At 40.3% G+C, this 101,156-nt stretch overlaps 1 protein-coding gene across 2 annotated transcripts; it reads left to right on the top strand.

Moving 5' to 3' along the window:
* The first annotated feature begins 1,335 nt into the window (after window positions 1–1,335).
* On the top strand, window positions 1,336–60,017 carry CNKSR3 (CNKSR family member 3). 2 transcript variants are annotated; one of them, XM_061471548.1, is made up of 13 exons: window positions 1,336–1,411; window positions 31,477–31,640; window positions 39,111–39,313; window positions 40,973–41,060; window positions 43,230–43,271; window positions 45,173–45,292; window positions 47,045–47,104; window positions 49,758–49,826; window positions 50,539–50,685; window positions 52,461–52,594; window positions 55,017–55,225; window positions 55,723–55,824; window positions 57,202–60,017. In XM_061471548.1, exons 1-13 carry the CDS (start codon window positions 1,360–1,362, stop codon window positions 57,498–57,500), a joined length of 1,689 nt encoding a protein of 562 aa, XP_061327532.1. In that variant the 5' UTR covers window positions 1,336–1,359; the 3' UTR covers window positions 57,501–60,017. The 2 variants fall into 2 exon arrangements, with proteins under 2 accessions (XP_061327532.1, XP_061327531.1); XM_061471547.1 differs by lacking the exon at window positions 57,202–60,017 and adding an exon at window positions 2,221–2,355 and having other exon boundaries at window positions 1,342–1,411; window positions 55,723–56,040.
* The last annotated feature ends 41,139 nt before the right edge of the window (window positions 60,018–101,156 follow it).

The raw sequence follows: 101,156 nt of genomic DNA, 5'->3' as shown, positions 1-101,156 counted from the left end.
AATTGTCATGAGGTCATGACTCACCCAGGGCCGCCACTGAAACAGGGTGAAGAACCCGGCTGCTGCTCCACCCCTTGGGCAGGTCCCCACTCCTGGGGCATGGTGCTATGTGGCTCCCAAATTGCCAGCATTTGGGAGCTGCCTCTCTGCCTGCCAGGTCACCCCCATGCAAACGACAGCAAGGGGAAACCTCTCTATGTCCACTGCTCCGCCCCTTGCCTCACGGTGGCATCACTGCATGTGACCAATGACACCAAGCTATGTGGTGTAGCTGACATGCTGGAGGGAGGGGATGCCATCCAGAGGGGCCTTGAGAGGCTTGAGAGGTGAGCGAATGCCAACCTCATGAAGTTCAACAAGGCCAAGCTGGGGCACTCCCAAGCACAAATATAGGCTGACCTAGTGGAAAGTGTCCTTGCCAACGGCAGGGGCAATGGAAACAGATGATATTTAAGGTTCCTTCCAACCCAAACCATTCTGTGAATCGCAGAGTACAAATTAAGCAACGCTAATATGATGGTAGGGGTAATACGACCAGTAGCAATTCCTGTTTCTGGTAATAATTACTGTTTATCCTTGTTTGCTCTCTGCCTGGGTTCTCTATATTTCCCAGTCTGGTCTTGACACCTAGGAAAGCTAAAATTGCACCTTGATTTAAAGAAAAGGGAGATTTGTGTCACTACATCATAGAATCATAGAATGGTTAGTGTTGAAAGATGAGATCATCTAGTTCCAACCCCCCTGTCACAGGCAGGGACACCTAACTCTAGACCGTGTTGCTCAAGGCCCTGTCCAGTCTCGCCGTGAACACTGCCAGGGATGGAGCATTCACAACATCCTTGGGCAACCTCTTACAGTGCCTCACCCTCCTCACAGTAAAGAACTTCTTCCTTATATCTAGCCCAAACTTCGCCTGTTCAAGTTTAAACCCATTCAACCTTGTCCTATCCCTACAGTCTCTGATGAAAAGTCCCTCACGGGTATCCCAAGACATCATCCCAAGAGCAGTGGCTTTCAGACATGACACGTGTAAGGGGTCTCGTAGCGTGACCTCAGCTATGGCGCTGATACCAAGCACAGGGCCGGGCCCGACCCGGCGCAGCCCTTACGGACGGCTCAGCCGCCACCGTCCGTCAGGTCTACGCCGGGCCCGGGCCGGGCCAGCACCTGGAGGCGGGGCAGCACCGGGGCGGGTCTGGCCGCTGCCGGCGGGAGGAGCCAGGCCGGGGAAGGGGCGGCCCGGAGCGGCGCTGCCGGGACAGCAGCGCGAGAGGGGACTAGTCCGCGTCCGGGGAGCGCGGCTGCGTTCTGCTGGGGGGCTGGTGCCCTGGTGCCGGCGCCGGCGGGGTTGAGCTCACCATGGAGCCGGTGACCCGGTGGAGCCCGAAGCAAGTGGTGGACTGGACTAAGGGTAAGAGAGGCCGGGTGGGCGCCGCGGGAACTTTCCGGTGTCTTGCTGCGGGGTGACCCGCTGTCGGGCGGGGTAGCGCCGGCCGCCGCCGCTCCTCTCCCCGGAGCCGGGCTCCTCGGCGGGGCGACCGCGTGGCCGGCGGGGCCTTTGCCAGTGCCGCGGCGGTGCCGGCCCCAGTCCCGGCTCCGTGGGACACTTTCGGCGTGGTGTATGGGAGGAGGTGGCGGTTTACCGCGCCCTCCTGACTTGTCTGCTTACCTGCTAGTGCACTTGTGCGTGTTTCGGTCTTGTTTGGTTTGGTTTGGTTTTGGGACAAGGGGAAAGGGGAAGGTGAGTTTTCCGCCGGGCTGTGTGAGGGTGGGGAACATATATGTGTGTGTATATATATATATATATATATATATATATATATATATATATATATAGACATACATACAGTGGGGTCCCCTCAGGGCTCGATCCTCTTCCACTGTTGTGCTTGCATATCTATATAGCATCTATATGCTTGCACAGAGATAATAACTGTTCTCCTTAAGGTGGTTGATCCATGTGAGTTTACTTACAGCTTTTCAAACAAAACCTACTCACTGGTCGAAGAAACTTTCTATGTTGTAAGTTAAGCAAAAGCTGTATGAACTAGCTCAAGTAAGCAAGGACTTGATCCTGTTTAACGGTGATGGGATTAAAAAGCTGGGCTCCCGGTCGGAGAGCTGAGTAGTGTCTCCTTCATCCGTCTGTTTGTCCATGCATCCCTCCCACCCCTCATCTCTCGTGTCTGCGCTTGTTTCTCTCCCTCTCCCGCCTATCAGAACTTCCTATTCTGCTTCGAGGTTTGTTCACGATATTGACGGAGGTGTGGAAAGCTTCAGCTGGACTGATGTGCCAAGAAGGCACTTGGGAAGCTTGCACCCAGCTCCGGGAAGCTCTTTGGTGGGAGAGAGGAGGTGGGGACAAAGCAGGCACTGGGTCACGGCCTGCACCCGTGAGGTGCCCCGTTCCTGCTGTGGGGGACCTCTGCAGTGTTGGGTATCGTCGGGGTTTTTTTTTGTGAAGGCAGATTAAACCTCAGGTTTGTCAACTCCAGTTGGACCCTGTGAGTGTTTTCTGAGTGCCCACTGGGATATTGCTCTTGCAGTTCCCTCTCTACCTGGAATAAATTGAAAGGGAAATCACTATGAATTAGGTGAGGGATTTATGACTTTGGAAGGAGTGCTTCTGTTTTTTCGTAGGACTATGTTTTAGTGTGATTGCCTTTTGTTACATAAAGTATTTTCACAGGCTTTGCTGGAGTTGAAGTCTGTGTGAAGTTAGGAATGTTTTCAGAGGTGAAAGTTTCCCTGGATTAGAAGCGGCACTTACTTATAGCAGCCATTACTCCTCTGTCTCAGGACCATAATGCTGATTAGACTGCGTGCCTGTGGTCAGCACTTGGCAGTAGTTCGGCTCAAGACCGAGGCAAATTTGGAAAGCAGGCTCATGTTTTCACATAGAGTGAGATGGATACTCCCAGCCCTCCTGAGCTTGAACATGTACGTGAAGGGGCTGTGCCAGTGAGGGACCATCCAAGCAGCCTTTGTGAGAAGAGGATTCCATACAAACGTGCTGTGAAGTTATGCGTTAACATATAAATAACTTCCCCAGAAAGATCTCTTTTCCCTGATTGGTGTTGGTTTAAACAGGAGTGCATTGTTCCAATGAAATAAGCTTTTTGCTGTGGCATGTGGAATATTTATATAATGCTTTTCCCTCATTGTGTTTTTTCTCTTGGGCGCTGAAAGTTTGTTACCTTGCCAGATTAAAGATTAAACCTGCTAATCATTTTAAAAAGCTTTCTTATACTTCAGCATGCGTGGCTTGCTCTCTTGCATAATTTATTTTACTTGCAGGTTCCTTGAACAGGTAACTCTTTAGCTGGACCCTCAATTAGTGTTATGCAGAATAATTTGAGGGCTGGCTGTAGTTGGGAGGTGGATCTTCTGACTAATGCAAACACGTGTTCTTTGAAATGCAAAGGAATAAATTAAAGGCTGCTGATGACTTTTGTTTCTGCTGCTGTTTTTCAGTTTCTAGGTAAGCTTTTGACCTCTGGTACACAGTGTCATTTTATGTCACTCCCTGCATGACAAGACTGTAATAAAGAAATGACATGTGGAAACTTTTTCTTTATGGTTATGCTTTCATCGTCTGCACGTTAAAATTGACACTTTAATAGCTAGCTAACAGCTTTGTTAGCACAATGTTTCATAGTTTATTTTTAATCTGAAATGGTTATTTACTGTGTAGTTCACAGTCACTGGATTTTATGTTTGACCAAAACCTAACATTCTGTATTTTATCTTATGAATATTATATTTAATTCTCGAGGTTAATTTTGTAAAACAAGTTTTTAGAGGAGAGTTTATGCCATTTGTTTTCTTACACGTGCCATTTAGGAAGGAGGTGATACCATGATCTTCACTGAACCGGCCAAGCTCTGGGACAAAGTATTTGGCTAGTGGTATTTGCTGCCTGTAGTTAGTGCTGTGGTGCCATGGAGATGTATTCTAGAAGAATGACATAAATAACTGGTGGGAGATGCCAGTTCTCAGTGGGGAGATTGGTTTTGCAGATAATGATTCATGCTTATCGTACAACAATAACAACATCTTGGAAAATGTAGAGTGGCAGAAATAAGCGGTCTGACTTAATTCATTTTAATGTTCAATGTAAAGCTGAGAATATTTCTCCAGGGTTTTTCTTTTCCCTTACAAATCTTTGTACAATCAAGCAGCTGTAAAATAATTTATATATATATATGTATATAGATATAAATATAGCTTTTCCTAACCACAAGAAACATGAAACCTCCCCCCTATTCCATGAAACAAGCCCCCAAAAGCAAAGTCCAAAAGTAAGCTGCTAATTGCTGGAGAGTTGGCGTATTTGCTCTTGGTGGATTTGTTTTTTTTTTTTTTTTTTTAAAGTAGCTTTTGAACTAAGTTTTTTTTTACAAGGTAACTCTTATCCCAAAGAGTATTGTTCTGTGATTTTTGAGTTGTTCACTTCTAGGTAAATACTATAAATACCATTTATCTATAATTTAAAACAGAACCTATTAAGGAGTTGTAAGTTGAATGTGAATATGTTTAGATTTTTATAGTCAGGTTTTAAATAAAAAGTGCTCTGTTTGTTGCTACCATCAACAGCTGGTACAAAATGCAGTTGCTTGTCCTCTCGTGCTAATTCAGACTAGAATGCTGCTATTTTTTTGTGAGCAAGGGTGTTTTTTCTGTGTACCAACAGTAGCAGTCTATGTAGCTAGTAAGAGTTGGTCTAGCTAAACCAAAGCTACTGAGGAAGAGTTGTGCTTTTACTTGCTACCAGTTTTCTGTATAGCTTTGACCAAGGATGTAATAACTCTTTAGCTATAGCATCAGGTTTTGAAAACCATATCTTACATTTTTATAAGTACCTCCTTGATTTCTGTCTGGAAGAAGTGATGGTGGAGTTATAGGTTTCTCTTACAGCATGGCACAAATTGAATTGGTGTTTCGGAGCCATATTCGGCCATGAAAGGTGGTACTTTGGCTAGGATGCTATGTTGATTTGACTTGTGGTTCTGCTGGCATGGAGTTTATGTTCTTTGAATGATATAGCCTGCACTGTTTTCCTGACTACACTGGCAAGATTTTTTTGGGGTCATTCTGTGTTTAACCTGTGGTCTTGCTCTGATGCAGGCTAAGATCCTTACAGGCTCAAAATCCTCACCTGCATCTCACAGCACTCCCTTGTGAGCCCATGAAACTGAATTCACCCAGAGGCCCTTGAGGAATTCCTGGGGTTATCCAGGTTACTGTGGAACAGATGTATGCCTATGGAAGTTGTAGCATATCTGCTACTGCTGGTATATGTTTGTGGGCTTGCAGTTTTTTTGGCTGTCCTGAATGCAGAAGTGAGCAAGAACCCGTGTACTTCCATAGGGCTGTGTAAATGGAGATACATCTAGCACAAAAGTGATTTACTGGCATAGCAACAGTTTGAAGGGAACAGTGTTATGATGTGGAGGAGCCTTCTCTGGTCTCAGAAAACCCTGGCTACTGAAAACCCTGCAGCTAAGGTCATTCCTCAAAAGATGTGTGGGGGGGAGGAAAGCTGTGTATGGGATAGTCTCCTGTGTGAGGAATGTCACTGTCTTATTGGAGAACATTGATGTGCTTTGTTTGCTGTAGCCTGATCTGTCTCTTCCCCCTGCCCCCAGGCCTCACATACTTATGTGAGTTGTGTCTTCAAGCCAAATTTTACACGGTAAAGACAGTTGGATGCACTTGTGGTTAGAAGCGTCTGTTGTTGTGAGGCTCTGTTACAATTTGGCCTTTGTAGCTGTAGGCTCAGCTAGCTAGGGATCATGCGTCTGCTTTGGCCTCTTTACTGCACTCCAGGTACAGTTATTCCCTTCCTCTGTAGTTCATGGATATCACTTACTCCTGTGCCTATTATATCATGAAATACTCAGATTTCTATTCCTGGTAAAGCTTTCAGGCAACTGTATTTATTTATAGGGATGCTTGGGAGAAGATGGGGATATATGCTAATTTATAAATAGTTAGCAATTAATTGTGAGAGCCTGGTCTTCCTTTTTTTTTAGAGCTATCTTGCTTACCCAGGGAGATTTCAACAAGGTCACTCATGTTAACTGTGTGTGCTGGGAGTGCAAACTAGCTGGAATTTAGGAACAGTGATGAGTAATGCATAGCACCAGAGTTGTTATTTAGCCTTTTCTTTTTAGGTATCCTCAAATTAATGTTTTGTTCAAATTTTTTTTTTTTTTGAAAATAACAGTAAGAACCCCCTGATTATTTCTTCAGGCAGAATACTTTGATTTCAGTAAGAAGTGTAGAAGGCTGCCTATAACTGGGGCTGCAGAAGAATCTCTTTCCTCTATTTACTTGGATGCCTAAAAATACTTGTATAGAGTATTTGTTAAATAGATCAGAAAGTGACACTGAATAATCAGTCTTTGTAGATCTCGGCTGAAATTCTCCGTATAGCTGTCCCGTAATGATTTACTAGTGAAACCTGTATATACTAAATAGACCTATATATCTGTGGGCTGAAACAAAGTAAAAAGTTGCACAACGAGTTTGTGTTACTGCAGTCTTAAAATTATTCATTCATTGTTGCTGAGATCAGTGAAGGTGTATTGAAAAATATAAACCAAAGTTTGCCTCCGTGTTCATGTTTAGATCATGTTCTTGTGGTTTTTGCTGCATTGCACTTGAGCTGCTTGTGGGTTCTGTGAATTTTTTTCTTCTCCCTGATCTTTTCGTGTTCAAAGTCAGCTCTATTTATTTGCCATTAAATTTCTGTTCAAACTATTTTAACCAAACATCAGAAAGTCTAGAAATTGAAAGCTGTCAGCATAGTATCTGGAAAAGCAACATTTTAAATGCTAAAATCACAATGGGTGTTGGTGGAAAGTTGATTGTAGCCTTTGTAGAGGAATGCAGTGAAACTCTGATAACGCATTTTAGGTATATGATGTATATTTAGGTAGTACCTGTACCTAGGCTGTAGTGTTAAAAGCGGGTATGCTTGCTTGGTATTACCCAACTAGACACGTAAAGTGGTATACTTCTTAAGAGAAATTTCTTCTAATTGCTCAGTAGAAGGTACAGAGGTTGGCCAGTGGGCTGGTTGCTTTTTTCCTTCTGTCTTATAAAGAGTTTCCTTCCTTCAATGACAGGAAGTCACTGGTATCTGATATTGGAGACCTCTGTAGGAAAAAACTCACTTTAGATGAAAAGTATGTGTGTGTCAGATTCTCGTAGCTCTTGTTATAGATTCATTCTCTTCCTTGCACTTCTGCCTGGGAGCCCATATTTTCAGCATGTATATCCTCTTTGAAGATCATGCCTCTCTCTAGCTCACTATAAGAGCTAAGGGAAGACACAGTATAGGGCACTAGATAAAATGCATGTTAAAATTTGTCATGATGTGGGTTTTTTTTTTTTTCTTAAGTAAAAGGCCCTGACAAAAGGCTGTTATCCAACACAGGCCACTAGATGAGTTGCAGTTGTGAGGGGTGCGTGCATACAGCCTGTTAGCAAGTATTCAAAAGTATGGGGGGAGTGTGGGGTGTGTGTGTGTGTGGTGTTTGTTCTTTCCTTTTGATTTTTTTTGAATCTAAACCTTGGGATTCCCTGGTGTCAATTATAGTCTAACAGATGAGCTCCTTCCAGGCATGTCAGACAGAGGACAACTAGTGACAGTTATGGTTTGCAGGAGAGGTAGCGAGACTACTCAGTTTTTTGTTTTGCTGTATCATTTTAGGACAAGATTTTCACTTAGAGGCAAGCATCACACAGAAGGTATGTTAGTAAGTCTAAACAATGCCTCTGTGAATTTAGTGGAAAAAGCTTTTTACTGTTGCATTTTTTCCATGAAAGTAATGATATTGGACTTAATTTTTATCCTAGAGTTTTCTGATAACACCAGTTAGGTCTTGTCTCTCCCTAGAGGGATGGTGTTTCCATAGTGTCTCCTCGTTCTGCCCTGCACATACCCCAGATATGTAAGCCCTGTCAAAAGGAGGAGGTAGTGAGGTACTCACATTTTCAAGGCTATCCTGGAGATAGGAAAGGAAGGGGGAACAGGAGTTAGTGGAGCTGAGGCATCTGTAGCAGCCTCTCATGTTTGCGGTAGTTCTTCAGGACTCTGCTAATTGTGATTGCAGGATTGCTCATAGATTTTAGTGTTTGTCCACAGGGCTGCAGTAAGAGATAAGAAATTCAAATAAAAATGCTGCTTGACTGTGGTTTGCTGTCTGATGTTAGCAGAGGAGGCAGTCCTTTTGTCATTTGGGCTCTCCTTACCAGTGTGAGATGACTTTGTAGTCTGAGGATATTATTCAGATCCCTGGGCCAAGCTTCTTTTGCACAAGGAAATTTTCTGTGGGTTTCCACATGCCTGTCCCCATTTTTTCAGGGTACAAGCAATAATGTTTCACAGCTTGGGGGATATGTGGGAGGTCTGGTGAATCAGACTGATCTGTTTCACTGGATTTAAACATGAATTACCTGTTAGAATAGATATTTATGATATTATGAAATGCAGGTAATTTTTATCAAACGTCGCACATGCTGGGCAAACCCAAGCATCTGTGTGTTTGATTTGGTGAGGTCAGATCACTGACCTCTGTAGCTTTGGTCTACAGAGATGCATTCAGTATCTGGCAAAATTATAATATTGCATCAGTGCCAAGTTAATATAATTTCTTGTACATGCTTCTTTGATACCCTTTAACATAAAGATTGTTTTTTTGCTACTGTAATGACAAAATCTCTCTAGGTTTTTTTGACTGCTTCTTATACTGGTAGTTAAGCGTAGGTAAGCAAAGCATCTGGTGTGCTGTTGCAATCAAAGCTTTGTGGTATAAATATGATCTTATCTTGCTCTTTGATCAAAGGAAAGAACTCCATTTAAAACTTAATTGCTGCTTATCCAGGGCTAAGGCTTCTGCTAAAGCAAGTGTTGGTACACGCTTCTAGGCTAATGATCCTGATGTCTCTGTCTTGTGTTTGCAAAATTAATGTTGCTTAAGTTGCCATCCTTTTATCATTAATACCTTATCTCACAGTCTTGTGTTACTGGAATGAAGCTTGCTGGGTGAATGCTTTATGAAAAGCTGTGCAATATACCCATTTTGTCATTAAATGAAAGATATCTATCTGGTAGAGATGCTTTCCTAGCCAGAAGAGAAGGGAAGGGCTCAAAGTGTTACCTCCTATGGATATATTAGTGAGTCTAGTGGGCCAGTGGGGCAGACTGGTTAAGGGTTTCTGTTGGGTTTTGTAGCTTATAAAACAGCCTTATCTAATAAGAGAGAGGATTTCTGCCTTCAGTTGTGATACTACTGCTGTTGCTTGTTCTGAAGATGCTTTATTCTGAGCTACAGGTCCTTGCAGTACTTGTTTTCCTTCTCCTGACCTAGCATTGTGAAAGAGCTGTGTCCTTGCTGTGGAGGCCAAAAGACAAGCCTTTGGTGACAGGTGGACGTGTAAATAGAAGAATGAAAATCTACCAGTCTGTTTCATTGGGACAGCAATATCCTAACTCCAGTGCCTTGAGAATTTAGTTTTGAGTTGGCTGCTATCCCACTGCTGCAGGAGGCAGAGACTTACCTGAGCAGGTACTGGCACTGCACTGCTGAGGAGATTTGTGGTTGGTGATGAGGGCAGGGAAGGAGAAGGGAACAATAAGGGATGAAGGATTTTACTTTTTCTTTTCCCCTCCCTCCTATGTAGGCCTTTCCCTGAGCAAGGAGGGCTATAAGAACAAGTTCAGACATGCCTGAAGAATGTGGACTGAAAAACATGTGCAGGGACCAGGGAACAGAGCCATGCCTGGAGAGTGTTGTAGAGGAGAAGTGGGAACCCAGTGAAATACAAATGCCTACCCTGACAGGAGTGGTTTTGGTGTGTGGTGTTTTTTCTTTTTGGGTGTATGTGTGTGTTTTCTTTTTAATTTCTTTTCTCCCCTGAACAATTCTAGTGCTGATGTGTATTCACTACTTCACTCGCCTATCCTTCGCAAGGTGCAGAAGTCTTGCTGTTAGTTTCATCAAACAGAATTTTAAAAGGATTATGGCAAAACATGAAACTCAGTAATTGTTGGCATTCCTAGTGCAAGCTAGGAAGAAAGAGGAGATAAAAGATAAATATGCTGTAAGTTCTGTATGCTTGTATTGGTTTTTTTCTTTAAAATTTATAGCATTCCATGTAGTGTTTGGATGTAGGCAGTACTCACCAGAAGATGTAATATTATATGTTGTGTGAAATATAATCCTTTTGTAAACATAAAAGCATCATATTTTCTTGTATTTAAAAACAATACTTCATCTTTTCTCTAACTGTACATAGTTCAGACTATTTCAGACAATAACACTGGGTAGATAAATCTGTATGTGATCAAAACAAGAATTTGGAAATCAAACTCCCCATAACGTTTTTCTTTCTTGCTGTTTTTTGGTTGTGTGTTAGAACAACATGTGTTAGACATCACTGCATTCATAAAAAAAAAAATTAAGAACATGGTTTGCCCTCAGTTATGATTAGGATTTAACAATAATGTTGGAGAAACATCTAATGTTGACATCTGACTGAGGAAGAGATTCACTGCTTATTTGGGAGAGTGAGTGTGGGTTTGATGCAGCAGTGCAAAGCTGGAGCATTAAAATGGACTGAGGTGGATGCTGTGCTTCCATAGCAGGTACTCGCTGGCAGTGGAGGATCTGGTTTTTATGGTTGCTCTTAGGATAGTCATCAGAGCTTCTTAAACCTTTTGCTGCTTACTTCATTAGGGTATGGGTACCAGGCTGATGCTGGCCAGTAGGATTCTGTCGAGTTGTGGACCTTTTGATTCAGACTTTAAAAGTGTCAAGAGAAGATTATTGGAGTACAGCCTTGAAAAACTAAGTCTATGGAGGCTATTGAAATGTTCTTTTGGTGCAGTTCTTGCCTTGATTTAACCTTAATGCATCATTATTACAGTGTCCCTGGTGCTTTGCAGTCTTGATTCTTTTAGCACCCTTCTCAATAGGAATTTGCTGTTGTTTTCATTTTAAAGATAGGGAGTTAACACTGAAGAATTTGGGGTGTGCCTACCTTACACAGTGCAGGTCCAGCTAACCTCTGAAGTAGGTTATTTACGTAGTAGAAACAGCATTAGCATGATTGTCTTGGCTATTTTCCAACCCCAACCATTCTGTGATTCTATAATTTTCATCCCCTAATGTAGTTATATTGCTTATAAACTGAAATGTCTGTCCGGGCTACTTCAAGTATCCATTCACAGCTCTGCATTGTGGAGCATATGGTGAAAGTAAGCGATTTGCCTCTGGTCATACAGTGGGTGGTATTCAAGTTAGGATTAAGACATGATTAATTTAGATGTGTATATTCCTGTTATAGTCCCTGAAGCCTAGAGAGTGGCTCAAAAGATCTTTTACTCGATGTCTGTTTCAGGGCAAGTTGAATCATGCTCTGGTCTCCATTGAGTACTGGGTATCTCAGTATTGAGTATTGTGGGAGTTTAGGCATGTCAGTCTCCAGACAGTTCCATCCCATGCTGTTTGCAGCAGAGGAAGAAAACTTGCAGGCCCTGGTTCAGGGTTGTACTGACTGGATTCTCCTTTCTCTATTGGTTACCTGAGAATTGCTGGGGTGCAGGAAGTCATAATGACAAATGTGGGGGCATGCTCATTTAAAAACGTGTGTGCTTGCTTGAAGTAGAGCATGGCTGCATTAACATTGTTGAAATACTACCAGTCAATAGGCATTTGATGTGCAAGAGTTGTTGACTCTTGTCAGTTGATGCGATCTGTATGTGGGAGAGCTGTAACTGTATCTTGTGCTATTCAGCATCTGGTGAAAAATTTGGTGTATTTCAACTCATAGTTCTTAAAATATTGCATGTGAGGGTAATAACAGATGAAAGCGTGATAATAACCGACCTCTTCTGCCCTACCTTGTAAAGCTCTGTAGAAAGATTAGCAGCACCACACCTTATTGCATGAAAAGATATCATGTAACAAGTATAATTGAATCTAGGATAACTGATACTTTTTGGATCTTTGTGATACACTTAGAAACACTTGGAATAGCCTTCTGGGACTTGTTTAGATCCTTTTTACAGCAGGTAACTGTCCAATCTTATGGTGCTATCCATGATGGGAAACCAGTTGTTTCTTGAAACAAGGCAATTGACAATTGAACACAGGGATGTGGCCATAGTACCACTAGCAACACTGTGTGTCAGCTTTTAGTGTAGTAAGGTTAGTACTGGCTTCTCAGGGTTGTATATTTGTAGAGGAATTCCAACTCCCAATAGAGCCAGTCCTGTGCCATGCATGCCTGGAGGCTTTTGTTGGGCTGTCATTCACAGAAATACTCATTTCTCAGATTGTCAGCTTGTATGTACACTTACAGGTTTTTCTCAAATTAACATGTCTTGACTGCTGAGAAACGCTGAATGGATTATGTGGTTTCTAACCCATGTGTAATTGAGCATAATGCATGTGAAGTTATTGTCCAGTATCACCCTCAATTTTCCAAGGGTTAAGAGTGTGTTGAAATGATAGTTGGAAACTAATTATGTCCTGTGGCTCTGCTGAATTATATTTTGCTCTTGAATATTCCTCCCTGTCATTGGGTGTTCTCAAAAATCTGTTAACTTTTAAAAACTAGTTTCCTATTAAGATTTTAACTGTTTTCCATTCTGCCTGCAGCAGCTTCCTGGCAGCTTTGCTAGCTGTATATGTAAGGGCCCTGCCTAGAGATTCTTCTGGCACCTAGGAATTACGCATTTACCTGGGAGCTCCACCAATAAAGATGTATTCTGTAACAGATCTTTCAAAAAAACCTCCAAACCCAATTTAGCTGAAATGTGGAGAGAAAGAAGCAAATAGCCATCAATTGAATTGACTGACTTCCCTACAAATATCTGGTCGTGTTTTGCTGTGCCTTAAGAGTACCAAGATGACTTGTTCAGAGCTTCAGCAAAAGATCAGAAATATCTTGTCACCACCTTACGTAGAGGGTGGAATATCTGCTCGTGCTTTTGCCTCTTCATAATTACAAAAAGTATTGTGTGAGGATGTCAGATAGAATGGCTGAGGTAGATATAAGGCTTTTTCCTGCCCTCCTTGATCCACTTTACATCTTGGAAGGAGGTAGGGCTCCTGGTCAGGTTGGTGGTATTTTGGATGCGTATGATTCAGAGCCCTCAGTCAGCTTTGCCACCACTTTGGCTTTCTGACAGTTGGGGTGTTGCACTTGAACTGTGATGAGATCTCTGCTATTTTAGGAAGTAGCATCATCACTGCACACCTAACTAGGACTTTAAGATGATGTAGAGCAATGAAAATGTGTCAGGCAGCTAGCTGAAGCAATTGCTTTAGATGTTTAAAACAATTGCAAAAATATGGGGAAGCTGAGACATTTGGTGATTGGCTGCTCAGTTAATAAACCTTGTTTTTTTTGACACGGCCTGTTCAAAGAAAGCTGAGATGCTTCAGCAATATGCTTTAAAATGCCTATTGTGTTTGATGCCTCAAGGCAGGTCTGTCCTGTCACTGGGACAACACTATCAGCAAGTTTTAGTACTGCAAAGTATTTGTGTGTGGTTTTCTTTCCTTTTTTTTTTTGTTTTTTTTTTCTTTCCCCTAGCTATGTGACCTAACTGTATCAGTCTTTTCTTCCCCTCTCTTTGCAGCCACCTGTATTGCTTCAAATGTATGCTGGCTGAATTTGGTCTCAAAGGTCTTTGTGGTCAGGCCTTCTCCTGCATATTCCCTCATCTGTTGCTGGGAACCCAATGGCTTTACATGAACACCATTTAAGTTTTCTAATCCTTCTCATATGGCTGTGAAGCTATCCTCAAAGCTGTCAGCTGTGATGGCATCAAGCTTCTGAGCCTTTTGCAGGTGAAGGGTGATGTCTAGTTCAGTGAAATAGTTGCCTGTCTCATGGGGTGGAGTGTCATTCTTCCTCCTATGTTCCTCTCTGTTTCAAGCTCCCTTTAGACAGGGGTTGAGATTTTTGTTTTCTGGTTTTGAGGATCCGTGTATAGAACATGCATGGCTCATGGAAGGAAGCACTGTGATGTGCTATTTAAAACAATGCAAACAAAAACTTGAGAGAGTCTAGAATTCCTGATGTAAATGCTGTTGGGATTTTAAACATGAAGTAATGTGTGCATGCAAGTAATGACAACATCACGTAGGAGAATTCAGTAGTGACCCCATGGGATCTGCTCATGATGGAAAGAGGAGGTATGTGCCATCAGCATTTTTCTGCTAATGTCATTCAACTTGCTGTGACATATTGATGTGATTAGCAGGTGCTGATGGCCAGTGATTCTCATGTGCCTGTATTTACACCTCCCTGGTGACTGTAAGGTGCTAGGCATAAATGTTTTGAAATAGTGTAGGAGGTTGTCGTCTAAAAGGCTGACTATCTGGTAACTACATCAGCTGTTGCCTTACAGCAAACTGCTCCTTGACTAGATCATGGGTGTGACAGTAATCACAGTGTTAGCAAGGGTGCATACACAAAGGAGAGGCAGATGTGAGTAATGTACCTTGCTGCAGTCAGCCAAAACAGTTCCACATGGTGATGTGAGAAGGCAGCCAAACCAAATTAAAGGGATCACCGCATTTCTTCTTGGGAGCCAAGAGGCAGGCAGTTTTGTAATGTTGCTTCTTGTTTCCACTGTGGGAACAGGCATCAGAGTGTTAATTATCAGAGTTCAAGAAAAGGAGCTCTTGTGACTAATGAACTACTCCTTCAACCACAAAAACCTTGAAACTTTTAAAAGGCAAGCTCTTAATTGCATGTTTGAGATGAAGGCCCTAGGGCGGGGGGTTGTTGCGCTGTATTAACTATTAACCACATAAAGTTGTCAGGCGCACAAGCTTCATGTCTGCATGTGCTAGAGACGCAAACAAGTGATGTGGGGTATACTATAACTGAGCTTTTAGAAAAAATGACCTTGTGCTTGACCTATTTGCTGAAGGATGGTACTCATTTTTAGGGCCAGCAAAGGCTTATTATTATTGTTATTATTATTATTTGTTCCCCCCACTTGATGAGGAGTATAAAAATGTCACTTACTGCAAAGATGTTCAGCTGTTTTCCCCATGGAAGGCACCTAACCTGTTATAGTTGATAAGCCATGGTGTCAGCCAGATTAGTTGAGAATGCTTCAAAGGGGACAATGCTTTTGTGTTGCCTTACTCCATGTGTAATTACTGTGATTAATATTCATATTACATATGATTGAGTTCTGTGCTTATACTTCCATTTTATTCCTTTGGAAGAGAATTGTAAAGAAGTTGTTAGCAATAGTAAACCAGATGTGCACAGGCTTGGTGATGGGATGTGTGGGCTGGTGGAAGTCCAGCTCTGGTTAAAGTGGGCTGACGTTTAGATTTTTGTCTTTGAGTGGAATGGGTTGGTTGTTTTTTAGGTTGGGTTCTTGCTTTGCTAGTGAGTTTTACTATGCAGTTGTTTCTGAATGCTTTCCTCGCTGGAGATTTCAGCATGGAGGTGGAGTGAGGCTGGGTGGGGGTCTGGTTCTTCCCCTCTATCCCAAAGCTCCCCAGACCCTGCCAGTTCCCTCTAGGAAAAGCTGTCAGCTCTGATCTGCAGGTAAATGCATGTTTTTAGTTTGTGGCTTTCATTCCAACATCTTTCAGCATGTGTGCATGAGAGGGGGAAGCAGTAGTTGAAGTTTAGTGTCTGCAGACCAAGATGTTGATGACAGTTTTATATCTATTAAAATTAAAAATGGGGGTGGGGGGGTGGGGGAGAGGACAGGGGAAGAAATATCTGTCTTATTTCACATGAGTGGGATGGAATGTCTAGAGAGACTAACTTTGTGGATAAGAAGGCTTTTATGTTACCTTGTTTGTGGTAGAGCAGTGCTCTTCTGTGTATTGCTTGCCTTTGAGATACTGCTACTTCTGTCAATTTGAAATAAACACAGCTAGGAAAATAATGCAAAAAAAGAGGGTTTCTTGCTGAAGCAGTGTGACTGTTTGAAGGTCAGTTAAATGGTCTCTGTTGGGGGAATGTCTCAGTTGAAATTTTCGATAGCAGTTTCTCTTCATCTTTCCTTCTGAGGCTATATTTCCTTTTATTCCTGGTATTTTCCTGTTATGTGGTCTTCTTTCCCAAGTGGTATTTTGCCGCACTGGTCTTACTTGGATAGGAGCAGCCTCACTGTCTCCTGACTGTTTTATAACAGGTTTTCAGAGGATTTGGGACTTTTTTCCTTGGTAAAGAAGATGCTTATAGAAGTGATGAAGAGCAGTAAATGTTTTGATGAATTGCATTAGTCTTCGTGAGGGGAGCCCTCATTCTTTTCTAGCTAATGGTAAGCAGAAGACAGGAGCACCTGGTAGCCTTTGTGGTGACAGTCTGGAAATAAGTTTATACTTCACAGCTTTCTGCTGAGGGGTCCTTGTGGTGGGGGCATTGCTGGAGTTGGTGGGTTTTTCTGGAGGCTTTGGTAGAGAGCACATGTGACTGGTGCCATCCTCTCAGTAGCAGTCTCTTGAGTGGGATTGTGAAGCCAAGTCTGCCTAATGAAAAAGTATTTGTGTGAGATACTGTTTCTTTGCTGCTGTTTTGATAACTTATAAAATTGCACTCCTTTTTCTCTCTCTTCCCACCCTTTGCCCTCCCCTGCTATTCCTCACCTCCTGCAAGACCTAATGATTAACTTAGGTGTAAATAAAGTCACTACAGTACCTGTAAGTGAAGAACAAGGATGAATAGTGATCAAACAGGCTTACATAAATCACCATCTTAAAAGGCCATCACTGCATAATTAACAAATAAGAGTATTTCAGGGGTTGAAGAAGATCAACCTGGTTGCATGTTCTTTCTCCACATACAAAATAGCACACTGCTTCTGAATTTACACGTCCAACTATGTCCTTGGGCACAAAAAGCAATTTGACATGATTTGGAAGTTTGAAAATTTGATCACTAACTGGAGACTGCTACACAGTATTAACCATGTGGCACCTGAACTTGCAGAAGTCCAAGCTGTGGAAATAAGCTCTAGCTTCAACACAGTATTTGCTCTCTTTAGCTAGGTGGCTTGGAAATCAGACTCTGTAATACTTTATCTCAAGTATGTATCCAGGAGAGAGGCTGTTCAGGCAGCTTTAACTTGGTCAAAACAAACTAATAACTTGTATTAGTTTTTGTAATTACAATTGTATTTAAATAAAACTTATTTAAATTTAAATTAAAATAAAAAACTTATTTAAAATTGTATTTAAATAAAACTTATGAGATTTCTGGATTGAATGCAATATCTTTTTTTTTAGTAGGCAAACAGCTTCTAGTTTTCTATGCTTTTCAGTTTCATACAGCCTTTTTACCCATCAGAAGCACTGTTACAAAAATGGTGCAACTTTTAAAGATGGAAAGGGAGAGGGGGGAGAGAGGAAAAAAAAGTAATTTTTAAAAGGAATATTGTAACCTTTTGTGTATTTTGAATTAATGGCTCTAGTAAGTCCATTCTGTGATTATGGTAATTATAACTCCTTTAAAATATCAGGGTAAGAGGAGCAGATACCATATTTCAGCTTTCCACTGGACAGTTACGTTGAAGACAAGATAGGTATGTGTTAGAATAAAGTGGCTAGGCTTCTTCAAAATTTGAATTTCAAGGACCAGCAAAGCTTTGAGAATTTTACAGTGCTTATGAAATATACTTTTCAGTATTACATTTCAGTATTTCTACTCTTTGTACTAATTTGCAAAATCCACTAAAAGTTGTAGTAGCTGGTAGTGGACAGCATAAAATCTCTGAGCACCAACAGGATTCTTGAGGTTTTAAAAATTTTGTGCTATTTGACAGGTAAATAGAAGAACAGTAAGTAGAAGAAAAGTAAAAAATGAATGTGCAAATCACCCTGGAAATAGCAACTGGAGAGGGGATCATATTTGATATAAACAGGTGCAAAAATGATTGCACCCACTGATTTTAGGACAGTATTTGCATCCATTTGTTTCTATCCTATTTCGGAGATTTCTGGATCAAGTTAATTCCTTGTGATAAACTACTATTTTAACAATAAGTGCAGTCATTCCTTCTGCTGTTGCAACTTCTCTAGTGTGTCTTCATAACCAAGGTTAGTGACGTTATGTTGCAGAGTTTTGTCTGCAAGACTTTTTTGTTAACAAGTGCCTCCTGTTGTTGTTGTCCAACAGCCATGTCCTGATTATGTACTTGGGGGTAGCTAAAGCAGGGTCTACTGCAATATGATCTGAATCAATGTAAGTGTGCAAGAAGTATCTGTGGGGTTTATTGATTTGTAAAAAAAGCAACCAAGAAGAGTGAGGAAAAGCAATCTTATAGTGATGCAAAAGTTTAATAGGTGACATTTTGATCACTGCTCTTAATACAGCAGCAGGACTGTAGGTTATTTTTGGTGCTTAAAGTACTGTTACATGTTCAGGGCCCCATTGTAAAAGATTGTATGCAATCTCCCACATACACACACGTAGACAAGTAGCAGATGCTCCCCAAGGACTAAATTGTATCAGACATTAAGAATGCAAACCATTTATAGGATTTTCATCCCTTCATGCATCTGTTTTGCAAATACAGAACTTAAAGCCTTAAGGGGAGATTGTCTGCTTTATACTTTTATAGAAGTAGGGCTGCTAAATGGCTAGTTTATCACTTTCTTTATTAAAAAAAGAATGGATAGTAACATAGAAAAAAACTCAGTACAAGGAAAAACTGTTTACAGGGTTTACACTGGTATGTTTATGTGTAGTCAGAGAATTGTTAAATGTATGAGAATAACGAACTGAAGAAGCATTGCTTTGAAGTGTCAGTAGGCAAAAGATAATACTGGTGGAAATACAGGTGGCTGTATTTTACTGAGGCTAACCCTCTGAAGCAGAAATATTCCTTGTTCAGACAGCTTTGAATTTTTGACACCTTGCAGTTTCATCATTGCAATGGAGCTGATGTAAACTGTGTGTTACTCTAAATACATTAACATTACAATGGAAATTACAAGACTTTATAAGGGGAATGCCTTATTAAATTGTCCAGGAGTGCTCCCGTATCTGGTGCTGCTGTGCAAATTGTTCTTAAATTTGGCTGTGAATTACTTTATAATAATAGTGAAGTTAGGTGAACTAGTAAAGTACGGTGATGGGGAGCTGCCTGTTGGCAAATTTAACTTCCTATGTCTACTGCTTGAAAAACTGGAGCAAGGAGATGCAGGATGGGTGAAACCTGCCAAGGACATACTCCTCAGTAAGAAGTGAAATGTTGCTTTACTTTAAGCAATATTATACAAAATGACTGATGGTAATAACATCTGGGACCCAGAAGACCAGTCTGACTAGCAGCCTGGGACACTGATATGACACAACATAAGCCAGTTTTGAAAGCTTGGGCAGTATATGCACTTGGTGAGTTTTGAATATTTTGCACTGGGTTACAGAGAGAGAAGTGTCTTGCAGAAGGGATTTCATTGTTAGGTGCAGAGACCTTGTCCATCTATGTCCCATCTTCTCCATCCTCCCTGTCTCTGGCCTAATACTTTCAGAGGCAAATAGAATTCTCACCTATACTTTGTAGGACTGTGTATTAACATGCTATCTCTATAAGCAGCTGTGTAAGCATCCATCCTACACCACTGTTGCTGTCCTCTCTTTTGTGGCATACACTGCCTCTTGTCCAACATCCCATAAGTCATTAAAGTGCCTTGTATTCATTAAGTTCATGGTTCCAAATACAGCCCTGCAGCACTGGTTCCTCCTAAATGTCACCTAGATTGTGTATTTCCCATATCCTGTTCCTTGCATGGTGTAGTTTGCTGCCAGGCTGTGCACTAGTGCCTTGGGAGTGGTATATGCTGGTCCACTACAAAGCTTGTCCAGGCTGTGGTTTGCAGTGTTTCTCTGGTGAACTGGTGTGAGTCCTAGAAGATGCTCAGACACAGCCAGAGCACGCAGTGGGGCCCCTCATCACCTCTGTTTTGGCTCTCTGTCGACCATTTTGCTGTAGCTAGGACCTGGAAGGTTTTCTGGCAAGGGGGTAGTAGTATGGTGGAGGTGAGAAAGAAAGGGGTTCAGGGATGCTGAGTGAGAAGTAGGATGGATGATGGGAAGAATGACACTAGAAAGGTGGTCTTCATCTGTACGTGACTTACAGATTGTGTCCTAATTCTGTAATTTCGACAGCTTCCAGAGTTTTTGCCTCAGGAGGCTTAAATGATTCCATATTCCTGCTATGGATTAAGCTGTAATATGCATTTCACAGGAACAATAAAACAAAATTAAATTTTTTCATTAAAAAGAAGTCTGGTTCCTGAAATCTTGTGGATGACACCACAGCTAGCATTAAGAAAGACTATTTTACGTTCAGTGCTATTATACTTTTGTAAGCAAAATGGTGAAGTGTTTTAAAGGCATGTTTTGAGTAGAAGTTCTCCTGTAAAACGAGTGTGCTAGAATAGTGGTATAAAAAAGAAACCACCCAGCAAATTCAGCATGGTTTTGTGAGTTGGAAAATTCTGGGAAATGTATTCCTCTGTGGTTGCGTTGATTTAGTGAAAACATCTGCGTCTGTTAGTAGCAGAAATGAGATACCTTTCAGGCTTCTCTTTGGAGCTGTTTAATGGGTGTGAGGAAATACACCTTTCTGTAAGTGGGGTCTGCAGTCAGTCCAGTGAGGAATAGCATGGGGGTCTCACTATGTACAAGTCATGTTTCTGCTAGATGACCTCTGCTGGCCATAGTTGTGTCACGTCCTGCTGTTCATCTCCCATCTGTCTGCAACTTTCTGCCCTAGTCCTTTGCAGCAATTTTACAGCAAAGGTGGCAGACCAGGTTGAGTCCTCCCTACATATTTTCCCAATTCACAGCCCACTATGCCAGCTGAAGCTGCTGTTGAGCTTATAAAGGTCCTATTGCAGTGGCTGGAGCACAGGCAGTTCTGCAGCTTGCCTTCTCCTGTCAAGATGTGCAGTGGCTGGGACAAATTCATTTCTGGTGGTGCTTTACCTCAGTTTTGGATGAAAGTGCATTGGCAGTAACCATTTATGCATCCCTCTATGCTATATGGGATCTAAGGAAGTGAATGTTCTAAGGTCATGCTGTCTTCCTGCTTGTGCCCTCCTTACTGAGTGAGTTCGGGTGTTAGACCAGCCTGAAGATGAAATGGCATTTGCTCTTCTACCTCGGATCTTGTTGTCACCTAGCTGCAGAAGAGACAAAGTCTGTGATATGCCTATGACTGGTTTGTTTCCAAGGTAGTCACCCTATGTGCTCTGTACAGGAGAGGGCATATGGTGAGTTGGATTAATTTCTTATAAAGCCCAGCACTGTACACTGTGAGGGACAAAGGTCTTGTCTGTGTATCTTTCTCAACTGCAGCTTTCAGTGGCTCTGCCTTTCATTCCTGCCAAAATTATACTGGGCCTAGGCAAAGCTGTTACTTACATCACTAGAACAAACTAGTTTTTCAGAGGGAGAGAAAAGCAGACCTACCTTGACTACAGAAGCTGCAAAATCCTGTTTGAGGATAATCTGAAACGTATTGGCCAGCATGTCTTAAAATGTATTTAGTATGAAGAAAAAGCCTTAGTGGGGTGAGAAAAAGGAATCCTGGAATCATATGTTTTTCTCCATTTATGATTTTACCACTTGCTTTTGTTTCCTGCTGGAGAAAGAGTTAGTGGTTCTTTGAGCCCATGTGTATTGGGAAACAACTTCTGAGCATCCAAGAGGAGTGAGGTTTTCAAGCCCAGGATGGAACAGAGTCTGCACACTGAAACTTCAGTAAAAACTCGTTATGAGTTTTAACACAGTATGTGAGAATGATGCTTTATGTCACTAATAGCCTGTAGGACACACTAATTTATCCTGATGTATAAGGAACAGTTCTACAGTCATTGCTTGAGTGAAGTTAATGAAGCTACTCTATGCTGGTGTAATGAAGTAACTTCTGTTGCTGCCCTATTTAAGCAACACCTTTTGATTAGTCATTGAGATCAGTTGCAAGCAACAAAAAGAGACAGAAGAGCATTTTTAAAGGTGTAGGAAAGAGCTGTCAGTGTTTTTAGGCCTTTTAAAGAATTTCTCACCACAGCCATTTGATCGTCTTTCTTGCCTCCCATAATGCATGCATGCGACTTTAAAATCACATTGAATGATTACTTTTCTGCTGTACTAAAAGCTCTGTATTTGCTGATATTGTCAGTCATGTCTTCACCAGCAAAATGATTTTGTTAGGTTGTGACAAACACGAATGTATGCTCACTGGACACGGTGCCTGTCAAAAGAGTTTGAGCAAATTAGTCCAAGAACAGTCCTTTTTAGTAGCAATTGAGTGTAAATGTTTCTGACATTGCAGTAGTCTACTACAATATGCAATATCAGGCTGTGTGGCTTTAAAATAATTTAGCTATAATAGCAAAAACTTAAAGTGAAGAAGAATAACAAGATCTGGGTCATACTTGCTGGAAGTGCTTCTGTGGCAGTGGAGAGCCATTCTAAACCCATTTAATTATAGCTATTTTAAATGCAACCAACAGACAAATAGGCACGTCTTTGCATGCATTAGTACATTGGGCAAAAAGATATTTTCTTGTTTCAATTTGGAGTTTATAGTAGTTAGTGGGTGCTACTTGAGCAATAAATGTTGATTAAGTGCCTCATTACAGCTACAATATAGGTTTGTGTTGCCGTGCTCATGCTGCAGTATACCCAGGGGATGAATGTGAGTTGCGTCTTGCCACAAGTAGGATATTGTTTTTGCTGTGAAGTCAGGGAGGATATTGTCAGCAGTGTCCCTGAAGACATCTTGTGGTATTGGCTGGGAAGCTATTTGGGCTTGTCTGCCCCAGGCAGGTGTGTTCTCTGTTTTGAAGTGTTTAGCACATGTTTGCTGAATGTTGGCTTTCATCACATGTTCTGTTGAAACTTAAAGTGCCAGGTCTATCTCAGAGAACATATGGCTATGCTCTGCTTCCATCTCACTTATTTAGTTTGCCAAACAAAATCTTTTAAAGTACAGAAAGAATGCTTTTGCCAAACATAGCTGGTCAGTGAGTGATGCAGTTGTGCTTTGGTTTTCTCTTTTAAGAATCAAGTGTTGTATTTTGTGAAGCTACTTCATGATGTGGAGCTTAATCCTCACAGGCAGAGAATGTACATAAAAGTTGGCAGAAAAAAACTATATGCATCAATTTTATTTTTTCCATCCTTTGTATGTCTCTGGTCAGCAGTCCTCTTCTGGTGGAGGCTCTGTTTGGGTTTTTTTTTCTTCCCCTTTAGAAATGCCAGCACAGCTCACTTTTCAATTTCTAAAGCATTAGGTTTTAATTTTGCCTTTAATTTGAAGCCTTACAGCTATGTCATAACAAGAAGCCCCCTATAGAAAATAGTAGAAATAGATTTCCCTTCCCGCACACCTTTTTTCTTTTTTTTTTTTAGAAAAAAAAAAAGAAGAGAGTTCCCTGTAAAAGAGTTGTGAAAAAGAAAGCAAACTCAACTTTGAGTTCTGGCTGAAAAGCTTTTGGAATGAAATACCATTAATATTTCATTTATTATAGATTGTTTTTTATTTCAGTTTATTGTATGCTGCCATTCACTCATGACTTATTTTTGAGTCCTGATATAAGTTCACTCATTGTCAACTGAAGGTACAATTTCTAAATTAACTCTTGTAATTTTCCACTCACTGTTAATATCTTGAGCTGGATTACAACCCATAAGAGCATCTGTATGATTCCTTGTGATCTGTTTCCTAGTATTGCTAGAACTTTGGTTATAGCTTTGGTGTATATTGATATCACAATTCAGTGTTATTGTTTAACTTTTTCCTTCACCCCCACCCACCACCTTCTCTTTATCTGTATAGAATTTTTGCATTTGGGGAAAAATCTTATGTCACTTGTACAGTGAATACCAATACCACTAGTAGCTTTCACTAGCAAAGAGGTAATAATTTTCTTAAGTCTTAGGATAAAAGTAATTAAAAGGAAGTTGCAATATACATTTTGGTGCTGTGTATGGCACAGCTGTGGAAATTGTGTGTCCTGTGCTGTCTACCTGAGTATCCCATCCTGAATGTTTGCCCAAAAGGGATATGTTAAGGACGATTGTAGGACAGATGACATATGGTTTGTTTCCTTCTGTAGGCTTCCTCAACCCTTCAACCATTTCTGTTTGAGTATTTCAGAGTCAGACATGACTTATGTGACATTTTCTTTCATGAACTGTCCTCTGACCCTCTGTGGATGCTGAACATTTGTTGCATACTGCTGTGTGAAGAATCACTCTTCTATTGCTTGTTTGGGCCTGTTATATGCTACCTTCGTTGGCTCTCCCTAATTCCTTTATTCAAAGAGATGATGTACAGCCTGTGCTCTTTCTGCTTTTCTGTGCTGCTTCTGGCTTTGCAGGCCTTCATTGTGTCCTCCTCCTCCCTGTAGTCTCTCTTTTTCTGTAAAGACTCTTCTCTTACTCCATGTCTGCTTAGTTTCCTGAAAATATTATGTGAGGGAAATCTGAGTGAGTTTTTTTGGCTTCTCTAGAGAGGTCTTGCCTTGCAAATTTGCTGGAGTTCTCAGAAGGGTTCAGCAAGTGTGTGGATGAAAACGATTTTGATTCTTTCTTAACATACTTCATGATTGACCCTGTGAAGTGTTGAAGCTTATAGCTGTCCTCAAATTTACAGTTTTGGAGCATGATAATGGGTACTGTTGGAATGGTCTAAATCAATAGCTTTGTAGGGAGGACTGGTAAAAAGTACAGCACAGCATAAGACCTGTCTGAGATTACACTATATGGAGCAACAAAAGGTTAAACACAGTTTCCATAGCCCTCTCGTCGGGATGGTTTACAACCCAAATTTACCCACCAGTTCTTTTATTACAAGGCAAAGCTTTCAGTTTTGCATTCAAAAGGATCTAAGAGATTTATGGGTGGATTTGAATGGAATGAATAGATTTACTTTGAGGTAGTGTGAATGCATGTGTATGTAGTCTGTTTTTCCAGGCTAAATATGTTAGCTGGAAATACTGAAAATAGGAACATGTTGCAAAAAGCTTTCTGTGCAACTGTCAGTCAGAGGGGATTACAGAGGGGACACTGAAGCAGTCATTATCAAAGTTGAAAGCTTTGCCCTTTCCCTCTGTCCTGCTGTGACCTTCATGAGGGAGCTGCCCTTTGCATCCCTGATGGCAAGCAGAGGCCAGCAGTTTTTATGGTTCCATCCCTGTATGAAGTGGGAGACAAAAAACAAACTTGTACCATTCTGGCAGTTCTAGGCAATGTCTGTCTTCAGCAAAACTAGACCTAATGCCTGTTGAGGCAACAGGTTGTGCCTGCTTGGTTAGGATGCAGATGATTAAACAGAAAAGTGAGGAGTTGCTTACAATTGACTACATGAGAATTTATTTTATAAATAAGCTGGTTCATGCAGGAAACCTTTTGTGCTGTTAATAAGCAGCTCTTGCTCTTCAATTCTGTGGTGTTTTTTTGGTGTTTTTTTTAATGATTGATGCGTCAGATGGTGGCACTGTTATGAGTGATTGTGAAACCACTTGGATTAAGGAATTGAACAAGGAAGGTTGTTTTACAGTAATTCAAAGATTTCTTGAAAGCTTTTATTTTCTCTTGGCAAACTAAGCTCTTAGCAAACTTGAGCTCTTTTCCGGCCCTTACATGTGGCTCAAACCACCTGATAACTAAACTTTTGTTTTGAAAACTTGTAGAAAGATAAATGCTAAATCAGTCATGATAGCTAAAAAACATTCAGACATGTGGGTCCTAGAAAGTCAGTTCTTACCTAGGCTCAAATAATTACTGAATTAAGCTTCCACTGACTGTTCTAGATTTATTTTCATCATCTTTTTAAAGGATTCTTAAATTCCTGGCTCTGTCTGTAATGTTGCAGGAGGAGAATGGCATCTGTGGTGTTACAATAGAACAACCTTCCCACTGCTTTCTGTATTAAAGAAAACTGCATGTTTGGGTTTTTTCTTGTTGAACTTTGCATTTTCTTCCTTTTCACCCTGCACCTGTCTGATGGAAATGCTTCAGCTTTTCACAGCTGTCTTGCAGACCCTTTTCCCCTACTTTAATTTGCCTTCTTAGGTGCTGGTTCACCCACTTATGAAGTAGCATTTTCTTTTTGGTGTTCATTTGCTGCCTTGATTCCCTCATGCTTGTTCTTGTTTTAATTTCTTCCAGTCCTGAAATAGATGGGGGAAATGAAGGGAGGAATCTATTGCTATAACAGTTATAAAATGTTGAATATAAATGATAGTACAGTAGCATGTATCATTGGGTATATCAAAGATTCTCCTAAAATAGATATTTCAAAGCTTAGGGGGATGCATTGAAGTTTGTGTGTGCAAGGAGTCTTTGGAGACTAGAAATGGCGACTGAATAGACACAGAAGGGGAGACCAGAATTAGAGCGACTTTCTTAGGTAGAAAGGTTGGATTCTTGAAACATTTGAATGTGTGTTTCTTAATGTGATAAGGCAAAAACACTTCAGCAGTCCCACCTTGCTAGCTGTCCAGGGGAGCTCCTTGAGTGGATGGGAGTTGTAATTGAACCTTGGTGCTACCTCAAGACATGAGGTGCTTGCAGTTTATTAGAGACACCCAACAGAGAAGAGTACATATTCATAAAATAAGGCTGTATTTCATTGAGACAGTGATGATCCCTATGGTGGTGCTATGTGGAAGAGGTCTTGTACTTATGAGTTCTTCTGTACAAGTGGCTTGTGCTCTTCCTACTTCCTCTCGACAGCTTTGATGTTTCACAAGCTAACCTGAGACTCTGTTCAAGTTCCTGAACTAAAGGAAAATGATCCCTGTTACCTTCCAGTTCCCCTTAAATGTTCCTTCCTCGGTTCCTTGCCCTGTTTATCTCTCCTTTCTTTTCCTTGCTTCCGGCCCCTCCCTGCCTTGCCATGTTGAAGTGTATAGACTCTATGGTTTCACAAGAGGAGAGAGTGGGATGGTAGGCAGAAAGAAGAGATGGCAAGTCAGCTGGTTTTGGACCTGTGGCTGTAATACATTAGTAAACTGTTTTTACTGTTTTATGGTAGGTAAATTATCTGGTGATGTCCTGCACAGAAGTGAGAAAAAAGCACGGAGCTACATAATGACTCGGCTTATAAAGCACGCATCTCTAGTACTTTGGGATATGTCATTGCTGGATGGCTGACATCTATCAACAGTAAAAATGTTCTCTCTGAATAGTAAACTGATAGTTATGGCTTGGACCCAAGCCTCCCCCTTAATTCCCTCAAAGAGTTTTTTTGCCTCCCCAGTTCTAATTCAAAATATCTTTCTTAATCTTGGAAACAGAGAATGGGTATCAGTGGAAATCTGTTAAGTGTAAGCTCTCTCCTAGTGCTTTTGCATGAATGCAACGTATTGAATGTCTTCTGGGGTGCTTTGCATAGTCATGGGAGGTTATTTTAGACACAAAAGTCTAGACAGTTCTTAGTATCTATTGCACATCTCTACACCTGCCAAAATTTGGGAGTTTTGTTTGTTTCACCGCAGTTCCTCAGAAGGGTTTTCATGATAGGAATAACACTAACTAGACTATTTTTTTTCTCCCTCCCTTCCCAAAAAATCAATGCGGCTATCATTGTAAAACTTGAGTAACATTCTACAATTGCTATTTCCATCTTCCCTCATTCTTGAAAAATTATGTAAGTAGGAAGGAGGATTATCTTTTGTGCATGGTTTTGATGTATGTGCAAGTTTTATTTCTCATATGCAGTTGAGACAATTGCTTTTTAAACATACTTTGAGCATAAAATTAATAGATCAGACTTCAGAAGGGCTCCTGTTTGGGTAAAGGACAAATATGGACATCTTTTCCAATGTCAGTCTTAATTGTGGTGTTAAAAAATAAGAGAGAGAAAACTCTTTTGTCGTGGTTTAAACCCAGTCAGGTAATTCGTTCGCTCACTTCCCCCCCTTTCTTGCCCTCCCCCTGCTCTCGGAGGGACGGAGAGGAGAATCAAAAGAATGCAACTCCCACGGGTTGAGATAAGAACAGTTTAGTAACTAAGGTATTATACAAATCACTACTGCTGCCACCAATGATAATAATGATAAAGGAAATAACAAGGGAACAGAATACAACACCTCACCACCCGCTGACCGATAACTCCCCCCCCAAGCCCGACCAAGCTCCGACCGATACCTCCTCCAACCCTGCAGTCTCTCAGCCCTTCCGGCTAACTCCCAGTTACATCCTGGGCATGACGTGCTGTGGTATGGAATAGCTCTTTGGTCAGTTTGGGTCAGGTGTCCTGTCTCTGCTTCCTCCCAGCTTCCCCTCCTCCCTGGCAGAGCATGAGGCTCACAAAGTCCTTGGCCAAACCAAAACATCTCTATCAGCTCTGTTCCCGAGCTGAAAGTCAAAACACTGCACTGCACCAGCTACCAAGGAGGAGAAACATGACTGCTACTGCTGAACCCAGGACATCTTTTCTTGCTTGAACCTGTGAATATTGCACTGTTGACAGTGACCCTGCGGGTAAGAAAGTGTCTTTTTGAGTAATATAGGCTTGTCAATTCATCTAAGTTTCTCAAAAATATCCAGATTTTGTTAAAGGACAATACCAAGTCTGCATGAGGCTCTGAAGCTCAGAGAAAATACATGGAAAGAACTGAGATGTTTTGATGAAGGAAAAAAAATGACCAGTGACATTTGAATAATGACTTCAAAAACGTAAGCATTATTTTGTTTAGTTTATTGAACTGATTTATGAGGGTTTTTTCTTCCCTTTTTCTTTCTTGACAAAATAGGAATTTTCTGGTTTATGTATGATGTTTAACCATTAGTTGATATGAGAGAAAATTAAACAATAGACCATACACGTGGTTACAATCTCAATTAAAATGTTTAAGGTTTTTCCATATGTTTCCTTGTAAAAAATAATAACACTAATGTTAGTAAGCTCATCTTAAACCATTAGTGAATGCTTGCTATGAATGTGTGGGTCTGTCCTCACTTCCTGCTTTGCATAGTTTTGGTCATTTTAATACATCTCTAGCTGAGCTGCTGTGCATCTGTGTTGGCTGTTTTGAATTAACATTTGTGTGATTTTTATGATATTTTATTTTATAAAATACAGTCATACGGTGTGATTGCAGAAGTATTGTTTTTAAGGTCTCATTAAAAATATTTGAGGTAGCTGTTCAAGTTGTAATAGACTTTCAAGGAACAGGCAAGCATGAATTCAAAAAAGCAAGCTGAAAGCTGTACTTGTATTTCTTGGGGGTGTGTGTGTAATATAACTCTGAGTCTCATGTTTTAGCATAGAATGAGGATCTAGAAAGTTGAGTCAATACACAGAAAGGATAGTAGGCAAAAGCAACACTGCATCCAGAAAACCTTACAACAGAAAACTTCATTGCATGCTGAATAAAGTGTTTTATTTTAGGTGTTTGTGTTATTCTTAATGGAAACTATGGGCTTACAGTGGCAAATGGTGGGAAACAGTGGTCTGCAAGACAGCAATAAAAATTAGGAATGCCAAATATGTTCACTGTATGTCAGCCCTGGTTGAGAATTTGTTTTGAAAAAATAAATTGTTAAATAATGAAGGCCAGATCTTTTTATTATTTTTCCTGGGAAAAGAGTTTGTATAGCCTAAGGGGGGACTTGGTGCCTGTGGGAAAGAGAACACTGGGCTCAATTTTCAAAATTTATGTGGCCTTGCCAAGACAGATGGGAAGAAACAAGAGTGAACCCCAAACAACTGTAGCCCTGGGAGACTCTGCTCATCTTGCATGCAGGTTTTCCCATTCATAATTATGCTTGAAAATCAAGCTGTGCACACTAGTAGCTCTGCATGTGGACAAGTCAAGCTTGTTCAGCCAGATTTTGATCTACTGTAATAATTATGCTTGCCCGAGTCATGTAAAGGGGTGACTGTTAAGTGTCAGGGTGCCTGTTTTTATTAATTTCTGAGTGAGAGTTAAAAGGCAAGTGATGTGTTAACTAAGCCTGTGGCTTTGAAAATCCTTAATCTACAGATCTGCTGGGACCAGACAGTGCAAGGCAGTGGTGACTGCTTGTGCTGCTGTTATGAAACGAGATTATTTCATGTGACTTCTGGAACTCCCTTGTGATTTGTCTTGAGTGTTTTCTTGGCAGTAGGGTGTGCAGGGAGTGCTTATTTTCCAGGCTGCTACTGTGGCTATATAAGTGGAATTGGGTGCTGGTCTTCTGGCTCTAATTTCCTTGTAAATCAGGATGCTGTTCATGTTTCTCATCTGCACAATTCAACATCCTGTCCATGTCAGTGGCTTCCTTTTGAGACAGTGCCATGGATAAACATCCTTTTATACAGCTAAAGGTTCAATTTTTGAAGAACTGAATGGTCAAGCAAACATAACTATTGTGAATGCTACAAAGTAGATGCTGAATGTGTAATCTGAATTTTTGCTTGTCAGCTATTTACAGTGTATTTCTATAAAACAGGCCTAATTGGATCTGTTCCTCTTGCTCAAGCTAAGATGTTGAAATGGAGCAGGGCATCAAGAGCTCTGCATCATCTTTAAAATAACACATCCATCCAAAGTTTGTTTTTCCTAGATTGTTGCTGTTCACAGGATCTTTAAGACCAGAGGAAATAAGAATACACAAAAAACATGATTAACACATGAAGCTTAGTTAAATAAAACAAAACGAAAACCAGAAATCTTTTCTTTAATCACTGGGAAGAGGATACTGTAGAGAACAGGATTATAGAATCACAATTTAAAGGGAGGATTTGAGGGATATTGCTGGGACAAAATACTCTAAACTGTTTTAAAAATACTTCATAGATACAAAAGTGAATAGGATTTCTTATTAGTGAGTGCCATTAATCCTTAGTGAGGGGAAGGAGGAATGGCTGATTCAGGAAGCTGTGGACTCTTGTAAATCATGAGACTAATGAGACTTGAGCCAAACATCATTTTGATGGCTTTGGCTTTGATTGTTCTATTTTCCTCTCATCATTCATTCAGCCCTTTTATGTATAAGTGGATGGAGAACTGGAGTTTTGTGCTTTTGTTTGTTTACTTGTCCAACTAGAATTTGAGCAAGATCTTTGTTCTTGCCTTGCCCTGTTGCATTTTTTTTGCTGTTGTTGCTTTGCTTGCCCTTCAGGGTTTTGGGTTATTCTATGCAGAAACCAAAAATACATTCTTACCTGATAACATTGATCCAGAAGGATCAGGCAGGTTGTGCATTGACTTGAGTGACCCAAAGATCCACATAACCTGAGTGCTTTGTTTGTTCTGCCCGTGGTACAACTTCAATTGCACTGCAAGTTTATTTCATCATTTGACATCACATATTATATGAACTTGCAATCTGTGTCTTTCACAGGATTTGTTTTTGTTTTTGTGGGGTTGCGATTTGGTGTTGTTTCCTTCCCCCTCTCTCACAATTAGAAAAAAAAAGACAAATCTGTAATCACATCTCCTTCCCTCTTTTGTGTTTTGGTAGGCCTGGATGATTGCCTGCAGCAGTATGTCCATAAATTTGAACGGGAGAAGATAAATGGTGAACAGCTGTTACAGATTTCTCACCAGGACCTTGAAGACTTGGGCATCTCACGAATTGGACACCAGGAACTGGTTCTAGAGGCTGTGGATCTCCTGTGTGCACTGGTTAGTTAAGTGGTGAACAGATATGCAAAGAATTTCTTAAAGAGCTCTTTTGGGTGAATAACAAAGGCGAGTCTGATAAAACTGGAATACTTGTCTTTTGCTTTCTGCTACACATCATGGTAAAAGAAAAAATTAAGAATTTGTTTAATTCTCACGAGCTTTATATTAATAGCTCTTTTAACTTTTTCCTCATAAGAGGCAATGCTAATTAATTTGGCTGCTCTTCTAAAGAAAGAAGTTATCTGAGTAGCATTGTTAGATCTTCTGGCTTCTGTTAGTGAGCAGAGTGATTAAAATTTCTCTTGAGTAGAGTGAATTTGTCAAAGAAAATGGAATATATACTGTTGAAATGACAGCTGTTAATGATTCCTTGTATCAGTTGAAATGGATTTAGGACAATTCTGTAATGTACATACAAAGCGAAGAAAATGTTTGAGATGAGGGATGTTTTACTAACTTGGTTACAGTTGTAATGGGTTCAACTCCCATTGGATTCAGAAGTTAAACTGTTCCTCTGTCTTACTCCTGATACATAACCGCACAGATACTTTTAAAACAAACACTCTGGAAAGAACAAATACATTTCAGATTGTTTTGCTAGTGCAGGCTTTATTTAAAAGCTGTAGTTTGGAGACAGTCTTGAAGATATGTTTGATGTAACACAGCAAATGAGAGCCAGAGGTATATATGATTACATCAGCGAGAAGGGTGGGAAAGGCTGCTTGTTGATTCCTTGGCCAGCACTGGCCTGCTTGCCCTTCATTAGGCAAGACCTGCAGTGCCTCAGCATCCTCTTCTTAAAATGGAGAGTCTTTATTGCCTTTGTAATATGTGCTTTATTTGCTGCAGAGGTGCTACAGGGATCATTTATACTCCATAACCAGGAAAACATTGGAAAACCTGAAAGGAGTGTATTTAAGGAAATCGCTTCATACAATCTGAAATGTTTCCCAAGGAGTTTCTCTTGTATTTGAAAAACATTGTATTTCCTTTCAATATTTAATCTATAAAACAATTTTACCATTTAACTTGAAAATCTAACAGAAGAATGGAGTTAGCCTGAAATGCAGTTCATGTTGTGGGAAGGAATAATCATCTATCAGGCAGCTGAGGGGATCTGTACTGTGCTGTATACAGTCCTGACTCAAGTAATGGATGTGGCAAGTGCCCCCGAAGGCACTTTTTTCTCTGACTTTTAAAAATATTAGCATAAAATGAACAAAGCTGGATGAATGCCAGAACCTAAAGCTGTGTTTTATCTCCTACAATTTCCTTCCAATTTCCTTTTTAGACAAAAGTTCTGACCTCAGACTCATTTCTGGAGATCCTTTGTGAAATGCAGCTCAAGTTAATGTATTAGACAGAATTCATGTATTGCAGCTGCAATGTCCTTGTTCTCTATTAAGAGGTGGAGGAAGGATTTCTGTGTGTTAGACCTGCCCTTTTTCATCTTCTTGATGCCCCTTCCCTTGAGTTTTTGGGATTGTTATTATAAAATCACTGTTGATATTGTTGCTGAGGGGATGGTGTGTTTCAAGGTCTAATGACAGCCAATTTCTTACTTTGCTGTCTCTGTGTGAGGGAGCAAAGGCTTCCCTGTTCCATCTGTATTAGTTCTTTGAAAATGGGTGTGTGTATTGACATAATTAGGTGGGGTTATTTTTATGTGTGTGTGTGTATATGGTAGCATTTGCCTACATTTTGGAGCCTTGAAAGCAGAGGAACTATTTTGGGGATTTATTTTTCTGGTTCTCCAGTCATGGAGTCCGTAAGAAGAATTTCCCTTTTTGTCTAGTTTTGCCTTGGCAGTTTCCCAGCTGAACTTCCTTCAGATCAGTGCTTTGGTTCCCTTACACAACAAGAACAGTTACAGCTCTAAATGCAGTGAAGCAGCAGTCTTGGAACACCTTTCTCCTGCAGTAACTCTTTTCAAGCATTGACCATACAGACCTTTTTCCCAGCCTCAGTAGATCAGCTGTAAAAATACAGTGTGAAGGTTCTCCTTTCCTGGAGAAAAACCACCAAATACTTGTTTTTTAAAATTTTTATTATTATTATTTTTTGGCAGTTACTGTGCCAAGCTGAAAATATGTCTGCAGTTATGCTGTCTCGTGCTCTAGTAAGTAAACTCTAGAGCCAGGATAGCTGAAAGAGAAATTAATGCATTTTTCTCTGCTGCTTTGGTTGATGAGGTAGTGTTCCCTCATCTCCTCGTAGTAGTGGCTGCATATGCAACAAAGCTGTAGCTGAAGAGGCAGTGGGATAGTACGTGGACAGGGATAAAAAGTGAAGACTTCATGTGAACGCATGTGTCTGTTGGTCTTGTGCTGGTTCTGAACAGGTGTTGAAGGCTTATTTAAGGAATTTAGAGGATTTATCAGAGAAACTGAATTCCTCAGAGAGTAAAAAGAAACATCAACTTGAGGACCTCCATCTTTTTATTGACAATATTTGCTTGGGGGAGAAAAAGGGTGGGAGGAAGACGTTTCTTAGTTGACTGAAATATTTGGGGAAGGGGAAACAAACATACATAAGTATGCTTATTAAACTCATGCAAAATCACAAAAGCAGCAGCAGGGATCCAGAAAATAAGCTTTCTCAGCCAAAAACTGGGACAAGAAGCATCTAGAGCAGTGGCGAAAACTGGATGCTTGTTATTCCCTGATGAGTAGTCTTGCCTGTTTGGGCTTAATAAATATAAAACAATGCAAACATTAACGGGAAACTGTATGCAAATATTTTCCCTTTTAATGTGTTTTTTGGATTAGGGTTGTGAATCTTTATCGACACTGTATGATGGAAGAGTTTGGAAGCATAAAAGCATCTGATTTTTCTTGAGGTTAGAATGAAGAGATACCAGTTTTAAGCAGTCTTATAAACAAAAACAAACAAAAAAAAAAGAAAGAAACCCCCCCGAGCCCAAGAACAAAACAACAACAAACCCCAAACCAACACCACCACCCCCCCAACCAAAAAAACCAGTTTTTAGTGTTGTATTTTTGATAATTTCACTGGCAGTAATGCCCTGCAAATATGCTGACAGAACAACAAAAAAAATCTTCAAAACATAAACTAGAACATGCATGCATGAAGACTTATTAGTGGCTAATCATTGTCAGAAGAACCACATCTTTGCACCACCTCATAATATTTCAGTTTTCTAGATGTCTTGGCTTTAAACTTAGTGATATTTATTAGGCAGTCTGGGACTCCAAAGGATTCTTTAGAATGCATTTCTGTTAAAAGGGGAGAGAGCAAGAATTAGGTGACTGTGACAGTGCCTTATGTTAACTCTAGTGTTTATAATAAAGGCATGCAATCAGACAGATCAGCTTTTGAGCAGGCATTCAGTCTGTTCTTCATTTTTTCTTCCCCCAGAGCTGGTTGTCAGGTGGGTCAGCCAGCAGATCCAGCTCATTGCACTGTGGCACATGCACATGGCTGTGAAAGGGAAAGGGGATGTTGCCCCTGGGCTGTAGTAGAGCCTGTCACAACTGCTGTGCTCTTTTGACTTCAGTTAGCCACGCTATTTATTTATTTATTTAAAATGTTGGCTGCCTGACCTTAAGCAATTATTTGGTCAGTGCTTTTTCTCATTAAATGCAATGGTGTTCAGAAAGAGCATGCTCTTGTGTGCCTGTGCTCCCCTGTGCATGTGTACATGCTGTCTCTCCCTCCCAGCCCCGCATGTGGCTCTGCAGGTTAATGAGTAACAAGCTGGGAATGTTTGATGTAAGGTGCTCCTGACCACTGGCCAATGTTTTGATGAAAGCAACTTTGATGCTTGAAATTGGGAGTGATATGAAAACATAATGTGCTCTTCAGTTCATGAGCAACATCTAAAACCTTTTGGTTGCTTAAATAGGCTGTTAAATATTGTAGCCTCAGTCCTCTAGAAGTATTTTAAAAAAGTCCGCCAAGTTCTGCGCTTCAAGTGTGTGCTACTGAGAAGGCTGCTTAGTAAGCTGCTGTGCTATCAGCATTCCTATCTGTCCTGATCTGGGGCTACTGCTCCATGACAAGTCAAATTAATCCAAGTCAGCTGCTGCCTTCTATTAGGGATCTTTTGTGCGTGCACTTACCTGACCCTGAAGTGAGCTATTTCAGGGACCTAAACCAGGTGAGAGCACACTACAGTAAAAAAGGGAATAGATGTTTTTGAATGGTTTAGTTACCTAAACCAGCCTTCCCAGCAAACTGGACACTGCAAGGGAAGGAGCAGGAATAAGTAACGTGAGATGTTTCAGATAGTGTCAATTTGCATGGAAATATTGCTGTATCTGGTGAAGAGGCATAATGCTTTCTATGTATTACTTCAAACAGGTTAGAAGACTGGCTTGCCTCTGGAAGTGAGGTGTTTCGGGTTGTGATGACCCTTTGTTCTGGGGAAGTTCATTCCTCAGGGCTGATCTTGTAGTTGAAGAATTCAGTCATCTGTACTGAAGAGCTGCGTGCTCCCTGTTGTGCTGGATAGGCATGGTGCTTAGCCAGGACTTCTCCTGGAGTACAGACTGCCAGTGCACTGTCTAGTGCACTCTGCAAAGTCTTTGGGGGAAGCTGTAGGAAAGCTTAGTGCAGTGACTGGAGAGCTTGGCTGTGATGTGCTCCTGATAGGCTGTTGGGGAGGCCAGTTGCAGTCTGAAGCTGGAGCCAGTGTATCTCCAGAGGCAACATCTGTGTTGCTGAAGTCCACCTCGAAACAGAACTACTTGTTAGAATTATTAAAAAACTAGCTGAACTGGAAAAGTCACACCATTTTGACCTGCTGTATAAATAAGGTGAAAGTGTTATGGTAAGGAGAATGTGAATGATTTAGGGCCAAAGCCAAAATCTGATGCGGTATATTAACATATGTCCATTTAAATGCTGGTGCCATCTCTAATTGCAGACACCCACAGGTGCTGGGCGCAACTTCTGCATCTGAATGACAGAAAGAAAGACCTGAAGATACTTAAATATATCGAGAGTCTCTCAAGTTCTGATGGGAGTCATTAGGTGGCAATACCACTGTACAGAAAACAGAATCTGTTGTGTTTTCTGTCCCTTTATGGAAGGAAGGGGGATCAGCATCCTCTAATTCCCTTGCTAAAGGGTGAGATTTCTGGCACATGGCTACTTTCAAACTTTTGTGGTCACAGGAACTTACCCCACATCCAGTCCTGTTGGTGAAAAAGTATTCCTCAAAAAATAGATTAATATGCAGTGTCCTGTGAAGAGGAGAAAAGTAACTGTAAGAGATACATCTGAATGATGGTCTTGTGTGTGAGTGGTGGGGTTTTTTTTCCTCTGTTTTAATTAAAAGGTGATAAGGTCACACATGACAGTATGCAAGTACTTTGATATCATTTAGTAATCCAAATCTTTCCCTCTCTGTGATCCTGGAAAATTTAAGGATATCCTTTGCTGTTGCAGCAGTGGCATTTTTTTAAATTGGATGTATCCTCTCGACCCCCGTTCCTGGCTGCACTTTAAGGGTGCTTCCTTGCCAAGCCTGCTCGGGGCAGGAGGGCAGGCATTTGTGTAACTTACACCCCCTGGATTTTATCCATAGGAGCTGGTGGATTTTTTTTTTTTGCAGGTAGCTGAATAGCTGAAACCTCTCCTTACACTGGTGGTTTTCTTTAGGATGAGGGCTCTGTTTTGTCTTTTGTAAATGACTTAGTCTAAGAGCGGGTTTTATGGGTGCTTGACTGGAGGGAATGGAGCCACAAGACAGCAGTGTGCCCCGGCAGCAAGGCGGTCAGCAGCATCTTGGATTGCATTAATGGAAGAGGGAGGGAAGTGATCATCACCCTTTACCTGGCACTCATTAGTCTATATATGACCCTTCTCCCAAGCACAGGAAAGAGGTAGATGAGCTAGTGCAGTCTCAGTGGAGGGCTACCAGGGTGGTCAGGGCTGGGGTTACTCACCCATGAGGAGAGGCTGAGGGCCTGGAACTTCTTTAGCATGTGGAAGAGAAGGTTTCAGGGAGACCTTAACAGCAAATTCCTAGCACATACTGTGATGGGGAGCACAGTTGACAGGATGACAAAGCTGGGCTGTTCATGGTGTTGCATGGCGAGAGGATGAAGGACTTTGGGCAGAAGTTGAAATCAGAGGTTCAGGCTGGATGTAAGGAAACCCTTTTTTACTCTAGGTAAAGTCAGATGATGGATCAGGTTGCCCAGAAGGGTTCTGCAGTCTCCACCCTTGGAGGTTTTCAAGACCTGACTGGAACAAGCTGGTTTGAGCTCACAGCTGAGCCTGTGAGCAGGAGGTTGGACTGAAACCTCCCTAGCTCCCATTCAGACAGGTGATGCTGTGATTGTGAGTGGAGGCATCAGAAACCCCTGGAAGCTTGGAACTGAATGGAATTAAGATTTGCTTTAGTTGCTTTAGTTTTTTAAGAAGGAAAGGAGAAAGAGTATAATACCTGACTAAGTTATGGAACTTTGAGGTTGGTAGTAAGAGTCTGTAGGAGCAAGAGAATAGAGAAAGGCATGGTTGTCTTGTATTTTTGGGTGGTGATTTTCACTCTCAGAACTAAGCATTTTCTGAGACTTTGATAAAATGTCCACAGAGGTTTTGCAAGGTGGGATAACTCAAAAATGAACATAGCAACATGTTGCTACTTAATTCCCACATTTGCAAGCTGACAGGACAAAGAAGATAATCTTGATTACAAAATTAAGTTGTCGTTAGAACAGATGTAGCGTCTCTGACATGTCTAGCATGAGATGATCAATGTGTTACATAAAACCAATTGGGTTTTAATCCTGGGGATTGTGGTTTGGTTGTATTTGAATTTGCAAAGTTGAAGCTGCAGGCAGTACTTACAGATTTTTTTAGGTTTCAAATATTTATGAAGGTGCTGTTGAATGAAAAATACAACATCGAAGGATGGTTTTAATTACTATATATAGAGTTAACACAGTCCTCAAACTTGCCAATCATTGCACTGCTGTAATCAAGGAGCACAGTTACTGAAAACTTGTGATCCAAATATTTATTCAAGCTTGTGACTGTGAAATTACGTTTGCTTCCTGTTGATGTTTTTATCTCTTGCCAGATTGTTTATATTTAGTTGTGAATGAAATGTTATTCCAGTGTTTATGTACCACAGTATAGAAAATATTTTAAGAAAAAACAGCATTTGCTTTCCTTTAGCAAAAAGAGAAGCAACACAATCATGTTATTCCAACCACGTTTTGAAAGGTAAATGCCCTCTGGTAGGAGACTGCAACTTCATTCTGACTGAAAAGTGTTCTCAAATCTCATTAATGTCAGAAACTGAAGGGGTTTGGCATGTACAAAACTATTCTTAAGTGGCTGTCATGTAGAAAAGTCTTAGAAGGCATTTTTGAGGAAAAAAAGAAAAAAGATCCTCCATCCTCAGAACTTTCATCCCACATAAGTTTGTAACTTGCAGTATAATATAAAGGAGGGCTCAATAAGGAGATTTATCAAGCTCAATATTATTCCTTGCAGAACTATGGCCTTGAAACAGACAATATGAAGAACCTGGTTCTCAAACTGCGAGCATCATCCAACAATCTGCAAAATTACATCAGCAGCCGTAGGAAAAACTCAAATTATGATGGAAACACCTCTCGCAAGCCCCCCAATGAATTCCTTACTTCTGTGGTAGAGCTTATTGGTGCTGCCAAAGCCTTGCTTGCATGGTTGGACAGGTAAGAATAGAATCTTTATATTTTGATTTTACTGCCATAATGACTTGCTTCTCCTTGTAGAGCAGTTTCTAGATGCTTTGGGTGTAAAGATCTGTATGCAGTTATGGTGTTATATTATATGGAGAGAACTAGAGGTAGCATCTTTAAATTTCTACTCCAGACATTCTGTTGTGGTGAGACACTGAAAGATGCTGCCCAGAGAAGCTGTGGCCGCTTCATCTCTGGAAGTGTTCAAGGCCATGTTGGATGCGGCTTTGAGCAACCTGGTCTAGTGGAAGGTGTCCCTGTCTATGGCAGGGGGGTTGGAACTAGGTAATATTTAAGGTCTCTTCCAGGCCAAACCAGTCAGTGACTCTATAATCTCACCTCTTCTTTGGTGTTGCCAGAAGGGCTCTAGTGGACAAATTTAATCTAGGGTATTTACTTTTGTGCTTCCAGTCTTACTAAAACCAATGAAACTGCTAACATTGTACCCAAACCGGTATTCATAAAAGTAGGAGCCTTCCTGTTCAGGTCAGTTTTTCACACATGTGATTTCCCCTGCCCTCATCCTACCTTCTAAATTACTTGCCATTGCCAGGTCCTTTTGTAAAAAATTGTTAGTGTTCTGTTCAAATTGTGGCCTTAGCTCTGTGATTTGACAGACACCCTCTGCCATATTTTTTTCGTGAGGGGTAGGACAGGAATTGGGATGGATGTGTGTTTTGTTTAATTATTTCTTTGTTCAATTTGGTGTTTGTGTGGGGTTTGTTTCCCCTGACAAGAGCCAGAGTTGTTCTGTGACAGCTGCAGAGGAAGCAAACAGTCACTAGAGCCATTGCTTGCTGGCAGGGATGCTGTCCATGATAGCAGATGAATGTAAATTCTCAAGACCCTTGCCAGCTTTCCCAAAGAGAAGGGTTAGGAGGAAAATTTCATGGGTACTGCAACAAGGAGCCCTTTTATCCTTCAGTATCCCTGCCCTTCACCTAGCAGTTGGCTCTGTGTCCAGGCAGTGATGTTAACAGTGTGCTTCTCGCTTGATCCTCTCCTCTTACCCTGTTGCTGGTAGCTTGCCCTAAATTTCTTCTGCATCTCAGTCAGCAAGATGTTTGGGGTTGCTTCTCAACCCCCCTTCTCGCTCTTTCAGCTGTCTGGAAGGTCTGAGGTGAGATTCTATAGGCTCTAAAGCTGCTCTGCCTATAATGATCCTTTTCCAAGATTTACACACAGAGGTACAGTGAGGCTCAATATGAAAATCCATTTTTTTTCTTTTTTTCATTTAGAGATCCCCCCCCCCCCCCCCCCCGGGGTTTAGTAATCATAGATGTGGGAGTTAGATGTCTACTCGCTGGCAGGCCCACGAGTGTGATTTTTACAACAGTCAGTGTGATCTGACATGAGCGCACAGCTGAGAGAACTGTAGTTTGGAAAATGGACCTTTTCTTCTGGTTTTGCTTTCTGAACTTGCTCATCAAAGACATTCACCAATTTTGGTGCAAGGACGGAGCAGGACTATGCAGTCAGGAATATGCAGGAATACTTGTATTATAAAACTGTATCCTCAAACTTGCATGGATGTCAGAATTGTAACGCTTGCTCTTGTTTGCTATTCCTCACTGGTAAGGTAGGGTGGGAGAACACCGGTCCCTTTTATCTAAAGGGAATTTTCTCTTGCAGGACCCCATTTACAGGTATTGCTGACTTTTCATCAATGAAGAACAGAATCATTCAGCTCTGCTTGGATCTCACTACTACTGTTCAGAAGGTCAGCTGGTTTCTTTTCCACTTTGCTTTCCAAAAGGGAAGGAAGGGGGGGGGGGGGGGTGTGTTTAGGGAAGTAATGTTCTCACTGTGTGCAGGGTCCTAATTGGAAGGCAGATCTGGAAATGACAGCTTACTTGAAAGGTCCATGAAGGTCAGTTTCAGTTGTGTGTTGTCCCCCAACTCAATTTCCAATTTTGCTATTGCTGGCTGTGTCTTTAGTGACTGTGGTTTAAAGGCTACTCACTTTCTTGAGCTTTAATGGGAAGAGGTTTAGTTTTCAAAACAGTTGGTCTATGTTTAAAGATTTTCAAGTTCTGAACATGTTGAAAAACAGACTCCCTAGGTGTTGTCCTGTACAGAGTGTTTTATCCATCAGATGGAAAATGATGCAAGTAAGGGAAGGAGCTGCCACCTTTGCAGTTCAAACCCTGCTAGCCTGGCTTCTTCCACCAGTAGTGCGAGACCACAGTTTTGTTTCAAAACTCCATTTATCAGCTCTGTGAAGGGTGCTTATGTTGTTAACAGCTAAAAGGACATATAGCAACTGTGACAGTCTTGGCAAATTATGTAATTTTGCTTCCTGAGTAATACTGCACGTTTTTGAACGTGTTCTGACAGCAATCTGCTGCTTTGGGTGTGAAGCACTGTGTGCACACTTCAGTTCCAGCCCAACTTGCTCGTAGTCATTAGTCTAATGTACTACTTGTCATAGTACATTAGTGGCTATATATTGTTTGAACTCCAAAGGACCATGTCCTGTGACATGGGTGATTCTTTCCCAGTTTTGAGGCGATGATGTCAAAGGATAGAAACATCCTGTGAGTTGTCAAGCCATGATAACACCCAATTTTATCAGTTGGACCATTGTGAAAGGACAGTGTCTGGATAGTACAGTGTAAGTTCAAAGAAGCACAAGTTTGGCTTGCTGCTGAATGCCCTTCTTGTTTAGGTGTTGCATGTGCAGTTGCAGAAAGTCAGTGATTTACAGCTACAGATTTGCAGATTGTGAAGTAGAGCAGTAAGCGTTTCTAGTAGCAGATGGTATTCACCCAAGAGTGCTACAGGAACTGAGATATGAGATTGCTGAACTGTGTTAATAAAACTACTAAAAATGGTGTCTAATCTTTCAGTTAAATCAGCCTTTGACGGCAGGGGAATGGAAGTTGGCAAATACAACCCTAGCCTTTTAAAAACTGTCAGAGTACTTCTCTGCCAACTTGGTATGAGCTATAGTAAAGTACAGGATTGGTGCATATGAGCAAAAACATTAATGGGAGAAGAATCAATGCAATTTTTTACTGGGACACTGCAGATACATTGGAAATAGTCTGAAGGAATGCACTGGTGTGGAAAAAGGAGAGACAGCTGAAAAATCTTTAGGTGATTTAGGTTCCATCAGACAGGGCAGGCTTCACACAGAAGCCACCCTGTAGCTCCACTGCTACCAAAACCTTGCCATGCAAACCCAGAATAGATATCAAGGGCAAGTATCTTGGATTTTAAGCTTGTTTAAATGCTTGGAGTTTGGGGGTTTCTCCTTAGAGATACTGTAGAGCTTGTTTCATTATTTACTTGCCGTTTTAACTTACGAATCTGAGAATCTGTTAACATTCTCTAGCTCTTCCTGCAGAAAATGATGACTTCTGTAGCTTGTTACATAAACTTGTTTCACTTCAAAGACTCGTACCTGGGCTGTGTAAATAATGCTTTTTTTCTGTGCAGTCCTCTGGCCCTCAGGAATGTCATCAATAGCATATTTAAAAAAAAATCACTTTTTAACAAAATAGATGTTTTGGATCAATTTTGGTGCCTGGGACACAGAGCTCTTAAATTGGTGTTTATCAGAGTATGGCAAGCTTATGTACCCAGCCTCCTGAGGGTCTAGTTTTATTGTGCAGGGTTCTGGTTTTCTGGAAAAGTCTGTTGGCTGTAATTGAATCCCATGTTCTCTTAGCTTTCAAGGTTTATTATTGCTTTCTGCCAGGGCCAGAAAATAGTTGTTTAACAGTACATTTGAGCCCTACTGGGTGAAACTAATCTGATTAATCCCTTGCAGCATGAATAACTCTATTTCAGGTAGAGGTTAAAGTGGCGGTTATGCAGAGTTTTCAGAAATGTGTTTACGTGATTATTGGTTAATGTAGGCCATTTGTTCTTGTTTTGGTTTTAGGACTGCGCTGTGGCTGACATGGAAGATAAAGTTCAGACTGTAGTAAGTACATGTTTCTGTTGAAACTCAGCTACCTGCATTCACATTTATTTTGGTGGCTTCTACTCTGTACTGACAACAGCTTTCCAATCCCACACATACAGATGTATCATGCAAGTAAACATTGTTATGGGCCATTTTGTGAATATTCTTTGCTCTAGAGGAAACTAATGAAGTTTGAACAGACTGGTAGTGTGTGTAATAGCACAGAGTAAAGTATTCATTAAAGTTTCATTGCAGAGCTATTTTTATATAAATATATATATATATATTTTAAGATAATTTAGATCTCAGATTTTCTTGTGAGGGGTAGTACTGTAAAATAATAGTGGCCCAAACAAACCAAGTATGCCTGTGATGGTCTGTTTGTGAAAGCCCTAAATGCACTATGGCTTATTAAACTTCTTCACAAAAAATAACTGCCCTGCCACAGAACTAAAGTTCTGTCTCTGATTGTGCTTGAGTTAGAGTTTTCAGGTTTGTTTGAAACAGCCTTGTGACCAAACGAGGAGCGTAATGGAATGCTTTTTATATTTTGTAACAGTTAATCATCGCTTCCTGCTTTTGACATGAGCCAGGCTGTGCTCTTTGATAAGGCCTTCCGCTAGCTCATAGATGCTTAAGAATTTAGTAGCACAATAACTAAAAATAATTATGTCGTATAAATAATGCAACCACGTAAAAGAGGTTTTTTTTTTGCATCTTTCTTTTTCCATTTGTGCACAACTACTCTGGAAGTAGATATTGTTGTTTGAAGTTCCCTTGTTTGAGCAGTTCCTTGCATTCACACTTAGGCATTGTTTTGGTTTATTTTATTGCTGCTCTATAAATCTGATGTAAAACAAAAGAAAAAATGTTGGAACTATTGTTTCCAGGGGCCATTGTAATCCAAACCAATGTCTTCCTACAAGGCAGCTCCCCCTGTCCTGTAATTATATGTCTACTCTGAAGGATTCAAAGCCCCTGTGAAAGATGGTTTACCCTGCTGGTTTCCAAATTGTGTACTGTGTACTAATCCTCTTTCCCCTCACCTTTAAGCTGTTGTAACCTACTTTAAGTTTCAGTATTGTTTCAGTTAACCCAAACCACACTGTGGGGTATTAAGGAAATTTCTGAGTGTAGGGAAAGCCCAGATTTTTGGGCTATGACTTTTTTTTTTTATTAGTTAGCCATTTTGCTAGTTACAAGTTGTACAAGACAAAACTGTTCTGCCTCTGACTTTACTGACACACATACAAGGTCAGAATTTGCCTTTCATTACAATGTTGGCTTAGGTTCAGTTATGTTTTGGTCAAAAGGAAATATGAACCTTGCCTGCATAAGCATTCCACAGGAGGTCAGTTCAGAGGCATGGTGGAGAGAAGTAATGCTGAAAGGCTTAAGTGCTGGATGTCCTGCCTTGTACTATAAAACTTTGTGCATTTAAGTTGGTGGCCAATTTTTAAGTTGGTGGTCCCTTTTTCTGACACATGGCCAATTTTATTCTCATAGCAGAAACAAACAACAGAACGAAAACCTGTCAATTGTTCCCACAAAGATTCATTAAAATGTTTCAGTATTTTAATGGGTTATATTTTGGTTAAAGCAAGCAAACTCCAAACACAATTTTTTGCTATTATTTGTGTATATATATATATTTTTTTTAAACTGAAGATGTGTTGGCATCTGTTAGCAGTGATGAGGTGGCACCAGTGGAAATGCTTTGGTTGTACTATGTTACAGTAAAAAGATAAACATGCTGTAGAATATATCTGTACAAACGAATCTTCTATTTGGATGATTCTTAACTATGACTTATTAGTCAACCAAGTTCCAGAACTCGTTTTCTTTCTCTTCTTGAAAACTGAAAGAGGAAGAAGCCGGGAGAGAAATTTTGTAACTGTTTCTGTATGTTCTCATTGTAGGCCAAGACTTTAAATGGCATTTGTGATAAAGCTATCCGATCAACTACAGATCCATTGATGAGCCAGTGTGCATGTCTAGAGGAGGTTCATTTAACTAACATTAAGCCTGGGGAAGGCCTGGTAAGAACCAATCCTGGAATGTCCTGATGATCCCGGTGCTTAATAGGTATTCTTATGATCACTGTGTATGGGTGTATAGCAAGATATTTCAAAACAGTAATATCCTATGGGAAACAGAAAGAGGCATGGTGAGGAACTCCGAAGGTTAATTGTCAGGTAGTGTGCTGGAGTGGCTGCCAGAGATTGGTATACACATTAATAGGTTTCATCACAAGTATTTTTTTATGCTAAATTGCTTCAGATTTGTACCTTCACCAGGATACTGAGGAATTTACTGGTGCTTGTGAAATCAGTCATTTTATTTTTGCAGATTGCCTTACCAGCTGTTTTAATAGCAGGGTTGGAGGATGGAGAAGGTGATGAGACATTACGCTTATGTTTTTAAAGGCACATTTTATGTTTGTTTATAGCAAGATTGAGAATGATGTGAGGATTTTTCAGGCTAGCAGGAATATGAGAAATCCTTTTAAAAGTTCAGTGGCTGTGTAACATTACTGAATCTTGATCATTCAATGGATGCTGCTTAGCTGAGTGCTGGTTATGAGAAACTGACTTTGAAACCTCGGTGAATTTTCTGGCTGGGGAACAGACACGTTAGAATGAGTTGGAGGGAATTTTAAGTTCTTAAGTGCATTTGTATTGCCTCCACCCCAGCCCCGAAGGCAGAAGAGATGAACACCTTTATAGGAAGCTTTACAGTGTTACTCTGCTATGCAATTTTACCTAGGCCACTGAATTAGACTCATTAGAATCAGTCATGCATTCTTGAAATTATGGGGACCTCTTTGTTAATGCACAATCTACAGTGAAGCAGAATCAGCCTATCTTGGACTAAGTAAGAAATGAGGAGGTAGGTGAGCACAATGGGATACTAACAGGCAAACACGGAAGGGAATTGTCTGGAGAGGAAGGGGCAAAAAAACCCAAACCATTTTGTATTTTTTCCTTTTCAGCAAGTGTGGCAACTTCAGGCAGATAAGCTGCCTACAACTCCTGAATAACATCCAGTTCTTTACAGCTCAGTGGGTGCTTCTAACAACACATGTAGACAGGAGAAGTAGAAACTTACTTGTTCATGAATGTACTGGTCACCTCTTGTGGGGAAAGCTAGATAATTAGTAATAGCCTGTTGGTGAATTTTTTTTCATTTACTGTTCATATGGTCAACACCCACTTCATCTGAGTTTGTCCTTGCTTTCACACTCAACTTTAACATTTAAAGCCACAGATACTTAGTTCTGCTGGAGCTCTTATTGCTGATGTAAGCGCTGGGGTTACAAGGCCGTCTGTATATTGACTTGCCAAGGGAAATTGTAAAAGAACATGTAGACAATATTTGTAGCCCAGCTGTGTAAGTGTGCCTCATATGGAGAGAGCTAGTGGCCATCTAGGAAAACCTGTAATTCTCTAGTGCAGACTGGGCAATAAGGAAATAAAGTTTTTGTTCAAGGCAAAAGGCAGACAAGGCAGCAAACCCAACAGCGTTTGGTATTATGAACCAGTTGATGTTTCTATATTGTCTTCCACGTATTAGGTGTTTGAAGTCATTCTATTCTATTATAATTAATTACAGTCAAAGCGATCTGTGAAGAGGTTTAGAATGTTGTAATATTAGACCACACACTTTTCTAGGGAAAATATGTGAATTGTCTTAATAATGTTTTGAGTCTATTGCCAACAGTTGTTTAATCAGATAAGTTAATGTTGGTTGTTTGCCTTTAAACTTGTTTTTCATTTTCTACTTACATTTAGGGAATGTACATCAAATCAACTTATGATGGATTACATGTAATTACTGGAACTACAGAAAACGTAAGTGAAGTAAATGTAGATTAACTGCGGCTATCTGACAGTATCTTTGAGTGAGTTCGTTTTTTTTACTACTTTTTCGTGTTTTACATATGACTTTCATGATATTACTGCTTTAAATACCCTGTGATGCATCATTTTGTTTATCCACAATTTGTAAATATTTGTGTCTGCGTGTTTCACTGTTAGTCTAATTAAACCAGTTTCTACAAGTACATGAGTTAGTTCAAATACTTGGCATGAAAGTAATTGCTTTAATAAGTTACTCTATCTGCTGTTCTGAGTGCTTATGGTATCATGCTTAACAAAGCCTTGAATGTGTTTTCTCGCTGCTGGCTAAGGCAGTCTCCCCTAATAGGAACATTTAGGTGGCAGTGTGCTTAATTCAGTAATGAGTAATGAAATCATTGAGCTGTCCAGTGACAAAATTACCTTGCAGAATAAAAAGACCAAGAGAAAGTAAGACTTTAAGTGGTCTGCTGGAAGGAAATGATTGAGGCAGATGGCTGCTTATTTTGTTCTTACACTGGGAGTTCTCTGTAGCTGAGACTTTATTAAAGGTTTCTGGGCAGTCATTGCAGTGGACCTCTGGCTAGCAGCTGAGACTGGCAGGTGATGCTGTGGTGTTGTCAGACATGCCACTCTACAGGAGCATTGGCTGAAAGAAACAAGAGTGAGGGATCTTGGCTTTTGCAGCAGTGCCTTTTTTTTTTCTTTTTTTTTGTTTTCTTTTATTTTTTTTTTTCTGAACATGAAAGAACCAGTGGTTCTGGTTGTACCCCTGCCAGGTCCAGGGGCCAGGGAGGAGTGAGTGGAAGTCTGTGCTTGCAGCTTAGAGTGAAAATGGAAAGCTTTTCCAGCTTTTGTGTTATTGCCCTTGCATAGTTGTGTAGGATCTGCAGCAAAGTCCACTTTGACAGCAATTTCAACATCTGAATAAGATGAATGACTGTAATATTGACAGCTGACAAGCTGCCTGTGCATATAGATCTCAGTTTGGAGGCGAGGAGTTGAGCCGTACTGCTTCTATAGCTTTGAATGTTAACCTAAATATCTGCTTTCTTATCAGCCCTGGTTCTTCCTTTAGGGAAGCTCATTACTTTGAGGCAAAAAATTTGACAAGTGACTGAGATCTGCAAACAACTCATGTCCTTCTGGTGGCATGCAATTATTTAGATGTGCCAGGCTGGGTCTTAGTTCAATTTTCTTGCTAGGTTTGGAATGGTATTTTAGTAGCAATCACCAGGGGCCAGTGTGCTGGAATGCAGTGGAACTGCACCCCAAAATTAACAGTAGTGTACGTTGGAAGGACTGGGAAAGTCCATGCATTTAATACCAGTCAGCCAACAGGATTCCTGAGTTGTGCTGTTCTACTTGTAACTTCCTGTGTCACGTTGCCCTAGATGTAAACTTTGCTCTTTCCTCTGTTCTCACAACACAATTGCAGTGCCTGCTGTGCTAGCTGGTGCTTGTTCTAGGAGTCCTCTGTGTAAGGGTCCCCTACCCTCCCTAGACAGGCTGTTGATCATCTAAAGGACAGCTTGAAATGAGCTTTGTTTTTCACGAGCTTGACTTTGGCCAAGCATTTTTTCATGATCTTGGTTGACTCATATATATGCAGCCTTCCACAGAGGCATTTCCTGTCAGAGGAAGCAAGAAGACAATGAAGAAATGGGGTTACTCATGATAGCTGGAGCCTCCCACAAATTTCCCCATGTTTTCTTCCCTAGTTGCACTGTTTATTCCAAAGTACCTTCTAATAAAAATGTTACTTGAGCTCTGAAGGTATGATGACAAGGAGAACCCAAGTGCTTAGTCCTGGAATCACTAGGAAAAGATGGCCTGCTGCCATGTGGTTACTCATGAGGCGGGGGAAATGGGAGGAGAAGTTGTCCTCTGACCAGGGTACAATATACCCAGGTAGTATGCCTGTGTGCTTTGGGTGTTGCCAAGGCTGATCAGAGTTGGTATGTTGTATTGACACATTTAGCTGTTCCTCACTAATGGTTCCCTAGAGCTTGGTTTTTGTTCACAGAAAATGATATTTTAAGGTGTATTATTATTACTAGATAGGTATTTTTAAAATATGTATCTATGCACATTTGATGTGTGCAAGCATATATTTTTATCTGTTGACCTTGATGCAGACAGGTAACTTCACATTAAACTTGGTAGCTCTTATTTACAGTGGGGAACAAAAAGGGAAAGTGTAATGGATCTATTTTGTGTCTTGGAATATTTCGGTCCTTTGTACATTCAAAGTCTTACAGTATTTTTTTTTTTTAATCGGTATACATTTATTTGAAAGCTAAAATTTTAAGATAGCTTCTCTATTAGGACAGAAGTCTTCTGTCCTCTCCCACTGCCGTCTCAAACTACGGTACAAACTGGAGACAAAAGGACAGTGGAGGCAGTCCCATGACTTACGTGCCATTTGGCCTGCGGCAGACATAGGCTGTGCCTTCTCCCTTTCCCTGTATTTTTTTCAGTATAAAAAATAAATCATAAGTTGAATTCATTTGCAATTCTTGCGTTATCAACAAATCTAATGTGTGATCTTCATTATAGATACAACCTTTGACTTTGCTTGGTGGGGGGGTGCTATGGGAGGGGAAAAAAACCTGCTGAAACACACATCTCTTGTTTTCCTCTGTAGTCCCCTGCTGATCGATCTCAGAAGATTCATGCTGGTGATGAAGTGATCCAGGTTAATCGTCAAACTGTGGTCAGTAACAGCCTTACCAGCCTTCCCTTATTCTTGCTCTGGAAAGTTTGCTCCCTAAAGTTTCTGAATGGATGGGGTTATGAGGTGGTTCTGGGGTTTTCCTATTGAAATCTTTGAGGCTTTTTAACACTCTGTTTTCAAGACAGATTTTATTCTTTGCAATATTTTGCTAAAATAAATGTGCCATATTCCATGTTTAAATGTGTGCATCATAATAAAATAATTCATGTTGTATTTAAGGCCTGTTTTAAAATACACTGTTACAGTCTACTGAAATGCAGATAAAAGCTTTAAAAAACTCGAGGATTTGTCAAATTGTTTGTACCTGGGAACTTACATAAAATGATTACATTTTTACTTAGCAAAAGTAAGGAATGCCTTTCAATGTGAGAAAGAAATGTGACAGTTCACTGTGATTGCCTGTGTTACTCAATCTGAGCACGTTCATGCATCCTTCTATGACTGGAACTGAGATATAAAGAGCATTGCTTGATATCTCAGCGTTTAATTTACAGCTTAAGCAGAGGTCTCCCTTTGAAACAAAAGAACAACCTTTGGAAAAAAAAAAAGCTTTCCAATTTTTTCATTCTGGCTTTTTTGGATGTTTCTCTCTTTAAGTTCATGTTAAACGATAGTTTGACTTGGGAGATTTGGGGTTATTTGTCTTCAGAAAAGCAATACAAAAGAAAACATGTCTTTTATTCTTTTCCAGGTTGGATGGCAACTAAAAAATCTGGTGGCAAAGTTGCGAGAGAATCCTGCTGGAGTTAGGCTGCTGCTTAAGAAACGTCCTACTGGCTCTTTCCATTTCACTCCTGCTCCGTTAAAGAACCTGCGTTGGAAACCACCCTTGGTGCAGGTGAGAGGCTGATGGCTCAACTCTGATACTGGGATAGGAATGCCTTGGTTGCAACTTGAAAAAAGAGAAATACTAGAAATGTTCCCAGGTACACATGTTTAACTATAGGTCAAGGAAGGCTAGGTGAAATAGCTGTCCTCTTCTGGCCCCTAGATAAAAGGGAGAATGTTCTTGCCTCCTCCCTTCTCTTTTTATTTGTTTTTTAAACCCAGATAATGCCTTCTTGATACACAAAGCAACTAGGTGTGTTGAACATTTTAATCAATCTGTGCCACTGGCAGAACTTCTGTGAGGCAAAACTGTTGAAGCCACTGATAAGTATGGAATTCATCAGCATGGAGTAATAAATGCTTCTTCTGTTTATCAGAGTTAATGTTTTTGCTGAAATAACTTAGATTATTCTATATATTCGTTCTCTTTTTAGTCTAGTGAAGAGTGGGAAAGTGTTTTTCAAGAAGTTAAACTACTTGTTTAAATAAGATTTGATTGTTGGGCAATTCACAGATTGGGTAGTGAGCAGGCAGAGAAAGTGACATCAATTCCTCTTAACCATGCCGAGGAATGGCTTGTTGTATTAGGAAGCTTAGGGCTTAATGCTTACAGAAGGAAATGACCTAATTAAATCTAAGCTGATTATCTGAAGAAAACCAGGGAGAGTTCCTATTCCTACTTCTGTTCTGACAAAGGTCTCCCTAACCCTGAGAGGATAATTTTATCAATCTGTGAAATGCCAATGGCTGTCACAAGTGTTGATGCAGGCAGATTTCTCTCGGACCGGTTAGAAGATGCTCAGTTGACTTCTTTTTTTCATCCTTCCTTTCACCAATGCCTGTGTCTTGTGTTTGTGGGATTGTCTGTCGTTTAATCAGAGCCAAAGCTAAAAAAGCACCACCTTGTGAGTTTTCAAGGGTTACACAAAGCAAGGGTTACCCAAAGCACCTGTTGCCTGTGTGGAGAGCTGAGGTGCACTGGGATATAGGCTGTACCCAGCAGCATTTCCTTCGGGGAATGAGTGATTGGCGAAGCCTGTTGACAGTTCTGGACTCCGATGTACTGATCAGTAAAAAGCAGATGCTTGTGCAGGGGTGCCATTAAGTGAGTGGCCAGAGTGGAATCCTGGGCAGCTCCTTGAAAAAAAGGGGCAAGTAGTTCTCTAGCCTAACAAAGGTGAAAGGGTTCTTCAAGACTTTTCTCTCCTAGAAGCAGACAAGAGCCTGGAAAGATGCCGGGGACATAGAAGTGAGCTACAAATAGCAAAATGGCAAACATGCTCAGATGAGCAATACTGAATATATTTTTACTTTGCCTCTCTTACCCTGATTATACCCCTTGATGAAAATTGTGGTGAAATTTACCATATTCCTGCCTGTGCCCCAGTTATTAGGACTGTTTGGAATAAGAGTAGTGTGAGTTAGCTTCATAAGTGTTGTGGATCGTATCTGTGTTTAACAAATTGCATTCTTTTAATGAATCTAAAAATACAAGACGGAATTTTGTCTCTGTTGCTTTTTCTGTCTATGGAATTTACAAGAAAAATCGGATTGGAAAGAGCAAAATATTCTTGAGCAATGCATTATCCATGATAGGATTTCTGTAGGAGGAACTGCAAAGCTAGCCAAAACTGAGGGTGGAGGAAAATGTAAATGCTAAGAGTTTTTAATGCACTTCTTAAGCATAGAAACAGTAGCTCACTAGGAGATAAAATGGTACTATTGAGTTTTCTTTGAGAATGATATATCAGTGCTCAGATGTTTGACAGCTGTCTCACATTTCAGACCAGTCCTCTGCCAATCACGAGTCCTTCAACCCAGTCACCCGAAAGCACCGTGGATACCTCACTGAAAAAAGAGAAGCCAGCCATTTTGGATCTGTACATACCACCTCCACCAGCTGTTCCATATTCTCCTCGGTATGCAAATAAACATGTACCACTGAAGAAAAAACTCCTTTATTACACTTGTTTCTGAGCTGGCTTGCTGCTAGAGTTCTGTGCAGATGAGCTTGAGGAAACTGCAGATCTCCCAGACTTCTAGGTGTTTAAATGCATAAACTACCAGGATTGTAATAGATTTTATTATTAGAAGATCATGTGCTGTGTCGATCAGAGTTGTTCCCAAATCACGAATGGATGTCATCCCTGGTTGTGGGGTTATGTTTTTGGTTTTGTTTAAATCCAATTGCACATAGCAATAAGTCATTTTTGTCTGTAACTTTTTCCACTGTGGTGTGTATGTGTTTAGTCGTTTGGGGTTTTTTTTAGCAAGTTAAGTAACTGTTCTGGGAGTTAGGAGAGAAAAGTTCTAAATTATTAAACTTGCAAGCTGTATAAACCAGGAATGTTCCCACTGAAGGGAAATGAGGGTCAGTTCATTCAGCTTTTATTTGTTTTTATCCTTCAGTGTAAGCTATAAAAACACAAACCTGTGTACACAGAAGGCAAAAAGGGGAGGGTGAGGGGTGTGTGGCATGTGTATGCTATGGCTAGCTTTTGTTTGTTCTCAAGTCCTTGTTGAATCATGCCAGAACCATGCCAGCTGACATGGAAAGGTGATGGACAAAAGCGTTTTGCCTCTCTCTTGCTTCTTGGCCTGTGCCTGACATTTTAAGTTACATGTAGATAGCCCAACACAGAAACTATGGCCCTTTACTTCAGGACTCTTATGAAAGGAGAGCTTGCCTCCTGTCATTTAAGACCTGGTACAGTGTCAGAGATTGTGTTACTGTAGTCTTTGAGGCAGTGCTGGCACTGAGGGGTTCTCCAGGGTAGGGTCTCCTTGCTGAAGTTGGACCCACTTTGACCTGTTGTCTCCCTGTTTTCCAAGTTTATGTGTGCTCATTTCTTAAAAGAACAAAACCAACCAACCAAAGTCTTGCCATAAAATCAAGCATATAGCTTTAGCAGCTGAGTTGAGCATATCTTGGTCTTCATATTATATTTCAGGTGCATCGGTGAATTAAAAATGTCACAAAATTAAATGTAGTTTCAGATGCCTTTAGACCTGAATAGTTGTCGACATGGAAAAAATTAGTAATGCAAGATCAAACTTGTCCTGGATGGTGTGTGGAAAGGGGGATGCTTCTTGACTTAGGCTTTTAAAAAAATCAAATGTGGGGAAGCTGAGGCAGCAAAGAAGAGGAGAAAGGGCAGATCTTCTGTCTTCTGTTTGGCTATTTAATTTCACCTCTGCATGTTTTGCTCTTCTCTTGACACTGATGTATTCGTGTGGCAATTCTCACCATTTTCCCTGACATTGTCCTCTTCTGTTCTCTTCCATTCCTTGCATGGTTTTTCTCTGGTTCACACTGGGAAGGCAGAGAGCAGTGGCTGGTTTTCCCTCCCTGTGGCATAGTCTCCACATGGTGGTGTTGTAGGAGAGCTCTCCTAATACATATGGTTGTGATGTAACGCTTCTGTGCAATTCTCAGTCCCTGAATCTCCATAAATAGCTCCTTCCCTTTCACCGAGCTCTAGCATTGTTGTTGATGGAGAGCTGGAGTATGCAGTGCCAAGGGGGGGCTGTAGTGAATAGCAGGGCATGCATGTGCTTAGACAGTCTGCTGTGTATTTTTATGCCTGACTTGGCTGGTGATTGCTTTAAGCATTAAGATTGTAGCATGCACGGGGAACGGGGGAAAAAATCTAAACCAAATCCTAATCTGGAGGGCAGGTTTTTTTCCAAAAGTACTTGGAAGTACTGGTTCTAAAATTGGCTGTTCTTGGCCTTTGGAACGTGGAATTGCTCTGGGAAAGGAGTTCCTGCAGAAATTGCTTGAAATACAGGCACAGTGTACATACACTATGAATTTATTATTGAAACTCTGGAGGGGGTCTCACTTTTGAATGAAGAGAGGAGGTGATAAATATTCAGTGGCAGTTATTGGCCTCTTACAATGACTGAAAAGGCAGAGTCCCTCAGAGGGAGGCAGTAAGTGTTGCCATTACACAAAGATGAGTAAGTCTATGTATGCAGTCTTCTGTCGCAACTGTGTACTTAACGGGCAGCAAATTGGGAGCATTAGTACTCTCAGGGCAGAAAGATCTTATTTCGCAAAAGGTTTTTCAGGGATGGTACCTTGAAACTTCTTCGTGTGTTAAATGACTGGGTCATTAAAAGTGAGTTAGCATGGCGGGGAGCTTTCTTTTCTCCTTGGTAAGTGTGTTATAACGAAATTATCTATCACCTGACTTGGGTTACTTTTTTTCAGCTTGTTTGCAGCCCAATATCAGTTGTCAGGAGCATGACTAGGTGCTAGAAGTATCTTCCAAACTCATTTGTGTCTGTAGCATGAAACTCTTTTAAGCTACTAACTGAAGTGAAATGTCCTTTCAGAGATGAAAAAGGGAGTTTTGTGTACGGAGGAGGCAACAAACCCAGTCAGCCACTACCTGGGTCCAAGGGTGCCGAGTCCCCCAATTCTTTTCTGGATCAGGAGAGTCGAAGGCGAAGGTTTACTATTGCTGATTCAAATCAGTTGCCTGTGTATCCCATCGAAGCAAATATTCTACCAGCTAAGATGAGGGAAAAAACACAATCCTATGGTGAGTTCATTCTTCTTTTGTCATTTCTGTTATGATAAACACTTTGGTCAGTTTGCAATAGTTTTAGAAAACTGCGTGTTAGGTTTTGTGGATGTTACGGGCAGTCTGTGTAAATTGTGAATAAAATAATGAAACATCTGAAATAATTTCACTTAGATGCCATTATTTCTTTAATGAATGTCATTCAGCTGGGGTCTGCTGCTACAGATGGCCATTTCCATGTGTATTTTGAATACAACTTTTGGTTATTATGTTCACTGTTGCAGTAAATGAGCAAGAGTATGGTTGTTCAATCTCAGCACATTGCTTTCTTATATTTCAACTCTGGAAGTATCCTGATTTTATACACACACACACACACACACACACACACACCCTTGCAATTTTAACTCTTTGTTGTTGTATCTCTCCCTTTGCTTAATTGTGAAAAGTACAATTTTAAAACTTGGTTTCCTAAGCTTAATGTAATTCCTCATAACCTTCTATGTTTCCTTCAGGAAAACCTCGTCCTCTGTCAATGCCTGCTGATGGGAGCTGGGTAGGAGCTGCAGAGCCCTTCTCTAGGCCACGAGCACCAGGGAGAAAAGGCAAGGTTTTCAGTCTTGTCCCTCTTTCTCTTTCATTCCTCTCCAAAATTTCTTTGGGGTGAACTGGGTGGAAGTGTTTAAATTAGGAATGAAGAATTAGTGTTTGCATATTGCTGAACTGATCCAAGATAAGAGTTGTTGATTTTAGTAGGAATGCTGCATGGTAGTTGTGAAATTTGTGAGGCTACTCAGTGCTGGGGCTCAAGCTTTTGTTGTCTTGTCTTAATGTTCTTGTGAACACACACCCTTTTCCCTTTCTTCTTCATTTAATATTGATCATAAAACTGCTTTGTTGTTAAATCTTTGTTTGTTTAGCTCACTGTGGAGGTTGTTGTGGAAGCAAGCTCATTCTTAAAAGTGAAATGTTTAGGAGTTGTTTTTTTGCTGCACCTGCTGTTAGAAATTAATATGTTTTGCAGATGACACAGAATGGGAGACGGAAGCTCATAACAGTGGGTGTTAGGTTGGGTGGCTTTTTTCATTCCCATACTTCTCTCGTTGGCTTCCTTTTGCATCTGAAAGTCTACAAGTCCTGTTAGAGTGGGAAATAAGAAAGGATGAGTATTTACCTTATTCTTGAAATCTGTTATGGAAAGCTAATGTGTAATTCTAGGCCACGTAGAAACTGATAACAAGAAACTTCAACTTGGAGGGATATTGGAAGCAAGCTAAGTAACAGGTCTAAGAGAATGATCACCAGGTGGCAGGGCTGGATTTTGTGTGTATGGATTTGGTATTTTTTTTTTTGGTTGGTTTTGCTTTTGGTTTTGTGTTGGCTGTTCTTAGCACTTGAAATGTAGTTAAGTGCTGTGGGCTTGTGTGTAAGCTGTATTGGGTCAGAAAAAAGACTTGTCTAGCCCAGTAGGATGTCTCTAGCAGCTGCTCTGGACAGTTGTCTAGGGAAGAGTAAAACCAGAGAAACAATGGTCAAAACCAGGGAAATGCTTACATCTTTATCTGCAAAATTAATTTCTGTGTCCAGAGTAATATCTGTAGCTTTTAAGTTAGTCATGAGTAACATACAGGTAAACATAGATTGAACTCTGGTCTATCAGCATATTCAGTGACACATTACAAGAAGGTTTATTGGGTCTTGCTCATGATAGTTATGTACATGAAGGTAGTCTGCACTAGCAGGTTTGTAATTTAACAGCCAAATGGTATTGTCTATGTGTGAGTTGATTTTGTTGTTCTTTGTGTTGCTTAAAATATGAAAGATGCAAAAAGCCATATATCTGCTGATAGCTGCTTATGTCGAGGTGTGTTTAGAAGGGTAACCAAAATCTAGGTAACTTGAACTGCAACCAGAATCTCTTTATTAAAATAGAAAATGTTAATGGAGGATTTTGAAGTCAGCAGTAATTAGTTTTCTTCCTCCTGTTTGTGCAGGTGAAGATGCCCTCTGCAGGTACTTCAGTAATGAAAGGATACCCCCAATCATTGAAGAAAGCACCTCCACACAACACCCTCTCTCAAGGCCAGTCTCTGAGAAGCAGTTAGTGAGGGGAACAGATTATATTCGAGGCAGCAGATGTTTTATGAATGCAGACCTCCACAACAGTGCAACAATTCCTTTTCAAGAGGAAGGTGCTAAAAAATCTTCTGTTACATCATCCACAAAATCTTCCTCCACAGAGCCCTCGCTGCTGGTCAGTTGGATCACAAGACTGAAACTGTTGACTCATTGACTGTTGTTCACAGGACTGTTACCAAGTGCCTTTGCTCATCGGTCAGACTTCTCTACTTTTCAGCTTAACTGGTGCATAGTGACTAATGTGGTGTTCTTTTCCTGGAGAATCTTAGATTTTTGCCTTTTCATTGGTGATTTTAGATGGATCAGAGGGTTTTGTAGTACAAGGAGGGAAGAAAGATACAGATCAAGTTCCTCTTCCTGGCCAAAAGCTGAGGGCATTTATTCCCCTGGAAATGAGTAAAATTTCAGTGATACAGAGGCCATGCATGACCTGAAACATGCATAATGACTCAGAGGAAATCATTGCATTACTGTAAAGTCCAGTGGCACTTCAGTTGCCTGGATTCTTAGGGGCTGGTGTGACTGGCTGGGTGTCAGAGTATGTAGAGCTCAGCAAAAGTCGTGTTATTCTCCTGACCAGGAAAGATAAGCAGGAAAACAGCAGTTTCATGCAACTTAGCAGTGCTATTGCAAGTACTGCATGAGATCAGCCTTGTGAGGAAGTAGTAGTGTTGCCATTCTTCCTCTGATATCCAGAGATGTTAGGAAGTCTTAGGAAGAGAGTTCTCTTACCCAGAGATCTTAAGAAGTTGAACTAATTTAACTATAAATCAATCCAACCTGATATATAATCCATTTTACTGAAATCACAGTACAGGTGAAGAGCGCTGAGCAACTATAGTTCTCATCCGTAAAGATATATGGATTGCTACAACATACCACGGAAATGCATCTGTAGAGGTGGTAAAAGAATATATATTTTTCCTTAATTGTTTAAGAATGATTTGCTGTTAACCAAAGTCAGTTTTTAAAGGCAGTCCTGTTGGACTTACAAGAACTTTTATAGTGGTTCAGATTTTGAATTACGTATTGTTTATGAAAAATATGTGCTAATACATTACAATTGTAAGACCTCTTGCTATTTTCTATATAGCTCAGATTTTCTCCTCTCCAGAATTTTAAAGTAGCATTGGGTATTTTGGGAGGAAAATAAAACTTGTTTAACAAAAGAAGAGGATATTAAAGAGGTATTGTTTAAAACTGAATGTACATAAGATTGTTGGTATGAAACAGTTGTGTTTAATTTAAATGTTAAATACAGTTGTATATATTTTTTACACTTAAACAGATACAGTTTGTACCTTCCTGTACTGCAGTACTGGGCACAGACTAGTCAAATGAAAAGAAAAAGTCTTTTGCATTCCCTGCTAATAAGACTAACTATTTTCTTAGATGATACATTGCCAACAGCCTTTACTCCTTTGGCCTTGCTGAAAAGATGAAGAGTTTATACTTAATAACGGGTGGGGAGGGAAAAAGGAAGGTTAAATGCTAGTTTGGACTGGGGCAGGAATTGTATGTGATAACAGAAGTTATTTAGGGTATGTTAAAACATACCGTAAGTCTGGCTGTGAAGATGAGGCCATTCTGCAACAAGCTTATGACGTGCTACACCCCACAGAGACAGTGTGTTAAATTCAGTTCTCAATTATGTTTGATTGTGACTCACTGGTGATTTAGCTGGGGGCTGGCCTGAACCTTTCTCATCAAAGCAGATTATGTCTGTCTTAATGCCACTCTTCCCCACTCCCTCAGATGGCAGTCTGTACTAGAGGCATGGACAAATACAGCTGCAGTACAGTTGAACCCTAGAACAGTTTGGTCCTGCCCCTGAGATGAGGGCTGAAACTGCCATTGGTGTAGGCACTGTGGTGTAGTATAGCTGAGCCCCAAACTGACTGACCGAACTGTTTTAAATTAAATCACAATTACTGAACAAGATAAGAGTCAGGGATCTTGTCTAAATAAGACTTTAAAATGGAATTTTTGCTCATCTTTAATGTCTGGTTTTCCATGGTTTAAAAATGGAGGTGACCATTAAGCAAGTGTCTTTTTTGGCTCAGGTGTGTGCAAATGATGTCCAGATGATTTCTTTACCAAAGAAGGAAGCATGTATCTTGTATTTCCTTTCCTTTTGTATTTGTTACGGAATGTTAATAATGCTAGAAAGCTCTCTCCAAAGAGGGCTGATGGAGTAAGTGGGGACTCCAACTCCCATCTAGAGGGAGGCTCAGTGTTGTGTTGAGAACAAGTGTATGTGCTGTTGCCACTGGGTGATAATACAATTGGTTGAATAAGCTGCTGCAGATGTGTAGTGGCATCTAATAAAGTCCTACGTTTTTGTTTCAGAGAAACATTGAAGTTCCTCACTGCATGAACACCAAATGAGAGGGAAAATACAAGTACCTCACCTTTCTTGATGTCTGTGCACAATGTTTAATATTAACCAGCTGTTGCTTACCAAATAACAGAGTGGCACAGATCATGTAGTACTATTGTTACCATTTGGGAGATATGCTACTGTTGGTCTGGGAGAATGGTTTATGATGTGGGAAATACCCATAGCAGTGCATGTTGCAACATTCCAAAGTGTAGGTATTTTTCTTCTTTACAGTAACAGCTCTCCTGTTAGAAGCTCTACTGGAGAGGTATTAAAAATTCATATTTTTCAGATCGTTCCTTTTGCGTTTTAATCTCGGAGAAGGTGATATCTGCCCCATCTTTGTGGAATACCCATCTCTTGTGCTAGTCCTCTTTCTACCATATTAATTGAAAGTGAGGGGAAACATCTGAAAAGTCTGAACTCTCAGATCTTTGTCCAAGAGGTTAAATTTGAAAGATGTTGATTGCTTAATTTCTTACCGTGTATAGTGAATATAGAGGGTGTTCTGTATTTGGGGTGTTTAAAAGAAAGACCCACTTATCTAGGAACCAATCACAGATGTTGATATCTTTCTGGCTTAATCTGAGAAAAATGTAGGTAACAAGTTAGTGTAATATGCAACAACTTGGCTTGTCTCTTGGCATTGAAGTACATGTATCTGTTATAACAAAAACTATGGCAAGGTTGACTTCCCTAATGAGTATAACATATGTATCCAAATAGCCTGTTGTGGTACAGTACTCCATAATACTCTGGACATTCTGTCAAGGTAGCAAAACAACACAGTTAATTAGAAAATATTGTAAAACCCACAAAAATAATAGAAAAGGCACTCTTGCGTATATGTATGCTGAGATTTCAGGAATGTGCACTTCAGAAATATTGAGCAGCCTTCCATTTAGTCTGCAGAATACTTGCAAGCCAATTCCTTGTGTGTTCCCTTACATAATCAACTGCAAGAGAATGCTATTCTAGATGGTAATGAGGAAGAGGAAATAAGACATAAAAATGAATAGGGCTGACTTATAGAGACAGAGTTCAAGGTGATTCTTCAAGCAATGTGTTTCCCCTAATATTATGGAATAATGATAATATTAGGCATAATGAAATTATTCAGTGTTTGAATTCTGGCTGGCCAACAGAGGTGACAAGAGTACTGTATTAAATTGATTTTATACTAAAAAATGAACTGATAACTTTTTTTTTTGTTTCCTCCTAAGCAGGGCTTGTTTTAAAAACAACTTATTCCATAAGGTGGGTGCTCCCTTAACAGAAAAGGGGGGAGGGGGAGAGGGCAATTCTAAAACTTGGCCAAACCAGGAAACTGGTGGTGAGGACCAGCTTTATAATTGGAGAGGATAAAAGCGTTTTTTTTTTTTCACAAAAATTGTTTTCTTTTGGTCCAAATCTTATGTCCTGCTTTATTGCATTCCCAACAGGCAGTCTTCATAAACTGCTCTATAGCTGCAGCCATACCCTGAGTAGATGAAGTTAAACCCACCATCAGGCTTAATCTTTGACCTTGATGGTAAATTCAGCTCACCTTTTTTACAGGTTTTACTTCCTCAAGAGCTTTTCTACATTCATCAGTAAATTTTTGGAGTCTCTTCTGCATGATCTGAGCTGCAAGACTCTTGTGTGCATGTGTTCTCAGAACTGCCTTTGACAGCAGGATTGCCATTTTGGAGGAGGGTGGGTGCTGGCTTGTGCTTGTGGCTTCTGGACTCAGATGACTTTTTTTCCCCAGCTTCTACTGTATGTCCTAGTGCCACCCTCTCAGAGTTCAAAATGCCCGTGCCCAATTGGAAATATGTGTTTAGTGCTTTGGAGTAAACTGACTTTGTCCCACTGCACAGCTGTGGCTCATTTCTTCTCTTTAGTCTGAGTTTTCCTTTGCATGTGCTGTGGCTAAGGAGCACATGCTCTTTGTGGCCACTGCAGGCAACTGCATAGAAATGCTTTTGTCATCTTGCAGGCTTCAAGGTTTTAGAATGGACAAGAGCTCTCAAGAAAGCTGCCTACTTAAACTAAAATGTAGGAAGAGCACTTCAAAAAGGTTCAGTTTGGAGAATGAAGGAAGAGGGGCCAGGCTAAGCTGAATGTATGGGTCTATGTTGTGTTGAACACTGTTTCAGCTGTGTAGCACTAACTGCAGAGAAAACAACCCACACAAGTGCTACATTCCCATTTGTTGCTACTGCTACATTTGTGTGGTGCTGGAATATGAAACAAGCAGTCACTCAAAGTAGTTATATATAGTTCTACACATGGAACTTGAGCTGTAAGAAGCCTGACAAAAGCAGTCAAGAGCTCCCGTCAATATATAATTCCACCAAATTCTACTGCCTACACTGCTGCTGCATCAGTTTAAAATAGTAGCCCCTCTTTATCCCGTTGCCTGCGTGTTGTGAACCCAGCTCTCTGGCAAGTGTCAGTTTTGCCTTCTCTTTTGGTAGTCGGTAACTGCTCGTGAGATTGTGTCATTCCCACAGTGGTCCAAAAGCTTGCTTAGTTTGGGTTACTCACGACTCAATCCAGAAGTGGAAAGTCAAATTTAAAACCAATATTACTGGGCCAATATCACTTAGAATTGGGATTTTTCTACATGTACTAAATATGAAACAGGCAGCAGTTCTCTGTTATGCATGCTTTGCCAGTAGGAAATAAAATGAGGATTACATATTTGGTGGAGGAAAAAAATCCAGACCTTTGGGTGTCCTCCAGTTCCTGCCAGTGGGAGAAATGTTTGTTTTAGCATGACATAGAATAGATGTGAACATTTATTTTTAAACCTCCCTGTGTGGCCACCTCATCTGATCAGGATGATGTAAAGCCACTGACTTTCCCCCTTAAGTGGTTATGGAGTTAACCTAATATATTTTTTGATGACAGGGCAAAGATACATTTTCTTAGGTGATAATATGATTTGTTACCTGGGTATGGAGACAGGAATTGACCATAAAACAAATGCTGGACAGTGCTGATTTACAAGCAGAACTGTGATTACAATTTCTGTTTTTTCCCTGGGCAGAGGTGAGGATGGAAGTTTATCGAGCATGGTGGCAGCTTGGCAGCAGCCAAAGAATTAGAGGACAGCCAAGTCCAAGATACAGTGCCACTCTCAGCAAAGTTCTTTGAGGTTTTTTGGTTTATTTTTTGTGGGTTTTTTTTTTTTTTCCTCTTCTGTAAGTGTAGCTCTCTTTGAGTATGGATGGGGCAGAACAAGAACTGTTGAAACATATCTGCGGAGCAGACCTGATGAGATTGTGATGAAGCAGGGGGCTGTGCTTGCTGCTGGCACTCAGCTACCATGTGCTTTAATATATTTTGGGAGTGCTTTGCAGGTAATGAGCCTCCAGACCCCTGTGACCTTTGCTTAGAGGCTTTTTTGTTTGGGGAAATATTTACTGAGAGCCATAGAAAATACCACAGTCTAACCTCATACAGGTATTTAATGTTTTTTCCAAGTAATCCCATGCTTCTCAGTGTTCCTTATTAACATGTTCCCTCTTCCATCTCACATTAGCTGTTTCCAGTGCAAATGCTTCTAATGAAATCCTCTTATACTTCCAGTGAGAATGTTAATAATGCCAAGTAGTCACAAATGGGCTGTAAATTTTTGTGTAAAGTGTAAAAAAAAAAACCAAACCCCAAACAAACAAAAACCCAGAACAAAAAAAAACCAAACACCCCCCCCCCAAAAAAAAAAACAAAACAAAACTAAACCCAAACCAAAATACAAAAATCCTTTTTCAACCTTATGAAAAATAACTTCATGAATGATAATGAAAGGAAGGATTTTCACCCAGGTGAAATGATCAGCCAGACTTCACCAGCTACTAAAAAAAGTTGATTTGATTTCATTATATGATAGTAGGAAGTAGGGGCTGTAGTTCTGGTAGGGCAACTATGCTGTTTAAATTTCTTTCCACAGAACTTGGACAAAGGTTTTCTTAAGCATAACACAGCTCTAGCTGTGATTCTTCCCCAAGCCCACTCAAAGTCCCATTGAACATGCAGAAGTCTTCATATCTTCTGGCATAGCTCTTGACTGCTTGTTTCTTGTGAGGAAGTTGGTATAACTTGTTATAAAAGTGAAAAGGATGAGAATGTAATAAATAATCTCCAAAATGAATTATTTCCTTTCCCTACTTCCTTCTTCCTCTCTGATCTTTTCCTCCCTACGTTAAGGTCAAGGGACTTTCCAGGAATTTATTGCACAAACAAACAGCTATAAAGCTTTTAATATTTACAGCATAATCTAGTTTTGTTTTGTTGTCCAAGATATTTTGGCCAGAGCTTTCCAGTCAAAATAGTGCTGCCGGCAAGACAGTGTTTCCAAGCTCTCGATTCACAAAAGAATTCCTCTCTGCTTAGTAAGCTGTTGGCTTAGACTTTGCTTTGAAGCTGCTTAGACCACCCCAAGCAGTCCTTCACCCTTTAGCTCCAAACACATCAGCTTCTTATCACTGGGGAGGAAGATCTGTTTTTTTTCTTCTTGTTCTGAGTTTTGTTAACTCTGGATGCTCAGGCCCCGTTGGAGAGATGGGTGCAGGCCCTTTCCTACCTGCCCCTCTGCTGCTGTCTGTGCAGCTGCTAGGCAGAGTGGAGACATGAGAAGCCATGGAGGAACCCAGAAGCTAAAGCAGCAGTCCCTCTCTTCTCTTCCTCCTGCTCAGGAGCTGAGTGACAAGCCTCTGGTTCAGCTCCTAGCTTCATAAAGCTTTTGGTTGTTCAGGTATTTGGAAGTAATAAATTCAAAGGCAGGAAGTAAAAATGCTTAGAATTGATCTCATCTAATAGTTTCCCAGTGGAAAGGCTTGCCTGGGATGCTGATAATGTGGCTGGGCATTAACCCTTAAAGCAGCAGGCCACTGGTGAGCTCCATGGCCCTCTCTCTGCTGTTGTGCAGGGGCTGCTCTTCTTCTTCAGGGATGGGCTGGACCTTTACTAACAGCATCTGCACTGTCAGCTTCTTTCTGTCCTGTAGTCAGGTAGGGGATTTCCTTCCTCCCCCAGTGTGGCATTTTCATGAGCTGTGAGCCAGGGGAGGCTTGCTCTTTGTTAACAGGGAGAGAAGGGAGAGGCTGGTGGGGTGTCCTGGATCATATACCTGGTCCACATCAGCCATGTGTTGTCCTGTGGTGAGTACCCTGCACTTGGTTGACTTATGGTCCCAATAAGCTGTAGGTCAGAACTGTCTTACGAGTATACCCAAGCAGCAAATTAATGTGGGACTAGAGAACTAAAAACCAGAGGAAAAGGCTAATGTGATAAGATAGATGAGTTGTTCTTTGGTTAGCAAAGTTTCTTCTCCTGTGGAAGTGTGGGAACAGTTTGTAGGGATGATGTGTCCCAGAGCACAGGGTTAACGTAGAGGTAAAGGGAAGTTATTCAAAAAACTAAGTTTAGCAGTGTATAAGCTCCTTGTAAGGCATGGTCATGATTCATTCACCTAGTGCTGTGCAGAAAGGCCTTCATTGATGTGAAGTGGGCAAGTAAGCTGGGATTGTTGGGGAGAGACTGCAAAGTGAAGCACTGAGGCAGACACCTGGGGTGCTCACTCGTGGGTGGGCCTTACCACAAAAAACGCAACTACTGACTGGAGTTTGCTGTTGCGCTGGGGATGGATGTGGTTTGTGTGTGGGGAACAAGGCATCTTTTAGCAGGATGTGGAAGAGGCTCAGGTTCCAGTATCGTGACTCGCTTTCCCAGTGGTTGACCGAAGAGGGGCAGTGTGATGGGAAGCCCTTGTGAGAACCACTCCCGTTGCTATCAATAAATGGTGTGGAATGAAAAAAAACGTCACCAGGAATCTGAAGCTCAGAAAACCTGAGCCCCCTACCTGCCGGTATCCGTAGCATGTGACATCTTCTACAGCTCGCTCCTCCAAATGTGGACTTCTGTCATCTAGTTTCCTATGAAGTGTTTGACATGTTTTCAAGATGCGGAAGGTTTCAGGCACCCTCTGGACTCACACAGTGCTTGTGGCTCACATGGCTGGGTGTGATTGGAGTGAGTGGATTAGTCTGGCAGTGTTGACTCGGGGCAGGAACTGCAAGGTGAGAACTGGACCAGCCTAATTAGCTTGATACAAGCTCTTTGGTTCGTATATACATAACATCTTAAAATGGAGTGAATGTTGGTTATAAAAACACAAAAACAAGTAAAAGCCATTAGTGGAAGAAGAGATATTGCCAAAGCATGGTTCTCTGGTTGTTTTTCAGTACTCTCATGTACCTTGCAGCCCTAACACAAGATCCCAGGTAGTGTCTTAATGGAAAGGGGCACACTAGGTGACCCTCAAAGGCTTCCTTCTGTTGGTCAAAGCACCAGGTCAAGCAATGTTTCTGTTATTTTTCTCTAGGTCTTCAGTGACTTCCCATGATGACCAGTCCATTCAATCTGTTGCCACCTTCTCCCTTTTCTAAAGTGAGCTGGCCTGTGGTGGTACAGGTGCTGCTTATGCCTCGGGGCATCAGTTGTGTGTTCCCCTAGACAGATCCAGTGTGGCTGCCCTTGCTGAGCACCTTGGGCAATTACTGCATTGTCATGTTTGTGTGCCTGCAGAAGGCGCTGTTGTGTTCCATATGCTCGTGCTGTTCTTCAGGATAAATGAGCATTTCTGCTGAGTAAACCAGGCTTGTCTGGAAAGGGGTTCTGCCCAAGGCAGCAGTAGGTTTGATTCTTCTTCTTTTTGTGTCAAATTTGTTTTGTTTATTAGAGCCATTTCTGATTTATGGCTGCAGGGGTGAAATGAAAATAGGATCTTGTTGATGAAGAGGATTCGAGTGAACACTTGAACAAATGGGAAGCAGACAAAGAAATTAAAGAAGTAAAATCAGGCACGATTTCTTAAAATGTGAGCAGTAAACTTGTATGTATTTTGCACTATTACATCTTTTCTACCCTCACACCGTCCAGCCCCCAAGCCCACTCTCTGGAAACTGTTAATATTATTATCCTACAAGCTTCTAGACAATGAGAATATCTTGAACTTTCAAAATGTAGCTGCTGGTAACTTTGTGGGACATTTACAATCAAGCTGCTGCTTATCATGCTGTTTTATCTGAGAGAGCAGACTGTAACATCTGGCTTTTCTGTTCCTTTGCAGCCCTCCCATTCTAAAACCAATGCACATCACATCAGGTGGCCTCCAAATTTATGAGTTTGTCACTAGATCCTCTTTTCACTGCCCTGTTTGGTGCAGTTTTTGAGAACAGTAAAATATGGATTTTTAAAGGCTGGAGTTACTGCAGTATCTAAGCATAGGTAGATGTAATTACTCGTCGATTTGAGAACTAGAGCTGTTGTAAGGTAACGGATACACTGCTGCATTTTAGATGGAAAGTTGCTTTTCAAACATAAATTGTGTTGATATGTACATGGACTGTTAATGACACTTGATTCAGAAATGCACAAAGGACCATTTATGCACTACTTCAGCAAAGCTCAAGTGGAAAAGCTGAATCATCCAAGCCATCTGAATGATGTGCACTATTTGGTGGTTGTTTTCTTCAGCAGGCAGCTGGTGATCTCTCTTCCTGTATTTGGAGGGAGGGGGAAGAAAAGGAAGATGGGAAGGAGTGTCCATTGTGGGGGGAGCCCTTTTGGTTCATATGTGCAAACTTTACAATTTCCTGAGAGATCTCTAGATTTGTGGTAAGTTAAACTATATTCAGAGGATCGAAGAGGCAATATATGCCACAACTAAGTTATTAAGTGATTTTATTTTAAAACAATAATGCTTTATATGCTTTTCAGGCATGATTTGCTTAATATAAGTTACATTTCAAGCAGTGCTTCATGGGGAGGACATGGGAGTTGTGGGAGTTGGGCTTTACACTGGGTGGCTACTCCCCTCTCAAAATCAAGAGGTAAACTCTGAGATTTGGTGCCTCTCAGCCACCAGCCAGAAAATGGTAACTCAACTTATCTCTTGTGCTGCCGATGTTCTAAACTTAATTTGTTTATGAACATAAGCTCAGTAGTAGTGAAGGGGTGTTTAATGCTAGAAAAAATCCCAGCTATGGAGTAGGACACACAGGTGACAGGGCTGGGTGGGAGCAGTGGTTTTGTGAACATCCCTTTGACCCTTTCACTGCAGCTGCATCATCTTCATTTTCCACATGTAGGATGTACCTCGTTTCTTGCGGGATACTTTATGTTAACATTGGCAAACAAGCTAGCTGTTTCTTTATGCTTTATCCTTTTATTACAGTCTGATATCTATTTAGATCACAAGGTCTTTCATAGCAAGTGGTATCTTACAGTTGTAGCTTCCTGAGTATGCTGGGTTGGTGATTCAATTGGTCTCTAGGCATTTTAGTACTAAATAGTAACAATACTGTTCAAAAGGTCTAAAGTGCAGCAGAATGGAAAAAGCAACACAATGAAGCTTTGCTCAGAGATCTTGTTGTTTTGATTTTTATTTTCTTTTTTGTCTCAAAGCTAAAGAGGGACACAACCAGCAGGCATTCACTTCTTTTGAGTCTATACCAAACTGTGACTGTGTTAGTATGAATAATAATCTGCCTAGGAAATGATGGTAAATTGCTGGTATTTTGAACCAACACTAAACAAAAAAAGAGTTGGGGCTCTTGTTCCCAGCAGGTTCTTCAAGAGACTCTCAATTACTGCACTATAGGAGCACTTCTATTCCTTTTGGTGAATGTCATTTTAGGGTTGGCAGTGCTTGCCACATAACCTGAAGTACTTGCTCCAGTAGGTAGTTCTAATGAGGGGGCAACAGTTCCCTTAGAGGGCTGTTTGCTTAGAAAACATTGGTTTTTGAGAAAATATTAAATAAAATGGTGTTTCATAGTCTTAAGAGGTGACCAAATTGGTGTAATAAGAACAAACATGATAAACATTTATATAAAAATTTTATAGGACAGATTTTATAGGGCAAGAGATAATAGGCTTAAATTACAACATAGAGCTTGAAGTTGGGTAGAAAAACCTAATGTTGAGAGTTAAGCGCTGGTTTAGGCTGCTGAAGGATCCTGTGGAACCCTCATTATTTGATGTCTTTAAGAACAGGTTTGGCAGCCTCTGTCAGGAACAGCCCAAGTATGATTGATCCTGCAGGGAGGGGCAGACTTAATGATCTTTTGATGTCTCTTTCCAGCCTTATGAATCTGCAGAGATGTGAGTAGGCTGTATATAATTACATTCTGGTGTAGGTAATCAAGCACTTGTAGGTCTTTCTGGATAAAAGCCACCATATACACTCCAACTGTAGTGCTGTTTTGAGGTTTAAAGGAGCCTGAAGCAATTGAGTGAATGCATAAGAAGATTCAGTTCAGTGGCACAGGAGAAAGGACAGGGAGCAGTAACATACAAAATCAGGTATTTTGCAGTTTTGTAGTTATCTAGAATAAAATTGTCGTCTTCTGCGATTTCCATTGTCATTCCTTCAGCTGAGGCACTTGCAGAACACTGGACAAACGTGGCTGCTTTGAAGAACTGTGTTGTTTTTTCCCCTCAACAAGAGGGAAGTATTAGGGATAGTACTATACTTCTGAGTCTTCAAGGGAAAGCATATTGGTAGTACTAAAAAATACTTTAGTCTTTGAAAACCAAACCAACAGATCTACAATTTCTACTCTTTCATATTGCTTCATTTGGTAGATAGATTTGAAAGACCTTTGCCCTCCCCCACCAACCTTTTCTATTGTAATCTTTAATTTTTAAAAAGGAAAATAAGTTGCAGGCAGGCAGGGTAGCTCAATGCTGATGGAAGTAGCTTGTTTCTGTATGTAAGTTCCTTGTTAAAACAAGCTGTCAAGCTAAAGAGAGCTCACCCTCATCTTCTTTCAACCGATGGGTGGCCCACGAATAAGAACTTTGTGTGGAGACCCAGTGATGGTATTACAGTGAGAAATTTTGAATGCAGTGCAAGTTATCAGTGGCCAGAGAATCCAGAAAGCAGCACCAGATGCCCTGAATATTTTGGCATTCAAATGTCTGTACAAAACTCCAAAGAGGAGGAAGTGAAAGAGCAGTGGCAAGTCTCTTGCAAGCAATTTTAGAGATGCAGGACTTCATTTGCACATGAGTATGACAGCCCTCTTCAGCAAGAAGCATGGAGGGAAGTGGGATAGACATTTTTTTTTCCTACAAGGCAAAGGACTGAACCATCTGCTTTTCTCTGTCACCACTGAACACTGTCTGGTCTCTCCCTCTTCTATGGACTATTAATTCTTTCTGTAAGTAACACATATACTTCTTCAGGCCTGTCACTGTTACCCTCACTGCGATTCAGTGCACATGCAAAGGCAATAGCTATTTTGGGAAACAATAGCTGAGTCTGTGCATCAGATTCCAGGTTATGTTCTTGGACAAGTTTTCAGATAATCCATTTTGTATTCAGTTAAAGTGCTTTGAAGCTATAAAGTGCTATGTTACTGATAAAGACTGGTTAGTCATGCAAATAAATGGAAATATTTTAATTAGGGCAATTTCAATGTGACTTGTACTGTGAAAGACAGCTTATGTAAACGTATTTAATAAATAATTTATTAGTGGGAACAACTGTGGTTAAGGGTGTTTGCTTTAATTTTTTGGGAGGGGGTAATAATATACATAACAAAGTAGGAATGCAAGAGAATAACAATCTGATAAACTGAAAAACTAACTAGTAACCTCTGTTTTTAAAACTATGTAGAAAGCTACAAATGAGATATTTTTGCCTCTTAATCTTTGTTTGAGCCACAATACAACCCCTGCTAGGTTGGCGATGCTCAGCCATGTACTGCTTTAAATGTGCCAGCTTTGCCAGCTGGTCACTGTTAGAGTCTACCTACATGTCCTATGGAGCTATAGTAGTTTTGTTCTAGGGTTTACCATTACTCTCCTGCCAAAACCCTTCTTTCCTACATCCTGACTTGGAATAACAGCAAGTGGCTGGAGCATTTGCCATGAGGCCTTTTGACGTTATGCAGGAGGAGTATGCCAGATGTGGCTAGGTTTGTTGTATCTACTGCATACTCACTTTTGTATGTGCGTACAACTATGTGTAAGCTGAATAGAAATGGAGGGTGAGAATCAAGGTATCGTGTTATGCTGTACATATTCAGGAAGGCTTCGGAGAGTTAGAGGCAGATCTTTCACATTCTTGAATGAGGTTGCACCCTACACTTTTACTTCCCTTGGAAATCAGGGTCAGGTACTTCTGTGATGGGGAATGGAGCAGAATATTAGACTATTGTTATTGATATGAGTATGTTTATCGCTTCTGACAGTATACGTGGGGAATGGAAGTGATGAATGTTTATTGGACTATGGGAATACATTCATGAAATCATTCCTTGTCTTTTTGTTTTTAGTGCCAGGACTTGTTTATAGTAGGGTGCTACAGAATTCAATTAACCTCCAATTAAAAATCAGGAGAAGCAACAGTTCACCTCATGGGAAACCACCATGGAGTGGCTCAATTTATTACCTGTCAGTCAGTCACATCACCCACAGTCTATTTAATTTATGAATAAGAGGAAAAGGCTTAGCGTAAATTGAATCTTCCAGTCTGGCTTCCTAGTTTCAGTGGAATTTGCCTAAGCTTTGTATGAAGTTTACATGTATGTACGTCTGTGTGTACGCACATACATACACCCGTGTATTTTTGAATCCTGCCCAAAGTTAAACTACTTGTCTGAAGTACGTATCAGACACAGAATGGCAGGACTTGTCTGCTGTCTTTCAGAGCCACTCTTACACCTTTGCTGCACCCTTCCCAAAGAGCTTAGACTTAACAATCTATAGTTGAGACACTGTACTGTGGCAAAATTGCCACATTTCCCTGTCACTACAGTAAGTTCCCTTACCAGGAAAGGTGGTAAACTCAGGTTCAAGTGAAAGCCTTAATGATGTAGCTCATGTGTAACTTTATGCCTGTATGACAGGTATATTTCTCTTTCCTTTTTTATTCTTTAAACTAAGAATATACAATAATAAATCATATCTACGGAGTAGGTATGTAAATATTTTTATGGCTGTCTACATGAAGTTCAATGCAAAACATCTTGTTAATCATTGCTATTATCTTTCTAACATAAGGGTGCAGCTGCATCTGTCTCTGCTTTTAAAAAGAGGTCAAATTGACATTTAGAGTTGTGCTTTGAAAAACTGCTGTGACTCCATGACCTTTCTAAAACTGGTGTTCTCTGCCTTTTAAACAGGGACTTTCGCTTGAAAGAATTTACAACAGATTTGACTCTCAGTCCTTCACACTTAGATCCTGGCTTCATTCCAGTTTGTAGAAACAAGATTTGTAATTGCCTTATTTACAAAGTAGGGTTTCCCCCTCCCCTTGTTTGCTTAACGTGACAGATTGTAGACTATCAGGCGCCACTTAACCTCTTTGAAAAAATGGTTTTCTTTTTTTCAATGCTTTCATCTTAAAGATCCATCTATTCTCTTGAGAAACACTCGTCAGAATTCATAGGAAAAAGTGAGTTATTCTGGATTAAATTCGCTATACCGGAGACTGCATCAAATAGTGAGTTTACCAGAATAGCAGAAACTAGGTTAAAGTTGTGCTTAGTTTCATTAGCAGAGAATTTGTCTGAAAATTGCTATTTTATTTCTCCTGTGAATTTGCAGATTTTGATAATATTTGCGTAAAACAAGTGGTCTGAATTTCTGAGCTTAGAATTATTCGAACACGGTAAATGTTTCAGGTAACAAAATCTGTACCCCAGATGCCTTCTGGCTTGAGTCTGTGGGTTATTTATTTTTACCTTCAGACTCTGCCTCTTCAATACCTGACTGACACTAGGAACCTGAAGCACAGATCAGAGGGACACACAGCACAGGGGCACACCTCAGGAAGACTTGTGCATTCATGACATGCTCAGGCCTTTCTCATCTAAACATGCTTTTCTGCCTCTTTGCTGTCCAGAACAGCTGCTCATCAGTATCTTCTTCCCAGTGACTCTACCAGCAGGTCCTGGGCCCTGGTACTGGTCACAAGGTCTGTCTAAGAAAAGTATTTCTCTTGGATTCAATGCTTTTTGGTGCTTGCCTGCTGGAGCCTCTTCACTCTGCTCCGTTCAGAGGACATTAGAGGACAGGAAGGGATTTAGAGGTACAGCTGGAGAGATCTACAAACTGCAGCACCTTGTATTGGTAACCCTGGCAGACCCTACATGAGCCTGCTGGTTTTGGCCAAGATGGGAACTTCTGTGTGAGTGTGTAGATTGTGACTACCACAGTATAGTCACAGCATATTCTCATATCACTTCTTCTAGATTTCAAATGGGTCCACGCAAAAGACTAGCCCTCACCTGGAATTTCTGAAATGTTTTGTTGCTGTATTTAACATTTTTTCCAAGTATCACCGTGTAAGCTGATGACCCTCACAGTCTGGTTGTGCAATCAGGCTTTTACCTGTACGACAAGCAATAACAGGTCAGCTAGCTGGGCTACTGAGCAGTTGTCAGTGGTAGCTAGCACTAGTTAGATATTCTGGTCTGCTAAGCCCCCTTTTTTTGTTTTCTCTTTGATTGCAAAGACATTCTGAATTGTACAAATTGACTTGTTTGTAACACTGTGACAAGCAGCTTGTATGTGACAGCCTAGTGTACGAGTCCTTCAGGAATTGTTTTCCTCCCATGTTTTCCTATTTATTATTTGTGGCATTTGGTTGCCTGGCTGAGCTGTGTGGATCTTTGTCTGTTCCTTGACAAACTTTTGCAGTGGGAGAAAGATGATTTGCTGTTCTCTGTGGATGAGTGGGTATTCATGCAAAACACAGACTGTCCAGTCATGCTTATAAATAAAAATCCATTCAAGATGATGGTGAGAAAGGAACATACATAAATAGATCATCTTCTGTAAATCCAGATAATAGTGAGGTCTGTAGAATCTCTTCAATTTAGGCCCTTATCCTGTAAGCATGTATCAGCCTGTGAATACATTTATGTAGCACTGTTAACATTTAAAGGACTGCTCAAGTTTATAAGATTAGTTCGAAGGCTATGGAATACCCAGAGTAATTTTGTTAAATCTCACCTATTTTGAAGTGTTCCTGTCTTCAGGCTGTTGTCATATGTATTTTGTATTTCATAAGTGGGGAAAGTTGTCCCGGGGTGTAGAGGTATTAGATGGGGACTTGCAAGTTGTGAGCACAGGTCCCAGAGCTACTGCAGCCTGCATGTCATCTTGTGTCTCAGTAGTAGAAAAAGGAAGGTCATTGTAGAGAAAGTAATGATTAACTGTCATATTACAAAGTCTTATAAAAGTGAATGCTTTCAAAACTGCAAGTCCATCAAGAGCTGGCCACAGCTCTATATATCTAACTTGGGGTTAAACTTTTCTTATAAACGCCTTTGGATTTGCCTTCAGGAAGCAAACAGAATGATTTGTTTAGCCACATCAACAAGCTAAAATAACTAAAGGAAAAGGACTTTGGAGGTAAAAACTGTTTAAAACCACTCTGGTAGAAAAGATGGAATTTATTAGTTTTTTTTTTTTTTAAATAGATTTTATATGTGTTAAATATGATGGCAATGAATGTTGATAGTCATTTATAACTGTACTCCTTTTTGACACATTAAAGATTTGTAAACTTCAAAGTTCAATAGACACTGAGCAGGAGAACGATGCTCATTCCTGCGTTGTGGTTGAACTGACAGAAATGTGAAAGCCCAGATGTCTCTTTAGGGGCTAGTCGCATGTTTTATCATATACATATGTATTATTAGAATTCACTTTTGAATTGATTCCATCCCAGTGAAAAATAATGTATAGCAGAGTCGTAATGGAAACCTGGATACAATGACTAGCAAGAGAAGAACTTGAAGGGAAAGAATGAGAACAGGAAGTCTAATCTTCAGCTTTTCTATATATAGAAAATACCTCAAGGGTAAGTACATACTGTTTTGTATAAATACATTTAAAATGTGTTTTGTAGGCACATATTTTCAATGTGTTGTCATGATCGAAAACACATGCAGACTTTGAAAAATTATGTGAAGCATGCAGAGCCCTTGCTCATGCACATAAGTAAAAGCTATGCACAGTTTATACGTGTGTAAATATTTAGCTGGAGGAACAGCCACATGAGAACTCCTGCAGAACCATCCCCAAGTCAGGAAGCCACAAATTATAGGTCTGAAATTTACCACACTGGCATGTCTACATAAATAAAACCAACTGGAAAGATAGGAGGGAGGGAAAATGCATTTACAAATAGTATTAGATTAAGGAAGAAGAATAATGCTAAACTCTTTTCTTGGTTCTAATCAGAAGGCAGGAAGATTATTACAGGCAGGAGCTTGCAGACTTCAACTGAACAACTTCCCGGCTCTTAGTTTGAGTCTTGATTTTTATTTACTTGTATGCATACAATCAGGGCTTTACACATAACCATTATTTAGAGACCAAGAGGGGGCATGGTTGTGTTTGTTTTTTCCCTTTCCAGGAACACTGCCATCATCTTACTCCCTCTTTATCTTTGTCAAGTCTTTGGGATGGGATGATGTCATATTCTTTGTCTACCTAGTATCTACCATGATGAGGCCTTGATCCTGACCAAGGGTGTTGGCTGTTTCATGAATGTTGAATTGGGAAGCGGCCATAGGAAACCTGAATTTCTATTGCAGATGGCAACACTTCAGCTAGAGTAAATACAACTGATACTTGTAAAACCACGGAGACAACTGCTAGTTGTCACAAGGCGTTGGTAAGTCGGCTTTCTTCCAGTCCTCCTGCCCTTAGCCTACGACAGAGCAAGCTCCCAGAGTTTCTCTCCCATCTCAGATCTCACACTTGCAACTCAGCTGAGCCTGGCTGCTGGAGGCTTGGAAAAAGTAGCTGCCTGGAACAACTGGTTGCTTCTTGGGTGCAGGTGTTCCTGTAGCTGGAGTGAGGACAGAAGGTAAAATAAAATCCTTTGAACTGGAGAGTAGGAAAAGGGGATGTCACTAAGTCTGAAGAGGGGCAGCAAAGCAACCGTGTATGTTTGTCTGGAGTTGTCTCTTCCTTCTGTCTCTCTGAAGAGAATCACTGAGCAGAGGTGTAATTGTGATTACATGATGCATTAATGCACTGATGCAGAGCATTAATCTGTCTCCCATTCGGGTCTGGGAGGTGTGTAGTATGATTGGTGAGGGTGTAGCAAGGACTACTGCTCTTCTTCATGCAGACTTCTTTGGGCTTTGTCCATGTCTTCTGCTCCACCATCTCAGAGGATGTAAGGGAAGAGGAGGAGAAGGGAAAACATCATGTAAGTTGAGGAAACTCTCTTATTATCTAGCAGTGACTGAAACTTTTAAATGGAGGGGATGAGTAAAAGAAGTTTTTACTTGAGACTGCATGTTGTGAAACTAGAATTGAACAAAAGGTTCAGCTCTGTCATCTGGCTTCTCTGAAAAGGGAGTATGAGGAGTTTACTCTGTAAGTGCTTGGAAGCTTGAGGCTAGGTGTAGGGAACCCCTTTTCTGCAGAAGGGTCACTAGGTGTAGAAAGTTTAGCTCTATCCTTAGGCTCTGCTCACTTAAGAGATCATAAGTGGACATTGCATATAACCCTAAGGAAAATGACTGTCAAGAATGTGTTTGTGTTAATGTTATTATGTGACAGCTGTGGGAAACTGGAGCACTGGTAGCACCTGAACCAGAGGTGTTTCTGTGAGAGGGTACCCCCTGTTCTTGCACTGAGAGCTGGCTTCTGCGTCACTGTAGCTATGGCATTGTCATCAGCTTTATTAACTTAAAATCATGAGAGTTTGGGCAGCAGTTAGCCTTTGCACCTTTTTAGTTCCTCTTGTTGAAAGGTTAGCTGCTGCTATTAATGAGGTAGATTGACCTTGATTGACATCTAATAACAAATACCTGTTTTGGGTGTTACCTGGGGTCTGCAGTCCTCACAGCTGGGGAGTAAGAGTTCCCTGTAATGTTTAGTGGATTTATACATGCTATTCACTTTCCATGGGTGATCTGGGGAACTGAGATGGATGTAAGCCAAGTTTGCTCAGCACTGCAAAGCAAATAGGGAAATGAAAAGCCCTTAAATTGTAAGCTAGAGCTGGCCTGTCTTCCCTGCCATCAATCTATTCAGTGGCTGCAGTTCATTCAACAGTAGATGGTGATAGTCACTACCAGTTATTCAGTCTTTAAAGTGACCTCTGCTTAATGGGGTTTCTGTGCCTGCAGAGAATCTGTCTGAACCGTATTTAATAAAGAACACAAAAAACTTAAGTTTGCAAATTAGCACTAAGGACAACATCCATTTTGATATTTATCTGTCCAGAATGAGTTTTATTTTTCTTTTAGGATTTTTAGTCACAACTTTGATCTGTTTGGAGTGATTCCACTTTCTTTTAGCAGTAACAGAAGTTGTCAGGGACTAAATCTTATTTCTGTTTAATTAGCCTGGATTAGAATGCACACTGTCTCCTTACTGGACAAGATGAAAGAAAATGGTTTGAGCTGTGGTACAGAAAAGTTGTGTAAAGAGGGGCTCAAGGTGTGTGTTTTGCGATGTTCCCATTACCTGCTCCACTGTATGTGTATAAAACATGGTCTCTCTGAGGATAAGATATGTGTACTGTTGTCAACTTCTGCAGAAGAGAGTTGAGTAGAGACCAACAGGAGGGGAAGTCTCTGTTGTGTTGCCATAAAAGCTGCTATCTTCCATGCAGATGGGTAGTCAGATTTATACCTGACTATTTATATCAAAATATCTTCCTACATATTTCCCAAAAGTTTCTCATCTGTGTGTGATGTTTCTGTTGGATTTCCCTATATGTGATAAGGCAGGGAGAGGAAAGGGCACTTAAATGCTTAATCTTACTATCATTCATGAGATTAAAAATTGGTTCTAACTAGTGTTTTCTTAAATACCTTTTGTAACTGTAATCTCTAGCATTATATAGAACTGAATGCTGTTCCAGCATAATCAGTTTCTACCGTGCTTTGGTAAATAGAAACTAGGTGTCTTATTAGGCTCTCCTTGTCTCAGAGCATAAGAGGTCCAAGGGAGTGTCCCACTGAAACCTGAACTCTCCCGAGTGTGAGCCTTGCGTACAAGCATTGGTCCCTGCATATCTCTCTGCTGGAGGAGGTCACTCTAGCAGCTATCGTGTTCTGCTCTTTAAACCAGCACTTCATCCAGCTCTAACACAGTGACTGGACCAGGAAGCATGCTGCTGATATAAATCTTCCATGGTCCAATGAGTAGCTAATAGTTAAATACTCTGGTGGAGGCCAGGTCATACACTGGCTCAAATTTAAGTGGTTAGGCTATAAAGAAATCTTGAACTGCTGCAATTGAGTGTTTCTGGCAGACAGCCTAAGGGATGGGATAGAAAGTCTTTTGTAACTACACTGCTGTACACGTATGCTTAATATGTGTATGCAGACATACTACTTATTAAACAAGTAGCTTTGCATGGCAGGAAAGGCGAGTGGCAGTTCTGCATATGGCTGGAGCATTGTGCTGCTTCTTAGCAGAGCTCAGCCTCTGTCCACTCCTGCAAGGTGTCACCAGCTCCTGTCCTCTCCTGGCAGATGCAGCCCCAGAGCATGGTGGCAGCAGCATCATCCTGCTGCCTACCTCTGGCTCCCTGCATATGTGCTGGTGCTGCAGGAGGAGTAGTGTTCGAAGTCTTGGCTTTGGGGTGAAATTGCTGTTGTTGTTTTTATAATCATTGCTAATCTTCCAACTCAGGATTTCTGAGAAAGTGAGCATCAGCACCTAATCTATAGGGATTTTTCTTCAAAGGCTGGACAAAAATTCTCACTTATAAAGATTATTAAGTAGGAAACACTTATCAAGAAGAAAGAAAACATCCTGGATAAAAATTTAATTCCAGATGTCAGTGGTTAGGGGGAATGTCAAAGAAAATGTGGTATCTGTTGTCTTTATTAGCTTAAACAAGTGCAGGAAACACGGTGACTTCAAATTCAGCATCACTCTGGTATTTAAAAAAACAAGTAAAAGTGGACATAATTGAGATGAGAATGTGTATTGACAGCAAAATAAGAGGAGCAGCTAAAAGACGAAGTTGTTTAAAGTGACATCAAGACTGTATCAATATGCCATCATTAGAACCTAAGAGTAAATATTTATTATCCATCAAGGAAGAATTAAAAAGTGTTAGTAATAAAATGAAAAAGATAATACAAGTAAACAACAAATTACAAGAGTCTACTAGAAATAAAAAGATTTATTTCTTCTTTTCTTCTCCCCCCCCCCCAAAATGAAAGTCATCAAATAGAGTAAAATGAAAAAGAACATAAGTTCTGGTAAATAAACTTCTTTGTCTTTTTTTTTTTTTCAATGCTAAAGTCATTTAAAAAATGGACTGAGGAGGGGGACACCAAAATCCTTTCAGATCATTAGAAGCAGAAACCAAACAAAGATTTTGATACTGAGTTGCAAAAGAGGTGGGAAAAGATGCCAAGACTATAAGAAACGGTGTTAAATGAGCCCTTCTACTAAACGTTTCCAGAGTAGAAGCTTTTTGTGTGGAAGAAATCTAAGGAACTGTCTCAAACTGAACTACTACAACAATCTCTTTTAATATGAAAAAATTAAAAAAGGCTGATAGATCATAAGGACTTGGCAAATTAATAACCGGGTGGATTCACACAGGTCAAGAGAGAGTAATACTATTTTTTTTGGGGGGGGGGGGGGCGATAAAGACAACATTATTCACAAACCCAAGGTTCTTTGAATTTGTGAGCCAACCTGAACTTAAGGTGTGTCCCTTTGATAGAGGATGTGGTGACACAGGCAGGTTAACTCGGATCAGGAGTGCACTTCTGAAGCAAATCTGATTATCCCCACTTACCTTGCTGTAGTTCATACAGTAGATTGATCTTGCATTATACAAAATGAGTAGCCTTTGAATAAAATTAAACAAGATGTACTCCAGGAGAGCACTACTAATCAGTCTGAGACTAGACTAACGATATTCATTTGCAATACTTGTGTGCATGTCAGAGCCTTGGCACCACCTGTAGTGCTCTACATATTTGTCGTTGTCAGCCTATTGAACTGCTTGCCCATGTGCACATCAGTGAAGTGGACTTGTATTTCCAGACATCTTTTGTCACGGCTGTTGCCAAAGGCTTGTGACAGCTAACCAGATACAGGTCTTTTGTGGGTTAAGAGCTAATTAAAAGATGGGAAATGAAGGTCAGAAATGAGGTACAGAAAAGTGTTACAAGAGTTTCAGTACATTTGGGCTCCTCAGCTTGAAAAAGGATTGCAAGATAATGTGATAAAGGTCTGCCACTTATGACTGGAATAGAAATGGTTGCAGGGCAGTACTGGATACCCACTTTCTCGCAGAAAAACTAATATGTACCATTTACTAAACCAAATGAAAAGAGAGAAGCAACGACAACAAATAAAAAAGAAAAAACAACCAAAAACCCAACCAAACAAAAAAATCCCACCAAACCTGACATAAAATTTAAGCAAAAGGAAACTACTTTTTCACACACTGTACAGTTAATTTGTGAGTTATTGTGGATTTCATTTTGCTGAGTGTAAAAATCGGTTCAAAAAGCTAGGAGAAAAGTTTATGGAAGGTGAGGCTGTTGAGAGCTATTGCCTACAGCAAAGCTGTGCAAGTCTTCCTGCAGGATGTGCCCAGGTTGCAGAACTGCAGAAGGGCTCCTCAGTTGACACAGCCTCTGTTCCTGTGCTCTCTGTTTCATTATCTGTTGTTGGCTGCTGTCAGAGGCAAGGTTTGGGAGTACTTTCACTCTGACCCAGTTCAGAGATTTGAATAAAAATTCTGCTTTTATATCCTCTCAGAATCTTGCATGTAGGTAATTCAGAAAAAATAGTACTCCTGCTATATATCCAGCTGTGGAAGTGCTTTGCTCATACTGTCCCTGTGTCAGCCTCAGGTGTGAATTTGCCCTGGCCATTTGAGGCAAAGCTCAGTGGTAGCAAGGTGACCTGTGGAGCATGGGCCAGATGGAGAGATGCTTTGCCAAGACCAAGACAACCAAGAACACCCACAGGATACCTTGATAGCTTCTTACTATGGAGACCACCAGGGACGTTAACAGTTGTTGTAGCAGGCTACACCACTGGAAGGGAACTACATTTAAAGTGATGAAGCTGGGGAAAACATGTAGGCCTCCTGAGAGAGCTGAAATAGGAAGACCAGGTGGATGAATATCCTGTCCAGGGGGCTATGGAGAGCTCCTCAAAAGGTATGGTGCTCTTCTAAGTTTCAAATATCCTTTGAACTCTTCAGAAAAGAACTTGTGCAGGCTCTTGGAGAAAAGGTGTGTGGCAAAGCAGGAATCTGTACCTTTGGCTTGTCTAATCACATATTTTCTTTTGCCTTCTCACTTCCCCTTTTTCACTCTTTTGGTAACCATTAACCCTTGTTCCCCTTCATCTCTTTATTGAATAGACAAGGAACTGCTGGAATTAAAAATAAATATGTGAGGTTGAAGTTTTTGTTGAAATGCTGCTATGCCCAAAGCCTTGCATGATGAGTTGTTTGGGTCTCAGCAGCTGATTATAGGGGTGGAGTGGAGGAGCTCAGAGTCCTGCCTGAAGTGTCAGAAGATGCTGTGTTGCAATGCCACAGAGTCACACTGTCTGTAGGAGTGAAGAGCAGAGGAAGGGCTCTATCTGATTTTTTTCCAATGACTCGACCTTGCTGCTTTCAGGGGAGCTTGCTGCTTTTGGTTTCAGTATAAGAGGAAAATAAATTTCTGGTCATAGTGATGAGCTTGAATATTATTGACAGTATCATACATAACATTGACTTATTAATCAAGAAATATTTGGAAGGCTCCCTTATGACAAAGCAGAAACCTACGGAATACCCTCAGAATTGTTATCAATAGCAACATAAAAGTGTTGGTAGAGGTGTCACACAAATTCTTAGGGCTTTGTTTAATCACAGTACAACCTAGCCTTAACATTTTCACATTCCTTATCTATACAAGGGGTTTAACATTGAGCTGTCGTTAATAAGATGTTTGGAGATGTCCAGACTTAAGTCTTTACCAAGGTGAAGCGCCCTGTTGAGGCACATGCAAACCTAGGAGAAAAATGCCTTGTTAAAAAAAGGAACAGTGAGTCCCAATTACGCTTCTAGCCAGCCTACTGCATATGTTTTGGCATAGGAGCCTATTCAAAATAGAGAGATTTTAACCACTAGACCACAATGACTCAAACGTTTACTGAGATGTATTGCAAAAGGCTTTTAGTCCCTTCTCTCACCTTATTATGATAGACTGTTGATGATGAAAAATGTAAATAAGCTGGGGGAGTGGAAGAAGGGTAAAAATCATAGCTGAGCAGAGTGACTGGAGAGCATCCTTCACCCTCCTCATTCTGGTAGGTTTGTTACTGTGCCCGTGACAACTGCTGTGGGGGAGGAAGAGAGAAAGAGGAAGTAGCAATCGCAGATGATTTGCAACCTCAGCAGAAAATACCGATGAGGAACAACAGACATGCAGCTGAGGTGGGTGCTCTTCCTGGTGAACATGTCAGCATTGCTGCATAACCCTCTTTGTTCCTCAGAGGTGTGAGAGCTCAGCAGTGAGCTTCCCTCAGCCCAAGGTTGCAGGCAAAGCGAATAAGCCAGGAGGGAATTTGATCTGGGGGAACTCAGTTAATTCAAATGAATACAGATGATGAGTATGTACCTAATGATAGTATAATTTGAAAAGCCAGTATTTGATAAATAGATGTGCAAATAAAAAGACCATGGTATCAGACTTTTCTTACCAATATTTGAAACCGACCTTTTGAAAGTTAAAGATTTTGGAGGCTCTGCATTTCCGGTGGCTGCATCATTACAGTATCTGAATTTACATGCAGCTCATGTAACTCTGAAGTGCGATTGAATTGAATGCACTGTTAGTGACTTATATGCAAGGTGATTAAAGCTCATTGATGATCTGTTTAATTTGATGACACAAGTCAATGGCTGTGTCAGCTTTTTAACTGTTTATCTTATAGCTGGGATGGCACATCCCTTTTTGGGTTCTTTGCAAGTAATTAGATGGGCTAGCCTTAGGAAACTTAGAGTTAAGGCTGTGCAAGAAATGACTTTGAAGCAAAGAGTGGGATTTAGGATTCTGTATGGATGTTAAATGCCTTGATTAGTATAGTGCTGCAGTAAAACCAGTGTCTAATGTTTAACTTTGGCAACTGTTTTCAAGGTGTTTAAGCATTTTTCTGGTCACTTTAAAGATGTTCTGATTTTCTTTTCTGATAACGCCGTCATTATGAGGATAGCTAATATATTGCCCCCTGTGAAACAGTTAATCTACAGAACTCCAAACATTTTAAAGGTATTAATTAGCAAATCTTTATAATGTTCCTCCAGTGTACGTAATTACCATGTACCATGTTTTAAAGTGTGGAGGTAAAGCTGTGGAAGTGGTTGGTTCAAAGTCAAGTGGTAAGTCAGTACCAGTCTAGGTTGGAGTCTCTGAGTGTTTGTTCCCTACTTGAAGGCTATCAGTCCCATATCATCCATCAGCACTTTATTCTCAAAATCTCACACTAGGATTTAGCCAAGGGATAGAGGTAAATATACAGCTGATTTCCTCTCTTGATTTTGCAAATAATGCTCCCACAAGGTTGACTTGATCTGAAGGAGAGAGAAATACAAAATTGAGGTGATGTGTATAAAACCCCACCATTCTCTCAACACTGGAGTGTTCAAGGGCTGGTTAGTGCTCTCGGTATCAAATTCACTTGATTAGGTGAAATAAGTTAAAAAAGAAGCCTCACAGAGGAAGTTGGAACATCTTTATTGCTTAGAAGGAAAACTTTATGATAGTGGAAGGTGAAAGCTTTCAATCATAGAAGTTAAGTGCCAGCAGAGACTGGTTTGCATGTAACAGATAGGTGTGGCAAATGTGAATCATATTGGTTGATAGAGACTTATCTCATCCCACTTGTGGTCTCTGCAGCCCGTGGTAGAAGTCATGCAACCAATAGGGCTTGTTGGTAAGTGATACGTAATCTGCTTTCAGTGGCTTTCCTATACCCTTTGGTATGTTCATCAGTTACTTAGTTGGCTGAATAGGCAAAGGAAGGCTCAGATGATACTTTATTTTCTTGTCCTGTAAGAAACCAAGACAGAGCATTTTTGAATAAAAAAAGACACGGTGTCTAATGGGATTCCATTGCAAATAAGCTGCAAACTGGGTCACTTTTTTTTTCTGATTCCTGTGACAACTGCTGTTCAGCTTAAGGAGAAAATACAGATATTATGTCTTGATTTTTTTAACCAGACAGATGCAATTTCCCCTGTGCAGTGCTCAGATACAACGGATTTGAAATCTGATGTAGGCACGCAATGAAATAGTAGTTTGATCTGCCTGCTTTTACCAAGCTTTACTCTTCTCATCTCTGTGAGCTGCCCTCATGTTCCTGGCACATATGATTTAGGTTATTCTGCTTCCATAATCCTTTGCTTCCTCATAGAGATTTTACCAGGTAAATGAGAATTCTCTTTTTTTTTTTTTTTTTTTTTTTGAGGGCTCTTCTCCCTCCTCCTTCCTCCACCTCCCCCCACCTCAAGTTTTCTTGTGTCCTTATAGCCATGTTGGCAAGCTGTCAAGGACTTGGAGGTCCCTTCAGACATCTCTCTTCTGCTCCAGCCTCCCCCACCTCCCTCGATGGAAGCCTAGTGATTTCTACAGCCTGTATTTGAACAACTTGATGTATAATTTTTTAACTCTCTGCATCACTTATCCTACTGAAATTTTTATTCCTGTGATGAGCATCTTAAAAGTTAGTGAAGGTCTCTTTTTGTCACTGCTATTGTCATAAGATAATAAAACTGAGAGGATATTTCTCCTATGCTGTGAAATTTGCCGTGTATGTTTCAACATAATGTTCCTAGAAATTAGCTCGTTTACTGCTCTCTGCACATGTGAATCACTGTTTGCCCTGATTCACAGAGTAAAACTTTCTATTCTGCCCCAACTGCCATGCTTGGTTCACAAAGCAGTGAGTTCCAAATATGGTGCCCAAATCCACTTCCTTCTGTATTTTATCACTTTTAACTGTTTGTTCCTTTCCTTTTTGTTTTATATGAATGAGAATTCTGCTTTCCCCATATAAATCATAATTTTAAATATTTATATTGCATCCCTTATCTGTTATGCCACACTGCAAAGCATTGTTTGTATTAAAATCCATCTTCTTACAAGAGTTTTTTTTCCCTGGCAATTCTTGACCATTTTTTTTACTCTGCTATTTAGCCATACAGAATTCTTTCTATTGTTTGTTGGTGATGGTTACTTTACATATTATTCCACACAAAACTGCCGTTGATTTAAACAAAAGCATTCTTAAGCCCATTATATTATTCACCATTCTCTTCCTCATTTGTCTGAACATTTTGCTCCAGTTTTGACCACAGCTGCACATTAAGCAGAACCTGCCTTTGAGCATGTCATACACCTCCCCTTCTAATTTTGTTTGCAGCAAGTGTTAAGTGAATCAGTTGAGTATTTTCCACTTCAAATATTATTCATGGAAATTTAATATAAAAGGTGCATATACTTACCTTTGTCTTACTGTGTATCTTCAAATGAGATACTGGAAAGAAGTCTTTACAGACATCATCTTAGGTATGGGTTGGAAAAGTGGAAAATGGCTCTGTTTGTAAAGGTGTGGGGGGTAGAAAGTAACATAAAAAAGGTTTATTAGTATATTCTAAAGAATATATATATGCATTAGCATTTCCTAACACTGATGCAAAGTACCATATGTATGCAATGCAATACTAGTCACTGAAGTGTGATGCATTGAGTTACGCAGTCAATAACTAAAAAGTAAATTAAAAGTGGAAAAGTTGCTTGCTTGGTGGGGTTCTTTTCCCCTCTAAAAAAAAAAGAAAAGAAAGAAAAAAGCATGCAGCCATACATAATGGAAACTTTCCTTAGATTTTTCTGTCTGTGGGTGATATCTGCCTTGGCAGTGGTTCTGGCAGTACTTTCTTGCCTACAGTGGCATAAGCTTTAAGGTGCATGGACTGTTAGTGCATTCTACTGGCATGTCCTCCTCTCACAAAAAGATTCATTTTCATAGCAAAATATCTTTTTCTGGGTGCGCTGAGCATGTTGCTCAGTGTGAACAAGGCTTTCAAGTTAGTCCCTGTAGACTGACATAAGTCATCCATTCTTTATGTTCTTATGCTTCTGCCAAGACTACTAGAAAACCCTATAATAACAGCTGGTGTTTGTGGCATCAGCAAGGCCCAAATTAAATTTCTTCTGGGTGACTTCCTACAGGTGGTACTGTAATTTCAGTGTCATGAATAGTAAAGTGACTCTGGATGTCTCCTTTACCTGCTTTGGACCCTGGAACTTCCCTGCCACAGCAGAGAGAGATCTGAGGAAACACGGGAGAATCCCTAGGCAGCAGCATCCCTCCACCCTGCTTTGAAGAAATCTGTCTGTAATATTCCAGTCAGTCAAAAAGAAAAAATTCACTTCAAAGCATGCAATGATCTACATTATTTTTAGCAATGCCTATCACTTTGAAGAAGGATGAGATTTAGCAGGGTGCATTCTCTGTCTTTTCTAGACCAATGGAGTATGTGAAATAAGAGCTGTGTAGAGAGCAGTGAAAATTATTTAGATGTTTGTGCTGTAGTTAGAAGTTTGTTCGTTCTTGAAGTCTGCATACTTGTGGCTGAAACTGTTGAATACACAAGTCAGAAAAGTACCCAAAACCACAAAGTTCTCTTTTTGTATTTTCCTTTGTTCCCCAAGCCTAGTAAAAATGTAACTTACAGAAGCATCTCATATTTTTAACAGGGCTATTAATTTTGGGTTGCCATTGCATCAGGCAGTCAAAAAATGAAAATGGGAAATAAAGGTTGTTGATTTGAAACTGTTAGATCCATGTGCTCTTCTGCAGACCTTGCTGTCAGCCCCATCCCTGCTTGGATGGTGTTTCCCAAGACACACCTTGCAGGTGACTCAGGAAAACCAAACTGGTAGTGCTTCATGCCCATCCTTCCGCCCTGTCCTGAGGGCTCCCTGGCCTTGGCATGGCTGGGCTCGGGTTGCCCCAAGCTCCCCCATACCTGGGGGTGCAGGATTGGACCCTGTATGGCCCAGAGAGACTGAAGCTGAAGGGGTCTCTGGGAAAAAGGATAGCAACAGAGGCTTCACTGAGGCTTGGAGAGTGTGATTTGTTAAGGAACAGCTATAATATACTTTCTCCTGTTTCCCACAATATATTCTCAGCCTTTTCTGGAAAGTATTCAATGGTACAGTTTTAAAACCAAGTTCCATTTGTGAAACAAAGAAGAACAAAAATAAACCCCAAAATAAAACCCCACCCCCCCTCAAAAAAAAAAAAGAAATAAAAAAATTAAAATTACCTGCCTGGGAATATTTCTAATTTTTTAGTCTTTTTAGTCCCATCCCCTCCTCCATTTCCATCTAGCTTAGTTCTAGCGCTCATAGTTCTGGCAGGCATGTCTTTTAGCATTTGCTTAGTTGCCTGGTTTGTGGTTTGCGTAGGTATGACTTGTACAAGAGACACCAGTTTCCTCTTGGGCAATTTCATCATTTCAACCAATTTCTGTAAGTTTCCTCTCCACTTTGAGAAGTGTGGGAGCTGACAGGACAAATGTGGCTGTTTGTCAGAATTCCTTGCTGGTAAGGTTGTGGAATATTTCTTTCCTCTTAAGTGACAAATGTTGCTTGTTTCTGTTCAGTGTTTTTTTGTTGTTGTTGGTTTTTGTTGTTTGTTTTTTTTTTTAAACAATATGGTTTCAGCTCATGAGAAGCAGCGCTTACTTGGTACAATAAAGGAAGTTCACACTGGCAAGTAATTGCGCTCTCTTCAGGGTTGTGCAAATGATCTTATGCTTTCCTTCCTCTCCCCCCTCCTCCTGCCTTGTGGTTAAAAAAATACAAATAGATTAATTAAAAATAATGAGATAATTAGAAATAATGGAGTTTGTGGAGTGCGGACAAGTGATAACGTGTATGTGAATGATTTCTATTTTGGAAAAGTTTAATTCAGTTACGTTTTAAGATCCATCAAAAGTCAGGGTGACAGTCTACTCATGACTGTTTCATGTAAATAAGATATTTGTGAAGATGAGTGTATAATATAGAAATAGAAGCAATTCCTTCATTGATTTTAGGTTCCCAGAGAAAAATGTGCAAATTTAGTGTTGTGTAAAGAGTATTTAAGGAGCAATATGGGGGTAGACTGCAATGTGCTGTGGTGACAGCACTGAGCAAGCTGATTTCTATTTTTAATGTGAAAATAATTTTAGAACACATTAACTTTCATGTTTTTCTCATGGAAATGAAATTGGATGAGTAAAGACCCTGCAAAAAGAGCTATGTGAATGGGCTTACCCATCCTGTGAACAAAAGGACAGCTGCAATTAAAATCTCCTGTCCTTTGCATTGAAACAGAAAACCTAAACCCCTGACTGCATCTCTGGACTTGAGTTTTCCCAACAAAATATGCTCTCTGGTGAGAGCTGAAATTAACAGCTTGTTTAATCATTCACTTATCTACTTGTTTCCAACAAGTTATTTTTGGTGTGTAGGGTAATATCTTTCTTTCCTGGGCTCAATTGTATTAATTTGATTTCTTGCAAGGTTTATTATCCCTGCTCAGGAACTGCAGTTCAGCAGGATTTTCTGTCAGTTATGCCAACATTCAATGTTTGTGATAATTCATAAAGGAGAAATTGTTTGGTAACTTCTCTTGAAATGGCCTTTCTGCTAATGTTCACATGATCTTTCTGTGCAAGCTGCTTGCTACTTGTTCCCACACATACTGGGAGTCCTGATTCCCTGTAGGGATGCCCAGTGGTCAGCATTTGCATCTCACTTGTTTGAGTGTGTTTCCCTGAGTGGGTGCAGCAGCTAGGTTCTGCTTGTTCAGCATGGCACACTCTCTACTAGTGTCTGTGCAAGGCGGCTGGAGAAGGCATCAAGACAACGTGGGCTGAAGAGCTTCCACAGCTGTTTAGATGCTCTCTGTTTTGTCCTTGTTAATTCCAGATGTTTCCCATTGCTGCCCAGATCCATCCCTTCCACACTCCCACAAGATCTAGCTAAACTAATAGGGACTTGGTTGTGAGTGAATAGGATGCGGGCTGGTTTAGATAAAGAGATAACAGTAGGACAACAGTATTGTGCACTTATTTGATTAAATAATACTGATATGCATTCTGCTGCTAATCAGCTTGTCATGTGGAGGTCCTAGCAGCTTCTCAGCTGGTGCTGGATTCTGGAGTAGCAGCAGTAACCCAGAGAAATGGTTGTGCTGCTAAGTGGCATGTTGGGTAGTTTTAGTGTTTCTAGGTGGAACTGTCCAAGTAATCACTCAACCACCTGCTAAATGCACCTAGTACTACTTATGGGGCAATGAGCTAGTACTGTTTATGGGCCTGGAGAAAGTGTCCTGCCCGATGCATCACTTACTGCTAAGGAAATTATGCTGATTGTGGTTATGTGGTAATGTTGCATGGGAAACTATACCTATTACCCCTTTCTGCATCTCAATTGCCCTCTCAGCTGAAGCAGAGCCACATTTCTGTCTCTTAAGGATTTCTTCTGAACAGCAATACATGCAGTTAAAGGTGTAGCTCATCAAAATGTCTATGTGGGTGCACTGTGTTTATGCCTTAGTGACATACATTTCTAAAAATATTTCCCTTCTGCAAGCCTTTTCTACCCTCTAATTGTTCACTTCTCTTTCCTATCATCAAGTTACAGGCTGGCTGTTCTCCAGTGTCTGCTTCTTTTGCTGTGGGGCATCTCTGGCGTAAGTCCTATGAATAGACTGAATTTTTCTGCCGGGATGAGTGTGTCTCTCCTCCTTTAGTCCTGTCCCCTGCCTCTGGCTTAGCTGAGTCACACTTTCTCTGTGCATACATTTTCAGTTGTCCCCATGTTCTTGTCTACTCTCCAAACAGGTCTTGCAGATTGTTTTCAAGGGAGGTAGATGAATAACATGGCCTTGCCTTACCTACCCTTACCTACTACTTCTTTAACTGCTTGCTCTCTTGCAGGTTTGGCCTCCTCATCTGGGTAGAGATCATCTTCCTTTGACTTCCTTTACCTTGCTTTTCCCCAGAAACTCCTCTAGTCTTTATCCCTTTTTGTCAGCTGGTATGTTTTTATTTCGTCTATTAAATACAATCAACCAACAGAAATCTCTGTTCTCTGCCATCATTTTCTGCTAGCAGTTACCTTTGATTTTTGTCTGAAAATCTCTTCTTAAAGCCTTACTACCTGTGATTGTGTCTGTCAGTGGTTTTCTACCTGTTTCCTGAGGCACACAAATTGCCTTTCAGAGGGTCTTGGTATATCCCAAAATACTGTCTATAGTCTACTAAAAGATCTATCCTCTGATCCATTTTATCTCTGCACCCTATGCCCAAGTAATTCACATTACATGACCTCTCTTCCATGTAGGGCAGATTTACTATAACACCAAATGCAGTGTTTGAGCTGTTTCTCTGATATCTCATGGTTCAGCCTTCAGTTGAATCCAACACAAAAGATTTCTGGCTTTCTTAAATCATCCTTGCTTATTACTCACAATGACATTATGGTCTAAGTGCTTTCTTCAATTCTCTATGTCCTCGTTTGCAAGCTGTGTTTAAATTTTGCACACATTTTCAAATGTCTTCACTCCCCATACACAGAAATAAACTGTCATCCAAGTTGTCATTATCTCATCTTGCATTTACTGAAATTTCCTATTCTATGGCCTTGACAAAAGTAATTTCACCACTTCATATCAATTCAGAAACTCACTGCAGGGATAATTTTCTGACTCTCCTCTGTTGAATCTCTTAGCCTATTTACACTGCTGAGCATCATCAAACATACTGAACCTTACCTTTCATTTTGAAGTCCCTGGGATCTTTCTTTCCCTGGGTTCCCTCTCTTAGCTGTACAAACATTTGAAAGCGTTATATTTCATCATTTTTCAAAGCCACTTGCTATGACACTAACGCAAACCTTGAAAATGTCTGTCCTCATGTGTGTTGAGACCCAGCATATGATCCTGATGAGTGTTGTCTCGTTGTTATCTTGGACTCCACCTGATTCCTGTCTACATCCTCTTTTTTGTATCCTTTTTTAAACTGGAAGCTGCCAGGGGCACTTACTTACCTTCTCTTTTCATCCATGTTCTTACTGTACCTGAAGGATGGTCCTTTAAATAGAAATAAACACACTGCAGTCCCTATTGCTAGTAGTTCAGAAAAGTTCCTTCAATATTTTGGGTGATACTGCTATACAAAATTTTATGTAATTGTCTGCTTTGTTATATTGTGTAGCTGCTTTGGTATCCCTCTTCCTTCTTGCAAGGTCTCAGGAGATGCATGCTGTTATTCTTTGGTGAATCCAAGTCTGCAAGGTTCTTCCAGGAGCAGCTTCTGGGTACAAGCACTATCAAAATACCATACCAGCTTTAACTGTGTTTATTTTCTTTTAATCTAAAGCAAATGTGAGTGCTAGGCAATTCAGTTTAGCTTAGACCTCTTTTGTAGTTAATATGTCTCAGCTGACACATAATAATTTGTGTTTGAGCTTTCTTTAGCTCCCTAATACAGCATGTAAATTGTATGTATCTAACAAAGTGCAATGTGAACAGAGATGGTGTCAGATTTTCTTGCAAAGCAACCGTGTGAAGATGTTTGCATCTCCACATGAAGTAGGAAGCAGCACTTCCAAAATTTGTTGTTGAATATCTATTCAGTTCAGAGCAAAACAGGAATTTGGAGGGTAGGGCATGGGGGTGGATGGGGAAACAGAAGTAATAATAATTATTATGACTGGCAATTTGGTGCACTGAAATGGGTCTTTTCAGGTGTCATTTTTGCCTTTTGTTTCTACCTGGAGTCTTGTGTGTTGCACCCAACCACACTACTGGCGTTAATGCACTTTTTCTCCTGCTGAGATGAAGATTGAAGCTGTACTCTGAAGTGCCACATAGCACTTGCATAGATCTCCAGCAGTGTTTTGTCTTCTGGATGCATTTCCAGAAAAGGTGCACTGTGGAGATATAATCCTAGGAAGACAATGAATTACAGGAACTTAATCCTGGTCTTAGGTTTCTGCAACCACAGAAGGGACATCTTGGTTTCGTATTGGTTAATTGCTGAGTCTGTAGGGTTTTCTCTAGTTTCCCCCACTCTGGTTCTGATGAGATAGACTTTCAGGTAATGGTTGTGTTCTAGCCTGTTTGTTTTCTTATGGAAACCTTTGGACAGTGTTAGAGACAGCAACTCAGCTGCTTAACTATTTTGCTTCTATTTTTGGGCCATAATATTGCCTCATACTACAGCACATGAATAATATATTTGGGTCTTCTATAGCTGCCTGCAGATGTGTAAGGGTGCTCAGTAAGAGTTTGTACATTTTCTCCATTGCTGCTTCCCCTTCTTTCTCTTTTAATGAAGTGACACAGTAGGAACATACTGGTTGCACATGCAACACATTATGAAGTGTGCTGAAAATTTGACTGACATCCAGTTTGAACAGCTGTACAACCTTCTGACCCAACTTACAAAGCCTTGGGGAGTTTCAGCCTTGACTATCTCAAATTCAACATTTCAGCATTTCTTTATCCTAATATTTGCAGTCAGCTCACATTCTTCTCGTAAGAACTGGGCTTTAAATACTGTAATGGCAGAAATAAAACAAAAAACAAACCCAACACAAGCATTTTGAGAGTAATGAACTCTTCTGGAGTAGTTTGATCTGTTTGTGCGTCTGGGAGGGGTTTTTTATTTGGTTTTTTTTTTTTTTGGTTGGTTGGTTGGTTTGGTTTTGTTTAGAGCACCTTGATTATTTTTTTTTTTTTTTTTTTTTTATTCCTCATCAATCTCAACAAATCACAGATTGATGGTCAAAATTCTGTCCCCTTCATGAGATGTGGGGTCCTTGTACCAACCTTCTTCTGAATTTGGATGCATTTCATATTATCGCTCAGTTGTATGTAAGTTATAAAATTGAAATTTAAGGACTGTAATAGAATTTGAAAAATAAATATTATTCAAATTAGGAAGTAATGAACTTTAGATGCAATATTGTGGCTTGATTCTATTTAATGTTTTTATCATCTTATATTGGGTTATAGGTTTCAGCAAAATTAAAGATTAATGAAAGAAAGGAATTAATATTGTGGAAAAATACAAGTGAAAAAAATTGTCTAAGTAGTCATTTAGTTGTTAGACTTGTTATCTAATTTGTGTTTTTAGATAAAAACAATTCCCTTAACTTTCATGGTAAGAAAGCAAGACTTCTTTCAAAGTTGTATATTTTAAAAGAAATTTTGTTACATTTTCTGTTTTAAAATCTCTCAGGAGAGCATTTTTCCTTCATTTAATGCAAACTGTTTTCTCTGAGACTGTAGAACAGAAGTACAAAATAGAATGAATAATAGCTTGAAGGTGGGAAATCTGTGGTTGGGATTATGGTGTTAACTTCTTAGCATAATAAAACTCGCATTAGTTGATGGGTTTTAAGATTGTCATATGGGAATGTTAAAGTTATTGAAGTGTGATGCTCATCTTGTTTACATTTAGACTTTCTTCAGGGTATTTCTTCATCACTGAAAAAATGAGAGTGGAATGGACTGTAACAGCTCTTGCTCAGAAGATGAAGTGCTTGATGGAGTTGAGTAGGACTTCTGCATTCAGATGTTCTTCTCAGAGCTCTGTGTGTTCACTGAGGGGTTTCTGGTCATGTCCGTGTGTCTATAAAGCACCATCACCCGTCATGAGGCAGTAATTCAGTTGTGTTCTGCCACTGATGTGCCTAGAGGAATTGTACCCAATTTTTTTTTATGATCTTTCAATCTTTCCAATCTTTTCCATGATTTAACAAGACAGGAGTATTACAACCTTGTTGTGCTTGATGATGCTTGCAGAACAGATGTGCTAATTTATAGTATCTGGTCAGAAGGCTTGAGAAGCTATCTACGTGCCAACAGAAACAGGATGTTTCGTGTCATTTTCTTGAGTAAAGCCTGAGAGATCAACTAGGAAGACAAATACACTCTTCCTTTCCATGTCAGAAAAAGTATGTGTTGAAAGTTATGTCATCAAGTTAGTTGATTTAAAGGAAGACAATTTTAATTATGAGTGCTTCAAATCCTTATGGTAGCTTTAGACTTTTGAGCTGGTATAAATTACAGCTCTGCTGCAATGGGAAATACCAAACGTGGGGTTGCTTTTCTCCAAGCATTTACTTCTCATTAATTATTTGTACTACTATGAGAGTTTTGTTGCCAAATATTTTTGTTGCCAAAATAGTGCATGGCATGTGAGGGAAAACTGAAGTAACAATTTAATATAATTTATTTAAAGAGGATCATAAAAGGAAGAGTAACTACTGAGGCTGCAATTACTGTGAGCTATGCATTGCCATTATATAGCTGATAATGCTAATTTTATTTTGTGTTTTATCATTGGGAAGGCTGAAAGTTATCTTGTCTGTTTGTTTTTCTTACAGAAAACTTGAAAGATGTATGTGTAAGAATTAAGTTTAAAAAATTGAGATACTCTAGAGTTGAATACACTAAATATAAAATGACATAAACAGCTGGGGACTGGTTTAGAAATAAAACGAAGAAGAGGGAGAACCTTTCCTTACAAAAATAATGAGAGATAAGCACAGACTTAACTTTATATGAAGTGCTGGGAGAGCCATAATACAATGGAATTTAAGGCAAAAATTTTGGTGAAATACAGCTTATGACATAAAAAAAAAAACCAAAAAACAAAAAACAAACTAGATCTTCTGAGAAAATCTGGAAATTGTCCATTGTTCCTGTGAAAGAACAAGTTCAGTTTTATGTAAGTATTTTCTCTGTATTACCTTCTCTTTTAGAATTATGCTCACTTTTCAGATTTTACTACAGTGAGGGCGACCTTACAGAAAAAGAAGTAAGGAAAAGTGTTCATTTCTGTGAGATTCAAGAAGCAAGTGACTGATGTACTCAGATCTGCATTTGCAGGAATAGTAAATTGGCATCTTTGATTAATTTCTGTGTGCAGATGTTCTGGCGAAGGTTATAGTGTTTTAGAGGCAAGAACTGTAGTAAATCCTGAATGCCTAAAGGTGCTGATGGCTGTGAAGTACTGCAGCAATCTTTATGGAACCAGTAACAGCTTGGGGTTTTTCCTAAGTTTCATTCCAGATCTCAGAGCCAAGCAGCTTTTTATGCTATCCACCTTGGACAAGACCCCCTTTTCACACTGCTGGAAGGTTATCTTCTAGCAAATGTTTCTTCTGCGCTCTGTTTGGTGAAGCGGGCTTTCTTTTCTTGCTCACTGCAAACATAAGTCAAAGTAAAGACGTCTGGTAGCAATTTGAACAGATAATGAGAATTAAGGTAGTTAAAAGTAAAGCAAATCTATTTCTGTAAAGTCTATAGAAGCAAGGAAGCCACTGATGATTAAACCGGATTCCCAAGGCAAAGTGTTTCAAAAGCACCTTCTTATCGTATCTGAGCTTTTATCCTAGAGGTGAAGTTTCTGCCTCTCAGCAGTCCATATCTGGTCTAACTCAGATATACAGAGAACAGCACTGGGCTCCTAGTTGCTGGCCTGCCAGTCCTGGACCTTCTAAGGTTCTCTATGTTATACACTAGTATGTGGACCTGGATATTGAAGAATGGGTGTTGGGTTAAATATCCCTAGAGAAGCTTTGATGTGAGCAGTCTAGTTTTCTTCATTTGCTTATTCCTGGGATAATGCCTTTCACCAACAGAGAAAATGAAAAATCACCACAAACTTCTGTGGCTGATCAGACTATGTTGTAGTGAAGTAGGAATTCCATCCTCCTCTGGTTCAACCTGATAGGGCAGTTAAGATTTGTTCACCTGCTCTACTGCAGAGGTACCATTTGAGTACAGTGCATGTAGTTTGTGTACTGCAAAGGGTGGAAGGAAGAGAAACTCTTCAATGCTCCTGACCTCTTAATGAAGACTCAAATGGGACTTTCAAGACTTCTGTTGTGAACTTTGTGAAAGTGGAATGGAGGTCTTTGGTGAAAAAGCAGTAAGTCCTCCAGCAATTTCTTCCTCAATGCATCCTCACGAATGCTGGTCTTTTGTATAATGTGGTTGATATTATGAACATTGTCTGAGGGGAAAAAAAGAAGTAAAGGATACACATCTAAACTTCAGAGAGTGCAAACAGTAGCAATTATTTATGGCCTTTTGTTCTCAAATTCAGGAGCTGAAAGTGTACTCATGTTATCCTGATGTATTCCATTGCAGTTGTGGGAGCTGTATGGGCTTGAATTTCCTTATTACATCACTTGTCATAATGGCAGCTTGGGAAATATTGTTCAGGTTACTGGCTTTTTGGGCACGGGAGAAAACTCCATCCACAGTGCTCTGGAGAGTAGCTGTGAACACAGGAAGGACAGGCCGGCTTCTGCTCTAGCCTTGGCTTTGCTGCCTTAGATCAAATTATCACTGTCCATGAGATTCTTCAGCAATGACTATATAGGTGCTGGACCTTGCAGTGTTCCCTCAAAACTGTGTTTGCTGAGCAGCTGATCTGAAAAAATAGAGGGAATGATATTCTCACCTTATCTGTGTCTTTTTACAGGGGACCTGCTTCAAGAGAAACCCTTGATTGTTGTCTCAGGAGGGTCTATAGACTTTGGGCTTTTTTTTCCTGCCTCTTCTCTGTGTCTCATATTCTGGGCTAGCAAAGAACTGTGCATCTTTGGAAGAGAGCAAAAAGCCAAGCAAATACTCCTTTAGACCTGCAGTGTTTCCTTAACCCTTAACTGCACTAACTCTTCATTCATTTCTGCAGTCAACTTTTCCTGCTTTTATTGCCTGCCACAGCAAAAGGGCCAGCTAGGAGGCAGTAGTAATTGCAGTATTGCCTGTAATGTTTCTGCAAACTTCTTTGGCCTTCAAACATGACAGCACTAGGAATCAGCTCGACACTGTAAGGAGTCTGCATGCAAACTCACATTTGTGGCAGCCACACTTCACTAAGCATGCCATTTTGATTTCTCATTTTTGTCTGTGAGGCCACAGGGGCAGCTGGAGCATCTCTCTTCTGCTTGACTTCTTTCTTTTTCCAGCCCCTCTCCTCCCAAAGGCAGTGAGCATGGGCTCCTGTAACTGCTTGTTCAGAGCTGTCAATGCTTCCAACCTGCTGCTCTTGGGCTTCCTGGCTGGACTGACAGGACCTGGCTGTGATTCAAGCAGGGCGATGTCTGTGGGCCTTTTCCATCTCCAGCACAGGAGCAGTGAACTTTGTTCCAGTGTTTCCTGGCCCTCTCCCAAACAGAGTCAGAAGTTGTCTTTTTTAATTGTTTGCAGGTGAGGGGATTGAATAATTTCAAAAGCATTTGAAAATAAAGTTATACCTAATGATACTATAATGCGACAAATGCAGTTTCTTGCTGCTAAGCCTATGATAAGAATCCTTTTGGCTTTTCAAAGGGTAATTTTTATTTAACAAGCTTAAATTTACCCATTGTGGACAAAGCTGAAAGCATACTCTGTCAATTATTACTTATGATTATGCTTTAATGGACTTGTTTCTGATACTAATGGTGAATCTGTAGTTTCATCTGCAAGTGGAAACATGAAGTCATGGGGATCAAGGTGGGTGGGACACAATTTAACTCGGGTGGGATGGTCCATGAACTTCTGTGAAAAGGGCCTTTCTGCCTGTTTGTCATTGCCCTGTGGCAAAGCACCAGCTTAATACCCAACTTTCCTGGTGAGCCAGTAAATGAGAGAAAATCTGCAGATCAAGAGACTCCTTGTACAAGTAAGACAGTCAATTTAGATAGCTAATTAACTAGTTAAGTAACTGACTAGCTCTGATTAATTAGTAGTTAATGGTAAGGTTCTGTCAGATTAAATTGACCTCTAGTAACCCAAAGGACAATTATGAGCTTACAGTCCCTGTGATTATTTTTCCCCTGCACTTTTGCAAGAACCCCAGTTAGAGGTAATTTGATAATTTAGAGCTATTATGTAAGGCTGTCTCCTTGCCACAGGACAGTGCTTCAGGCATTGCTATAATTTGGGGCAATGCTAGTCCTAATGCCTGGTAAGTGAAATATATGATTAAGTAATAATTGATTTTTTAGGGAAATTTTTGTAGCACTATTACTAGTTTCATATTGCCTGTCAATTCATTGCCCATTGAAGTGCAGATTGCTGCAGGCAGCCAAATGAACAGAAAGCAAGCAGAGAGGTTAAAGCTGGTGAGCCATGGGAGAAATGTAAACAGAAGGAAGGCAAAAAGCTTATTCTCCAGGTTGTTTTATAGCCCTGACTTGGTGCTTGGTAAAGATATCAATGCCATCTGAACAGGATGCGCATTTTGGGTGCTTCTGCAACACAAATAATTTGAGTCATGTTACATATCTCAAATATTTTGCTCAGAAGCAGGAAGGCATATGCCCATTCTGGATGTCATCTGAGGGATCCCTGGAAGGCATGTCTGGCAGGCTTATACCAATCTCATTGCAGATCGACACATTCATAGTTTGTAACTGGTAAAAGACAGTATTGGGCCTTTTGAATTTTGACTTCCACAAGAGGGCTATTACTCATGAACTAAGATTGTGTTTTGCAATGAGAATCATTAGAATCTCACTGCTTTTTTTCCCTTTTTTCCACCTTTGACATTGCCTTTGATCTTTAACAGAGATATTTCCATCTCTTTCAAAAGAGATGTTGTAGTCAAATGGAAATGATTGCAAGATATTTCTGATAAGCGACTTGCTGTGTTTCCACATTTGTTGCATCAGCTATTACTCATGTACCTACTCGTTTATTACTCTTCTTGAAAGAGGAGGAGTGAATTGGGATTAATAAAGCTATTCAAGCTAATATTTATAGTTCAGTTGTTGAATCAAAATTAAAAAATAAAAAATTGGAATTAGGAATCTTTTAGCTGAAGCCACTTCTGACATATAGAAATTTAGATATGTTTTACAAATATATAACGTAAATCCATCCCCTTTGCTATTATCCAGTAGATCCATTACGTTTGATTCTCCTGGAAGTGATTCAAGTTTGTTTTGTCCTTTATAAAGACATTTGAGGTGGGAGAGGTTTCACTGTGTTTTATTGTCTGTCTTTGGTTTGTTCCACTTTGCAAGTTGATTGAATTGAACATCCATTGAAGCAGGCTGCAATCCTGGTGCATAATTTTCCACATGCGCCTTAATCTGTAGGCTGGAGGATTTCCTTCTCCTCGTGTTCCTAGTTCTTATCTTATTGGAAATGGAGATGCTTAGGAAGAGGGCTGGAATTCCACATCCTTACCTTGGTGTTTAGGGTTCATCTTTGGGGTGACACCCATCTTCAAATTCAATGTCCATCTGAGTCAGGACAAGGATATGCACATGGGTGCCCTGAGTGCTATGAAATGAGGTGGTCTGAGCCAAGTCTTCTCATGCTGCAAGCTCTACCAGTTGGGAACTGGGACACGCTCCTGGTGGTATGGACTTAAGTGTTGTGTCCTACTAACCTCTTGTTGGCTTGCCAAGCTCCTGAGCTCAGGTGTAGCTTTTGGTGGCTTGAAAGCAATTCCGCCAGCAGACCTGCCAGCCCTGGGCATGCTCCTGGGCTGTCATGGTATGACCACCTACCATTGCACAGAGGGCATTCGAGGGGCAGAGCTCAGCAGGGGGTGGTGCCAACTACAGCTTCTGGGAGGAGATTATTGGGGGGGGGGTGTGGGGGTGTGTGAAAGCTATGGTTCCCAGAGACAGTCCCTGCACATTCATGCTGTACTACCTGGTAAGGAGGGTATGATTAGCTCTAGTTGAGTGGCCATGTTTATCCAGCTCCTTCTAATTATATCTGTTTAGAAAGGATAGATGGTTTTCTCACAGTGCTCCTGCAGAAAATTGAAAGGAAACACTTCTTTTACTGTAATGCAGAGAGAAACAGGTATACCCTTCTGAAATGCTGGCTTTACAATAGTTGAGTACACTTGAGCAGACAAAAAAATTCTAATGCTATTTCTCAGTGTAACTAATCTCACTCAGATTGGATTTACTTAGAGGAAATAAACTCCAGTTATGTGTACACAAGTTATTTCTGCAGTGAACCTGTGATTTTTTATTTTTATTTTTAATATCTTTCCTTGAATAGGGAATAATAAATTAACTAGAACAAGACAGAAATCAATGCTGCTTTTGAAAATAGGATGATAGCTCAAAGTTCTCTTATCTAGTTTCTGAAAACTAACTAGAAGTTTGAGTTAAAGTCACTGAGAAGGTTCTGCTGAAATCCACTTCAACTCCTTTGGCACAAAGCACTAAGGTGGAAACTTTTCCTTGTCAGTTAACTAACGCTTCTGCTCCTGGTACCGTGGCTGATTCGAATCTGTGCAGTTTGTATAATTACATCCCACCCTCCCCAAACTGAAAGCACACAAGAAATGACAGGAAAAAGCCATGTGTCACAATAATTGCTGTAATTTGGTCTGTTATTCCCTTGATTTCTGGCTCAGTATTTTAGCCTTGATGTTAATTTTCTTGTATAACTAAAGGTGTTTCCTCTTCTTGTTTATACTAGCTATGATTTCTAAACATCCTTGAAATTATTTGCCATAACATCTCTCCTCATCATGATACTAGTTCAGTTTGAGGCACTTACAGAAAGTGCTTCTTTCTATTTTTCAACAGAAAAAATTGGGAGCCAGAAAAATATGTATTTGTTTGCCTTTCTATTTTCGGTTTGAAATTGCTGAAAGCCAGTAGGTGGGTTTTTATTTTCTGTTTTAAGATTTTATTCTCAAACTAAAACAAATATGTATGAAAAATAGCACATATCTTAAAATTACTTGTTCTAGTAACAGGAAAAAATTCTTGTTAGAAATGCTTCAGAAGTGTGGCTCTATTTCTGCAAATCTTTCTTGCTCACTTCAGCAGAGTTTTGTATCCTCTTCCATTTCACTCAGTGATTCTTTCATATGCAAAGGGGTGAGTTTTCTAGGAACTTGGCTGCACTAAAAAGTTGGTATGTTTATCTTGTACACTGCACTGATTCTTTTGTCACGTATCCATCCTACCAGGCAAAGGACAATCACAAAGGGAGCTGACTATTGTTTATCAAATGAAATCACCTAAAGTGTCACCTAAATGGATAACTACTAACTTTGTGTATCTTTGGAAAAGAAACACTACTGTCTACTGCTGGACTGCGCAGATTTTTCTATCTGGAACAGAAAATTACAATTCATTATAAAATGGGTAGTCCAGTATGAGATCTTATCCTGTCAAGGAACGCTGGCAATTTACCTAACTAGAATTCCCAGAAAATACTGGGAATTACTCAGCCAAAGTGGAAATAAAAATCTAGACTTCTTCAAAAGTAAAAAAAACCCAAACAACATGAACCAAAAAAAACCAACAACAAAACCCAACCGAACCCCTATTTTACATATTGATGTATTTCCTAAAAAAA

Source organism: Pezoporus flaviventris, unplaced genomic scaffold, assembly GCF_033815535.1.
Source record: "Pezoporus flaviventris isolate CSIRO_AGI_PZ_B2104156 unplaced genomic scaffold, CSIRO_AGI_Pfla_v1 ptg000066l, whole genome shotgun sequence".
Taxonomy (NCBI): domain Eukaryota; kingdom Metazoa; phylum Chordata; class Aves; order Psittaciformes; family Psittacidae; genus Pezoporus; species Pezoporus flaviventris.
Note: the sequence above shows the minus strand (reverse complement) of the source record. Positions and strands in the feature narration are given on the sequence as shown.

Excerpts from the sequence above, each read along its gene's own strand:
- CNKSR3 (XM_061471548.1), top strand. The coding sequence starts at position 1,360 with ATGGAGCCGGTGACCCGGTGGAGCCCGAAGCAAGTGGTGGACTGGACT. Across the intron at positions 31,641-39,110 it reads TGGATCTCCTGTGTGCACTG|AACTATGGCCTTGAAACAGA; the intron begins GTTAGTTAAGTG and ends TATTCCTTGCAG. Across the intron at positions 41,061-43,229 it reads TCACTACTACTGTTCAGAAG|GACTGCGCTGTGGCTGACAT; the intron begins GTCAGCTGGTTT and ends TTTTGGTTTTAG.